The sequence below is a fragment of the Petromyzon marinus genome, chromosome 5 (genome assembly GCF_048934315.1).
Source record: "Petromyzon marinus isolate PM22_M1 ecotype Great Lakes invasive population chromosome 5, UKy_Petmar_22M1.pri1.0, whole genome shotgun sequence".
NCBI lineage: Eukaryota > Metazoa > Chordata > Hyperoartia > Petromyzontiformes > Petromyzontidae > Petromyzon > Petromyzon marinus.
The window spans coordinates 1229286-1333527 of record NC_133671.1 but is presented as its reverse complement, the minus strand read 5'-3'; the positions used below and the strand labels follow the sequence as shown (position 1 = coordinate 1333527).

At 43.0% G+C, this 104242-nt stretch overlaps 3 protein-coding genes and 1 long non-coding RNA gene across 5 annotated transcripts; 1 reads left to right on the top strand and 3 right to left on the bottom strand.

Annotated features, from left to right (window-relative positions):
- Positions 1-18498: 18498 nt before the first annotated feature.
- LOC116938929 (uncharacterized) lies at positions 18499-56800 on the bottom strand. The gene is made up of 14 exons (XM_076060789.1): positions 56625-56800; positions 54775-54868; positions 41918-42049; positions 40552-40665; positions 39414-39509; positions 36574-36626; positions 35720-36008; positions 34673-34972; positions 33168-33212; positions 32275-32583; positions 31009-31314; positions 27177-27212; positions 23101-23406; positions 18499-20951 (listed from the first exon to the last, which is right to left on the bottom strand). Exons 1-14 carry the CDS (start codon positions 56688-56690, stop codon positions 20863-20865), a joined length of 2235 nt encoding a protein of 744 aa, XP_075916904.1. The 5' UTR covers positions 56691-56800; the 3' UTR covers positions 18499-20862.
- Positions 56801-57391: 591 nt separating this feature from the next.
- On the top strand, positions 57392-73675 carry LOC116938933 (uncharacterized). Its single transcript, XR_012934573.1, has 5 exons — positions 57392-57934; positions 64020-64082; positions 69396-69600; positions 70239-70313; positions 70682-73675. It is a non-coding gene; the product is annotated as an uncharacterized LOC116938933 (long non-coding RNA).
- A 3916-nt stretch (positions 73676-77591) lies between these two features.
- On the bottom strand, positions 77592-83490 carry LOC116938932 (NXPE family member 4-like). Of its 2 annotated transcripts, none has more exons than XM_032946667.2 (3): positions 83416-83490; positions 81954-82193; positions 77592-78553 (listed from the first exon to the last, which is right to left on the bottom strand). In XM_032946667.2, the coding sequence occupies exons 1-3, from the start codon at positions 83453-83455 to the stop codon at positions 77985-77987; spliced, it is 849 nt and encodes a 282-aa protein (XP_032802558.1). In that variant the 5' UTR covers positions 83456-83490; the 3' UTR covers positions 77592-77984. The 2 variants fall into 2 exon arrangements, with proteins under 2 accessions (XP_032802558.1, XP_032802557.1); XM_032946666.2 differs by having other exon boundaries at positions 83328-83430.
- Positions 83491-83512: 22 nt separating this feature from the next.
- Positions 83513-91656, bottom strand: LOC142913193 (NXPE family member 4-like). Its single transcript, XM_076060786.1, has 3 exons — positions 87571-91656; positions 86695-87075; positions 83513-84551 (listed from the first exon to the last, which is right to left on the bottom strand). Exons 1-3 carry the CDS (start codon positions 87718-87720, stop codon positions 84168-84170), a joined length of 915 nt encoding a protein of 304 aa, XP_075916901.1. The 5' UTR covers positions 87721-91656; the 3' UTR covers positions 83513-84167.
- Positions 91657-104242: the final 12586 nt, after the last annotated feature.

Here is a 104242-nt window from a genome sequence, read left to right as displayed (position 1 = left end):
CAATACCTAATTAAGCCAAGGGCCTCAAAACCACCTAAACTCTATGGGCTACCAAAGATTCATAAAATCGGCATCCCATTACGACCCATAGTCAGTACAATTGGCTCTGCCACATATCAATTAGCAAAATATATAACCAAACAAATACAGCCCTACATCGGTAAGACATCTTCATTCTTAAAAAATTCAGAACATCTGGTGAATGTGTTTAAAGATATTAAACTTACTCCTGATGATATTCTGGTAAGTTTTGATGTGATTTCTCTATTCTCTAAGGTTCCAGTGGACGAATCGCTTAAATTACTTGATACACTAGTAAAGAATACCGGTTTACAAAAAGATATTCCGAAACTTGCTGGCCATTGTTTAAATAACACTTACTTCTTATGGAGAGGGGATTTCTTTAAACAAAAGGAAGGAGCAGCAATGGGTTCTCCTTTATCCCCTGCTATAGCAAATTTGTACATGGAAAACTTTGAAATAAGAGCACTTGCCTCGAGCACATTAAAACCATCCTTTTGGTTTAGGTATGTGGATGACACTTTGGTTGTCTGGCCACATGGTAAAGATACACTTAATAATTTTCTAAATCATCTCAATGCACAAAACCCGGCCATCCAGTTCACCATGGAAATGGAGGTGAATAACACACTCCCATTCCTATATATTTTGCTTGGACATGGCCTAAACGGTAAAATAACACACAGCGTTTACAGAAAGCAAACGCACACTGATGCCTATCTGAATGCAGAATCACATCATCATCCAGCTCAGAAATCCTCTCTTATCAAGACGCTCGTACATCGGGCCAAAACAGTGTCAGATGGTGAGAGTCTAGTGAGAGAGATTAAACACGTTAAAGACGCACTACGACAGAATGGCTACAATAATGCTCAAATTAACAGAGCACTGACTGCCAAATCACGATCGCAAAGCAATACTACTGACAGCGACCAGATTGTTAAAACAATAAAAATTCCATATATCTCAGGAGTAACTGACAAATTAGCCCGTGTTCTGCAAAAGCAAAACATTACAGTAAGATTTGGTACAGTACACAAAATTCAAAAACTAGTATCTTGCACTAAAGATGCATTACCTAAACTATCAACAGAAGGTGTATATCGGATTAATTGTTCATGTGGCAGCTGCTACATTGGGCAGACGGGACGTAACATCAGCGTAAGACTAAAAGAACATCAGAGAAATATTAAATTATCTCAAACACAACTGTCGGCAGTGGCAGAACATGCTTGTCAACAAGGACACTCAATTGATTTTGACAATGTTGCATTGGTGTGTAAAACTAATTATTACTGGCAAAGACTAATTAGAGAATCCATTGAAATTGAGAGGAACAAGAATAACTTTAATCGCTCTGACAGCTACTGGCTTAGTGCGGCCTGGAAGCGTATTATTAAATAATACACATTACATTTAAAGAATTACTAATCTGCAACTCTAATCACTGCACCTGATATGAGTTACGTGATGACGTCACCCTGCTGCTCTATATAAAAACCGGGAGCAAGCGAGGGCTTTACCATTCTGGCGAATTGCTTGATGATGCTGGATGTATTTACCAGCGAAACGTCGTACTCAAACTGTAAATGTGGATTAACTCTTCAACACACCGGTGGGCTGAAGTAGTGAATTATTTGTCTTTTGTCAACGTGACACTTTTTTTGCTGATTGGCCGTGTCGGGTGGTGGAGGGTTACGACACATTTATAAATAAACGCGATCTAACCCAAAAACCTTTATTATGAATAATATTGGTCGCGAAAGCCTACGTGTTAAACATTGGAAAGATGTTCTAAATCGAACTAAACATTAAACTAATTTTCATTGGTACAGTATATTTTTTCAAGTAGTGTTACCCAAAACTTTCGCAGCACAGGCTGGTGCACTGCCGGTGGCGATCACTGTGCTACACCTTTCATCATGCTAAATTCGCCAATCAAATGCTAATTTTTACGCTAATTCCTTTGTCAAGGCACCTTAATCCCTCTCACACAGCTTAAAGGTGCACTGCCGCGTGCTACACCTTTCATCATGCTAAGTCCGCCAATCAAATGCGATTTTTTATGCTAATTCCTTTGTCGAGGCACCTTAATCCCTCTCACACAGCTTAATGGTCGCAGTCTGAGCTTGGCTCTGTTTCACTCCAGCGCAGTCTTCGATACAGGCTGGTCCCTTCACCTGATGAAGGCCGCTTGTGTTGTGGCCGAAACGTCGTGATTTTTGTTTTATTTTTTACATACGTGACTTTACCGAATAGAACCAAAGAGTATGGATCCTTGCAGTCACGAAAGCTTCAAATCTAGAAGAGTTGTAATGTCATTAGATGTTACCTTCGGTATTTCAAGGGTTTTATTACTTTTTGCTCCCTGTTTGCATCCAGGGATCCGTGCTTTTCATTCTCGAGGTCAGAGATATAGCTTAGTTTGGACTTAAATTTTCGTGATTGCAGGAACCCATGTACTTTGGTTCTCTTGGTAAAGTCACGTAGATAGAAATATACAATAATAAATAATATAAGGAATATTGCAGTCTATAATGTCGACTTAATCTCATAGCCAAGCTTCAACTTTTTCCGTACAAAAAAAAACATCAGTTATAATGTCCGTTTGCCCTGTGCTCTGTGTCTGTGCCTGTGATTCTGGATATTTGTTTGTGAACTGTCCTTTGGCAATCTGGAGATGTTGCAGATAGTCTTAATCTCCCTTTGCCCCGCAGTTTATTATTTAATGGCCTTTTACGACCTCCAGCTGCTTGGTGCTTGTGGGAGGTAGCGTGTTTGAGGGTGTTTTATTTATTGCATCGATTATTATTATTTAAAAAATGGCAGAATTATTTTTTATATTAATTTTTGGAAAAAGACCTATATAGACAACATAGACCTATATACTCACACGGAGACCCAGAGGATCACAAAGGGACCCCTAGACTTACAAACAGACACAAACTCACATATACACCCATATACTGAAATAGAGACTGATAGACTCACATAGAAACCCATAGACACACATAGAGACCCAGCGACTCAAACGAAATCCATAGACTCACATAGAGACCCATAGACTCACACCAAGACCGATAGACTCACACCAAGACCGATAGACTCACACAGAGACCCAGAGGCTCACAAAGAGACCCATAGATGTACAAAGAGACACGTGAACTCACACATACACCCATTCACTGAAAAAGAGACATAGACTCGCATAGAAACCCATAGAGACACATAGAGACCCAGCGACTCACACGAGACCCATAGAGTCACATAGAGACCAATAGACTTAAACCAAGACCCATAGACTCACACATAGACCCATATACTCACCCAGAGACCCATGTACTCGCATAGAGACCCATAGACTCACACAGAGACCCATACACACAGAAATCTATAGATTCATACAGAGACCCATAAACTCACAGACACCCATCGACTTACACAGAGAGCCATGTACTCACATAGATACCTATAGACTCACACACACAACCTTAGACTCACGCAGAGACTCAGACACTCGCTCACGCAGACACCCTTACACTCACACAGAGGCCCACAGACTGACAGTCATCCATAAACTCACAAAGAGAGCAATATACTTACATAGAAACCCATAGACTCACACAGAGATCTACAGACTCAAACAGACACCCATAGATTTACACAGCGACCCATAGACACTCATATTTACACAGAGACCTATAGACTCACACCGAGACCTATTTACAGTACTCACAGAGAGACCCAGAGGCTCACAAAGAGACCCATAGACTCACAGACACAGACACCCCTATACTGAAATAGAGACCTATAGACTCACATACAAACCCATAGACACACATAGAAACATATAGATTCGTACAGAGACCTATAAACTCACACAGACAGCCATCGACTCACACAGAGACCCATGTACTCACATAGAGATTTCCAGAAACTCACACAGAGACTCGGTTCATAAATGCTCATACGCTCAGTGTTATGAAATGTGTTGTTACGATTCAAGAAAAAAGGTAAGAATCTTGATTTGAAGCTTTCGTGACTGCAGGAATCCATACTCTTTGGTTCTTTCGGTAAATCCACGTAGGTAGAAAAAATAAAATAAGTCACGACGTTTCGGCAGCAACACAAGCGGCCGTCTTCAGGGAAGCATTGTTAAACTCATAAATAAGACTAAATATTGTACATCTGCATGTATTACTGTAATACATACTGTATAGTAAATAAAACATAAAATAAAGTGTCATGAATAGAAAAAAAAATCTGTTTAATTTTCACTTACCTTGAGTCCTGATGCTGGCTTCCTTATCAGAAGCGGTGGAATGAGTCCCTACAATGGCGCACAACAACAACCTTCATTCGCCACTAAGTGTCGGTGACGTCACAACGACGATTGTGCCAGGCCATGTGCATCTTCAGGCCACGTGAAGTGTCGAACGCCCGCTGGCAAGAGGTTACGGGGCAGACCCTGCAGGTGCCACGGGTCGACTGACTGAGATGACTAAGATGACTGGCTGATGCACCACCTGTGCCCCCTACTGTGCCAATCTGCTGTGCTTTAGCCACCCGGCGCTCCGCTCGTTGTTGTGAGCGTCGCTCCTCCGCCCTCCGTTGTTGTTGGAGGGCGACTGCCTCCAACTGCCCAGTAGCGACCTTCACAAGCCTCCTCCACAGAGGCCGATCTTGACACCGCTGGTACCAGTCATCGGCAAGTCCACTCAGCTCCACGTTCTCCTGTACCACATCACTCCATCTCTTCTCAAGCCCGTGCCGCGCCCGTTTAGCCCCCTCGATCCGGCCGAACAAAAGCTGTTTAGGCATGCGGTGGCTCGGCATGCCGGCTACATGACCCACACACTCACAGACACACTCACACACACTCACAGACACACTCACACACTCACAGACACACTCACACTCTCCCAGACACGCACACACAGACACACAAAGACACACTCACAGACACACTCCCAGACACGCACACACGCAGAGACGCAAAGACACACTCACAGACACTCCCAGACACGCAGACACACAGACACGTAAAGACACACTCACAGACACACTCCCAGACACGCACACACAGACACGCAAAGACACACTCACAGACACTCCCAGACACGCACACACACAGACACGCAAAGACACACTCACAGACACACTCCCAGACACGCACACACACAGACACGCAAAGACACACTCACAGACACACTCCCAGACACGCACACACACAGACACGCAAAGACACACTCACAGACACACTCCCAGACACGCACACACACAGACACGCAAAGACACACTCACAGACACTCCAAGACACGCGCACACACAGACACGCAAAGACACACTCACAGACACATTCCCAGACACGCACACACAGACACGCAAAGACATACTCACAGATACACTCCCAGACACGCACACACACAGACACACTCACAGACACACTCGCACACACTGAGCACGCACGCAAGACAACGACACACCCACACACGGGGCAAATACAAAGATCCCCCGTATCCCCTTCACTGCTTATTGGGGCAAGTGCTGTTAGCGAGCAGCGCCTATGAAGACCGGCACGGCATACGAGGGGGTGGGTGGTTAGCACCACGCCCGGCCGCCTTTGTCTCCCGAGTGGCGATATATATACACGCCGAACCAGGTACGCATTTTGAGGCTGAGTTGACCTAGGAGAGGCCCAGGACCGGTTCAGAAACTCTTCACTGGTGTTAGCTGTGAGCGGGAATCGAACTTGGGTCGCTAGCTTCTGCTGCACTATCGGTCCACAGACACTCACAGCAGAGTGCTGGGACTCGTTACATATCAAGGATGGCTCCGCTGAATAAAATAATTCCATTGAAGTGCGGATGTTCATGAGTGCGAGTGTTCATAAGTGCGGATGTTCATGATTGCAGATGCTCATAAGTGTGAGTGTTGGTAACTCGAGGACTAACGGTGTTAAACATTCGCGATGTGTTTCGGACAGTCAATCCGACTCTACTTTTAACCTAATATATACTACGCCTGTGTCACTTTTCAAAATATGCACGTAATAATGATGAATTTAAAACGAATGAATTTAAAACGATTGAATGACAGTTCATTTAAAACAAAACATAGTTCACCTTTTCAGGGAACTCAGCGAAAGATCTGCTGCACGTTGGAATGACTGGCAATGCGATGTGGACGCCACCACGGTGGTCTTGAAGCGGTTGGAGGAAAAGTTTGAACGGGAAACAGAGCGGGACCCAGAGGCGACGTTCGGGAATCGTTCGAGAAGGGCAGGAAAAGAAGTGAGGGAAGATTCGAGAAAGGGGGCACGAGAAGGATAAAAGGAGAGAGCACGAGAGGAGGGGACGTTCGAGGGAAAGGAGCACAAAGCCTCGAGCGAGCGTTTGTGACTGCGTCTAAAAAAAAGAGGCTCCTAGAAGTCCATCCTCATTTCACCTGTATCAAAACTGCATAATTAACAATAACTATGCCAACTTGATACAGACGATCAAACGTGTCTACTTACTCAAACTAAACGATTTGTTTTTGTTATTTTACCAGGTAAGTACCACTTAATTATGTCGGTCCTTTTCAGAGGTGACCAAATGATAGCAGCCAACACACTCGAAATGCGCGATGTCGTTTGTAAATGTGCATTTAAAAAGCCAGAAAATCCACCCTACCACGGGGAGAGAGAGAGAGAGAGGTAAACTCCAAATATACGACAGGCGTCAGAGTTGACGATTCACACCAGGCGAGGTGGTTAATTAGACAATGTGTGGTTAATTAGACAACCACTATCACTCTAAGGCATCATCAAGTATTCTGTATTAACCACACATGCTCGTGGTAAAACATGCAAGCAAACATGGTTTTACAATAATATACGCACTTCGCTTCAAACTAATTGGCCTGCAACAAAAAATAAAGCAGCATCGTCGACCTTCGAACTGATTAAAATTAATTGTCAAACAGCGACGCTAACCCGTTCAGTCGCGTTTCTTCCTACTGGAAGTGCAATGAAGTAAAACACAACACCAAATAGAGGAGGTTGTTACGAGTACACAGTTCATTGAAGCTTCGTGTGTGTGTGAGAGCCGGTACAGAAAGCAGGAGACGAAGTTCAGCATTGCATACATACTTGAGACTCCGCAAGTCACACGCAGTTTTCCTGATTCTGTCGAGCAGTCAACGTTGTTCGTTTGACGCACTGACAAACCTGCAGGAAAAAAAAATAAAACAGAGCACAAACTCTACGCTCGGGATTACATTGAGAGCCGGGCAGAGAGCGAGAGAGATGTGGTTAATGTTCTGTGTGTGTGTGGGGACTGGTGGTGCAGTGGTTAGCACACTGTGTGTGTTTGGAGAGTGGTGAGGCAGTGGTTAGCGCTCTGTGTGTGTGGGGAGTGGTGGTGCAGTGATTAGCGCAATGTGTGTGTGTGTGGGGAGTGGTGGTGCAGTGGTTAGCGCAACGTGTGTGTGGGGAGTCATGGTGCAGTGGTTAGCGCACTGTGTGTGTGTGGGGAGTGGTGGTGCAGTGGTTAGCACATTGTGTGTGGAGAGTGGTGGTGCAGTGATTAGCGCGCTACGCTACGAACCCAGCGACCCGAGTTCGATTTCCGCTCAATCATTGGAAGGACGTTATTTACCAGGTAACGTCTTAACCGACTGTGATGTTTCCATCCTACCTGTCTATGTCAGCTGTTATTTCCGACTCTCTGTCTCTCTCTTTCTCTGTGCCTGTCTCTTGGATCTCCCCCAGTGACTCAAGTGCTGCTGCAGAGTCAGAGTCCCACTTTCTGCCTCCCCCCCCTTCTCTTTCCCCCCTACAGCCGATCTCTTCGATTGCACTCTCATGCTCACAAGTTCCTCACAATCGCTGGCCCCACCCCCTTGCCCGATGCGGCAACCCCCCTCCCTCCCCCCCTTTGCTATTGATGCCCCCAGGGTCTGGAATGCTATTGCCAATAAACTGCAACTTGAATCGCCACCAATGAGATCTTCTCTCAAAACTGCTCTAGAGGAGTTGTACACCCCTAGCTGCCACTGCTATTCATTGGCGTAAAATAATATTAAATAATATGACGCTGCAAAGTATTATCTGTATTTTGATTTAGCGTGCTGATCATAAAGGTGCATTGAAAAAATGTGATACTCCGACTGATGCTTCTGTTGTTGTGGAGTAACTCATGTAGCCAACTATGGCTCTAGGAATTAGTGTTACATGTTATTTATTTAGTTAATTGTAAAAATTTGGTCACGGTCCCTATGATCACTGTTACGTTGCAATTATGGCTTTATTTTTTGGTGATTTCAAAAACGTATTTTGGTTTGGACATATTTGTTTTGTTGTAGTACGGAGTTAGACTTACCGCCTTAATCTAAGTTTTCGTTTTGTTGTTGTTGTTTGACTTGCCTCTCACTGGGATTTTTTGTACACAGCGTTGGTGTAAGGTGCTTTTTTCAGGAATATTTTGCTGTGTTTTTTTCATGGATTTTCTATTTGCACAGTCACATAGTCACTTTAAGATGTTTTCTTGTTCGTGTTTTTTTGTTTGTTGTGGTTGCACCCGATTCAAGAGCCAAATGGCTCACAGGGCTATACCAAAATAAATAAACTGAAAACTGAAACTGAAACCCTCTCGGGTCAATATAATGCCTCGTCCACAGCAGTCTGATTCTTTCACCTGAAGACGGTCGCTTGTTGTTGCGATCGAAATGTTGTGATCTATTATTTTTTCTACCTACGTGACTTTACCGAAATAACCCGAGTACTGTTAATGGTGGTAAATTGGTTACCCTGGATCGGTAGCCGTACAGACATCAGGTGGTCTGAATGGCCAATTGGAAGGCTCAGGAGTCTGTCAGCGATGGTGTTTTCCATCATGAGGCTAACGTCTGATAGGCATCTCTCCTCTTTGACTTTCCATGACCAGAACAGGGTGTAGCCGCCCCGTCTTCAGTAAGGGATCCATGCTCTGCGAAGTGAACTTTGCTGAGTGCTGCAATGTCAATGTCAAGTTTCGCAAGCTCCCTTGCCACAAGAGCTGAGCGTCTTTGTAGTCGGTTGTTTTCATCCGAGTCCATCATTGTGCGAACGTTCCAGTATGAACATTTTGAGAAGTTTGGTTTCTTTTTTTTCTTTCTGACCACATAAAGGAATGCCTGTTGGCTGCGGTAAGCCAACCGGGTGAGTTGAGGCCAGATTTGTTTTGGCCACATTTTCTAGGCCTCTCTTCATCAGGAGCAAGCAGTGCTGTTCATAGAAAAGGCTGTTTGCTTGCTCAGGATGCTGCCCGATGATGTTGTTACCTCTAGTCAACAGTCAAACGACCAATACGGCCGAGCTGCCTACAGGCAGGTTTTAAGCTGCGGCTGCCAGTGCCATCTTGCACCTACCGTTTTCGCCTTTCCCCCATCGATGTAGATGTTTTCTTTTCCTCCCACATGCGCTAGAGTTAATTTAAGGCACAGATCAGCTCTCGCACACCGATCCGACTCTTTAGTCACAGGGTTACTCCACAATGGCTCAGCGAGCTAAGACGGCTATGGGAACCACAGAGCTGTCTGTTTTAATTTGGAGTGGCCTTCTCCTAGGTGAGTTGCCGCACAAAGCTATAGAGCCCCATCTATCCAGGGGGGTATTTGGAATTCTGTGATCGTACTTAATCCGAGACCACCCGCTCGACCTTACCGCCATGGGTGACCCTACCAGGAGCATAACTCCCGACGGCTTCGCTCTCTAGATCATTGGAACAGTTTCCTGCTCTTTTTTCTTTTGAACCAAGCTGACCAATCCCAGTTCAGTATTGCCTCTGGCACCTCCCCGGGTTGGGCCTGCCCTCTGATGTTGAAAGACTCCTCCCTCTCTCCCTGTTCCCGAGATGTACTCCTGTCCAAGTATACTATCCTTACACAGATAGAGTGCACAGACTAACGTTTTGGCTCACATGCACGCGGAACAAAAAAAACGCGCGACAAATAAACCGCCAAGGAAAACATTCGACAATAATCATTAACGCACACTAAGAAAACACCTAGATATATTCATCCACGAATAAAGATCCGTCGGATAGCCCACACCAGACTACGAGCACCTACCTTCAAACACATACATATTTTCACACCAAACACACAAATCTGACTACTACAAAGACAAAGATCCCTCGTATAGCCTTATGGACTGTTGGGGCAAGTCCTTTTAGCGAGGGGTTGGATGGCCAGCACCACGCTCGACCACCACTATCACCACTACCACCATTACCAACACTACCAGCAGCGCTACCAGCATCATCACCACCATCATCAGAAACCATCACCTCCACCACTATCACCATCATCGCAAACACCAATACCTCCACCATTTCCACCGTCCCCCATCGCTCACCTGGCTGACCAGGTAGACCGAGTGGTGCACTCCCTGTCTCTTGAGCATGGGGTGCAGCTGCTTGAGCAGCAGTGCCAGGTGGCGTTCTTGATCTCGGAACGGAATCACTGTGGCAACGCACTGCTGGGACCACTCACCCCTCAGGGCGGTAGCTGCCCTCAGGTCTCACCAGGGGGTTGGCATGGGTCACCGTCTCCAGGCTGGGAGTGGAGGAGACCTGGACATTCATGGGACCTATTGTGTGGGTGTGAGTAGGTTTGTATGGGGGTTTGGTGGTGTGTGTTGGTGTGGATATTTTTCCCCCCCAAAATCCCTACATCTCTGCTTTATTGACCTGGTCAAGGCCCTTGGTACCATCAGTAGGCCTGGGCTCTGGGTTGTTCTTCGTGTTTTCAGAGTCTCTCACTCTCTACTCACAATCGTTAAGGACCTTCATGATGGTGAGCAGGCCCTGGTAAAACTATGTGGCTGGGAGTCGGATCCGTTCCCTGTTCACCTTGGGGTGCAAGAGGGATGTCCACATTATTTAACATCTATTTCGACCACGTAGTTCGTGAAGCTTTTGATGGTTGTATCATAGAAATTGACATCTGGTACAGATACAATGGGAGGCTGATCGATGTCTATGTGTGGTTAAGGGATGGCTCGCTATTGGTCAATGATGTTACGTATGCGATGAACTGGTGATTGCTGCTCACTCAGAGGAAGCGTTGGAGGTGCTGCTGCTGAATCTGGAGCGTACCTCTAAGAGGTGGGGCATTACCATCAGCCCCACCAAAACTAAGCACCTGCCTGGGTATTTGGTGCCATCACATACTACACCCCGACAACTCCCAATTGATGATGGGGGAGTTGGGGAGAGAGTGGAGAGTGTTCCATACCTGGGCAGCGTGCTCATGACCGGCTCTGGTTTGACTGCAGAGGTCTCACTCCAAATTTGTTGAGAGGCATGATAATTTAATCGGCTGCGCAACACTCTGGGAAGCTGGCTGGTCTGTCACTCCACACGAAGCTTGGGGTTTTCTCGGCCATGGTCATGCCCTCCCTTCTGTACGCTTGTGAAACGTGGACCCCACTAATGGAACATCTTCGCCGGTTAGAAACGTTTAGGCTGGCCTTCCTACGATCCATCCTGGAATTAATCAAGCTGCTTATGTGAGGAACTCAAAATACTTGAAAGATCTGGACAAAGTTACATCGGGAAGCTCTATCCAGCAGGCAAGGCTGCGTTGGCTGGTTCATGTAGCCCGCATGCCCAGCCACGGCATGCTTAATCAGCTTTTGTTCGGCTGGATAGAGGGAGCTAAATGGGCGCGACATAGGCTCGAAAAGAGATGGAGTGAAATGGTACAGTAGGATGTGGAGCTGAGTGGACTTGCCAATGACTGGTACTAGCAGTGTCAAGATAGGCCTCTGTGGAGGAGGTTCGTGAAGGATGCTACTCGGCAGTTGGAGGCGGTTGCCTTCCCACAACAACGGAGGGCAAAGGAGCGACGTTCACAACCCACAGCAAATTGGCACAGTAGGGGGCACAGGTGGTACATCGGCCAGTCATCTCAGTCAGTCAACCCATGGCACCTGGTCTGCCCCGTGACCTCCTTCCAGCAGGCGTTCGACACTTCACGTGCCTTAACATGCACATAGCCTGTAGTGACGTCACTGCAACTTAGTGGCGAATGGCGGTTGTTGGTGAGGAGGTGAGTTGATGTGCGTGGGGAGCGGTAGTATAAGTGGTTTTACGCACTCCGCTAGGTACCTTGCAAACCGAGTTCGATTCCCGCTCACGGTTAACACCAGTAACGTTTATCTGAACTGTTCCTGGGCCTCCCTTAGGCCGACTCGGTCTCAAATAAGTACTTAGTGAGGTGTGTAAAGATCGCGACTAGGGAGATAAAGGCGCCGGGCGTGGTGCTGGCCACGCCCGGCCCCTCGTGTGCCGTGCTGTCCTTCATAGGTGCTCACTAACAGCACTTGACCCAGCTTTCTTTTAGATTATCGGAGGGATCTTTATTTGTGTAATTGTGTGTGTAGGTGGCACAGTGGGGAGAACAGCAAGTTGGTGCAGCTGCCAGTCATCTCAATCTACCCATGGGTCAGTCCCGTAATCTCCTGCCAGTAGCGAGCCTTCAACACGTCACGTTGATTAAGGTGAACCTAACCTAACACAAGCTCCGTGGTGACATCATTGCCACTTAATGGTAAACGAAGGCTGTTGTGTTTTTTCGATTTAAAGCTTTCGTGACTGCAAGGATTTATCTTCTTTGGTTCTTTCGGTAAAGTCACGTAGAATGAGAATAAAATAATAAAATAAAACAATGAAATTCTCATGACGTTTCGGCCACAACACAAGTAGCCGTCCTCAGGTGAAGAAACAGGACTGTCCAGAAGACAGCGCTTGAGTGAACCCTGTCAAGCTTGACAACGTCTTTTAAGCTGTGTGGGAGGAACAGAGAGCCTTGACAAAGGAGCATTAACTGGGAGATTAGCATTACGGAGAGCGAACGAGTACATAAAATCTGTGATCTGGTTCCATCTGTGAAAGATGCTGTTCCAGATATACAGTACCCGGGCGTTTACAAACTAAAGTGCCTCTGAGGTAGCAACTACATTGGGGAAACCAAACGACATATCTCGGACCGCATCCGCGAACATAAAGCAGACTTGAAACACGGCAGGACGAACTCTTCTGCCGTGGCAGATCACTGATATAATTCAGTGGGTTCACATGACATTGACTTCTCCAAGACGCAGGTTCTTTGCAAGCCAACCGGCTACCATGAGAGATTCGTTCATGAAGCCATCCACATATACAAACACGGAGACAATTTCAACCGAGAGGATGGATTCTGGCTTTGTAACCATTGGAAAGATGTTTTAAACCATTTCGGTTCTTAATTAAGTGTATTTTGCGGTGACCGTCAGACCGCAGCTCTTTCGCTGGCATTGTGACTGTTTCTCCCTCCCCCCTCCTCCCTTCCGAGTATGGATTGACCCGTCAGCCTGAATGTCACTGTCCTTGGTGCTGGTTGTTGAGGAGATGGGAAAAACCGCCATTTTTTCTCTCCTTGGTGCTCTTCTTTCCCTCACACCAACGCTAATCCCCCAGTTACATGCTAATTTATATGTAAACTCCTCTCCCCCCGTCCCCCGGTCCGAGCTCGTCGTTCGCAGTGGTGCTAATCCCTCACACCAACATCATGCTGATCCCCCAGTTACATGCTAATTTATATGTAAACTCCCCCTCCCTCCTCCAGTCCCAGCTCGTTCACTCTCCGTAATGCTAATCTCCCAGTTAATGCTCCTTTGTCAAGGCTCTCTGTTCCTCCCACACAGCTTAAAAGACGCAGCCTGCTCTAGACCAATTCCGCGACCACATCAATTCCATACACCCAGCCATCAGATTTACCATGGAGGTCGAAAAAGATGGCAAACTACCCTTTTTGGATGTCTTAATTAAAAGGAGACATGATGGTTCAATGAGCCACTCTGTCTACAGGAAAGCTACCCATACAGATGCTTACTTGAAACCGGATTCCCACCACCATCCATCCCAGAAGAACTCTCTCATCAAGACTCTATACCATAGAGCCCAATACATTTCCGACCAGGAACACATTACCAGTGAACTCAAGCACGTACACCAGGTTCTCAGGGCTAATGGTTACTCCGACTACACAATCCGCAAAGCCATCACTCCAGTCATGAAGAAGGTTCCTCTTGTGGAGCCACTCAAAACCATCACCTTACCCTACATTGCAGGGGTCACTAAAAAGATCTCCAAAATCCTGAATAAACACAAGATCCAGGTCCGATTCAACACAGTACATAAAATCCGTGATTTAGTTCCATCTGTAAAAGATGCTGTTCCAGACATACAGTACCCGGGCGTTTACAAACTAAAGTGCCTCTGTGGTAGTAGCTACATTGGAGAAACCAAACGACATATCTCGGACCGCATCCGCGAACATAAAGCAGACTTGAAACACGGTAGAACGAACTCCTCTGCCGTGGCAGATCACTGTTATAATTCAGTGGGCTCACATGACAATGACTTCTCCAAGACGGAGGTTCTTTGCAAACCAACCGGCTACCATGAGAGATTCGTTCATGAGGCCATCCACATATACAGACACAGAGACAATTTCAACCGAGAGGATGGATTATGGCTTAGTAACCATTGGAAAGATGTTTTAAACCATTTCCGTTCTTAATTAATTGTATTTTACGATGACCTTCAGACCGCAGCTCTTTCGCCAGCATTGACTCTTAATACCTCTCACACCACGGTTAATGGTATGGTTTACAACATGGAGTATAATAGCGCCTCGCAGCTGTCTCTCTCCCCCTCCTCTGTTCCGACCATGGATGAACTCGTCCATCTGAACGGGGCCCGTAGCTATCCGTGTTGCTAAAGTTGTGGGTAAGAATCCACCCATTTTTTCACCATATAGCATTGTGATATATAACGACTTATTGTTGGTAGCTTAGCTGATTGGAGAATATAGAGTTTATTGATAACATTAAGGTAATTTATGTTTTAGTTTTTATTGGTTCACTATGTAGTATTCATTATATATTGTATACCCAGTTACTGTGAATAGCTCAGATGTGTAGGCCTTGACTTCAACATAGCCATTTCTGTGACCAGTCACTAGCTAATCACTTAGTTATTTCAATGCTAAATTCGCATAGTTATTTCAATGCTAAATTATCCTGTTTGATTTATACTAGGTGCCTCGGTGAATGTGTATGCTCTGACTTTAACATAGCTATTTCTGTGACCAGTTACAAGCTAATCACTCAGCTATTTCAATGCTAAATTCTATGCTAATTCCTTTGTCAAGGGGTGCCTCTGCGGATGTGTATGCTTTAACTTAGCTATTTCAATGCTAAATTCTATGCTAATTCCTTTGTCAAGGGTTGCCTCTGCGGATGTGTATGCTTTAACTTTAACATAGCCATTTCTGTGACCAGTCACAAGCTAATCACTCAGCCATTTCAATGCTAAATTATATGCTAATTCCTTTGTCAAGGCGCTTTGTTTCTTCTCACACAGGTTAAAGGTCGTGATCTGAGCGTAGCTTTTTCACTCCAGCGCTGTCCTACCAGACAGTCTCGTCCCTTCACCTGATGAAGGCCGCTTGTGTTGTGGCCGAAACGTCGTGAGAATATTATTGTGTTATTTTATTTTATCAATTTATTATTTTATTCTCATTCTACGTGACTTTACCGAAAGAACCAAATAAGTTGAAAGACGATGTCAAGCTTGACAGGGTTCACTCAAGCGCTGTCTTCTGGACAGTCCTGTTTCTTCACCTTGAGGACGGCTACTTGTGTTGTGGCCGAAACGTCGTGAGAATTTCATTGTTTTATTTTGTTATTTTATTCTCATTCTACGTGACTTTACCGAAAGAACCAAAGAAGCTGTTGTTTTTGTTTACATGTGTGTCGGTGTGTGATGTTGATACCGCTGATGATGTTGGTGATGGTGCTCCTGATAATAATGCTGATGTTGCGACTGATAATGATGCTCTAATCTTGGTTCTTTCGGTAAAGTCACGTAGAAGGGAAGCAACAACATAATAACAATATAAAACAATAAAGTTATCACGACGTTTCGACTGCAACACAAGCAATCATCATCAGGTGTGAAAACCACAGCAAGAAATTTTGAAAGAAGTGGCGGTTTTTTTAAGGTTAGCACCACGGAGAGCGATTTGGCAGTTATTCAGATGTACGAGTCCATCTATGTTCGGAAAAGAGGAGGGGGGAGGCGAAAATAATGGATGCGGTCTGAAAGCCACCATAAGCTTGAACAATCAATTAAGACCCGAAATGATTTATCAAATACTTCCAATGATTGCTAAGCCAGAATCCATCTTCTCGGTTGAAATTTTCTCTGTGTTTGCTAAAATAAGCTTCAAATCAAGATTGAATAAAATGTCTGTTTAATCGGTGAGCCGAGAGATTGGGACCGGAAAAGAGGGGTCCCCCCCCCCTCTCAGCAGATAAAAGAGAGTGGAACTCGGTAACGCTCAAGCGTTCTTTCTTCCCTTCCTCTGCCCTTTCTCCTGTTTCCCCTCACTGATACTCTAAACGTTCCTCATTAGTTTAGTTATACTTCCTTACCTCCACCCCCCCCCCCTGCACATTTAAAATGTTGATGGCCTCCCTCAGCTTGGGCAGCGGGCCCCCCCATTCAAACCCCCTTCCTTCTCCCTTCTCTTGTATAGAGCTCAGTTGCATCGGGACGGCTCTTTGCGACTGTTCACTCATGGACTTGATTTGTAAAGTGCTCGTGTTCTGTCAAATTAAAGCCTAATAATACAAAAATAACTGCTGTTTGCGTTTACTTTGTTGTCCTTCCCTCTGCACTTCCGATTAGCACGGTTGGCTGGTGCAAAAGAAGTTCAACATACATAAATACGGGTCAGAGCATTGAGCTGGTACAGTTAGATCCTGGGTTTAAATCTACCTGTGATTAAACCAGCTTCTTCAGTGTCAGTGAGTTCATGGTCTCAGCCCAGTCATTAACAATAATGCTAAACAACCCATTTAATTAAATTGGTTACGTAATGTGATGGATGACGCCGTGTGGTATAATGTTGTGCTGTGTACGGTGGGAGGTGTTAAGTATTGCCGTCTTGGTGTGCTGTCTGGTTTGAAGATTTGTCCATTATTTTATTATGTTTATGCAGTGTTTTGTGCTGAGTTCTGTCACTTGAGTTTGACAATCGGCTTGAGAGTTCATCACGATAAGGTGGTGCTTAAGTGATTGTTGAAGATGCACAGTGGTTGTGAAATGATTAAATTTCTGTAAAACTGTCGTGGTTAAGCGTCGTGTTGAGCTAAAGTTGGAATTACAACTTTGCTCAACATTTTTTAAGTTTTTCTTTGATATACTTGTTTTAGTTGGTAAATGACTTGAGATAATTTATTTCAGGATGTACATCTACGGAGCGTTCGTTGGTAGTGTGCTGGATGACTTGGACTTCAGCACATACACGGAGTGAACTAATGGGGTAAATAAATGATAAAATAAATGGGGAAGCAAGGGGAGCGATGCACTTTTAAAACTAAATTGAAAACGTATTTCTTTAGAACTGCTTTTTGTGTTTAGTTTGTTGTTCTTCCCCCTGCACCTCCAATTTGCACGGTTGGCTACGTACGGTGTGAAATTAGTTCAACACACATACATACATACGCTGCCAACTGTAAAACTTGTTTGCAGAAAATAACGAATTTAGTTCTTGTACGGTGTGTCCTCTAAACTCCATGGTAATTCAGTGGTTGGGTGCCCGTGTCCATTTTCCTTGCAAACAGTAATTTCCACAAATACCCATTTACAGCTTGTAATGTTGATTTAAAACATGTTTTTCACAACAAAACCATGATCCATGTAAGTTTTGGTTAAGGCCACATATTCGTTTATTCCAAAAAGCTTGTAATGTTGTTTGAATTTCATTATAAAAATATAGTACAATAAAACCCTCTCTATCTGCGAGGGTTACTTTTTAATCTTGGCAGAAAGTCTCAGATGCAGGATTCTGTGCTCACCTCCCGGGTGTCGGTGGTTTAGCACTACGTATGCTCGCAAATACAAGAGTCTGGTGGGTCGCGAATAGGGAATTGGTATACATTTAGTAACTCGCGAATCTGCAAAACTCAAGAATCCAGAGCTCGCGAATAGAGAAGGGTCACTGTACTGATGCCACTAAAAACGAGGCATTTCTGGAACATACATTGCAATGCAAGTAGCGACTGTGCAGTGCAGTAGTACTACGTTTGGATTACCCGATTCGTTATGGTTCTGCGTAGCGTAAATATGCAGCAAACAACAGATCACTATTGTCTTGCGCGGTGTTGAATGTGTTTACATCAAGAGTGTGATTTTCTTTCTAAAAAACTTTCGTGGTTACCAAAAAATTACCATTATTTGCAGGGCATGGTATATCCGCCCACGTTATTTTGAGAATACACGTACGCTGAAATTGTTCAACATTAAATATTGTGCATATACCACACATACACACAGAACATTCTGTATAGTGGAATCAGTGGCGCACTTTCAACAGAATACACCCAAAATACACATACCATAAATCGCATAGTGGAATTTATCCAACGTTAACATCTCCAGGTACACACCATTATAGACACATACGTTGAAATATAATAACGTTAAAATAATAATTCCCCCGAAATGTAGAGGTGCCTAGAGTTATAAAATGTAGGTTTTTTTTGCAATGTTTGTACTGTATACATAAAACAACGATTTTAAAAGTATAATTGCAAGTCAATGTCGAGTGAAATCTCATGACAATGTCTGTGCGTTGTGTAACTTCAGCAGTTAACGCAGGAATCCCGTATTTAGAGCTTTCTAGCTCACTGGCACCCTATTGCAGGAAGAGGGAACTGAAATTTATTTCCCTCCTTTATAATGAAACCACTGCACTTTAGTCTAAGATGACAAAAAACATGGTGCACAATATTTATTTATTTAAGTATTGCCTCCTTCGATTAGGCTGAAGCCTCATGCATATCACAGTTTAATACATTTCCATGGTTTTACATTTCTGTCCTCTGGAAATGTGAATACAGAAGCAACTTTATTAAATTATTTCAAAGGCAATTGCGTGCAGACTTTATCAGTCAAACCAGCACACATCACTGTAATGTGACGTGACGTCACAGCCCGATATGATTGAGTTTGCATGGCGTCGGCATAGCCAATCGCTGTGATGGTATTGCTGTCCATTCTCTGAATTACCATACTGGTACAAAGGTGCGCTTTACGTTGTAGCGGTAAAGACAAATAAAGATCAGGACTTTAAATTGACGAAGTTAATTTTAAATGCACGTTATTTACGCGGTACATCTGCTGGGGACGTTTAGAGAAAACAAAGCATTAATGCAAACAATATGTTGATTTGTTGGAGGTTATAAGCGAGGCAACAAAATATTATAATAGATTACCTGCTTTGCCATATGGATCAGAAAAATGGATGGTTGACCTTGGAAATGTAACAATATCTGAAAGGTGTGCAAAGTAGTACAAATGTAACTATTTAAACATTTTTTTGTATTATACCAGGTAAGGCCCACTGAGCTATACAGCTCTTTGTTAGGAGCAACCTGGTCACCAATGATCGCTCAACGAAGTAGATTATCACATGGAAATGTAAAGCAGCCAAATAGTTTTGAAGCTTTCGTGACTGCAAGGATCCATACTCTTTGGCTATATTCGGTAAAGTAACGTAGGTAAAAAATAAACAAAAATCACGACGTTTCGGCCACAACACAAGTGGCCTTCATCAGGTGAAGGGACCGTACTGTCCAGAGGACAGCTTGGAGTGAAGACAGTCAAGCCCAGGTCGCGTCCAATTTCAACCGAGAAGATGGTTTCAAATTAAACAATCATTGGAAAAATGTTCTAAATCATACCAAACATTAAACTAATTTTCAATGGTACAGTACATTTATCCAAGTAGTGATATACTAAACTTTCACAGCAGCTTATTTACCTTCACACCAACATTTGTAAACTCCCCTCCCCCGTGTCGGTCCTCTACGTGCTTTACGGTCATTTTATGCTAATTCCTTTGTCAAAGCGTTTTGTTTCCTCCCACACAGCTTAAAGGACGCGACCTGGGCTTGACTGTCTTCAGTCCAACTCTGGACAGTACGGTCCCTTCACCTGATGAAGGCCACTTGTGTTGTGGCCAAAACGTCGTGATTTTTGTTGTTTTATTTTTTACCTACGTGACTTTACCGAATAGAACCAAAGAATAAGCAGCCAAATACTTTAAACGTGTGACGTTGATTCAAAATGTGGAGGGAAAACCGGAGGACCCGGAGGAAAATCTACGAGACCTCAGGGAGAACACACAAACTTCAAGCATGTTTCTCTCTCCTCCACATTTAGAAGCATGCATTTAGAGTTTTTGGCTGCTGTAAATTTCTATGTGATAAACCATTTCGTTGGGCCATCATTCATTATAGGCAGGTTGCTTCTAAAAAAGAGCTAAATAGCTCAGTGGACCTTAGCTGGTAAAATAAAAAGTAGTTTTTAGTTTTACACAGGTGTCAGGGTCGCCATCGAGCCCACAACCTCTTGTATACAAGGCGAGGTACATCTCCCAGCCACCGTAGCGCCCTAGAGAGGGTAACTAAAGTACGCTTGGACTGGACCCTTTGTGGGAAGATATGATAGTCAGCGGTCGACGTTATTGGTGGAGACGGAAGGATGAAATCAACTCGTAAGCATCAGCTTCATGGGTTGTTGTATTGCGAGACCATGAGGTGTAGATATGGATTGTAAAGTCCTTCACCTAGAAGTGCGCAGATCATGGCTGCGCAGATCAATTATGATGTTTCATCAGCCATGGAAACTATCTTTGGGTCTTCACTGGGGTGTGATGAACGAGTGGGTAATTGTAATGCTATTCAAGGATTCCTTGTCATTAAAAAATAAATGCAGCCTCATGATAACTTGCTGGATTTGCCAGAGGACCATCTTGCGAAATTGGAGTATCTGGTGAAAATGGAAGCACTGCAACACAAAGACAAGCACATGAAAATATCAGATTTATGACATTTAAATGTGGCGATATGTCAACTAAATATTAATTCACTTGCCTGGTCTGCATGATGTCATGGGTTCGATCCCGACACTGATGCCTGCTGTATATTTGGAGTTTCATGTTCCCCCCATGGTTGTATGGATTTTTCTCCGGGTCCTCCGGTTTTACCCTCCACATTTAGAAACATGGTTTTAGAGTATTTGGCTGCTATAAATATCCACATGATAAGCCACTTCATTGAGCTATATTTATTTCCAGGTCACTTCTAAAAGATAGATATATGTCTCAGTGGTCCTTACCTGGTAAAATATAAATAGTTTACAGTTCAGTTTATACCTAGCTCACTGACAGATTTATACTTCAAGTCTGCTGCCCCTATAGTTGGAACCTCATTTCCATAACCATCTGTGCAGTTGACTCCCTACCTATGACTGACTACCAAATATGAAACAAATGTCCACCGTTTTTGTGTTCATAATGAGATGATTTATAAAAAAAAACCTACATTAACATAACGTCACGGATCTGTAGTAGGATAACGATGAGAAGAAGAAAAAAGAAAGCAAATTATTTAGAAAGCTGTGTTAAGAGAATGTGATAGGTTTGACACAGGCTCAACAGTTTTGAAATTCCAATTTACGGGTCCCACGCGGGGACCCATAACTCAGCCCCTCACCTCGTGTGCTTTCTCATTAAATCACTAATTACATCGGCATTGGGTTCCTATGACATCCTGCATCATGTGCAATTAACTATTTTACGTATGTACTGTATGTTGACATTATTTCGCACCATACAGAGATAACCACGCGAATGTGAGGTGCGGGGGGAAGGACAACAAACTAAATACAAAAAGCATTTCTAAAGAAATTAATTTTCAATCAAGATTATTCAAAAGTGCATAGCTCCAGTGGCTTTCAAAAATCGGAAGGCAGAGCGTTCCAGATGGCCGCAGCAGCGCATCTGAAAGTGCGCGATGTGGTGCCCGTCTTTATACAATAGCTAACCACAAGCCACTGCGATGGTTTATGCTCCTTGACGATAGTATACACAGTACATGGTAAGGTTATGTTAACAGACCAGCGTGGTATGGGGTCAGGCAAAGTGAGGTTCGCATATAGATTAACACGCCCGTGCATTGTGCATGCGTGGGAAATAGTTATAACAGCAATTTATATTTAAAAAATGGTAGAAAACTTTGACATTTCTAAACAAACCTGGAAAATGTCGATGACAGATTATGTTTATTTGCGCTGAACGTGCGCAAAAAACAATTTAAATGGGATCAACATCATTGTGATTTGAACTATCTCCCTGTGAAGTACAAACTCGACTTCAAGATTCTGCTTCTCACGTTTAAGGAATTCAATGGGCTGGTTTCTAAATATCTCGCCGATCTGCTCAAGTTGTATATGCAATGCGAAAACTTAGATCAGCTAAATTTGGTCCACTACTCGTCATTCCAAGCATAAAACTGTCATGTCATATGGAAGATGGAGCCTCTCACGGCCAGGCTGGGTAAATGTGGAATCCCCTTACTCGGTCCATGAATTACATCTTAAAACTCACCTATTTGTACAGCAGGTTTGTCCTGTAACTTTATATTGGTGTCTGATTGGATTAATCTGTAAGTATGATCATTCGCTTTTAACATAGCTCCTCATTTTATTTGAATTTAGAGTGTAGTCATTGATATTGCTATCAGCTTTCTATTTCGTTGACATGTTATCTACACTTGTGAGTGTAGTTTTATTTTCATTTACAGCGTTTTGAGATACCTAAATATGAAAGGCGTGTTATAAAATATATGTTATTATATTTAATATTACTATTGTACTATGAGGTCATCTGTGGCAAAAGCTCCCGGCCAAATTTTCGTTAAAGTTGTTGGGGGTGCCTCATCCCGAGAGTCAACACACCTGCCTAGTTGTATGGAGATTTCAGATATCTGCAAGTCTATGTGTCTTCATAAATAATCCCGGGCACTAGGTGTGAATCTATAGGGCTCTATGCCAGTCATTGGTGATGAGCCACTAAAGTTGAGTACCTCATTTGAATCACAGGTGGCGGAAAAACATCTGAGCCACCTCCTCGAGACTTCTCTGTTGCATAACTCACCCAGCGAGGTTAGCCACTCGCGTAGCCTCTGATTGTAGTGTTTCTGCACGGCTGTCAGAGCTACCAGCAGCTTCTGATATTCCTCCTCTCCACTGATGAAGTGCTTCAGAATGAAGGCCGCACACTCGCCCTTGTCCTTGATGTCTCTGGCCGTGTTATAGACATGCCGCTGTATGTACCACTTGCTATCCAGCTCGTCCAGCAGGACCCAGGGGTCCTTAGCGATCCACTGCTTTAGATCTTCGCGGCTGGTGATCATTCTCTCTCGCGTTCCCTCCTCCACAATCACAATCGCTGCCTTATTTTCTGTGGCGCAGTTAAACAATAAATACACATTTACATGTATTACTTGGTTAAAGATGTACGTGACTTTCATCCAACGTTTAATATTCATAATACATACGTATGTGGGACTTCTTTCGCACCGTGCATAGCCAACCGTGATAATCTGAGGTGTAGGGGAAGGACAACAAACTAAACACACAAGGGCATTCCAGACGGTAGTATATTCATCCAATTTCAATGCATAGAGACAGACCAAGGGTGAGAAACTCTTTCCCTGAATGAAGGCCAAAGATAACATTCAAACACGTTTAGAAGGTAAAACAAAGCCTGTAACAGACTATTGGGGTAAGTGCTGTTAGCGATTAGCAGCACCCCATGAAGGCCAACACTGTGGCAAACGAGAGGGTCGGTGGCCAGCACCACGCTCGGTCGCATTTGTCTCCCACGTGGTAATATTTACACACTACACCAGATACTCATTTGTGGCTGAGTCGACCTAGGGTATGCCCAGCACCGGTTCAGATTATCTTAATTGGTGTTGGCCGTGAGCGGGAAGCGAACTCGGGTCATGAGGTTTATAGCACAGCGCGCTAACCACTACACTACCGCTCGCCATATAGAGGGCAAGCGAACATAATCAGATGCCTCCGTGACTTGTGTCACTGCAATAGGCTCTGCAGTGACAGCAGTGACTGAGCACGGGTGGTATCATAATAGGTGTTGGGCCTCCGCTTCACCGATGAGTAAAAACAACTTTTTTATTTTACTATATAGTTTTTTGTCAGAAGCGACCTGGCTATCACAAATGATAGCTCGATGAAGTGTCTTATCACGCAGAAATTTGAAAGCAGCCAAATACTGTAAATGCGTGTTGATTATAAATGTGTAGAGAAAACACGGAGCACCCGGAGTAAAAATCCACGTGACCACGAGGAGAACATGGAAACTCCTGAGATGCATCTCGTGGAGGCCTTTCCTGCAGCAGCGGCGTAAGCAGCAAGCAATAACATACCGAGAGAGCTGAGCCACTGCTTGTTCTCGGGGAATTCGTCCTTGAGCTCCTGGAGTGTCTCCAGCAACTTTTGACACTTCCTCTCTCCTCCGTCGATGAGATGGAATTTCGGATAGTTCCGAGTTATCATTTTGGTCAAAGCCATCAATGCGACCGTATCAGGTCAACACTCCCTACCCTTCTGCTAGATCCCGCAGCTGCTGTAAAGTAGACACGTGACCTCCCAACATCTGCCCTAACAGTAATCCCACCAACCTGGTCTTCATGGGAAAATAATACCAAGGTTTTATTCTTTCTGGCAAAAAAACAAGATATGTTAAGATGCACAAACGCCAAATAGATACTTTTGCAAGGCATCAGTTTGTAATAACCACATGTACTTGTGGCAAAACATGCAATAAAACATCCTCTGAAAATATTGTCATTGTTTTTTAAGCTGATTGGCCTGTACCATATTATCAGAGCATGTTTGTTTGCATGTTTCTGCCACAAGTACTGTGTGTGGTTAATGCAGACTTTATTCCTTGCAAACGTATATATTTGGTGTTTTAACATCTTAATGCTATTTTATTTCCATGAAGGGTAAAACCTTTGTTTATGTTTCATACTTGGATACTGGCAAAGAGGTCCCATATATATAACCTGGTCTTAGGTCTATCCCTGGGTCGCCAGACTCGTGGGGACCTTTATTAATTCCTTCCTCGGTAACCTGCCATCCCACACCCTACATAATCATATCTACAGTGCTCACCATGTCACATTTCGGCACAGCTAATCCTGTATCGGCACGGAATTCCCAGGATCAGTCTAAGACATGTGTTCAATGCCAACAAACTCCTTTACCAGCTACTTCGTTCAACTCTCTCACCCATACAATTTTACAGAAAGCAATACCATTTTTTTCTACTAAAATCCATCTATTGCCTTCCAAAATAGTTTCCATAGCACATCAATAGCCTGCCCTGCCAAAGAAATAAGCCTCTTGGCCTGCTTCTCAACCCACCGCATGATGGACATTGCTGCCTAAGTAGATTACTACCTCGACCTTTGCTTTTCATATCCGGTCTGGTGATCCTGCTGTAGGAGTCCTATTTATAGCTGCTGTGATTAACTTTGTCTTAGAAAATGTTATCTCAAGACCCCATTGTCCAGCCTCATTGCCTAAGACTGCCTCCAAAGCTGCATAACATTAATATTCCAAGTCCTGCACGCTCATCACACTTTGAATGATTGCTGAGTTTTCTACTGTGCTAACCCCATTCATGGTGCAAGTGTATACGGAATATAGCATAACGATGAATACGAAAATATTCTTAATAAAGAATAATAAAATACAATTTTAACGAACACCTGCCCTAACATCAAATCATTATGAATTTTTACCTTCTATCCATATACAGCCCTGACCATCATCTTAGAAGTTTTTGTATCAGCCAACTTATTTTGTGTTGCCATGAGTCTAGCAGTTCCTACAGACCCTCTTGCCACACAGTCACAGCTCCCTTGACCTTCACAAAGCAAAGCCAAGGATCCTTCCCATACTTCCAGCTGTTCTATCAAACATCTTACTGAGCATTTTCGAAGTTTGCAGTTTGACTGCGGCACAAAATGGCATCCTCAATTCGAACGACATCAAAGATCTTTAATATCCACTGTGAAGCAAACGGAACGTGTTTTATGTTTACTTCGTTATAAACCAGTGCGGGCTTTTGGAATTAAAGTTGTGAACTTCTGCAAACAAGCGGCAAATGTTCCATTGTTGGTCCAAGTTTCATTAAGGAGTATAAAGCATCACCACGTAAACTCCGGAAATCGTCGTTTGCAGGGGGTTTAGGCTAATCATTGAACAAAGACGGTCGGCATATTGCGCACTTTCAGATGCGCATCTGCGGCAGTCTGGAACGCACTTCCTTCTGATATTAGGAAGCCAACTGGAGATACACACTTTTACATCATCTAGATTGACAAACTAATTTCTTTAGAATCGATTTTTGTGTTCAGGTTGTCGTCGTTCCTCTGAACCTCAGATTTGCACGGTTGGCTTCGTACGGTGATAAATAAGTTCAACTTACATACATTCATCCTCGCTGTTGCTTTTGGTTAACCATACTTCTCACTATAATTTATAGGGATTCACTTTTACTTTAACTCTGGGCAGCCCAAACAATACTGATGGTGGATCTTCTGTCATATACGCTCTTGGGGTCCACTAGGATCTTGTTCCTTGCATAATAAACGACTTCCACGACGAATCGTGACTGGTGTCTTTTATTAAACTTTAATAAGGCACGACTCCACTTTCTCTCTTCCTCCGCATTAATCACAACCGTCTATTGCCGTGGACAAGGCGCTCTCTCTCCATTCCATCATCGAGGGTCGCGCCTCTGTCTCTCTCCAACCCACCGCTGGTTGACGGCGTGCTGGGGAGGAGAGGTGAGCTCTGATGGTGACTTCGCCACGTGGCCGCTGGTGAGGAGCAGAGGCGCAGCCCAGACCCGAGGCTTCCCACCCAACCTTGAGTTCTCCTCTGGCTCTGATTATATACCAATTGGTGGAGCTGAGCTCCACCTCTAGCCACGCCCCCTCGTGGAACCTTCCTGATGGTTCTCGGGTAGTCTTCCCAACTGCCTTTGGCCCAGATGTTTCCCTGCTCCGGGTTGGATACCAATGAACCCATAGAGCCCGTGCAGTAACTCTCTATATCTAGCAGATGGCGATCTCTCATTACACTTGCGTGGTTATGTTGAAAGGACTATTTACAGATAATTCCTGATCTTACCTGGGGGATTGGTGCTGTTGGTTTCCCTTGTGAGTTCTGTAAAGAGACACATACACACGGTGCTTGTTACAAATGAACCACAATACCTCGTTGATCTTGTCAAGGAACACAAACCATCATCACGTGAACCCTGCTCATCCTTGCAATGTCTTTTTGCTCGCCATCGAACAAACATGGTCACAGCATTGCGTGCTTTCAGATGTGCTTCTGCAGCCGTCTCGAATGCTCTTCCTTCCGATACTAGGAAGCCACGAGAGCTATGCAAATGATCTAGTTTGAAAACTCAATTCTTAATAACAAAATGTTTACGTGCGTTGTCCTTCCCTTGCACCTACAATTATCACGGTTGGCTACGTATGGTGAGACAGAAGTTCAACATACATTCAAGTACATGTAATTAGATAGAACATCACCAGACTAGATTGCAACGAAAAGGTGCAATAAGTATTCATCTCGCAATTAATATAATGGGCAATACTGATAACCATTATCATCATCACCATCCATAGTGTCCCCTGCACATTTCGTCATATTTCCACTTTCCTCCGTCTTATGCCAATATCTTCAAGTCGTGCCACATATTTCCGGCACCAATCACTTCTCATATCGTTGTCAAGCCTTTCTCTGTTGGGTCTTCCCTCTCTTTCCGGTTCCTTCCATTTTTCCAAAGAACACACTTTTAATTTTGCTGTTGTTGTCCATCCTACTACATGTGTCTAAATCGTGCCAGTTTCCTTCTTACTTATTTGATGACCATGAATTGCCCATTAATAAGAAGAACTAGCTGCCACGAACAACATAACAAATTGCACACATTTATATTTATATCGCTGACATGACATGGTCATGTAGGGGCAGTTCTAGGTCACCCCTGTCCACGATGCGCACACAGCGGCAGATTGGGGCACAAATCAACTTATCTATTCCCTTTGGAAATGCGTAAAATTCAGACGAGGAAGAGCGAGACTTCCCATGCGAGTGTTAACGTGGATGTGTGCAACCGTACGGATTTGGTCTTTTTGTCCATCTCCTCCCACCTCTCATTCTCCTCCTCCGTTCTCCTGCCGCTTTCCACATCCTCCACTCTCTGCTCTCCCCCACTCAATCCCTTGCCTCGTCATATTTGATTACTCCATACCTGAAACCCTGTCGGTTTACCTTTTTCTTCCCTCCCTTGCTCCCTTCTACCCCTTCTTGGTACAGTTCTCTAATCGCTCTTTTTCTTCCTCAGCTGCTGTACAGTTTTTTGTCCCTCTCCCCATAGTCTCCCTGATTTGTGAGCCCTGCCCACTCCGGGTGCCCCTTCCCCCCCCCAATCAGAGGTCTCCTCCCATTTAACCTCCCTTTGCCTGCCCCCTTGGTTCAGTTAGTTGACAAGGCAGGGAGTAACGGAGTCATCCTGGGCTAAGGCCCAGGAGACCGAGATACCCTCATATCCACTTGGTGTTCTTCATTCCTCAGTCTACACTCAGCTCTCTCCCTTCCTGTTTAACCCTTGTCATACTCCTCTTATCCCCTGATTAGAGCTACATCCAAAGCTCTCTTATCATTACCATATGTTCAGATTTCTTTGTTTGAGCCCAAAGAAGACAATTCCATTTTCCCTTGACTACAGTCTCAACAATATCAAGGGCTCGGGCCCGTTTACTACCCCATCCTGCCATCCCCCGCCCATTGTTGTCTCCTCCCGTGCATTTAAAGCGTTGGGAATGATGCTGCAATGGGCGCCTTTATTTGTTCGTCAAGATCACTTTGTTATCCATCGACTTATATTGTTGGTTGTGTTCTGTTTATTCAATTATGAGACGAAGTTAGATGCTGCACTCGAGTCTCACCAGAAGCCAAGGTTTTGTTGGGGGGTCCGGTTTGAACCCAAGGGTTTTTATTTTGGATGGGACTCGACTGTGCGTAGTTCGGTTGTATTTTGTTTTTCCCCTGTATCCCTTTTATTTCATGCAGCAATGGTCCGCAGCCAAAGTAAGCCTCCACCCTCTGAAAGGACTCCCAATAAATATGACTAACAACAGACATTGGGTCCCTCTCCCCTGACCCACAGTAACTCTGAAAAAAACCACTCCCCCCCTCTGTGATCAACTAAATATAGTCTACCTCAATGTCAATGGCCTGAACGACCCTATCATGAGACAGCGTACCCTTCTATTTTTTTAGGCAAGCATAAGGCAGATGTTGCGTTCCTGTAAGAAATGCATCTCACTGAATGAGAGAAGTAGCTATTCTCATTAATGAAAGGATATAAATGACCCAAGAGACGCTCAAATTAGACCCCGAAGGGGGTACATATATCTTGTAGGAAAATTGTAGGGCAAGGATGTCACCCTTCTGAACGTCTATACACCCACCCGGTCAATTCAAGTTTTACCTAATCACGGCTCTGATTGAGAAAAGGAATGGGGACATTCTCGCAGGAGGAAATTGGAACCTGGTTAAGGCTCTCGTTCTTGATAAATCACACTCACCTGTTTCTGACAAAAATGCGGCACAGCAGCTTCTGCTCGCTGAAACAATCACTCAACACCAGTTGACAGACCATTGGAGGACCCAACCTACTGAAAGAGATTTCACTCGCATTTCTAGAACCTATAAGACGCTTTCCAGAATCGATTATTATTAACTTATCTCCAGGCCCCTGTTACCACACGAAAGCAGATAAAAACTAATTATTTGTCCCTAGACCATTGATTTTTAGAAGACAATCAACTGGTTAAAGATCAAAGAGGAAACTGAGGAATGCATTCAGATTCATTCTGCTCTATTCTTGCCTCTCTCTTCTCAAATACTATGGAACACTCTTAAAGTGTACATATCAGAGGTTATCTAATGGAAACAAGAGCACGAGGCTTATAAAAAAATATCTTGGAAAAAACAACAGCAGACTCCCCAGAAGATATGGTGGGTAGCTAGAGGTCACTATCTCTGTTAAATGCAGACTATAAGGTATTAGCTAAAACTTTAATTGGTAGAATTAAAAGGATTCTGCCAGCGAATATATGGACAGCTCAGACAAGTTTCTTCAAAAATAGAGACTCTGCTGAAAACGTCAGCACCCTCGACAATGCAACAGAGATTATTAACAGGCACAATCTCGCCGCACATGCCTTGATGCTGGATGGGGGAAATGCGTTTGATAGAGTTGAATGGGCCTTTCTATTTAGGGTAATGAGTAAAGTTAAATTTCCCTGACAATTCATAGACATGTGCAAACTCATATACACACATCCCACGGCCTCAGTTATGACAAACGGAATAATATCTGAGAGTTTTTCGCTGGGGAGGAGGTCGAGACAGAGCTGTCTGCTTCCCCCTCTACTCTTCATCCTGTCAATGAAACTACTCCCTGCAAATGAGGATAGGTTTTCCCCTTTTATCTGGCAACAAAACAGGTGTTAAGATGTTCAAACACCAAACTGAAACCTTCTACAAGGAATCATGTCTGCATTAACCACAATACTTGTGGTCAGAATGCAAACAAAAAATAGTATATGCATTGTCATTGAAACTGATTGGTCCACACCAGAGAGAGCTTTATTTGGAGCCTAGTCTCAAATGGTGTTAGACCAGAGGACGCCTTTTGGCATCCTCTTGGCGTCCTCTTGTCTAACACTTCCTCTAGTCAATCAAGATGATGTAAAAGTGCATAGATTCAGTGGCTTGCTAAATAGCAGAAAGAAGAGCATTTCACAAGGTCGAAGGAGCGCATTGGAAACCTGCGATGCTGTGACCATATTTGTTCGATGGCCAGCCAAATGCTGCTGCCGCGAGGATGACCTGAGTTCGTGTGATGGTTTAAAAACGTAACTAGAGTATCACTTACCTAGGGAGCTTAGCCAAGTACGTAGTGCATCATCGTAATGTAGATGCACGGCTTTCAGAGCTACCAGCAGCTTCTGATATTCCTGATCTCCACTGATGAAGTGCTCGAGAATGAAGGCGGCACACTCGCCCTTGTCCTTGATGTCTCTGGCCGTGTTGTAGACATGCCGCTGGATGTACCACTTGCTGTCCAGCTCGTCCAGCAGGAGGCAGGGGTCCTTGGCAATCCACTTTTTCAGATCCTCGTGGCTCTTGGTGATTCTTTCTCTCATCCCCTCTTTCACAACCACGATCTGCGAGTTGTTTTCTGCGGTACATTCATCACCGTTGTCGTCACGCTGGTGCGGGGTTTGTCGTTAAAAATGACTTCATCATATGCTAACTGCAATACCAGCTTGCCTAGGAATACTTACTCTCTGATTCTCTCGGTAAAGTCACATAGATAGAAATAATAATAATAAAAGAACACGACGGTTTGGTCGCAACACAAGCGTCCATCATCAGGTAATAAATAATGATCTGCTGTTGTCGCTTCATATAGGCACGGGAAGGGGGGGATTGGGGGGGTTGGGGCTTTGTAGAGTTGTGGCTGCAGGAGTTCACTGGGCGAGGGTTTGTGGCGCGCAGGGACGGGTGGGGGCTGCATAAATTAGCATGTCCATGAGCTCTCCCCCCCATGAACCCCTCCAGCAACGACTCAAGCTCATGGACATGCGAATTTCTCCAGCCCCCACCTGTCTCTGCGTGCCACAAACCCTCCCCACTCTCCCCCCGTGAACTCCTGCAGCCACGACTCTACAAAAACCCAGCCCCCCCCCCCCTTCCACCCCCTCCCGTGCCTATATAAAGCCACAATATGAGATAATTCCTTCTCACCTGATGACAGACGCTTGTGTTGTGACCCAAATGTGGTGTTATTTTATTATTATTATTATTATTATTTTCTATCTACGTGACTTTACCGAAAGAACCAGAGAGTGTGGATTCCTGCAGTCACGAAAGCTTCAAATCAAGATTTCCTATGAATACATTCACATTATGCTGAATATCATAACAAAATGACCTGAATTACCGCCTCATCTCATTAGAGATGGGGCGGTATAGATTGAGAACAAATTTCTTTAGAACTGCTTATGTGTTTAGTTTGTTGTCATTCCCCCGCACCTCCGAATAGCACGCTTGGCTACATACGTTGCGAAATAAGTTCAACATACTTTCGACATAAATAAGCACTGATAGTAAATATTGTACAAGTGCGTTCCCGTACCAAGTGAATCCAGCCATGTGTCAACTTGTGGGTAGTGCTCTCTGAGCTCCTGAAGTGTCTCCAGCAGGCTATGACACTTCCTCTCTCCTCCATCGATGAAGTGATCGAGCAGGAATCCGGCTTGTTCCATTGTGACCATCCCCGCAGCTTTGGAGTGGATGTGCTCTGAGATGTGTCGCCTCGTCTTCAGCTTGTCCAGTAAAGTAAATGAGGAGCTGTTACTGGCAATCCACTTCTTCAGTTCAGGCTTTTTGCCACGGATCATGTATAGCGCATTGCCGTCAACGACCACAATCCTCGCCTTCTCAACTGCAAGAGAGTTGTTTTCGCAAACAATGCAGTACCATACAATATGGGATTAACATAGCATCTCAATGCGAATTTGTCTCAGGAAGCAGTAAAGAAAGAGTGGCTAGTAGACTTGCATAAAGAGAAGTGAGTCTGCCGCATCGAGAACCTGACTTTATTAAATATTTAGGCTCTTTATTTTATATACTTCTGCTTACATAGGCCTATCTAAACTAAAAACAATAAACCTAAATATATTACCAGGTAAAGCCCACTGCGCTATATCGCTCTTTTTTTCAGAAGCGACCTGGCCACAAATGATAGTTCAATCAAGTGGATTATCATGTATAGATTTATAGCAGTAAAACACTCTGAACGCATGTCGATTCTAAATATGGAGGAACACACAGGAAGACCTGAATAAAATCCACGCGACCACGGGGTGAGAGAGAGACATGCATATACCAAATACACAGCAGGCGTCAGCGTCGGGATCAAACCTACGACCTCCTGTATACTAGGCGAGGTAGTTAACATATCCTAGCCACCGTGGCGTCCCACGGTGTTGAGGGGTCTATTCTCTTAATAAGATGGTATGACCTTACCTTGATTCAAACTATTCTCTTCTTTGTAAAGATCCGCCTCCATTTCTATTGGGTCAGTAAAAGTATAATGTTAGAAATTTAATGTGAACATAATCAATTTTACAAAGCAAATATGTGTCAGAAACATGGACAACTGATACAAATAAAAAGTGCATGAAGAAGAATGGACATGTAGAGGAACACGTGGATTAGGGAACATAACGTAATAAGAATCTTTATTTAGACTAAGGGAACAATCCAATGAGCTATGATGTTCTTTTTCACAGATGTCCATTATGGGCAGATCTTGAAGTTACAACAGCAAGCAATACAAAACACGATAGGAGTGAAAAATTGAGGAAAAGGGTAAGCAAGTCAATAAATAGTAATTACTGTATATAATTGCTGTATATAAGTCGATTAATCAAACTTGGGCAAGTCAGCAAAAACAACAGCAAATACAGTCCCTGACCACATCGAGATACCACACAGCAGTAGTAGTACCTCAATAAAATGGCACATGGACATTGAACTATCGATACGACACGGGTAAGAATCAAAGTTTTCCAATGTGACTTTAATCCAACACTAATCTTCTGCTTCACACTTGGGCTACGCCCATCTCAAAACCTTTATAAACAGTTTGCCTTTAGAGGCTAACCCATTTTCCTGATGACGACCGTTTGCGTTGCGATCGAAACGTCGTGGTATTTTTTATTCACTTGATTTTTATTATTTTTTCTATCTACGTGACTTTACCGAAAGAACCAAAGAATATGAATTCCTGCATTCACAGACGTTTTAAGTCAAAATTTATCCGTTTATGTGGTAGAATGCATACAAAAATCTGCTCATTGTCTTAGAAATGTGCAGTTTACCTTTCAATGCATATATTTTTGAAAAATTTAGCTCCAATATACGTTACAGGTCTGAACGTTTGACTCTCAAGCCTTTCCCGTTCCGAGATGACTGCAAGTCTCAGGGTGGGTGTCATCTTCACTGTCAAATCTCAGAATATGCAAGCGATTCAGCATTAAATGTATTTTGAGAGGCATAGCAGTACCATTGTTTTAAAATACTTAATAACTCACTGCAGAGAACTGTAGCGACAAGACCACACTCTATGATAGCTGGCGCCAAACTGTGCCACACATTGTCCCGTATGGTCTTGTGGGAACCTCGGTACCAATCACGTTATTTTATTCTGATAACGAACACGGACGTCATCGGAATGGGAAAGGGTTTATATCAAGGGAGGAGCACACGTTGTGTAAATGAGGATGGCATGATCAATCTTGGGGATCGCAAAATAGGATCAGGTCAGGAAAAAACGCACTTTGAATCAAAATGTGGATGGAAAATCCAGAGAACACCGGAGACAAAATAACCGACCACGCGAAAAACATACACACTCCAAATATACAACAGGCATCATTGTTGGCATCGAACCCACGACTTCCTGTATACCAGGCGAGGTGGTTAACATATCGGCACCGTGGTAGTCTCGTACACACTCATGTACTTACCCAGGATGCTCATCCATTTGTTAACTTTTGGGTACCTGAGTATGGTTTTAAGCACATCGAGGAATTCCCGACACCTCTCCTCCCCACAGCTAATAATGTGATCGAGTAGGAAGCCGGTGACTTCTAAAGAATTGCGCTGATTCTTGGCCTCGTCGGAGGCGTCCTTCTGAATGATAAATTTATTCTCCAGCTCCTCAATGAGGTAGTCTGGGTTATCGCTGATCCACCGCTTCAGATGAAGTTTATTTCTGCGGACGAGATGCATATTTCTTCCTTCAACGACCACAATGGATTTACGTTCTGTCAGGACACACACAAATAAAACATTTAAGATTATAATTTGTTTCATATTATACAATATATATTTATGTCCTATATGTGTGAAAACTTGGAGAAGGATTTGATAACGCCTTGGACATATTGTTTTTCGTGATTTGCTTAACTTCCCTATACTTTGAACGCCTTTCATGCCTTTGTATTGTTTGTTATTGTAACTTTCTGACCCCGTGCCCCTACTGGACATCTGATGATGATTGCTTGTGTTACAGTCGAAACGTCGGTAGAATTTTATTGTTTTATATTTTTATTATTTTGTTTCCCTTCTACGTGACTTTATCGAAAGAACCAAGAATATTAATCCCTGCAGTCACGAAAGCTTTAAATCACAAGCTTAAAAGCCCTTCAGATTCCTCCAGCATAAATATTTGGATTCTAAAGTAGTCCATGAAAAACCCACCGCAATAATGTATGTATGTTGAAAATTTCTCACACCCTATGTAGCCAACATTGATAATCGAGGTACGGGGGAAGGAAAACAAACTACGCACCAAGTGCATTTATAAAGAAAATTTGTTTTCTATTTAGTATAGTAGCGTATTGTAGTGTATAGTGTATTGTATAGTGCAGTGTATAGTGTAGTGTATAGTAATGTATAGTGTAGTATGTATGTTGAACTTCTTTCGCACCATACGCAGTAAACAACCGTGCTTATCGGAGGTGAGGACGGAAGGACAATTGCATGTCATGATCCACAATGAAGCTACATACCGAGGGAATCCAGCCAGTCCGCAAGGTCCGGATACTTGTCTCTGGTTGCGTGGAGGGCATCTAAGAGGTTCTGGCAGGCCGTCTCGCCGTGGTTCAGAAATTGTTTGATCAGATTTGCCGCACGGTCAGAGCTGGTGCGAGTGTCCTGGACCTCTCGGTAGACGCTGTGAGAGATGGTACCCTGGCTGTCCAGTTCATCGAGGAGGTGTTGAGGGTTTTTGCCAATGGAGCTCTGCAGCCTTTTTATGTTCTTGTAAATCAGTTTCTGTCTAGACGTCCAGTGTCTCACCTGTGATCATGCGAAAATAACCAATTATACTTGTGCATGATAAAAAATAGACGTATTTGTTTTAAACTTATTTCGCACCATACGTAGCCAACCTGAATTTAAATGTTGTATTGCCACAGTTATAGTGGAGTGTTAATGCCTTTTTGCCAATTTAGCAGGAGCTGCATTTCTTATGTGCCCATGGTCAGAGTAGTGGTCCTGATAAATTCTTAGATCTTTTCATAATGTACTCTCCAAATTTGACACTTTTCAATTAACAATACAGTTCCAGGGCGTGCAATTCAACACAACCTTAAAGTTAACGGTGATTTTGATACACACTTCACTATCTTTAATGCTGACGTAGGGTGTATACATTTACCGGAGATTTTCATTTTTTATTGTAATGTTACTTCGAATTACTATGTAGTCATAAACACAATGAATCGGACTGATTTACCACGGAATTTGTCGTGCATCTTTGGAAAATATTACAGTTAGACGTTGAGTTGTTTTTCCAGATTCATAATTTGTTGAATTTTAAACGGTTTAGGTATAAAAACAGGTTTAAAAAAAGTATACTCACGTTGAAAAGTCTATGAATCAGAGAGACTTCTTCATAATCCCTTCCATTTAAAACTTCCCACGGTTGGGTTTCCATACAAATGAGAGATACAAAGTTGGTGAGCAGTGCGGTAGTGAACGATAAAATAAATAAATAAATCCGTGAAAAAAATTTCGAGCTTTCATGTATCGCTCTATTGGCAATCCACTGCTGGATCAAGGCTGCCCACACTGTTTAGATCATGGGCGGCGCTGGTCGGCGGTGGGGGTTTTGTAAAGGCGGGAAGCGTCGACATGGAGGGGTAGAAGTCCAGAACCGGCATGAGCCGGCCTTATTTTCAGAACTGTAATAAGCCGGCCTTATTAATAAAAAACTACTTATTATTTTACCATGTGTAAGGCCCACTGAGCTACATAGCTCTTTTTCCAGAAGCGACCTCGGCATTGAAAATGATAGCTCAACGAAGTGGATTATCGTCATCACGTGGAAATGTATAGCAGCCAAATACTCTGAACGCATGATGTTGATTTGAAATGTGGAGGCAAAAAACTGGGGGACCCGGAGAAAAATCCACATGACCACGGGGAAAATATGCAAACTCCAAATATACAACAGGCATCAGGGTCGGGATCGAGTCTTCGCCCTCCTGCATACCAGGCGAGGTAGTGTGTGATGAGTGAGACCTTATAATGTATTTGTTTGGCAACCGGAAGCCAATGCAGCTCAGTGAGTACTGGACGTATCTAAAGAACGATATAGATGGACATATTCTTAGCTCCCCCAGTACCCTAGTGTCTACAAACTAAGTTGCCTCTGTGGTAGTAGTTACATTGGAGAAACCAAACGCCATGTCTCGGACCGCATTCGTGAACACAAAGCAGACCTTAAACACGGTAGGACCAACACCTCTACCGTGGCAGATCATTGTTATAATTCAGTAGGCTCACATGACATTGACTTTTCCAAGACAGAGGTTCTTTGTAAGCCATCTGGCTACCATGAGAGATTCGTTCATGAGGCTATCCACATATACAAGCACAGAGAGAATTTCAACCGAGAAGATGGATTCTGGCTTAACAATCATTGGAAAGATTTGATAAACCATTTCAGGCCTGAATTGATTGTTCACGCTTACAGTGGCTTTCAGACAGCATACATTAATTTTTCGTCTCCCCCCTCCTCTTATCAGAACATATATGGACTCGTCCTTCTAAATAAACTGCCAAATCGCTGCGCGTGGTGCTGACGTTTTTTTATAAATAAATAAATACACCGTTTAAAAATAAATACATTTATGCAAACCGACACACCTGATGACGACCGTTTGTGTTATGGTCGAAACGTCGTGAGATTTTTGTTGTTTTATATATATTTTATTATTTTATTGTTTCCCTTCAATGTGACTTTACCGAAAGAGCTAAGCATATGAATTACTGCAGTCACGAAAGCTTTAAATAAAAATGAATGGACATGTTTTTATTTTACCAGGTAAGGCCAACTGAGCTATGTAGCTCTTTTCAGTAGCAACCCGGCCACAAATTATATCAGCTCAACAAAGTGGCTTATCATCACGTGGAGATTTATAAGAGCAGCCAAATACTATGTATGCCTGACGTTGATTCTAAATGAGGGAAAATTTGAGGGCTAGGAGAAATTTTAAGATAAACTTTTACTCAAACCATAAAGATCTTAACCTCATAGGATATATTATTTGGTCAAACCCCATTTCACTGGTATTTGTGAGCTCGTAATTCCTACGGACGCACTATTACGTGTTGTATGTGTGTGTAGAACTTCTTTCACACCATATGTAGCTAACAGTGCTAATTGTAGGTGCGGGGGGAGGACAACAAACTAGCAAACCGCCAATCTTATGAGTTTGAACTTCTATGGCTGCAATCTTCATGAACGGATAATGAGAACCCCTGTGACGATGTACCATAAACACACGTGACATTTTGCATGAGGCAGTATAGGATGCAGTATAGTATGGGATGAGAAATTATCAATGTTTTCCCCTATTCTTTTTTGCGCACATAGAACCAAGACTTGTTTAGGACAAAATCCTGAGTATGTCCCAAAATGGGTAGAGTTATTGGGGTGTGGCAAAGGCACAGCACAGAGACCATCTCTTGGAAGAATAGGGAGCCCATGCCTGGAACCTGCTCCATAAACCTGCGACAACACCACTCGGGTTGGATGAGAACCCAGCTGCTTGGACGTGTCTGCTACTGTTGAGAAGGCATCTTATTATTATGATTATTATCTGTGTAGCTCCTCTGCAAGTGCTTCCAGCATCCTCTTATCTGAAGCGGGTTGCCTCCCTGAAAAGTCCAGAAGACCTCCCCTCTTTGCCAAACGCGGTTTTCTGCTCAAGAAGATTGTGAGTGAGAGTGTCGCGTGTCTCCATACTTTTTATTTCAGAACTCTTAATCACTCTTCCTCTTGCTGTGAACTACCTCGTCTGGTATACAGGAGGTCGTCGGTTCGATCTCGACCCTGACACCTGTTGTATATTTGGAGTTTGCATGTCTCTCTCCCCGTGGTTGCGTAGATTTTTCTCCAGGTCCTCAGGGTTTTAGAATCAACGTGCGTTTAGAGTATTTGACCACAATACATTTCCACGTGATAAGCCACTTCATTGAGCTGTAATTTATGATAGCCAGTTTGCTTCTGAAAAATAGCTGTAGAGCTTAATGGGTTTTAGCTGGAAAAATAAAAAAGTTTCATTTAATTTATTTTAATGCGTGGACCTTAATAATCTTTCATGACCCACGCAGTGGCCAAAATGTTGTTTTGTTTCAATCTGATTCATAATTAAGCCGTGGTATTATCAGCATTATCGGTGTGGTGGTTAATACCTTTGCATCTCCATTTTCGGTAAAAATAACATAATGGCAGAATTAAAGAAATGATGATCAAAATCAATGTCATAATTAGACCAACCACCATCCAACCTGGAAGAAGAAAACAATAATAAGCATTAGTTTCATGATTTAACACTTAATAGCATATCTATTACAGGATCGATTTCTCATCAATGAGCTTAAACCATCACGCAAACTCCAGTCATCCTCGCAGCAGCTGTGGCTTTTGGCTGACCATCGAACAAAGACGCTCACTGCATCGCGTGATTTCAGATGAGCTTCTGCGGCCGTCTGGAATGCACTTCCTTCCGATATTAGGAGGCCACTGAGAGCACTGTTAAATTATATTCATAGCTCTTTCGGTAAAGTCACGTTGAAGGGAAACAATAAAATAATAAAATATATATTTAAAAAAAAATCTCACGACGTTTCGACCATAAAACAAACGGTCGTCATCAGCTGTGTCGGTTTGCATAAATTTATTTATTTTTAAACGGTGTATTTATTTATAAAAAACGTCAGCGCCACGCACAGCGATTTGGCAGTTTATTTAGAAGGACTCGGCCATCTATGTTCTGAAAAGAGGAGGGGGGAGACGAAAAATTAATGTATTCTGTCTGAAAGCCACTGTAAGCGTGAACAATCAGTTAAGACCTGAAATGGTTTATCAAATCTTTCCAATGATTGCTAAGCCAGAATCCATCTTCTCGGTTGAAATTGTCTCTGTGCTTGTATATGTGGATAGCCTCATGAACGAATCTCTCATGGTAGCCAGATGGCTTACAAAGAACCTTTGTCTTGGAAAAGTCAATGTCATGTGAGCCTACTGAATTATAACAATGATCTGCCACGGTAGAGGTGTTGGTCCTACCGTGTTTAAGGTCTGCTTTGTGTTCACGAATGCGGTCCGAGACATGGCGTTTGGTTTCTCCAATGTAACTACTACCACAGAGGCAACTTAGTTTGTATATATATACTATATTATATAATATATGCCCAATATACACATTATCAACGTATTCTGTGTTATTTTTTTATTATGAAAATGCCATAATAAAGGAACATATGTTGAACTGAGCTGAATAATCTCAGCGAATACACAAAGCAAATTCTTCATCGCAGATAGCATTACCTGGTCCTGGGATTGTCTTTTCACACTTCTCTGAGTATGTCGATCTGCAGTAGCCTTCCTTACACTGGCAAACAGTATTATGTGTGCTTTTACAAGGAAGCACCTCCTCTTCACCTGTTGCAGATTACAAAAAAATAGTAAAAATCACCACTTATTTTCCCCTGCTTCTCCAAATATAAACCTCCGATTAGCACGTGTGGCTCTTCATGGTGCGCAGGACGTTCTGATACCACCTTGCCCCAGCCTACATCATTGACATGCTTCACCCATGTCCCCTTAAGGTCCCCAAAGTCTGGGGATGCAGACCTTCTCTGTATTCCCAGGTCGAGGTTTTGGTCTATGAGTGACCAATAATTTATTTCCTTGTAGTCCCTAGGCTATGGAACGCTCTTCCACGAGAAATCCGGTATCTCTGAGCTTGTGGACATTTTTTAAATGCGCCTTAAAACCTACATATATGCTTCCACTTATTAAATGTTTAGTTAATTTAGTAAATTATTTTTTAAATGTATTCATGAAATTATTTTGAAGTGTCTGCTCCTGCTGTCCTATACAGCGCTTTGAGATCCTAGATGAAAAGCATTCAATAAATGTACGTATTATGATAATCTTCCCATAGGCATCTGTCCTGTTGCATAGATCGTTTAAACCCGCAAGAATGACTCTTGGAGTGTGAGAGAGCTGTGAGATCACCATAACATTGACTCATCACTAAACTAAACTAAAACCAAACTAAATTATAATTTGTATTTCATCAAGTAAGGCCCACTGAGCTATGTACGGTGTCTCTTTTTCAGAAGTGACCTGGCCACAAATGATAGTTCAACGAAGTGGATTATCACGTGGACATTTTTAAGGGTGCCACGGTTGTGAGATATTATCTACCTCAAATCCATGACATCCTGCCTCTCTCCCCGTGGTCACGTGGATTTTTCTCCGGGTTCTCCACACTTTGAAAAAAAATCACACGTTTACATAATTTGGCTGCTATAAATTTCCACGTGATAAGCCACTTCGTTGAGCTATCATTTGTGGCCAGGTCGCTTGTAAAAAAGAGCTGTATAACTCACTGGGCCTCATCAGGTAAAATAAAAATTGTTGAGTTGGATAGTTTAGTTTATAGCAGCCAAATACTCTAAATGCATGTTTCTAAATATGAAGGGGAAAACTGAAGGACCCAGTGAAAAATCCACGTGACCACCACAGAGAGAATATGCACACTTCACATATACAGGAGGCATCGTCACGGTCGGGATCGAACCCTTGACTTCCTATATACTAGGCAAAATATTTAACATATCCTAGCCACCGTGGCGCCCAGCGAAGGCTCACCGAACAAATGAACTGGCACACCTGTTGCACTCACCAACACTGCAGGAGCTGCACTCGTTGCAGTTTGCTAAGTGGTTTTGTTCTTCCGTGTACGTTTCACCCTCCACGCAGGAACCGCAAACTGAATCTTCACCACTGGATTTGCACTCACTTAAGACAAACGTCCCTGAGAAAAAAACATAATTTAGTGTTTTGGGAGGTGAAGAGAGACATTTTTGTTACAATTATTAACAACACATAGTGCCTTAATAAAACTGCACGTACAAATGTAACAATCAATACATGTTCTTGGTTCTTTACCCAAAGAACCAATAATATGAATCCCTGCAGTCACGAAAGCTTTAAATAAAAAATCAATACATGGTTAAGAATTAAATAATATTTTAGGTTTCATTTTTAAAATATCTGTTTTCACTTGCATACACGTCTGTGTAGGTTACGTGCCTTTTACTAAACTATTTAGCTATTTTTATTTCACCAGCTAAGGCCCACTGAGCTACGTATGTAGCTCTTTTTCAGAAGCGACCTGGCCACACGCGATGCTAGCTCACCAAAGTGGCTTATCGTGTCGAAATGTATTGCATCCAAATATTCTAAACGTATACCATAAACTAAATCGTAACAAAATATTATATTGTGTTATTTTATTTTATCAAAATATTATAATGTGGGCCAAATAATGCACTCAGTTAATGTCATTTACATTTTAGGATTAACACATTTCTAAGCAATACAAAAACGGGGTACTTGACCAAGTGAAACAATACTTTAATGGATGTTTAATGGACAACTTGTTACCAGGTTACAAGACTCGCCGAAAATTAATTTCTCATTTCACTAACTCACTTTTTTAGAAGTGCTTGTTGTTGTGTTTATTTTGAGCGTGGTTGGTTACGTACGGTGCGAAAGAAGTTCAACATACATAAAAATGATGGCAAGGTTTCATGTCATACACTTCAATTGCGCGTTGGTTGCTATGTACTTCCGTGTGCTGTACATTGTTGCAGGACGGGAGAACAAAAGAAAAATGATCCGTACTTAGGGGAAAATCTAAGTTTATAAGCAAAGTAGCTGTAATCCTGGGCATTATAGCATTCGAACCGGGTAATTGTTGATCATAACTTTCTGGTGGATGACAGAGCCCGCTGAGCTGCACTAAAATGGATCACAGCGCTTGGTGTATCAGCCACCACTTGCATACACCCCTGTACATGTTAGAGCAGTGGTTCTCAATCTGTTTTGGCTACTGCTGTACCCCCTTGTTGAATTTTGTTTCAACCGAGCACCCCCTTGCCTGACCCAACTTTGGTTCTGAGAAAGAAATCTACTAATAATGAACGTCGATATTTTAAAAGAATTGCCAATTGTTTGAGGTATATACCCTAACTAGCTGCTAGTAACTGCAAGCGAATAAAAAAATCACCGGACGCTCTCGGTGCGTGACGTAATTTGTTCACGCTCGCTGGTTACTATTGCAAACCACATTGTTTACGATCAAGGAATTTATTTTATTCATCGTTCCAGGTTACCATATGGATTTAAATGTTATCTTATTTATTTTATATTGACAGATTCATAGATTATTATTCACCAATGACTCTCATGTATGATATAATTTCACACATTCATAAATCACCTCACGTGCCCCCAGGGGTCCGCCGTACCCCCGGCTGAGAACCGTTGCGTTAGGGTGCCTAAGGCAGCAATCAAAATCATAATATTTTATTTATTACTGGATAAATCTGATGAGCTATGAAGCTTTTTTTATAGATGTCCAAGGCAGCCGCAAAGGTGACCGGAGTTTGCGTGATGGTGTATGCTCCTGGACAAGATCAGCAAGGTATTGTGGCTAATTAGTGGCAAGCCTTTTATGTGTAATGTATTCGATCGGCGACCTAAAGCCAATGCAACTCGGCGTGCACTGGACGGACACGGTCGGATTTTGCAGCACTTGTCTCGACACGTGCCAAAGAGGTTTGTACACGCTGCAGCTTGTTAATGTTTTTTGCCAGACGTCCCGTAGAGTCGTGAGTTGCTAACATCGAGCCGTGTCGATATACTAGGCTACACACCACCGTGTTGGCTATGACATGACGCCGATTGCACAATCCGAATATATTTGGAGAGGACAAACAAGCAATGTATTTGTTTTCTTCCTACAGAATGTGTGAGTGACACGACTGAGTGTAGCTAAGCCAGGCTATTGTGATGTTATCATTCCCTCTCCCCTGCAATGTGGACATTTGACAGCTTCATAGTTGGGTAATTTTGACATTCCACTGTGCTCTCACAATCAATGCGCTATTCAATATCAAAGCATACACATGCAGGAAAAAAATACCAGTGAACTACCAACCGTGCTAATCGCACCTCCAATTTGTATGGTTGGCTCCAAAGGTCCCTTGCGTTCAACCAATGCTGTTGAATTTTTGCACTACCAGAAGGCTATGTGGCTGATGATGGGATGCTGATTATTTTGCTGCTATAAATTTCCACATGATGACAAGTCACTTTGTTGAGCTTTATTTTGTGGCCAGGTTGCTTCTGAAAAATAAATAATAGCTCAGTGAAGTTGAGTATGTATTTTCTTACAGTGATTTGCTTACCTTTCCTATAATTTGAACTCCTATCATTTGCGTGTTGTTTGCTGTTGTAACTCTGTGACCCCGTGCCCCTACTGGACATCTGTGAAAAATAGCTTCATAGCTCATCGGATTTCTCCATAATGAATCAGGATTCTGATTCTGAAATATTGTTTTACGTAAATACATATAGTTTGCGTATTTATGAAGTTGCATATAGTCTCCATAAAATTGCTAATGATGATGTTGTGTTATACTGTACGTTGAATCGCATCGCAAGGCAATGGTTGGCCAAGATCACACTTTATCTCCCCAGTGCTGATGCTTACAACGCCACACCAGGAAGTTATTTAAGGTATTTGTTCTCTAAGATTTGAGCAATGGCGTTTATGCCCAAGTAAGGTTAGGAATTACTTCATCAAAGACAACGATTGCCAACAGCGTACGAGGACTTGTGGGGGCAAGTGCTGTGAGATGATGTAAAGCTGGCGTGGTTTGTAGGTGTGGTATGTTTTGCCGCAGGTAAAACCCACTGGACAATGTATGGTTTATCGATGGGGAACTGGTTATACAAGAGAAACCTTATATATTATTATTTTATTGTTTCCCTTCAACGTGACTTTACCGAAAGAGCTAAGAATAAGAGAAACCTGGTTATGTATGTATGTATGTTGCATTGAACTTCTTTCGCACCTTACGTAGCCAACCGAAGGACAACAAACTAAACACAAAAAAGCAGCTCTAAAGAAATTAATTTCAATCTAGGTTATTTAAAAGTGCATAGCTCCTAATATCGGAAAGAAGAGTGTTCCAGATGGCTGCAGAAGCGCATCTGAAAGCGCTCGATGCAGTGACCGACTTTGTTCGAGTGCCAGCCAAAAGCCACTGCTGCTGTGAGGATGACCGGAGATCACGTGATGATGATTTATGCTCCTTGACGAGATGAGCGAGGTATTCTGGTTCATTTGTGGCAAACACTCTGTGTTTAAATAATTTTTGTTACAACTATAAATACCAACAACAGCAAGGAACATACGGCCGTGTGCGTGGTCAAGTTTCCAATGGCAAGGTCGTGCGTTCAGGGTGCAATTTAGCACCAAGGTATGAAGTTCGTCACAAAAGCACCTTTGTCTACCCACACTGCCACTATTAGGAATGTCAATTTGAGTAGAGATTTATAAAACAAATATACTGAGAATAGGTTTTCCCCTTTTTTTCTGGCAACAAAACACGTGTTAAGATGTTAAAACACCAAACTGAAACCTTTAACAAGGAATCATGTCTACATTGACCACAATACTTGTGGTTAGAATGCAAACAAAAAAAATACTCTGAAAATATATGCATTTTCTTAGCTCTTTCGGTAAAGTCACGTTGAAGGGAAACAATAAAATAATAAAATATATATGAAACAATAAAAATTATCACGACGTTTCGACCATAACACAAACGGTCGTCATCAGGTGTGTCGGTTTGCATACATTTTTTTTTTTAATGGTGTATTTATTTATAAAAAACGTCAGTGCCACGCGCAGCGATTTGGTAGTTTATTTAGAAGGACTAGTCCATCTATGTTCTGGAAAGAGGAGGGGGGAGACGAAAAATTAATGTATGCTATCTGAAAGCCACTGTAAGCGTGAACAATCAATTAAGACCTGAAATAATTAATCAAATCTTTCCAAAGATTGCTAAGCCAGAATCCATCTTCTCGGTTGAAATTGTCTCTGTGCTTGTATATGTGGATAGCCTCATGAACGAATCTCTCATGGTAGCCAGATGGCTTACAAAGAACCTCTGTCTTGGAAAAGTCAATGTCATGTGAGCCTACTGAATTATAACAATGATCTGCCACGGCCGAGGTGTTGGTACTACCGTGTTTAAGGTCTGCTTTGTGTTCACGAATGTGGTCCGAGACATGGAGTTTGGTTTCTCCAATGTAACTACTACCACAGAGACAACTTAGTTTGTAGACACCAGGGTAATGTATGTCCGGAATCACATATTTTACAGACGGAACCAGATCACGTATTTTATGTAATGTGTTGAAACGGACCTGGATCTTGTGTTTATTCAAGATTTTGGAATATCTTTTTTGTGATCCCCGCAATGTAGGGTAAAGTGATGGCTTTGAAAGGCTCCTCAAGAGGGTCCTTCTTCATGGTTTGAGTAATAGCTTTGCGGATTGTATAGTCGGAGTAACCATTAGCCTTAAGAGCCCAGTGTACGTGCTTGAGTTCACTGTCTATGTGTTCCTGGTCGGATATGAATTGGGCTCTATGATACAGAGTCTTGATGAGATAATTATTCTGTGATGGATGGTGGTGGGAATCCGGTTTCAGATAAGCATCCGTATGGGTAGTTTTCCTGTAGACAGAGTGGCTCATTGAACCATCAGGTCTCTTTTTTATTAGGACATCCAAAAAGGTAGCTTGCCATCTTTTTCGACTTCCATGGTAAATCTCATGGCTGGGTGTATGGAATTGATGTGGTCGAAGAATTGGTCTAGAGCAGGCCGGCCATGTGGCCAGATGACCAAAATGTCATCCACGTACCTCTTCCATAAGGTTGGGCGCAGAGTGGCAGTCTGGATGGCGTCAGTCTCAAATTTCTCCATGAAAATGTTAGCTATAACCGGAGATAGGGGGGAGCCCATTGGGGTGCCTTCAGTTTGTTTGTAGAAAGTGCCATTCCAAGTGAAGTATGTATTGGTTAAACAGTGTCTCACCAGGGGCGGTACCTCAGTGTTTAGTCCTTGATGAACCAAGTCTTCAATGATTGCGATGGTGTCAGGTACAGGGACCTTGGTGAATAAGGAAACTACATCAAAACTGACAAGCAGGTCGTCTGGGGACAGTGAAAAACCCTTGATTGTCGATACCAGGTGAGTAGAATTTTGTACCGCAGAGGTGGTTTTTCCAGTGAAAGGACGCAGGATTTCAGGCAAAAAAACGAGCCAGTATGTAGTTAGGGGAGTTGATAGTAGAGACGATAGGACGAAGGGGTGTATCTACTTTATCTATTTTTGGTAAGACGTATAATTTTGGTGGCCTGGCAGCAGAAGGTTTCAACGAAAACTGTTTAGATTGATCAATTAATGCGGTTGAATCAGAAATTATTTTGTTGGTTTGTGTGACGAGGCTGTTGGTGGGATCTCTTTTTATTTTTGTATAACTACCATCGTCGAGTAATTCTTTAATTTTGTTGTTGCATTCTATTTTATCCATGATTACAGTAGCATTGCCCTTGTCAGCTGAGAGGACTACAATATCATCCCTCTTTTTTAATTTATATAATTCAAAACGCTCATCTTTGCTGAGGTTGCGAGCTGGCATCTTAGCGTTTTTGAGGGTTGCAGCGATTTCAGATCTTGCTACATCTGCAGCGATGTGACCCCGGCCCCTGAGAGCAACGTCTACTTGGGCAATTATATAATTAACTGGTATGTGTTTAGGTGTTACTGCAAAGTTTAGACCTTTAGTTAAAACGGATTTCAGACCATCGGAAATAGAACTGTTACTGCGATTTAATTACGACTTTGTTAACATCTAACTTTTTGGTGTGTGGGTCCGGTCTTTTGTTGAAGAGGAGGTTAAATTTGGAAATCAGGTTGTCCTTACATTTGGTCGACATAGTAGCAGCTGAAGAGGCAGTCATATTGTCTACGTGTTCCCAATCTGATGTGGACATTGTTGCCGTCAATGATAAGTGTGATTTGTAGAGTGTCTTGTCTAACTGATCTAGTTCGGTGCGTATAAGTCTGATTTTTTCTGAGATAAGAGCTAAGCTAGTTTTGAAAATAATCCGTTTCGCATTAGAAGAAGTTACTGCAGCAGAGGTCAGTGTAAATATGAATTACTGCAGTCACGAAAGCTTTAAATCAAAATTTAACCGCCTCTACGGGGAGGGTTTCCACATAACTTTAAGATCCTTCAACAAACTCCGGGATAAGAAGGCTCAGCTGATCGAGTCTCTCACCTTTCTGAAGAGATGCCGCATCTCTGGGGTAATACCAATCGCATTTACACTGACCTCTGCGGCTGTAACTTCTTCTAATGCGAAACGAATTCTTTGCAAAACTAGCTTAGCTCTTATCTCAGAAAAAATCAGACTTATATGCACCGAACTAGATCATTTAGACAAGACACTCTACAAATCACACTTATCATTGACGGCAACAATGTCCACATCGGATTGGGAACACGTAGACAATATAACTGCCACTTCAGCTGCTACTATGTCGACCAAATGTAAGGACAACCTGATTTCAAAATTTAACCTCCTCTTCAACAAAAGACCGGACCCACACACCAAAAAGTTAGACGTTAACAAAGTCGTAATTAATCGCAGTAACAGTTCTATTTCCGATGGTCTGATATCCGTTTTAGCTAAAGGTCTAAACTTTGCAGTCACACCTAAACACATACCAGTTAATAATATAATTGCCTAAGTAGACGTTGCTCTCAGGGGCCTGGGTCACATCGATGCAGACGTAGCAAGATCTGAAATTGCTGCAACCCTCAAAAACGCTAAGATGCCAACTAGCAACCTCAGCAAAGATGAGCGTTTTGAATTAAATAAATTAAAAAAGAGGGATGATATTGTAGTCCTCTCAGCTGACAAGGGCAATGCTACTGTCATCATGGATAATATAGAATACAACAACAAAATTAAAGAATTACTCGACGATGGTAGTTATACAACAATAAAAAGAGATCCCACCAACAGCCTCGTCACACAAACCAACAAAATAATTTCTGATTCAACCGCATTAATTGATCAATCTAAACAGTTTTCGTTGAAACCTTCTGCTGCCAGGCCACCAAGATTATACGGCTTACCAAAATACATAAAATAGATAAACCACTTCGTACTATCGTCTCTACTATCAACTCCCCCACCTAAAAAATGGCTCGTTTTTTTGTCTGAAATCCTGCGTCCTTTCACTGGAAAAACCTCCTCTGTGGTACAAAATTCTACTCACCTGGTATCGACAATCAAGGGTTTTTCCCTGTCCCCAGACGACCTGCTTGTCAGTTTTGATGTAGTTTCCTTATTCACCAAGGTTCCTGTACCTGACACCATCGCAATCATTGAAGACTTGGTTCATCAAGGACTAAACACTGAGGTACCGCCCCTGGTGAGACACCGTTTAACCAATACATATTTCACTTGGAATGGAACTTTCTACGAACAAACTAAGGGCACCCCAATGGGCTCCCCCTTATTTCCGGTTATAGCTAACATTTTCATGGAGAAATTTGAGACTGACGCCATCCACACTGCCACTCTGCGCCCAACCTTATGGAAGAGGTACGTGGATGACACTTTTGTAATCTGGCCACATGACCGGCCTGCTCTAGACCAATTCTTCGACCACATCAATTCCATACACCCAGCCATCAGATTTGCAATGGAAATCGAAAAAGATGGCCAGCTACCTTTTTTGGATGTCCTAATAAAATAGAGACCTGATGGTTCAATGAGCCACTCTGTCTACAGGAAAGCTACCCATACGGATGCTTATCTGAAACCGGATTCCCACCACCATCCATCACAGAAGAATTCTCTCATCAAGACTCTGTATCATAGAGCCCAATGCATATCCGACCAGGAACACATAGGCAGTGAACTCAAGCACGTACACCAAGCTCTTAAGGTTAATGGTTACTCCGACTATACAATCCGCAAAGCTATTACTCAAACCATGAAGAAGGACCCTCTTGAAGAGCCTTTCAAAACCATCACTTTACCCTACATTGCGGGGATCACAAAAAAGATCTCCAAAATCTTGAATAAACACAAGATCCAGGTCCATTTCAACACATTACATAAAATCCGTGATCTGGTTCCGTCTGTAAAATATGTGATTCCGGACATACATTACCCTGGTGTCTGCAAACTAAGTTGTCTCTGTGGTAGTAGTTACATTGGAGAAACCAAACTCCATGTCTCGGACCGCATTCGTGAACACAAAGCAGACCTTAAACACGGTAGGACCAACACCTCTGCCGTGGCAGATCATTGTTATAATTCAGTAGGCTCACATGACATTGACTTTTCCAAGACAGAGGTTCTTTGTAAGCCATCTGGCTACCATGAGAGATTCGTTCATGAGGCTATCCACATATACAAGCACAGAGACAATTTCAACCGAGAAGATGGATTCTGGCTTAGCAATCATTGGAAAGATTTGATTAACCATTTCAGGTCTGAATTAATTGTTCATGCTTACAGTGGCTTTCAGACAGCATACATTCATTTTTCGTCTCCCCCCTCCTCTTTTCAGAACATAGATGGACTAGTCCTTCTAAATAAACTGCCAAATTTCTGCGCGTGGCACTGACGTTTTTTAAATAAATAAATACACCGTTTGAAAATAAATAAATTAATGTGGACTGACACACCTGATGACGACCGTTTGTGTTATGGTCGAAACGTCATGATAATTTTTATTGTTTCATATATATTTTATTATTTTATTGTTTCCCTTCAACGTGACTTTACCGAAAGAGCTAAGAATATGAATTACTGCAGTCACGAAAGCTTTAAATCAAAATTTAATATATACATTGTCTTTGAAACTGATTGGTCCACACCAGAGACGGCTTTCTTTCGAGCCTAGTCTCAAACGGTGTTAGACCAGAGGATGCCAAAAGGCCTTCAGCCCAAAGACAATGCACTATCAGAGTAATGAGAGCTCGGGGTGAGCATCTACATCAGAGGTCCCATGAAATAGCTAAATCGGTTAGTAAAAGGCACGTCATCTACAAATACGCGCATGCAAGTGAAAACAGATGTTTTGAAATTAAACCTAAAATATTATTTCATTCTTAACTATGTATTGATTGTTACATTTTTACGTGCAGTTTTGTTGAGGGCCTATGTGTTGTCTTGGTGTGGTCTGGGTTGGTCTTGCTCTTGTTTTGTTGCATTACCAAAGTTTCAGCAATGATGCACTTCTGCAATTTCAACTAATATATACTTTATTTTACGTATGTATTCTTTAGTGATTTGCTTACCTGTCCTATACGTTGCACTCCTATCGTTAGTTTGTTTGTATTGTTTGTTGTGGTCACGTTCTGACCCCGTGCCCCTTCTGTGAAAAAGGGCTTCATAGCGCATGTTGCCCATTGAGCGCAGGTTTCTCCAAGGCACACACAGGTGGCTGGATTCTTTTGAGTGGCATCGCCACAAAGGTTCATAAGGTTTCAGCAGATGAATGAGGTATAAGAGAGCCAACCCCTTTCGTATGTATGTATGCATGTCGAACTTATTTTGCACGGTACGTAGCCAACCATGCTGAGGGTTAAACACGAAAATTTTTAAATTTATCCTAAACTTAAATACACGTAACCAAGGCAAAGAATGGAGAATATAAGTAAAATGAGTTAATCATTAAGCTCACGATACATGGATGAGAATATATTTGATACAATATATAAGCTGTATATAAACTGTGTATACATATACATCCCACCCCCATCTTCTTTGGTTCTTTCGGTAAAGTCACGTAGAATGAGAATAAAATAATAAATTAATAGCTCTGTCGTCCCGACAGGTCTGTTCCTTTCACCTGAAGAAGGCCACTTGTGTTGTGGCCGAAACGTCGTGAGAATTTAACCGTGTTATTTAGTTATTATTTTATTCTCATTCTACGTGACTTTACCGACAGAACCAAAGAAGATGAATCCTTGCAGTCACGAAAGCTTTAAATCGAAATCCCACCCCCAGTTTGTTGGTTGGTTTATGCAAATCCACGTGTTTATATATATATAATTTGGTATCGTCTTGAAAGCACAGTCGTATTTGGGTGTGTACAAACAACAACAAAATAGTCCACTACCTTGCGTTGCTAAGTTATGAGTGAACCCCCCCCCCCCCCCAAAAAAAAAAAACAACGTACTAAATTTTGATTTAAAGCTTTCGTGACTGCAAGGATTCATATTCTTGGTTCTATCGGTAAAGTCACGTAGAAGGGAAACAATAAAATAATAAAAATAATAAAAATCTCACGACGTGTCAACTGCAACACAAGCAATCATCATCAGGTGTGAAAACCACAGCAAGAAAATAAAAAAAATTGATTGCTTGTGTTGCAGTCGAAACGTCGTGAGAATTTTATTGTTTATATTTTTTATTTTATTGTTTCCCTTCTACGTGACTTTACCGAAAGAACCAAGAATAACCAATGCACTGTGGACTACAAAAATAACGTTTCTGTGATGACCACGAGGGCACATCGTCAGCCTAGCAACGGCGTCCATAGAAACGGCTGGGCCAGGAGGTCATTAAGAGAGCGTCAGGGAGACTGGTGCGTTGGTTCTGGAGGGAATGAGTGATTGAATGAAGCAATAATGATAATTAATAACCAACAATGCAAAAACGCGATAGGAGGGCAAACTATAGGCAAGGTAAGTAAATCTCGAAAAAATAAATGGACTTAAACTAAATTATTTTTTATTTTACCAGGTAAGGCCCACTGAGCTATTAGTATTTTTTTCATAAGGAGCCTGACCACAAATGATAGTTCAACAAAGTGGCTTACCACGCCGAGATGTTAACTACCTCGCCTGGTGTGCAGGAGGTCGTGGGTTCGATCGCAACCCTGACGCCTGCTGAATATTTGGAGTTTGTTCTCACTGTGGTCGTGTGGATTTTTCTTCGGGTCCTTCGGTTTTTCCCTCCACATTTAGAATCAACATAAAGCATTTATACTCTTTTCGTGCTAAAAATATCCACATGATGATAAGCCACTTCGTTGAGTTTATCATTTGTGATAGCCAGGTTCCTTCTGAAAAAGAGCTGCATAGCCTCATTGGGCCTTACCCGGTAAATATAAAAGTACAAATTGTTTCGTTGTTAGTTTTAGTCTCGAGGAGCGTTTCCCAAACTTGTAGAGCCCACGGATCACTTAGCCGATGTAAACATTTCTGCAGGCCAACCAGTCGCCCGCCCACTCCTGGTGACAAACCGCATTCACTTCTCTAAATCCGAATAATAATACTACATGATTCATGTTATCGGAATGTAAACACTTCTTTTTTACGCAGTTATAATTTTTTTACGGGGTCATTTACATCTTGGGGTTAGGGTATTTTAATCAGGGAAGTTTACCTGACTCTATTATTTTGTAATTAAATATCACAAGTCAAATATGAATGCATGTCTGAGCAAAAGGAATGAACATTGTAATTTTGTTCTGATCAACCTAATGATCGTCTGTGGAAAATATCTTTATAGCTCAGAATTCCTCTTGTATGAATAAAATATTCTGGTTTTGATTCTGAACCTGCGGTTGGCATCACAGCCACGGCAGACCTCCGGGAGGAGGTTTTTGGACCACACTCTGAGAGCCATTGCCCTAAAGGGTTAGCTTTGTTAAGGAAGTAGACACCAGGGAGGTAGAATTTATTGACTTACAAAGACAGGTTCAAAATATAAAACGTTGGTAATCATCATTTTAACACGTAGGCTTTGGCGACCAATATTATTAATAAAAAATAATTTGGGTTAGATCACGTAATTATAAATGTGTCCTTACCCCACCACCACGACCCGACACAGCCAATTAGTGAGGCTAATTCTGGCAAATTGCCAGATGAAGCTGGTTGTGATCACCAGCGAAACGTCATACTCAAATTGTAAATGGGTTTACTTTCCAACACACAACCGGTATGCTGAAGTAGTAACTAAGTGGCATGTTTTGTTTACGTGACAAACCTTACTAATTGGCTGTGTCAGGTGGTGGGTTAATGAAGGCATTTTTAAGTACGCAATCTAACAAAAAACTTTATTTTGAGTAATAATCATTGTTCATCGCAGTGTCTATAATACTGGTGGCAATTTCCAAACATGGTCCACTGTGTGTACCCGAATCATTTGCTCAATTAAATACTTTTGGGAAAAAAAACATTAACACGTTTTATGAAAAACTACGAAAAAAATAAACTCAACTATTTTTATTTCACCAGGTAAGGCCCACTGAGCTATGTAGCTCAGGTTCAAAAGCTGCCTGGACACAAATAATAGCTCAACGAAGTGGCTTATCATGTGGACATTTACAGCAGCCACAAAAACGCATGCTTCTAGATGTAGAAGGAAAAAAATCGCAGAAGTCAGATAAAAATCCACGCGATCACGAGGAAAACACGCCAACTCCAAATATGCAGGCGTCAGGGTCGGGATCGAAGCCATGACCTCCTGCATACCAGGCGAGGTAGTTAACATCTTTCCACCATGCCGCCCCAAATATACTTGCCCAAGCAGGTAAACCGTCATTTACATTGTGGGCTTGCACCGACATATTTACCTTCCATACACATATTGCAGCACACACCAGTCTTGCTGCTATATTTCCCTGGGGGGCAAAACTTGTCATCTAGGGATGGAGCTTGCACAAGAACCTTCACAGGGAAAGACAAAACAAAGTGTTACTATGCAGCCAATGAAACCACAATATTACTTTCAATGATTCAAAGTGAGGTTTCCGCTAACAAATCGGAGCTGGTCATGAACCAATTACACACATGTTGCAAGGCATCATCAATGTTTGTTTGAATGTTGAACTTCTTTCGCACCATATGTAGCCAACCATGCTAATCGGAGGTGCGGGTGAAGGACAACAAACTAAACACAACAACATGGACTCCGAAAGCACGAAGAACACACACAGGGACAACAACAACCGCCATTCGCCACTAAGTGGTGGTGACGTCACCACAACGCTTGTGCCAGGCTATGTGCACATTGAGGCCACGTGAAGTGTCGAACGCCCGCTGGCAGGAGGTCATGGGGCAGACCCAGGTGCCACGGGTCGACTGAGACAACTGGCTGATGCACCATCTGTGCCCCTTACTGTGCCAATTTGCTGTGCTTTAGCTACCCGGCGTTCCAATCGTTGTTGTGAGCGTCGCTCCTCCGCCCTCTGTTGTTGTTGGAGGGCGACTGCCTCCAACTGCCCAGTAGCGTCCTTCACGAGCCAACTCCACAGAGGCCGATCTTGACACCGTTGGTACCAGTCATTGGCAAGTCTACTCAGCTCCACATCCTCTGTACCACATCACTCCATCTCTTCTCTAGCCCGTGCCGCGCCAGTTTAGCCCCCTCGATCCGGCAGAACAAAAGCTGTGGCTGGGCATGCGGGCTACATGACCCAGCCAACGCAGCCTTGCCTGCCGGAGGAGCTCCCCGATGGGACTTTGTCCAAATCTTTCAAGGATTTGTGAGCTCCTCACACAATCCAGCCTGGTTAAACCCAGGATGGATCGTAGGCAGGCCAGCCTAAATGTTTCTAACCGGCGAACATTTTCCATTAGGTGGGTCCACGTTTTGCAAGCATAGACAAGGGAGGGAATGACCATGGCCGAGAAGACCTGAAGCTTCGTGCGGAGTGATAGACCAGGTAGCTGCCACACAGCGTTACGCAACCGATGAAAAGATAATGCCGCTCGATTGATTCGGAGTGAGACCTCTGCTGTTAAACTGGAGCCGGTCATGAACACACTGCCAAGGTATGGGAAACTCTCCACTCTCTCCACAACTGTCCTATCACCATTTGGGAGTTGTGGTGGTGGAGTGTCCGATGTTACAAAATACCCAGGCAGGTGCTTTGTTTTGGTGGGGCTGATGGTAAGGCCCCACCTATTGGTGGCGAGCTCTAGGTTTAGCAGCAGCACCTCCAACTCCTCCTCTGAGTGAGCAGCAATTACCAGATCATCGGCATACATAACATAGTTCAGCAATAGGGAGCCATCCCTTGACCGCACCCGGGCATCAATCAGCCTAACATTGTATCTGTACCAAATGGAAATTCATCCGGTATAGCTATTGAAGGCTTCCTAAACTACGTGGTCAAAATAGATGTTAAAAATGTGGGAACCAGAGGACATCCCTGTCGTACCCCAAGGTGTACAGGGAATGGCTCCGACTCCCGGCCACGTAGTTTTACCCGGGCCCACTCACCATCATGAAGGTCCTTAATGATCGTGAGCAGTGGGTCAGGGACTCCGAAAGCACGAAGATAAATCCATAGCCCAGGCCTACTGATGGTATCATAGGCCTTGACACACACACACACACACTGGGAAACACGCACACTGGGACACACACAAGCACACACACACTGGAACAAAAACGCGTGTACTGGGACACTCGGCTCACCTCTGAGAAGTAGAACGTGACCAAAAAGAAGACGAGCGTGCGGAAGAATTTCACTGTGAGCTCCATCGCTCGCTGCCGCCGGAGTCTCGACAACGAAACTCTGACGAAACTCTAGAGCTGCGTGCGATCTCAATGGTGCTGGCTCTGTGAGTGTCTCTCTGACTCGACTATGTTGGACCAACCCCCTTCAGAGACTCACACCCTGATACATGGCCCTAAGCTAGCATCTCAGCAGTGACAGATCCAGTGAATGCAAATAAAAAATGTTAGACTTACTTCCTTGTGAGTTACCATTGTTGAACACATAGTTTCGGAGCCACACCTTTCACGACTCAACTTTTTTATTATCGTGAGTTGAGTGAGTGTGTGGGTGAGTGAATGGGCGAGTGGGTGTGTGAGTGGGCGAGTGAGCTTGTGGGCGAGTGAGTGGATGGGCGAGTGGGTGGATGGATGGGCGAGTGAGTGGCTGGGCGAGTAAGTGTATTGGTGAACGAATTATTGTGTGGGCAGGTGAGTGAGTGTATTGGCGGGTGAGTGAGAGTGTGGATGAGTGAGTGAGTGGGTGGATGGGCGAGTGGGTGTGTGGGTGGGCGATGTGTGGGTGGGCGAGTGAGTGAGTGTATTTGTGGAATGCCTGGTGTTGTCTGCCGGCCGAGTCGCCCCCCTTGAAAAATATATATTTCGCCACGGGAGCGAGATGTTATCTTGTTTGATCTGATGGCACATGCCGTGTGAAATATCGTTCACGCGGAAATTCGATTTCAAAAAGTGTCCATAATTTGTCCATTGCGTAAATGTGGAGTTTCGTAAACTGAACGTTCGTAAATCGAGGGATATATGGATTTCAGAAATACGCAGTTTACTTCGTGACGAATTCATTATTACTCGTATGTACCTTGAACTTATTTCGCACGGTACATAGGCAATTAAGCTAATCGGAGGAGCAGAGGAAGAACAAAACACAACACAAAAATCAGTGGCAAAGAAATTCGTTTTCAATCTTGGGCTTCTGTAGCTCTACAACGATCAGGAGCCATTGCTTGAAATGTTGCCTATTGAATGGTTTCCTCTTCATGGCAGTGTTTTTTGACGAGTTGGTTGATATGTTATTTGTGAAGTCCTTTTGAGCGTAATCTCAGTCTCCACCTACCTCTCTAAGCCACACCTTGCCATATAATCTTCACTTCCCTCATATAGGTGGTGCATTTGGGCTGCATCGGAGGTTTAAAGGACAGGTGTTATTGCCTTGAAAAAGTTAAAAAAATATAATAAGTCTTGTTCCTCCATGAAGCAGTGAATTCGGCCTACAAGTGAGTATTCAACGATATGTGAATGTGTAGATGTGTGTGTATGAGTATGTGTGGACTTAGCGGGGAGTGGTAGTGTATCGGTTGGCGCGCTGCGCTGTGAACCCGGCGACCTGGGTTCGATTGCCGCTCACGGCCAACACCAGTGACGATTATCTGAACCGGTCCTGGGCATCCCCTAAGTAGACTCAGACTCAAATGAGTACCCAGTGTGGTGTGTAAACATCACCACTGGGGAGACAAAGGCGGTCGGACGTGGTGCTGGCCACCCACCCCCTCGTGTACTGTTGCAGCCTTCATAGGTTATCGCTAACAACACTTGCCCCTACAGTCTGTTAAGGCTATACGGGGGATCTTTGTCTTTGGGGAATCAGCCTGGCACAAGCGCCACCTAGTGGCGAATGGCGGCAGATGCTGTTGTGGACTTTTAGCCACCGGGCGAAGTACGCACAGTATGGGGTACATCTGGTGCATCTACCGATCATCTCAATCAGCCAACCCATGGCACCTGGGTCTGTTCCGAGACATCCTGTTAGCGAGCCTTCGTCACTTTACGTGGTCTCAAAGTGCACCTGGCCTGGCACAGGCGCCGTGGTGACGTCACCGTCACTTAGTAGTGAATGGCGGGTATTGTATTATTATGTGTGCATAGGGAGAGCGGTAGTGTAACGGTTGCGTGCTGCGCTACAAACCTACCCTAGGTCGACTCAGCCTCAAATGAGTGGTGCGATTTGAAAATATCGCCACAGAGGAGACAACGGCGGCCGGGCGTGGTGCTGGCCACCCACCCCCTCGTTTGCTTATCAGCCTTCATACAGTGAGGGAAAAAAGTATTTGATCCCCTGCTGATTTTTTTACGTTTGCCCACTGACAAATAAATGACCAGTCTATAATTTTAATGAAATGTTTATTTGAACAGTGAGAGACAGAATAACAACAACAAAAATCCAGAAAACGCATGTCAAAATGTTATAAATTGATTTGCATTTTAATGAGGGAAATAAGTATTTGACCCCTCTGCAAAACATGACTTAGTACTTGGTGGCAAAACCCTTGTTGGCAATCACAGAGGTCAGGCGTTTATTGTAGTTGGTCACCAGATTTGCACACATGGCCTTTACCAAATACGAAGAATAGAGAGATACATGCTTGGATTTGCAAACAGGCAGACAGATGAACATGTAAATTTAGAGAATGTATGCGAGTTAACGGCATTATCCAAAGTTTTGTCGCCATACATTGCTAAAAGGGATGATGGCCGAAAGGCAAGAATGACGACGAAGTGGCAAATACGGAATGGGACGCATCTGTAAGCAATTGAAACAGCTCGTTTCCAGACGCTTTGTGGATTATTGCATCTTGGGATCGTGGGAGATGGCGATGGCTTGGGAAAAACGTCATCCAGCAGTGGCTTGATTTTGGCTGATGATCACTGTTTATGATTACGCGTATCAGAATGTTACCTGAAATTTTAAAATGTTGTATTGGATCATAGTTAAAAATGTAATGTACTTTTCTTATCACCAGGAAAGAGCTCAATTAAATTAACTTCCTGTTGTATATGGCATACTTTATTTTAACAAATGAACGCACATTGACATTGTCAACTAAGCTATTAATTAATCAGATGAAAGTCCATTCGGATTAATGTCTCACGTAATTGACGTTTTTTTTATTTAACCACGTGACAGCTATTAACATAAATTACCGTTAATAACCGACGTCCGTTATTTAACCATGTCACCTGTTGAATCGTGTCCTTGTAGCCAGCCCATCCGGCCCTGTCTCCCGGCGTGTTCATAACGAGAGAACAGGCCAGATGAAGACCATTCAGAGACAAGTGATGTAAAATTTTTATTTAAAGCTTTCGTGACTGCAGGGATTCATATTCTTGGTTCTTTCGGTAAAGTCAGGTGGAAGGGAAACAATAAAATAATAAATATAAAACAATAAAAAATTCTGACGACGTTTCGACCACAGCAAGAACATTTAATTGCTGTTTTCACACCTGATGATGATTGCTTCTGTTGCAGTCGAAACGTCGTGAGAATTTTATTGTTTTATATTTTTATTATTTTATTGTTTCCCTTCTACGTGACTTTACCGAAAGAACCAAGAATATAAGCGATGTTAAGTTTGCGTTGTGTTCGTTTCCTCTTCCTCATCGTCGCACGGCTGCTTGAGATTACTGGACAACTTCGCGCAGGAACACACACGAGTGGGCAACGTGACAGCAACACTTTGTTTCGAAATGTTCTCTTACGGGGAGCCTTCTTGTCTCTGCGACATTGACCAAGAGACCCTGCGTCGGCCCACGTGCTACAAAAACCCACAGTGCTCAATCACCCTACTCCTGCTTGCCCAGCTCGCGAAATGATCACACATTCCCCGCACCTCCGATTAGCACGGCTAGGTTACACATTACGAAAGAAGTTAAACTTACGTACATTTATCACATTTGAACAAAAGTACCTGCAAAAATTATAATTTCCACGGAAATTTCTACTAAATTTAAGCATATTATTGACATGCAATCATAATAATATATATAGAAGATGTAATATGTAATTATATTACTACATAAATGAGGCAAATCATAGTTTGCTAAACACGAGTATAAAATATACATTTTGTTTCCTATCGGAATCAACAGCCAAATGAATCTCTGCCAAAACACTGGGAAGACTGTGTTCACACCAAACTCCTGAAGCTCAGTGCTAAATCCGAGTCTGCATAGTGGCTATGTTGTGCATTGTAGCCAATAGTACTGAGAAAGTTTAATCACGTTGAATGAAAATAACTGCCCTAAAATGGATTCTATTTTACCATCACAACGTTTAAATCACCTTCAAATTGCTTCATAGATATATTAATTGACCAAAAGTACCCCAAACAACCGTTAATAATGCTCGTAAAACAATGATACAACCGCGACACATCTCATCACATCTCTCATCGTACGCCGCCCTTCACCAACACCCTCCTGCCCCCTGGCTCTAGCTCCACCGAATAACTCGTCACACATTCCACTGTGAAATGTAATATATATAATGTGATGTCATTTTACCTACCTTTTTCACCCCCGACGATGGGGGGCGGGGGGGGGTGTAGATTCCTAAAACTCTATAACCGCAAGTTATGGGTTTAGCTCAGGCCTGGAACTCGGCGTTGTTTAAAGTCTGTCTGTTGAGAGCATACGATCCAAGATCAAGATCTCTTACTATCTGTCCCAGGTGAACCATCGCCACCCACGCCAATGATCACTTGTCGGCAGGTGGGGACTCGTCTTGCCAAACTGATGCTAAGGAAACAACCACTTCATGCGCTTCGCCCTAGGGTAGACCTGAAGCAGGACATCCGATTTGGCTCCTGGAACCTACTAACCGTAAAAGACGATGGAAAGCTACCATTACTGGCGAGGGAGCTGCGTGACATCAGAGTGGAAGTGGACGCTCTGTCCGAGGTGCACCGTCCGGGCATTGGAGAGATGTAGTACGTATGTTGAACTTCTTAAGTGTAGGTAGCTTCACCTTCCACTGATCTGGATACGCTGGGGGCGTGCATCGGAGAAGAATAGCATTTTCAATCTCCTCACGGCTGGCCCTGCCAGTAAAGAAGATCCAGGCCATTGATTAGGGTTTAATGTACATGAGAATGAGGCACTCCTTGGAATGCATCTCTTGCATTTCAGCGTACGCTCCAACCGAAGAGAGTGATCTTGAGAAGGAACATTTCTACACTAATCCATTGGCCACATTGTGTGACTTTAATATATTCGGTGGCATCAATTGAGCTGGCTATAAATTTGTATTGGGTCCCCATGAAGCTTTTAAACAGAACACCATTGGCTCGATTCTCCCAGACTTTGCAAAGGAAAGAGGGCTGAGAATCGCAGGATCCTGACTTCTAAAACAATCTTGCATTCTCGCACCCTGAGGGGGGGCGTGCCCCCCAAGTTAAGAACCACTGAAATAATGCATTGGAGTGAAACTTTCCAAAAAACATCACTTTACATCTGTAGAGATGCTGAAGACCATTGAAAAGAGCCACACAAGAAGACTGAATGGTAAGATGGAAGCGCACAGGAAACTGAGTGGCGAGGTGAGATCCTCTTGGGTGATGGGTTGAGGGGAGGTAGAGGGTCGCCTGTGGAATGGCAACCCTAGACTTGCTTACCTAGCCCTACAACGTCTACGTGCAAAGCCTCAGTACTAGGGAACCTCAATCAATGCAAGCGATAGAAGGCTCTTATCAGAACGAGAATAATGGGCTGAGTATTTTTTAACAACTACTCAATGCTGCCCCATCTACTGGTAGAACTACATACTTTTCTGAAGATACTGTGATTTTTGCTGAGTCTCTCAAAGTCCTTGTTATAGCTCCTGAGATCCTGGAACTGGAACTAAAACCTTTGGGATTACAGGTCTGCTGGATGAAGACAAAATATAGGCATTTTGTCACTCCGTGGATTAAGCTATATGGCCAGTCAAAGTGAGCGAAAATGTAGAAGTGATGAAGAGATTCACTTACCAGGTAGTGTTATTCAGGATAATGGGAGCTCAGAGACAGAGGTCCAAAGACTCCCGCACGTCCAAATAATTTCCATGGCACTGTGAGCCAGGCCCAGAAGTCTAAATACGTCCAAATACGTGGAAAAGAGGCCATGGAAACGTTCAATCATAGTGTCTGGCAATGCCATCATCTGGACTGGAGGTTACAGGTTCAGGTCTTCAAAGCGATAGTCGTCCTTTACGGAGAAGAGACTTAAATACTCATACCTGTCAACCCATATGGTTTGCCTGTATTCATTTACAAGGAAATTTCGTTTTTAGGTCCATACGGCGTACAGCCGATCCAATACAGGCCAACATATGTATATTTGTTTGTTTCTCCCTTATGATGGGACTTTATAGGATGAACGCTGAGATATTTAAGGACACGGGGTGACCAATAAGATTTGAATTGATCTGTAATAAAGTAGGCACTGATAAGGGGTTGACAGGTATAGATACTTAATAAGTAATTGAAGTTAAAACTGAACTCTTTTGTCACAAAATCCTTCATAAGAATTCGGGGATATTGGTGGGTTGACTTTATTTCAAACTAAAGCATACTCGTGGAAGCTGAGATGGGACTAATGACCTCCTTGATAAACGTGCACGTGGCACGTGTTTCCGAATGGTATAACCTACCAACCAGCTTCTCTGTGCTGAAATGGCATCAGCCATAAGGAGGTGGAAGAGACGAAGAGGGTGATTATGTGCTGCATGGCTTCAGCAGATGGATGACCATTATTGAGGGTTGGGCATGGTAAGGACGTTGGGTTGGGAGGTCGCCAAGGGGAATCCAGATGGCTGGCACCTCGAATTGGATGTGGCAATGCGCTGTCGTGCCGTATGCTGCCATATCTGATCTGATCTGACAATGAGGTCGCTGACGCCATTTCCTTTTACACTGCTGTGCCAAAAACGGTAAATCACGCAAAAACAAAGAAAATGCTTAAAATAACAAATCGTGCCTTCAACTGTTACCAAGAGACACAGCATCATCCCACATGCCACAGCTATTTTATATATAAAATTATTAAAATCAACTTTCATATAAAATGTAACTATACATAAATTAACCTCCATTAGCCAATTAGCTAACAGTAAATTAACATTGATGTCTCATAATTATCATTAAAGTGTATTATTATTAATTTTAAAATGTACACCTAAGCTCCAAGACAATGCACGCTTACCCATCTTCAGCCTTTTCAAAATGAATTTGTAAGCTGCTGTCTGGGCGTGGCCTAATGTGTACTTGTGACTTAGGTTGCAATCCCTGAGTTACTATGCATTACGTGATACTTCACCTTACTGATAGTAACTGTATGGTGCACTTTATGCCTTAATTCACGTGTCATTTTCACCCGAACACGTAAAATGCAGCAGCAAGATACCAAACTCTCAATTTCCACAGGGGGACTCTGACATGCTGTTGAGTGATCAATTGTATGTGCGATTCATCACAGGTAAGTCCACACCTGCTACACAGTACAATGAAGATCTGGGTGTCTGTTAATTTGTTTTGTATTCTTTTACAGGAATCCTGACCTGCATTCATTAAATAATGGACCGGTGTCATCTTCTCATATTTCTAATACTCTGTAAGCATCATCATCATCATTAGCAGTAACAATATCATTACCACCAACACAAATACCAATGTAACCACACTACTAGGGTTGCTTTGAAATAATCAAAAACATATGATGAGTTATCACATTTCATTATATTAAAGCAAAGGCTGACAGGTCCAAAATGCCAAGATCACAGCAACGAAAGGGTGCCACAGATGTCCGAAGTTGAGTCGTTCTTCTGGTATATTACGAGGTTATGGGTGAAAAGCTAAACTTGAAAGTTGAGGTTCGTGAGCTACATAATAACTTATGGTGGTGGTTTTCCTGATACTCTCGAATTTTCCTGTAACGCATCTTTTACAGGCAAGAGTTAAAATTGTGTTCCTTTGGTTACCATATCCACAGTCACATGGTGAAATATCTTTGGAATATCACCACAGACTGGTATACCCTCATTGCAGTGTTGAGGTGAGGGTTGATATTTCTTAAGCACGAGATATGTATGTATGTATGTTGAGCTTTCACACTGTATGTAGTCAACCTTGCTAATCGGATTTGCTAGCCCAAAAGACGAGCGTGAAGTACGAACCAAGATTGGTTTGATTAGAATTATTCTAAAATGCAGAACCTGCCCGACTAGAAAATGTAATCCCCTCGTATATGGAAAAATAACATCTGACACCAGCAGAAGAAACAGTCAAACCAGCAAATCAATGTTGTAGCCCAAACAAAAAATACATATTAAAAACAAGTTGTGGCAAGAAAAGGACAAAACGATCGAGCTTCACACTGATATACATGTCATTAGGAGCTTTATTCTAGGCTACAAGGGTCATTTACAGTCCAAGCACCTATGGTCCCACGCCACGTTGAGCCCAATTATTGGTCAATGCTCCTTAATTAAAATGAAGTCAGATGGAAGGAGCATTTCGAAATACTACTGTACCGTGAGTCATTGATTCCACTATTTGAATCCATCCCTCTCGCTAACCTCCCCCTCCCCGCTGTCTTCAAAGAAGTAAGAAGTGCTATCATACAAGCCAAGTAGAACATGTCTGCAGGACCAGATGGCATACCAGTTAAAGTCTACAAGGTCGGAGGTGAAGAACTGATAGAGATGCTCCACAAACATTCTTCAAATCTGGTACAATGACAAGGTTCCGGAGGACTTGATACAATGCAATCATTGTTATAATATGTAAGTAAGGAGATACATTGGAATGTGGACATTATCAAGGTATTGGCTTGATCTGCCTTGATTCCTACTGCAGGGAATTTTCTCACAGAGAAAATATTGCCGGAATTTCAGTGCAGGTCAAGGCCATCACGCGGGACCACTTATATGATCTTCATTGCTTACTAAGTCCAGGACAAGTGTCGGGAACACAATCAGAACCTGTACATGGTCTTCATCAATTTAACAATGGCCCTTTACAAGGCTTCATGTAAATTTACTGGACATTTTTGAAAAATAGCTTCATAGCTCATTGGATTTTTTCAGGAAATATACAGATTATGATTTTGATTCAATTGTAACGCCCTATTGAAGGTACTGGCCAGATTTAACTTCAATACGAAATGTATTAAGTTGCTAAGGCATATTCACGGTCAGATGAATGCCACTGTTTTCTCTATTAGTACTGAAAAGGAGCTCATTCGTAATGAAAACTGGGGTTACGCAAGGAGGTGTTATTGCTCCAACACTGTTCTATATCTTCTTAGCAGTCATTCTGGTTCACGTTAAAGACTGTTTCTCACTGGAATTGGCAGCCGATAGAGAATGAATGGGCAGCTTTTTAATCTTCATTGTCTCTGCTCAAAACGAAAGTATCCAAGGCATTCATTCTGTATCGTCAGTTAACTGTGCCAATCTCGCACGTACAAAGATTGACCTCCAGTCCACATTGGATCCTTTTTTACAAGCTTACCAAAGCCTAGGATTCTCATGTAACATCGAGAAGACAAAGATGCTCGATCAGCCTGCCTCGCGCCGTGCACATGACCCACCACAGATCACCATCGAGGACATTCTTTGGAGACAGTTGAGGACTTCTGTTACCTCGCTTGTCATCTCTCTCAAAGTGCCAACATGGACACTGAAATGAATCACAGGATCCAGCATACAAGTGCTTCCTTTTCAAAACTTATACAACGTGTTCTCACGGAACTGTGACCTACGGAAGAATACCAAGATTCAGGTGTATAATGCAGTCATCATCCCTATATTCCTTGAGGGATGTGAAACCAATTTAGTGAAACCAATCTGGAGAGGTACTGCCAAACGATGCTTCTGGAAGATTCATCACATCGAGTGGGAATACCAGTGGAAAAATTCGATTATCCTCTTTGAAGCCAATTGTCACCTGCATCGAGGTAATGATCCTCACGCACAAACTTCGCTGGACCAGATATTGTTTGTGTGGATGCCGAATTCTCATCTCACCAAACAAGCCGTCGACTCCCAGCTCACCTGCAGTGAGAATTCCTATGTTTGTCAGAGGAATTGCTACAAAGACACACTGAAAGGATATCTTTAAAAAAAACTGACGTGGACATCACAAGCTGGTAAGGGCAAGCCCTCAACCGACCTCAATGGCGCCACATCCTCTGCCAGGCAATTTCTGACTTCAAGGAGAAGGAAAGTCAAGATAGGTCCTACTAGCTGCAGGCAGCCGACCAGACCCCACTCATAGTCACAAAAAAATAAAAAAAAATAATCGATAAACTTTCATCGATTTTTTTTACTTCTCAGTGTTAGTCTGGTGGTGATCTGTGGTGGGCCATGTGCAAGGCGAGCGGCTGGCTGATAGAGCATATTTGTCTTCTCACGAGATCAAATAGAGTATCAGGCTCCACCAAAAATAAACCTCCCCACAAAAATTTTGACTGAGGGCACCACTAAGGTCACGGAGGTGCTGGGGTTTATCACTGAGAAAGACCCAGAATGGGAGCACAGCAGCTCCTAAAACCTTGTCTCACACTGCTGCCTTGTGAAAGTGCAGTAGAATGTGAGTAGAGTGCATCATACTGATATTTTAATACACCATTATTTTCATGGTCTAACACCGTTTGAGACTAGGCTCGAAAAAAAGCTGTCTGGTGTGGACCAATCAGTTTCAAAGACAAAGAGTAATGCATATATTATTAGAGTATGTTTTTTGTTTGCATTCTGACCACAAGTATTGTGGTTAATGCAGACATGATTCCTTGTATATGGTTTCAGTTTGGTGTTTTAACATCTTAACACCTGTTTTGTTGCCAGAAAAAAGGGAAAACCTATTCTCATATGGTGTGAAATAAAGTTTATCACCTGTATTATTGTTATTATTATTAGGGTGATTACCGATACCCAAATTATGACCTGATATATTGCTCATAAGAAATAAATAACGAACGCTTTACCGTGCATACATTGTTGTAATGACCCTTTTAGTACTACTTCGTTTAGTACTCACTTCTCCAGAAACGTATCTTAAGTGCTAAGCGAGGTCTGCCTGTATAGGCAATACATGGCAGGTCAGTTAACATTGTTGTGGCAGATTAACAGAAAAATACACTCTTAAAACGTTTCGGGAAATTTCCTGAAACTCTCAGGTATACTGGCCGAAGCACTTCAGACTATTAAGGGACAACTCAAATTTCAGGGGAACAAGCCTCAATTTCAAGGCCAGAAAACTTGAGACAATTATGTTCAGGTTTTTACTTTAAAGTTTGCAAGCGATGACCTCAAATTTATGACGTGAAAATTTAGACTCTTCCTCTGACATTGAGTTGTCCCTGAATAGCCTAAAGTGTTTCAGGCAGGATGCCTGAAATTTGAAGTTGTTCATTTGTAATGTGCGTTACACAGTGCATGACACAGCAATGACCCCTTTTAGTACTACTTACGCACTGTGGGGTCTTCCTCAATTTTTGGCTTTGGGAAATGTTTTGTCCAAATAATTTAACATCCTGTAATACAACTTAGCATACATTGTTAAAAAATAAAACCTATAATAATAGTACTATAATACAAAATTATTCCATGAAATGTAATTAATATATTCTACGGTGCATTATTCATTGAGAAAGACAGAAAAAAAGTATTCTGAACAGTTTATCGCAATGTCTGTTTAAATTCAATGATTGTAAGATATGAGAAAAACAATGAAGTCTATATGAATAAAATGCAGCTTTCAAACATTCCACAATACATCTCAATTTCACTGCAACAATAAATGACAACTAGTTTCACAGGAGTAACATTTCTTGATTTAGATGCGAAACAAGTGATAGTACATTACAAATTGAGTCCAGCATTCAGTATTCTCAACACAGAACACATTCATAGGGAGCTTCTGGAAGGTGTGCTGAAGGAGCCATTAACCAGGCTATTTATTGTTTTTCGGAGCCCTTCTCAACCGACCTGAATTAATGTACCGATGCCTTCCATCAACCCTTAACTGGACCCCAACCACGACCATCTCTTTCCTGTAAAAATGATGCCTCATGCCCTCACAATGTTCACAGCCAATAACATGCCTGCACCATCGGTGGTATTTAAAACTGTTTTGTTGCATTGCATTTTCTGGGATTTATATTACCGTTTGTTTATAAAAATGTGATTACGTTGTTTCGTATATTTATTTTATATTTGTCAAGTATATTTTATTGCTTAAAAATATACCCAGTAAATAGTTATTGTTGTGATTGGTGAGTGTTGGATTGAGTGGTTTAGTTCGTGGGAGGCGTGGTTATCGATTTATAACATGATCGAGTTTTATTTTCTTTTGAGCCCTCGATCTATAAGGGACTGCCACTTGGTAGTTCAGGTCAAACTACGATGGATGGTACAATTTTCCTTAAACGTGCTGACATAACGGGATTAACACAATGCCCAACACTTTAGAATCAGTCACCAACCGAGGCTCATATTGAGTCGTCATTTGTTGTAAAAATAGGTTGTGCACCAAGGCAATTGTGAATAAAAGTCAAGAAGGCTATGCCATTTGGCAAATGTTATAAATACAAATAATGTGTTTAGCCTCATTTTTCAGGCAATTTAAGTAAATTTAGACATTGGTTAGATGTGCTCAATTGGTACAGTAACGTAAACTTTATTTTGAGTTGAGTCAAATGTTAGGAAGGCATGGGCGATCTGCGATGAAATCTGGTATGTGAGTAGTATAGTTAACACGTTTTTCAAGATTGGTGCCATTCCTGTTACAATCTTTCTACATATACCCTCTGCAGCTTAGAGGAATGTGTGAAATTTTGTTTTGAGCCCCACTTGGAAAGCCGCATTGCACGTTGCCTGTGTATGTAAGTGTACGTGCTTGTGTGTGCCTTTGTTTTTAATAGACCAAACATCGGCAACACCCATTCCAACCACAACTCCCACTGCAACCACAACTCCCACGCCAACAACAGATGTGCCATATGGCAAGCTGCATTACAGAGCCATCATTACGATCACCCTTGGAGTCCATGCTGCAGTCCTTATTATCATTTATATTTGCTGGAAGAGAAAATACTGGCATTCAGTAATCTGTAGAACAGCAGCCCCGTGAGTACTGACTGCACCTGCACTGATAGTACAGAGTGGTTAATAGCACACAGCTCATAATGGCCGTATCAAATGTATAAGGCTTGCTCGGATATAATTGTTTACTATATGTAACTTTGTCATTTTAATTTGCATTTCATTGTAGTTTATGCTTTGCTGTAATTGCAGGATCGCAAAGTATGCATGTATGTTGAACTTCTTTTGCACCGTACGCAACCAAGCATGCTAATCAGAGGTGCGCGGGAAGGACAGGAAACTAAACACAAAAAGCAGTTCTCAAGAAATGCGTTTTCAAATGATTTATTACTTAAAACGATTAAGGACGTCAATCATTAGAGATAATCAATCTCGATGTTTTCTAACACAGTTAGGTAAAGGGCGTCAGTTTTAATGAGCAATATGAATTAAATATATCCTAGTTAAGGCGTATCAATCATAAAACATAATGAATCTCAATGGGCTCGCACACGCTTAAATAAAGGTGAGCAAAATGATAGACGGAGTAAATGTTATTGTAATTATTCTATGGAAGTGTTTGGCAGCTGGGACATCTGGGTTCGATCCCCATCCAATGACAGGCACGATGTAAGTCAAGGTGGTGATGTGTGAACGATGTGTGTCCACTTCTGCCGTTACAGGCATCGTGAAGTAATTCTACTGAATAATATCGGAGGAAGAGAGTTAGAAAGATGCATCCAGAGCCCCTCAAACAGGTAAGAGTAAGAAACACAAAATATGATCTGCTCTAACTGAATAATTCACTCACACACGTCAGTATTTTAACAGCACCATGGGTGTGTCATATAAAGAATGTGTATGTAATACAATGCATAATGAAGTAACAATTGCAATCGGGTGTGATGCTGGCGACAAAACCACTTATTTGGCCATGCCAGCATTAATAGGTGCTTGCAAATAGCACTTGCCAAAACAATATCTAAAGGCTTTAGAGGTTGGCGGGAGGAGTAGAGTATTTTTATGGACTATGTTCGCATTTGTATTAACTATGTATCTTTGAGAGAATCTTGCACTGATGATTTCATACCGTCACTTATCGATGACTGCTGTCTTTGTGAGACAGCTTTTAAGTTGCACCGGACAGGCTTGGATGAAGATGGAGAATGCAAGACCCCAACTTAGAGAAGCCAGAAGTCTGGTCAACCATTCCCAATCATCTTTAACGAAGGCAGCAATTTTACCGAGAGGCTTTCCAGTGTAAACAATCAACACTCATAGAGTGAATGTTTAAGATACCAACAAATTATAGAGATTCTGTTGAACCTATATACCGTGTTAGTTCCGTGTAAAGCTATAAAAAAAATCCTTGCTTGGCTAGGACAACGCCGATCTCAGGCTGTCCTGGTCTCTCCCTGAAGCTTTGTCTGTTAAATGTGGTTTTGTCCTCTGTTTACAATTTAATTTAACCCGCCCATAAATGTTGTCACTTTACAAGAATTCAAATCATAAATTGCTGCCTTAGCAACCGAGTCAGCAATGATTGACATAGAAACACATATTCACAGAGACGTGACTACTGACAGATTCACCCATAGATACCAACAAATTATAGAGATTCTGTTGAACCTATATACCGTGTTAGTTCCGTGTAAAGCTATAAAAAAAATCCTCGCTTGGCTAGGACAACCCGATCTCAGGCTGTCCTGGTCTCTCCCTGAAGCTTTGTCTGTTAAATGTGGTTTTGTCCTCTGTTTACAATTTAATTAAACCCGCCCATAAATGTTGTCGCTTTACAAGAATTCAAATAATAAATTGCTGCCTTAGCAACCGAGTCAGCAATGATTGACATAGAAACACATATTCACAGAGACGTGACTACTGACAGATTCACCCATAGACTTTCACAGATAAATAGACTCAGACTCACGGAGTGGAACTGGTTTAGCTTTAGAGAGTAAGGATCCATTACAATTTCTCAATGTAATTATTTGGCTTCTGACATGATGTTAAACGCACAATGAAACAATGATAAATTAAGGGGAAAAATATACGGAAAGTACTTTTTTATCACTATATATGTTTAGTCTTTATACCTACATTCTGTATACATTATAAGGTCACACTCATTACACACAAAGTGCTTGCCACAAATGAACCACAATAGCGTGCTGATCTCGTCAAAGAACATAAACTATCATTATGCGAACTCCGGTCATCCTCGCAGTAACAGTGGCTTTTAGCTGGCCATCGAACGAAGATGGTCACCGCATCACGCACTTTCAAATGCACTTCTGCGGCCGTCTGGAACATTCTTCCTTCTGATATTAGGAAGCCACTAGAGCTATGCACTTTAAAATCATCTCGATTGGCAAACTCATTTCCGTAGAACTGCTTTTTGTTTAGTTTGTTGTCCTTCCCCCATACCTCCGATTAGCACGGTTGGCTCGATACATTGCAAAATAATTGTGATGGTGGTGATTGTGATAGTGTTCGTGATGGTGTTGGCGTTAGTGGTGGTGATGGTGTTGGGTTGCTGTAGTGTAGCGGTTAGCGTACTGCACTACAAACCTGGTAACCCGAGTTAGATTCCAGTTCATGGCCAACACCAGTGACGATTATCTAAACCTGTTCTCAGCCTCCTCCCCTAGGTCGATTCAGACTCAAATTAGTTCCTGGTGCCGTATGTAAACATCGCCACTAGGGAGACAAGGGCGGCCGGGCGTGGTGCTGACCACCCACCCTCTCATTTGCCCTTCCAGCCTTGATAGGTGCTCATTAACAGCACTTGCACCAACAGTCTGTTCAGGCTATACGGGCAATTGTTGTCTTTGATTGTGTTGCATGTATGTATGTTGAACTTCTACGTAGCCAACTATGCTAAACGGAGATGCGGGGGAATTACAACAAACGACGCCCAAAAAGCTATTATACATAAATAAGGTCTCAATCTAGATTATTTAAAAGTGCATAGCTCCAGTGGCGTCCTAATATCAAAAGAAAGAGCAATCAAAATGGCCGCAGAAGCGCATCTGAAAACGCGCGATGCAGTGACCATCTTTGCTCGATGGAAAACCAAAAGCTACTCTGTGAAGATACCCGGAGCTTGCGTGATGATTCATGCTCTTTGGCAAGATCAGTAAGGTATTGTGGTCCATTTTTGGCAAGTACTTTGTGTGCAGTGTGTGCGCCCCCATAATGAATTCATTCGGCAACATGACACGTGCCAAAGATGATTGTACACGCTGCAGCTAGGTAATGTTTTTGACAGATATCCCGGAGGGTAGTGAGTTGCAATAATCAAGCATTGTCGATACTATGCTACATGCTTCTAAAAAATAATCTAATCGTTCAGTGGATTTGCTTGTCTTTCCTATACTTTGCACTCCTCTTGTCTATTTTGATTGTTTGTTGTAACTTTCTGACCTGCCCCTACTGGACAACTGTGAAAAAAGCTTAAGATTTTAGATTCTGGTGTTAGTGGTGGTAATGGTGGTGGTAGCCATGAGCCGGATTCGAACTCGGATATTTGTCTGGTACGTAGGGCACCAATAGACTACCTCTCTCCCTGTCTCATCTTTATTTCTCAACCGATTATGTACAACTTTAAACTTCGTATTATTTTTGTTGCTGTATTTAGAGAACCCCTCATATTGTGAGGCCCTTAGCTGTAGCTGACACAGCTTAGGCCTAAGTCAGGCCCAGGAGCCGTTTCAGATTTATGAATAATTTAGTCTCAACACTGAGGTGGGCGGATACCCAGTGTCATATGTTCTCATAAAGGTTCGATAATTGCCAGATGAAAAAACGCCAGTTAGACAACTTCATTGGTTTATTTACATAGTTTTCTCCACTTAGGTTCCAGGGAAACTTGTACTTTTTAAATACAGGTGTCTCCGATTTAAGACTTTCAGATTTACGCCACCACGGATCGATTTACGACGCAGGAACTCGATGTACGACGCATCTTCTGACACGACTCCCAACATCTTTGAACAGTGTCAGTCATGTTTCTGGTATGACCTGGCATGGAGCTTTTGTTATTCTCGAGTGTTTGTGTGGATGTTTACCTAAGACACCCTGTTAATTGTGGCTAATAAAATGAAAAGCACATCGGCAAGTAACGTTTCTACTGTTTCTGCTGCATGTCTAGACAGAAGCGACCTCCAGTTAATCAGCGAACATTCTTTAACCACACCCATGCATCGATCAGCCTCCCATTGTATCTGTACCAGATGGCAATTCATCTGGTACAGCCATGAAAGGCTTCTAAAGCTAAGTGGTCGAAGATGATGCACCATAATATAGGAGCCAGAAGACAACCTTGTCACACCTCAACGTGAACAGGGAATGGCTCTGATTCCCAACCATTTAACTTTACCCAGGCCTGCCGACCATCATGCAGGTCCATATTGATTGTGAGTCTAGATTCATGGACCCTAAAATTAAGAAAAACCAAGAGTTTATACTCTTTGGTTCTATTGGGTAAAGTTACGTAGGTGAAAATAAAATAACAAAAAATCACGACGTTTCGGCCACAACACAAGCGGCCTTCATCAGGTGAAGGGACGAGACTGTCTGGAGGACAGCGCTGGAATGGGAGAAGCCACGCTTAGATCACGACTTCTAAGCTGTGAGAAGAAAAACACCAAGCGCCTTGACAAAGGAATTAGCATATAATTTAGCATTAAAATAGCTGAGTGATTAGCTTGTAACTGGTCACAGAAATAGCTACATTAAAGTCAGAGCATATACATTCGCCGAGGCACCTAGTACTCATCAAACAGGAGAATTTAACGAAACACAACGACGCTCAGACAGCGGACCTAGATTTGAAGCTTTCGTGACTGCAAGGATCCATACTCTTTGGTTCTATTCGGTAAAGTCACGTAGGTAAAAAATAAAACGACAAAAAATCACGACGTTTCGGCCACAACACAAGTGGCCTTCTTCAGGTGAAGGAACAGAACTCTCGAGACGACAGCACTTCAATAAACGCTGCTAATATTCGCAGCGTCTTTTTAAGCTCGGTGGGAGGAGCAGAGCGCCTTGACAAAGGAGTTTACATATCAAACAGGAGAATTTAGCCTTGAAATAGCTGTGTTAAAGTGTTGAAGCAGCAGGGTGTTAAAGTCAGAAAACTGGCATGTAACTGGAAGATTAGCATCCTGTTGTTGTGTAGAGATTGCGGGGGATGGGTCACTGTGTGTGTGCAATAGAAAGAAACAAATTAAAAAAATTAAAGTTCGGCAAGAATGTGCTGTAACGGGGGGAGTAGAAAACAGGGGAAATAGAAAAGCTTAAATGCAGGTTAAGGGGGGGAGGGGGGTGGAGGAGCCATGTAGGGGACCTTGGTGGGGTGCGGAGCTGAGTTAATCCGTCTTTTTGTTGTGTAGAGGGTGATGCGTCACTGTGTGTGTGCAATAGAAACGGAAAATAGAAAAATGAAAAATCGGCAAGAATGTGCTGTAAGGGGGGAGTAGCAAAATAGGGTTTAATAGAAAGTTCGGAAGCAATATGATTGGTATACCACTACTTGAAATTTAGCATTGAAATAGCTGTGTTAAAGTGTTGAAGCAGCAGGGTTTTAAAGTCAGAAAATATGTTTAATTTCTTTTACACTGTATGGAGCCAACCATTCTAATCAGAGGTGCAGGACCGCCCAAGCTTGAAACCACATTGGGGCTCCGCAAGCCTCTCCTCAGCATGACTGGCAAGAATATTTTCCTGCACACTGAGGGAGATTTCCACGTAGTTATTACAGTCTGTGTGCCCCCCCCCCCCTTTTTAAAGAGGGGAGCCACGATGGCATTTTTCTAATCCTGTGGAACCTGTCTTGTGGTGCTGAATATTGTGATCATGTAATGTAGGACAGTCTGCACACAGATTCCACCCTCCCTCAGCAGTTGATTTCCTTGGTCTCAGACTGCGGATCGTCCCTAGTACTTCAATAGATTTCACTTTGGCCTGCTACTCTGAGGAACAGCAGTCTCAGCAGGGTCGTCCCCACCTTGCCTCATGATATCTGGGATGAGAGAATTCCCCTCCCTCAAGACTTCACAGAAATGCTCTGCAAACCTGCAGACCTGTTCCTGGGGGTCTAAGATCAGATCACTGTTCTTTCCGTGAAGGGTGGTGATAGGTGACGTACTGTAAGTTACTTTTTTATGTAATTAAAAAGTGACTTGTGATCGTGGGCTACCGAGACCGATTCCATCTCCACAGTAACCCGCGACCACCATTCATCCTTGCAGCACCACACAGCTCTCAGAATCTCCGAGCAAAGGCAGCGGTAAGCCTCCTCATTCTGCGATATGTAGACGATAGGAGTGGGCCTGTCGTTTTCGTTCAATTAGCTGGACCACCTCCTTTTTCAGCCAGGGTTTCTGGGGAGGTCTGGACTGCCCACCAAATGCAGCCATTACGGCTGCATGAGTAACAGTCCTGAACCTCACCCATTTCCCCTCAGCATCAGGAAGAGGGGGGGACGATGCCAACCCCAGCTCAAAGTAATATTGAACTTCCTACTTGCAACTATCTTCAGCTAGCTGAGACCAGGCTATTGTGGGTTTGAATATGGTCCTAACTGGACACTACCAGAGTGGAAGGCAGACATCTTACAGATGTCAATCCGACGGTCAATGGACAGATCAGTTCCATAGCAGGTCCTAGTGTCGTGTTAAGGACATGGGCTTGCATCCACTGTTCCATCAGTATATAGTTGATCAGATATTTGTGCATCCAGGCTGCTGTGTGGATGCGCTCATGCTGGAACAGTGTGTTCGTAATTACAAGCCCCGGGCTGCACTGAAGTCTAGTAGCCTCATACTGTTGTTGTTGATCTGATCTGGCCCATGCCTTCCAATCACTTAGGCCTAGGTATTTGTTTCATTACCCACTTGCCCATTAAAGTCACCCAACAGGATGACTCTATCCCGGGGGTGCACTTTAGCTCGTATCTGGGACAGGTCATAAAATGCGTTTAACTAATCGGCCTTGTCTGCATCTGTCGACTGATGTTCATCTTTGGTGGGGGAATAAGCAACCACCACCACCTTTCCCGACTTGTTGATCGGGAAGTGAGCCCACGGTAGTCTGGGGCTTACAGCTTCCCAAACCTCACTTCCACGCTCCCACACCCCTTCATTATTTTGCTCAGAAGCAACAGAAGCCTCTTGTTTGGAATTTTCATGCCTCGAGTGGAGGACTGTCCACCCCTCATGGTGACCGGAGCAGAACCAGTTCCCCGGACCTCTTGTATTCCAGAGGTCCAGGCGATACTTGTCCATATCCTGACAGAGCAATGGCAGCCTCTCCTCCATGGCGAGAGTTTGAACATTCCACGTTGGCAACTGCAATAGTCTCCTGGAACTACGCCAAGACGTGGGTTCAGTCTGTCCCCTGGGGCCTCCAGCACGAGCTTGGAGAGGTTGCCAGCACCTTGCAAACTAACCCAACTACACACCCAACCTCCATCCACACCAAATACAAAGATCCCCGGTATAGCCTTAACAGACTGTAGGGGCAAGTGCTGCTAGCGAGCACCTATGAAGGCAAGAACGGTACACGAGGGGGTGGGTGGCCAGAATCACGTCCGACCGCCTTTGTCTCCTAAGTGGTGTTGCTTACACACCGGTCCAGGTACTAATTTGAGGCTGAGTCGACTAGGGGAGGCCCAGGACCGGTTCAGATAATCGTCACTGGTGTTGGCTGTGAGTGGCAATCGAACCAGGGTCACTGTATTCATAGCAAAGCATGCTAACCACTACACTACCGCTCCCCACCATGGCCCACATGTGATCATGTGGAACCTGAATCGATGTTTCTATTTTATTCATTCTGCTCAGTCGATCTGACAGCCACGTTAGAGTATTGATTCATCGATAGTTAATCACTGCGTTGATGCATTGGCAAGTAGTATATGTTCCTGTGGAACGTACGTTTACGACAGACCGAATGCAAAGGTAAGTACATAGGTAGAAAAAAAAATAGATCACGACATTTCGATCGCCACACAAGCAATCGTCATCAAGCAATTGTCATTGTCATATTTGTATTCATAATATGATTTAATACATGTATAAGGTGTACAGCATCATTATTATTACGAAGAACGCATTCTGAAGGCCGACAAAGACAACGACAAAGGTGACGCATCTCCATTGGAACCATTTATAATGACCTCCTCTAACGCTGTTTCGTAATGTACTCCATCTACGAAGAACACATCCTGAGCCGACAAAGACAACGACAAAGATCCAACATATAGCCTTCACAGTCTGTTAGCGAGCACTTATGAAGGTCGGCATAGCACACCAAGAGGTGGGTGGCCAGCACCATGCCTTTGTCTCGCCAGTGCTGATGTTTACACACCGAGCATGCACAGATTGATACACACAGGGCGAGGGACCGGTCATGGATCCGAAGGCTCAACAGACGTAGGACAAAAACATGTCCACCTCATTCTTGACGACCCAGCCGGTGGGGTGAACCATCCGCATGCCGATCGCCGCCGTCATATCCCATGCATCCACGAAGGCCACGCGGAGGTCCCCGAAGGCCTCCAGTGTCACGTCGTTGAAGCGAAACGTGTTCCAATTGCTGTACAGTTCAATGTTGTTGGCCGTCTCACGAGTGTTGGCCAGCTTCACCACCACTGTGGCCTCGGGGATCCTGGCATGCAGCCTCTGCAGCGCCGCCCTGATGTTCAGAAGCCTCCGACGGAAGATGGCCAGCGGGAAGGGCACAAAGTGCGCGCCAAGGCTGATTGCGACGACCACTCCGCGCCCTCCTTCTCCTCCACCTCCTCCTCCTCCTCCGTCCCCTCCTCCGATTGCGTCAATTCGCTTTGAGACGTACTCGACGTCCTTCGTGAACGTGTACTGCGTGAGCACGGGATAGCCGTGGCAGTAGTAGTGCAGCGTGGTGTTCATATCGGTGTTCAGTGCCATCCTCAGCTGGTTCTTGCCCCGAGTCAGGATGCCTGAACTCTTCGTATCTGTAGCACGGACAGACACAGCACACGTGCCCATGTGAGAGTGACTTGGTGAGCAAAGTCATCATCTTGATAGTTCTGACAAGAAATGGTCACATAGATATAACTGTTCAACCCGAGAATTAATGCTTTGAAAATTCCATCGTCATTGTACTGCTCTACTTTTAGCGTTGTTCTCTGATCGAACACTGGTGCAGAGACAATGGCATACTGAAGGATCTAGCTCTGGTGTAGACCAATAAGTTTCAGGGACAATGCGTATATTATTATCAAGCGAGTTTGTTTGCGTTGTCCTTGAAATGTTCATTTTACCACGAGCTAGATGTGTGGTTAATGCAGACTCTACGATGCTTTGATATGATAATCGGTGTATAATTGGTATTTAAACATCTTAACACCTCCTGTATTCTTACTGGAAAGGGTAAATAAAGCCTTTTCTTTTTTCAACGGTTTTATTTAACTTGATTCCTCTTGTTTGTCGTGGTCAAATCTTGTAATAAAAATTTCGTCCACTTCCCGTTGTCCAATCAATTCCACATTTTGCACACATACTCAGATCCGGTGACAATGCATGTCTGTATCAAAATGGGCATCAATAAATTAATTCGCTACTTTAAAGCAATTTACATTTTGTATGGACGCCTTACTATTTATATATTTGTGTAGGTAAAAAATGCCGCGGTCCCAAAACTGTAGAATCGACTCGCACAAAAAGCAGGCACCGTGTGTCTCAGGTGCTATTGATGTACTTCTCGACGTTAGTTAAACGAAGTTGTTAATAATAAAACCGATGTAATAAAAATAAGGAGTTTATTCTTTATCGTTATTGAGTCTAAAGGTGAGGATGATTTTCGACCACCTGCCCGTTTAACAGCCCTGATCAAGCGGTGGAAATCCCATGTCCCTAGAGCGAGAGGAGTCCATCAATAGGACAGCCACTGTAGGCATCCCTACGAAGTGGTTCCCTGTATGACACGTGCCGTCTAACACCCTTGACTGAATAAGTGGTGGAAATTCCACGTTCCTATAGCAGGATGAGTCAATCCCTAGGACAGCCATTGTCGGCATCCACACGAATTGGTTGGCTGCATGACACTTGCGCGTGTAACAGCCCTGACTAGGCAAGTGGTGGAAATTCCATGTTCCTATGACGGGACGAGTCCATCCATAGGACAACCACTGTAGGCATACCCACGAAGTGGTTAGATATATAACAAGTGTGACTAATTACATTATGGGATTCAATTTCATCGCCAACTACCGGGCAAGACTATATATACAGGACAGTGGTAATCCAGGAAAGACAGGACTATGCATGAGTGCTATGCATCACTGCACATATCTCACCAGGACATATAACTACCAGTCCAGTACAGTATTTGTAGACCTGGAAAATCACGTTGTCAAAAAGTTAAGTTTATTTTTGGAATCAACATGCTTAATGCACTTCCAGACACAACCTTTCCACCCAAGGCGCGATCATAATCATAATCACTGGAGGAAGGGCCTTTTATATTGATGCTCACAGGGTCTGGAATGCTATCACCAATAAACTGCAACTTGGATCACAACCTGTGAGATATTAACTCAAAACTGCTCTAGAGGAGTTGTACACCCCTAGCTGCCACTGCTATTCAGAGTGGCCTGAAATCAAATGTATCGTTCCCGATGACCGCTACAAAGTATGATCTTGAGTTTTATTAGTGTGCTGATCTTTAAAGGTGTATTGAAAAATGTTGATACTGCTACTGATACTCCTGCTGTTATGGAGTGACTCATGCAGCCAGCTATGGCTGCAAAGTTTAGTCGTACATGTTATGTATATTGTTGATTGTTAAATTTGAATCACAGTTCCTATGATCACTGTTACATTGTTTTTATCGCTTTATTTTGGTGATTTTGAAAACGTTTTGGTTTAGCCATGTTTGTTTGTTGTAGTATGGAGGTAGCCTGATAACTTGAATCTAAAATGTCTTATGGTTGTTAGTGTTTGACTTGCATCCCACTGGGATTTTTGCACACAGCGTTGATATACGGTGTTTTTTTTTCTGGACGACTTTGCTGTTTTTTTCCTGGATTTATCTGTTGCGTGCAGTCACTTTAAGATGTTTCTTGTTCATGTTTTTGTTTGTTGTCGTTGCACCCGAGTCAAGAGCCGCATGGCTCACAGATTTATCTATATAAATACATAAAAGGGAAATTTGTGAATATGTGTGTCTGTTCAAAATGTTTAGCGTACTTGAAATTTGCCATGTGGGTACTAGATGACCACAGTTGCACACTTCTGGAGTTTTTTTATTTTATATTTGTGCATCTGCAACCATGATCTGTGCAGTGGGATGCGGTTTATGGTGGACCATGAGCTTCGTGGAAGATCAAACCCAGATATGGCGAGTGGAAATAGATAAGGAACTGAGATGCAGCGACACACACAAAGATGGACGGACATACATCAGCATCAGAGTCTGTGTTCAGAGAGCAGAAGGAATCCGATGAGCTATGAAGCTCTTTTTCACAGATGTCCATTAACTACACATCATGCTTGTGGTAGAACATGTAAACAAACACTGCTTTTACAACAATGTTACACATTGTCCTTGACACCGATTCACCTAGACCAGAGAGATCGACATCCTTCTTGATCTATGCACCGGTGTTAGATCAGAGAACAACGCCAAGAGGGGAACAGTACAAGGACAAATGAAACAAACACTGCTTTAATTTGATGACAATGTATGCATTATGCTAATGTACGTTACTGGCAGAGTCTGACAGGTAAAACTGGTTGACCTGAGCCATTAATTATATTTATATTTGCATTTTCCTTGTTCTCCTCGCCTTTTGGCATTAACAAAGCCTATATATTATTTATCATAGTCAGTCACCCCCCACCGTGTGTTTGTATATTTGTATGGATGTTGTTTATCATACCATGCGTAGCCAACCGTGTTAATCGGAGGTGCCCGGAAAGACACAAATTAAACACAACAAGTTGTTGTAAAGAAGTGAATTTTAAATCTAGATGATGATTTAAAAGTTAATATCTGAATGCAGTGGTTTCCTATTATCGGAAGAGTGTTCCAGACGGCACAGAAGCGCATCTGAAAGCGCCGCGTGATGCGGTGACAACTGTCTTTATCGAGGAGTAACTGCGTCTTTTATGAGGCTGTTTAGTTAGAGAAACGCCACAAGCTGACGACAAATCACTTTCTCTCAATTAGCGTCGACGTGAATATCAGATTGGAAATCGGCCCTGTAGTTATTCGTGGTCAGGTACCTGCTCCAGCCTTCGTCATCGTGATGTGATAATGGCATGGCCGATGGCTGGTTGATGGGACAGCCTCGAATCGGAGCGTGCTAATTAGAGGTGCGATCGTCGGAGGGAGTACTGGGGACACCTTACCGGGAATAAACTTTCTCAGATAGTCCCACCACTGCCTGATGGTTGAGTCACCCAGGAGATAGACGTCCTTGCTCTGGAGGCACGACCTGACCTCCTGGGCCGTGGCAAAGTTCCGGTTGTCGCAGATCGAGGACCTCCATGCGTTGTGGATGTAGTGGCCGTTTGGACGTGGGTTGCCGAGGCCCGGAACGCAGGGCCGAGACGACGATGACATCGATGATGACGTGCCAGTCACGTTACCTGCGCACAGTACACGCTGTTGGTTTTTTGCCGTGGTGGTGTTGATGCTCCTGCTGATGATGTTTGTACTGGTGGTGCTGATGATGTTGGTGGTGTTGATGTTGCTAATGGTGTTTATGATGATGACGATGGTTGTTAATGCATTGGCATGGTGGTGGTGTTGATGCTCCTGCTGATGTTCGTAGTTGTGGTGCTGATGATGGTGGTGTTCATGCTGATGTTGATGTTTGTTAGTGGTCATGGTGGTGTTGTAGCTCCTGCTGATGATGTTCGTAGTGGTGATGGTGTTGATGGTGATAATGGTGGTTGTTGAAGCTGCTGCTGCTGCTGATGTAAATCGTAGTAGTGATGGTGGTTATTGACGATAGTGTTGATGCTTCGGTTTATGATAGTGGTGGTGGTGGTGTTGTCGATGATGGTGGTGCTGGTTGTGATTTTGGTAGCTGACAGAGTAGGGGGCACAGATGGTGCATCTGCCAGTCATCTCAGTAAAACCATGGCACCTGGGTCTGTCCCGTGACCTCCTGTCAGCAAGCCTCGACACTTCACGTGGCCTCAAAGTGCACCTGGCCTGGCACAGATGCCGTGGTGACGTCACCATTCTCGGTTACGAATAGTGGCTATTGTTGTTATTGGTAGTGGTGAGACAGTGTGATAAGATCTATTAGTGTGATAACCACCAATACAGGTCAAGTTCAATTCCATTTAAACATATGCCAGCGATTGTGGATACAAAACATCACTGTACATCATCCAGACTGGCACTGATGGACTGGGACCGAAAATTAGCCCAGGCATTTTTAAACACACTGGCCCAAATTCGGGCTATGCATAATATATATTTTTTGTTTGGTTGTGCGACAAACTGTGTAGTACTCGTAGCCAGATTAGCGATGTACCGTGTGAGCGTGACGTTGCCATTATTACCTTATTGGCCACATTTGGGTCTGAGTCCAAAAACACAAATGGGCCGCCGATGAGGAATAGTCTTTGGGGCTGCCGAATATCTGGCAGCTTAATACCAACTGAGAGTGTAAATAAGCAATGGAGCGTACACATTTGCGGTGCATGAAATATTTTAGAACGTTTTTTGTATATAATAAAATTTTAGAAAAATTGTTTAACTTCAATCACATTTGCCATTTCCCCAACCAGGCCCGCCAGTCGTCAGAATCGACCGGCCCATGGCCAGTCCGAGCATGCAGACTGGGGATGTCCGTACCACTTCCTGATGCCTCTTGTACTTGATAGACAATATCCATTGGCAAGATCTATTCACTGAAACGAGAATTGTAACAACTCAGCTCAGAATTTTTTTTGCTCGTTTCGCAAAACAAAACTGGGTCTGAATTCAAAATGTATCGTTATCGCGAAGTCTTGTTCAAAGAGAACTTGTTAAGCGATACAACGCGAGCATGCGTCAACTGCATTTACGTTTAAGGAATCTTTCACTGCTCAATTCAGTTCATATGGATCACGGCAACTGATGGTGATATGCTTTTACATGTATAGGGCACTTGACATATCAGGAACTCAAGGTGCCTTACATCAGATTTTATCTCAACTATTTCAACTCGTGGGAGAGTTCGAGGTAAGGGGACCCCCCACTGGCATCCATAGCTGCAAAGGGTAAAGCCTATTATTTTTTCATCATGTTGGTTTTGTGTTTAGTTTGTTGTCCTTCCCCGCACCTCCAATTATCACAGTTAGCTACGCACGATAGCGAAAGATGTTCAACATAAATACATAGAGACCCACAGAATCAAATAGATCGATAGACTCACACAGAGACCCATAGACTTACATAGAGACTCACATACCCAGATTGCAAACTGTGGATTGAAAAGCATTTTTTTAGAAATGCGTTTTGTGTTTAGTTTGTTGTCCTTCCCCCACACACCCGATTAACACGGCAGAGACTCAACAGCAGTGTGGTAGAAGAACTGCCAGAGTAGAATGGAGTTCCAAAGGGATTTACCCTATAAAGAGTTCCTTTCTCTCGTCGGCAAATATCCTGGGCTTCTTGTCGTAGGACGAATGGTACTGCATGGCGTCGCATGACATATTGTCCGGCCTTTCACAGGCCCACCTCTCGCCCAGGAGATCATCATCGTAGCTGCACACATCCTTGGTGGCGATGATGGTGGCATCCAGAACGAAGTGGCAAGTAGTTGTCCTCTTCACCTTCCCGGAAACGAAGTTGCCTCGGAAGCTCACTTTGTCCATCACAAAATCTCTGGCCCTCTCCAGGACGCCCACGGCCTCACTGTGGTGCACTACCTTGACCTCCAGCCGGCTCTCGCCCGCCCACCAGAACATGAACTCCACACTGTATGTGCCATTATCATGGTCCGTCACCTGCCACACCCCACCATGTGCGCACAGCAACGACAATGAGCGGTGGTGCAGCAGTTAGCATGCACTGCGAACCCGGTAGAGACCCGAGTTTGATTCCCGCTCAGGGGAGCGGTGGCGTAGTGATTAGCCACCACTCCCCGTGCCTACATCCACACGTTGATTCTCAAATCGCTCTCGGACGTGCCTGTGCTGATTGTCCACCTGCCAAATCTTTCATTCAGCGAGTGCTGTTTCCCAGACCAGTTTAAAATGGCGCAGGTAATGCCACTCCTGAAAAAGTTGGCTTGAGCCATTGACCCAAACTCAAACCAGAGCACTCTTTCAAAGGTCATAGAGCGCCTTTGTCTGAAAAGGTTACTTCCCCACGTCACTGCGATGGGCAGATTAAACCCGTTGCAGTTGGCAAACCGGAAATTCTACAGCCCTGAGACGGCTCTACTAAATATAATTGATGACCTCTACAAGATCATGGATGACTGGTGCATTGGTTGGCCCCGATCTCTCAGCCACCTTCGACACCATCGACCGTGAGATACTCATTGGGCGGCTAAGGTCATGATTCGATGTATCAGGTATGGCACTGGGGTGGATTCAGTCATACCTACATGGTCGATCACAATTCATCAAGCTAGGCAACGAACAGTCTATGCCTATGTCGTGCCTAGTCGGCGTACCGCAGGGGCTCGTCCTTGGGCCCTTCCTATTTTCCACATACGTCTCGACAATCGGCAATGTCATCTCATCGCATGACATCAAGTTCCATCAATATGCTGATACAAAATTGTATACTGCAGTGAAGTCAGCATTTGATTGGAGATTCTTGGTAACCTCAAAGATTGTACACGAGCGCTACAGGACAGGTTTGCATAAAATGAAATGATGCATAATCCATACTAATTGAGGGCTCTGCTCGTTGTCACTCAGGTAAAACAAATTGTGGTTAGATTGAGGTGTGACAGCCAACATGGTGGTGTGTAGCATAGTACCGATAAGGATCGATTATAGCATCTCACTACGCTACGGGACGTATATAAAAAAAAAACATTGCCAAGCTGCCGTTATTACAACATTTTTGGCACATGTTGTGGCGGGTATTGCAGATCCGACCATCTCCGTACTGTGCTCGCGAAGCTGCATTGGCTTCTGTTTGAAGAACAAATACATTATCAAGTCACACTCATTACACACAAATTGCTTGTTAAAAATTAACCACAATAGCTTGCAAATCTCGTCAAGGGGCATAATCCATCATTACCAACAAAGATGGTCACTGCATCGCACGCTTTCAGATGGACTTCGGCGGCCATCTTGAACACTGTTCCTTCCGATATTAGGAAGCCACTGGATCTATGCATTTTTTAATAATCGAGATTGAAAACCAATTTCTGTTAACCTGCTTTTTGTGTTTAGATTTTGTCCTTGCCCTGCACCTCCGATTAGCACGGTTGACTACGTACAGTGTAAAAGAGCTTCATAATACATACACCCACACCCTTGTGTACCATGCCGGCCTTCATAGGTGCTACTCGCTAACAGCACGTGCCCAAAAAAGTTATCTAAGGGTATATGGGGATTTTGTTCCCCATTTCTTAACATGGGCTCATAAACTTTCCATGGGAACCGGTTCCCTATCTGTTAATATTGTCCCATAGGCTTTCTATAGGAACTGGTTTGCTTTCTCTTAACATTGCCTCATAGACTTTCTATGAGAACCCGTTCCCAATCTCTTAACATGTCCCCATAGGCTTCTATGGGAACTGGTTCCCTATATCTATGAGCGGGATAAAAAACAGTGCTATAGCAGGTCACTATAACATGGTTACATTGGAGATGCGTTCCTAACAGTGCTATGTTTTACCTGTGAGCGTTATTAGGAAACAGCGCTATGGGAAGTCAACTACAACATGTTTAAATAGATGCATTCCCAACAGCTTTATATATTGTAACCTTTGAGTGTTATTAGGAAACAGGAGTATAGGAGGCCACTCTGACATGTTTGCAATGGAGATGCGTTCCCGACACTGCTATATTTTTGCTTTACCAATACGTGTTATAAGAAAATAGCGCTAGATGTGGCGGAACTATGAGAGCTACGCCTGCACACGGTAGTAGAGGCCACGATAAGAAGAGCAGATCAGATAACCTGTCCTGTGGCCGCGTTGCCGAGGGCCATGTTGTAGACGCGAGCCAGGAGGAAGTCGCAGCCGTAGCCCTTCGGACGGCCAGTGCCGTCCATCATCTCCACGCGGAGCATCACCGAGTCCCCCACGGCGACGCTGCGCCTTTCATTCACGACCCTCGCCACCGTCCTCTCAGCCGAAGAGAAGTGTAGCGGCTCGATATTCAGGGGCAGGGGCCACTGCAGGGGGGTACAGCCCAGACGGCCCTCGAGGGCGAAGGCGGGCGATGGCGGGTGTGCCGGAGACGGGGGAGGGACGTGGCTGGCACCTTCGTAGTGCTGTTGGCGTGGTTGCTGCTGGTGGTGGTAGAGTGGTGCCAGTCGGGAGTTACCCTGCCTGGGAACCTAAAGACACCGTTCAGAATCAGAATCATAATGTGTTTAGACTGAAGAAGAAGAATCTGACGAGCTACAAAGCTCATTATTACAGATATCCAGTAGGTGCTGGGGAGTCAGCAAGTTACATCTCTATGTGTATCTATGTATGTCTATGTATCTGTATGTGTTTCTGTAGGCTTAAATGTATCTTTATGTGTCTCCATGGGTCTATATGCACCTCTATGGGTCTCTATGGGTCTTTATGTATCTCTGTAAATCTCTATGCATCTCTATGTGCGAGGAAAGGACAACAAACTAATCACAAAAGCAGTTCTAAAGAAATTAGTTTTTAATCTAGATGGTGGATTAAAAGTGCATAGCTCCGGTGGCTTCCTAATATCGAAAGGAGTGTTCCAGGTGGCAGAAGTGCATTTCAAAGTGTGCGATGCATTTACCATCAAATAAATTACTTTCAATATGTGTATTACTGTCATAGTAATGATAATGAAAGTGTATACATACCCAATAGACAATGCTCAGATACACCAGCACACCGAATAATGCCGAACATACAGTCAACTTGTAGAGTGATCTCGATGTCTTATCGAAGCATTGCCTGGAATTGGTACCGACATGTCCTCCGGGCGCGGTCTCCCACACAATAACAACCATCCTGAGAGTCTCCCTGAAGAAGCAATCAGTGTTAATTGGTTACCACTTTAGCAACATTGTTAGAGATACAATTGGTTAATCACATGACCAACCACTATTTATTAGAATCAGAATGTTTATCGATACTGCAGGAGGGCTTTGAAGCTATTTTTCATCTGACAACTGCCCAGAATATGCGTGCATATATTTTTTTATTCCCATTATTAATTAGGATAAATGTTATACTTTTAGATGAAGATCCATAAACTCGCATGAAGAATTCCAGAGACGCACATAGAAACCAATAGATTGACACAGATACCTATAAACTCACGCAAACACTCATAGACTCACACAGTGACCCATATAATCATATAGGGACCTATTGACTCACACGTACACCCATAGACTCACACAAACACCCATGAACTCACATCAAGACCAATAGACTCACACAGTGACTCAGACTCACATAAATATCCATTGACTCACACAGACATCCACAGTCTCACAGAGGCACACAGACTCACACAGACACCCATAGACTCAAAGTCCCATAGACTTACACAAAGACCCAAATACTCACACAGACCCATAGACTGACACAGACATCCATAGTCTCACATACAGACTCACAGACACCCATAGAATTACACAGAGATGCATAGATTTACATAGACACCCATACACTCACACAAAGGCCAATAGACTCATACAGAGACCTACAGACGCACACAGAGACCAAAAAACTCGTATAGAGACCCATAGACTGAAACAGACGCCCACGTACTCACACGGACACTCATAGACTAACACAGAGATCCGTAGATTCACGCAGAGACCCATAGACTCAAACTATATACTCACAGATACATCCATAGATTCACAAATAGATCCATAAATACATACAGAGACCCATCGACTCACACAGACACGAATAGACTCAGTGAGATCCATAGACTCACACAGATTACGATTAACTCACACAAAAGACCCATAGACTCACAGATACTCATAGACTCACATAGAGAAAAATAGACTCAGACAACTATGGACTCCCATAGAGACCCATAGATTCTCACACACACCCATATACCCACATACAGATCTATTGCCTCACACACGGATCCATAAACTCACCCAGAGACCCATGGACTCACACAGACTTAGAGGCCCACATAAAAACCTATGAACTCACGCAGAAAACATAGACATACACAAATCCCCAAAGACGCACATATAGACATCTAGATACTCACACAGATCAATAGACTCGCATACAGACCCACAGATTAAAAGACCCATAAACCCACCCAGACACCAATAGACTCACAGAGACCCATAAACTCACATTGAAACCCATAGACTAAAGAGAAAACCATAGTATCATATAGAGACCCATATACTCTTAGAGACACACTTAGACTCATCCAAATACCAATAGGCTCACACAGATAACGATAAACTCACACAAATACCCATAGACTCACACAGAGACCCATAGATGCACACAGAGACATATAGACTAACACAGATGCCCATATACTCACATAGAGGTCTATAGACTCAGACATATAACCAGAGACTCACATAGAGACCTATAGCCTCACACGGACACCCAGAGGCACACAAAGAGATCCATAGATTTACAAACAGACAGGTGACCTCACGCAGACACCTATACACTGAAATAGAGACCTATAGACTCACAAACACAACCATAGACTCCCACAGAGACCTATAGCCTCACACAGAGACCCATATACTCACATATAGATGTTTTATATGCCGGGTATTGAAATTTTAATGAAAATAATACAAATTAAATGAAATTTGGGAATATACGTAATTTGCCGAAATTATGTTATTTAATGTAATTATGCGCATAGATTATGCTAATTAAGATGTAATAATATTAACTTATGTGAATGTGTACGAATATGCTAATGTACGCAGTTATGATACTTAGGCTTAACCTCGTTGTCGAGGGTAGTATTATCAATCGGGATAAGACAATTATTGTATGAAGTTATGCAGGTGTGATGTAAGTATGCTAGATTGAGCTCGGCTTCGCTGTCTAGGGTTGTATTATCAATCGGTATAATACAATTGTTCTTGCTTTAACATTTACTGATTATGTCTTAGTGTGTTTATATCAGGTCTCCAAATTCAAATCTCACCGCAGGATACAGTTCTTATAATTAAGATTATTATGCATGAACTTAGGAAAGAAACACTCAAACACTTCTGTGTTAAGCAATTTTAATTTCTAAACAAAACCTTAACACTCTAATATGCAAACTCTTATGCTTGGAATTGTCACAGTACTCCAGGAGATGTTCCCCCTCATTGATCCATACATTTAACCCTCAATGGTCACGTTTGCTAACTGGGTAACAATACAATCGATTATTCCTCAGAGTACGCGAGCATACACAGCGAGAGGAAAAGTCATAAAAAATTCATGCAACGATATTCATACGAAGGGCAATAAAGAAACATGTCCCGAAGGCAAGAGTAGTTATCAATGAATTCATTGGTAAGATTATGCAATAAAAAAAAACTAACAACGAAAATATTTCTAAATGACTGTATCCACGTAGCTCAATGGGGAGCATGTTCTTCACGATCAGTTGATATGTAATGCACCAACTTGTAATTGCAACCCTTCTTGAAACACAAAGATAACTTTTTGGAACAATCTTATTTGTCCCGATATGCGTGTTGTGTGTCTTATTTGCCACTTGTTCAATTATTTGTGTAAAGCAGACGCCGGGCGAAGCGTCGTGAGGGTGTGAGTGTGGGCGAGGGTCATACAAACGGCTTCGTTCTCTCTCTTGCTCGGGGGCGGCCACAGTTTCGGTCCACAGCTGGGTGGAAGAGTCGGCACGATGCTCGCCGTTGGTGCGCGATGATCCGTCGTCAGATAGCGCCCGCGGCTCGTCCACTGGCTGCAGTTCCTCACTCTTGTCTTGGTTTCCAGCTGGTGCCGCTCGGTGTGCGTATGGGTCGAACCCAAGGCACCCTCGCTGGGGCTGACACTCTTGCTCACGGTCGGCTGGTCAGGCTCTTTCCCCTGCTGGATGAGCCGAGTCGGCACAATGCTTGTCCGCTGGCAGCTGGCACCCTTGCATGGTGGCGCTGGTGGAGCTGCTGAGCACTCACTCTTGGTCGATGCTTGGCCCTCTCTGCCCTTTCTCGAGGTTGATTGCTTGACGCTGAGAATAACTTTCAGCGATCCTCTATCGGTCCATGCCGAACTCAGCACAGATCATCACCTCGCCCCCCTTCTCTGCGATGCACCACACGCATTATTGATCTCGAGGCCATGCCCCGGAGCTGGCTTGCTGTCCTCTTCCGAGCTGTCCCTTGCTTTGCTGTCGTGTTGCTGTTTTTATCCGCAAAATCTCCCCTCTGCGCGTCTCTTGTAAGAGAAAAAACAGATGCTTACTCTGTCATGCTCTCCCCCCGCGGCCGCACCTGATTGCCCCCCTTCTTCCCTTGGTGACCCCGGGCGGGCTGCTTTACGTCAAATTTATGTTTGTTTGCCTTTCCAACCCCTCTCTTCGTGGCGTTTGCTAAGGGAGGGGACGCACCTTTCATCTGTATTTATGGCTACCATGTGTTTGTGTCAAATTGTTGGAAGACAAAGGCGGCCGGGGAGGCTCTGATTTCATGGAATACATTTGATCTGGTCTTGTGTGCTTGACCTATTTTCTTGTACTTCTTATGAGTTACCCTAGGTCTAATCTCTTGTGATTATTATTTGGTTTATGTTTAACCAAGATTTGTAACACTCTTTGGTTCTATTCTGTAATGTCACGTAGGAAAAAAATAAATAAAAAATCACGACGCTTTGGCCACAACACAAGCAGCCTTCATCAGGTGAAGGGACCAGCCTGTCTCGAAGACTGCGCTGGAGGGAAACAGAGCCAAGCTCAGACTGCGACCTTTAAGCTGTGTGAAAGGGATTAAGGTGCCTCTACAAAGGAATTAGCATAAAAAAAATAGCATTTGATTGGCCGACTTAGCATTATGAAAGGTGTCACACGGGGCAGTGCACCTTTAAGCTGTGTGAGAGGGATTATGGTGCCTTGACAAAGGAATTAGCGTAAAAAATAACATTTGATTGGCGGACTTAGCATGATGAAAGGTGTAGCACAGTGATCGGCACCGGCAGTGCACCAGCCTGTGCTGCGAAAGTTTGGGGTACCACTGCTTGAAAAAATATACTGTACCAATGAAAATTAGTTTAATGTTTAGTTCGATTTAGAACATCTTTCCAATGGTTGCTTAATTTGAAACCATCTTCTCGGTTGAAATAGTGTCAGTGCTTGTAGATCTGAATTGCCTCGTGAACAAATCTCTGATAGAAACCTGTGGGTTTGCAAAGAACCTTGTTACAACGCTGTGGGTGATCATGATATAATTTTCTCAGATACCAAGGTTCTTTGCAAACCCACAGGTTTTTATCAGAGATTTGTTCACGAGGCAATTCAGACCTACAAGCGCAGACACAATTTCAACCGAGAAGATGGTTTCAAATTAAGCAACCATTGGAAAGATTCATAATAAAGGTTTTTGGGTTAGATCGCGTTTATTTATAAATGTGTCGTAACCCTCCACCACCCGACACGGCCAATCAGCAAAAAAAAAGTGTCACGTTGACAAAAGACAAATAATTCACTACTTCAGCCACCGGTGTGTTAATCCACATTTACAGTTTGAGTACGACGAAGTTATTCTTGTTCCTCTCAATTTCAATGGATTCTCTAATTAGTCTTTGCCAGTAATAATTAGTTTTACAAACCACTGCAACATTGTCAAAATCAATTGAGTGTCCTTGTTGACAAGCATGTTCTGCCACTGCCGACAGTTGTGTTTGAGATAATTTAATATTTCTCTGATGTTCTTTTAGTCTTACGCTGATGTTACGTCCCGTCTGCCCAATGTAGCAGCTGCCACATGAACAATTAATCCGATATACACCTTCTGTTGAAAGTTTAGGTAATGCATCTTTAGTGCAAGATACTAGTTTTTGAATTTTGTGCACTGTCCAAATCTTACTGTAATGTTTTGCTTTTGCAGAACACGGGCTAATTTGTCAGTTACTCCTGAGATATATGGAATTTTTATTGTTTTAACAATCTGGTCGCTTTCAGTAGTATTGCTTTGCGATCGTGATTTGGCATTCAGTGCTCTGTTAATTTGAGCATTATTGTAGCCATTCTGTCGTAGTGCGTCTTTAACGTGTTTAATCTCTCTCACTAGACTCTCACCATCTGACACTGTTTAGGCCCGATGTACGAGCGTCTTGATAAGAGAGGATTTCTGAGCTGGATGATGATGTGATTCTGCATTCAGATAGGCATCAGTGTGCGTTTGCTTTCTGTAAATGCTGTGTGTTATTTTACCGTTTAGGCCATGTCCAAGAAAAATATCTAGGAATGGGAGTGTGTTATTCACCTCCATTTCCATGGTGAACTGGATGGCCGGGTTTTGTGCATTGAGATGATTTAGAAAATCATTAAGTGTATCTTTACCATGTGGCCAGAGAACCAAAGTGTCATCCACATACCTAAACCAAAAGGATGGTTTTAATGTGCTCGAGGCAAGTGCTCTTATTTCAAAGTTTTCCATGTACAAATTTGCTATAGCAGGGGATAAAGGAGAACCCATTGCTGCTCCTTCCTTTTGTTTAAAGAAATCCCCTCTCCATAAGAAGTAAGTGTTATTTAAACAATGGCCAGCAAGTTTCGGAATATATTTTTGTAAACCAGTATTCTTTACTAGTGTATCAAGTAATTTAAGCGATTCGTCCACTGGAACCTTAGTGAATAGAGAAATCACATTAAAACTTACCAGAATATCATCAGGAGTAAGTTTAATATCTTTAATCACATTCACAAGATGTTCTGATAAAGGCCGCACTACTGTAGTGATGTCACGAGCCGATTATGATAATAAAATTAGAAATTTACTAGAGGAAAGTACCTACATTAAAATTAAACGAGATCCAACTAATACTTTAGAACGTAAGACCACTGCAATAATTGCAAATTCATTAATCCCTAAAAATGAGCAATACCTAATTAAGCCAAGGGCCTCAAAACCACCTAAACTCTATGGGCTACCAAAGATTCATAAAATCGGCATCCCAATTACGACCCATAGTCAGTACAATTGGCTCTGCCACATATCAATTAGCAAAATATATAACCAAACAAATACAGCCCTACATCGGTAAGACATCTTCATTCATAAAAAATTCAGAACATCTTGTGAATGTGATTAAAGATATTGAACTTACTCCTGATGATATTCTGGTAAGTTTTGATGTGATTTCTCTATTCACTAAGGTTCCAGTGGACGAATCGCTTAAATTACTTGATACACTAGTAAAGAATACCGGTTTACAAAAAGATATTCCGAAACTTGCTGGCCATTGCTTAAATAACACTTACTTCTTATGGAGAGGGGATTTCTTTAAACAAAAGGAAGGAGCAGCAATGGGTTCTCCTTTATCCCCTGCTATAGCAAATTTGTACATGGAAAACTTTGAAATAAGAGCACTTGCCTCGAGCACATTAAAACCATCCTTTTGGTTTAGGTATGTGGATGACACTTTGGTTGTCTGGCCACATGGTAAAGATACACTTAATGATTTTCTAAATCATCTCAATGCACAAAACCCGGTCATCCAGTTCACCATGGAAATGGAGGTGAATAACACACTCCCATTCCTAGATATTTTGCTTGGACATGGCCTAAACGGTAAAATAACACACAGCATTTACAGAAAGCAAACGCACACTGATGCCTATCTGAATGCAGAATCACATCATCATCCAGCTCAGAAATCCTCTCTTATCAAGACGCTCGTACATCGGGCCAAAACAGTGTCAGATGGTGAGAGTCTAGTGAGAGAGATTAAACACGTTAAAGACGCACTACGACAGAATGGCTACAATAATGCTCAAATTAACAGAGCACTGAATGCCAAATCACGATCGCAAAGCAATACTACTGACAGCGACCAGATTGTTAAAACAATAAAAATTCCATATATCTCAGGAGTAACTGACAAATTAGCCCGTGTTCTGCAAAAGCAAAACATTACAGTAAGATTTGGTACAGTACACAAAATTCAAAAACTAGTATCTTGCACTTAAGATGCATTACCTAAACTATCAACAGAAGGTTTATATCGGATTAATTGTTCATGTGGCAGCTGCTACATTGGGCAGACGGGACGTAACATCAGTGTAAGACTAAAAGAACATCAGAGAAATATTAAATTATCTCAAACACAACTGTCGGCAGTGGCAGAACATGCTCGTAAACAAGGACACTCAATTGATTTTTACAATGTTGCAGTGGTGTGTAAAACTAATTATTACTGGCAAAGACTAATTAGAGAATCCATTGAAATTGAGAGGAACAACAATAACTTTAATCGCTCTGACAGCTACCGGCTTAGTGCGGCCTGGAAGCGTATTATTAAATAATACACATTACATTTAAAGAATTACTAATCTACAACTCATTACTAATCATAACCAATGACTGATTACTAATCGATTATATAATTACAATACCCCCCCCCCTCCGCCTCTAATCACTGCACCTGATATGAGTTAAGTGATGACGTCACCCTGCTGCTCTATATAAAACCGGGAGCAAGCGAGGGCTTTACCATTCTGGCGAATTGCTTGATGATGCTGGATGTATTTACCAGCGAAACGTCGTACTCAAACTGTAAATGTGGATTAACTCTTCAACACACCGGTGGGCTGAAGTAGTGAATTATTTGTCTTTTGTCAACGTGACACTTTTTTTTGCTGATTGGCCGTGTCGGGTGGTGGAGGGTTACGACACATTTATAAATAAACGCGATCTAACCCAAAAACCTTTATTATGAATAATATTGGTCGCGAAAGCCTACGTGTTAAACTGACTAACCTCTATGGGGAGGATACTTTTCTTAAAACCAGAAAATTGGAGAAGCTTCGCATTAAGCGGATGAAAGTGATATCTTCACTGGCGTTCCTCAAAAGGTGCAGAGATTCAAAGGTAATACCAAACGCAGTTAAAATAACACATCACATAAAGTCTTCTAAAGCTAACCAAATACTACACAAAGCTGGCGAATTATTATTAATAGAGAGAATACAGCACAATAGGAGTGAATTATCTTACATTTCGGAATCGCTAAAGCAGTTACACTTAGATATAAGCAATAGTGTATCTATGCATTATTGGAATATAATCAATAACATAACACAACAATCGGCTGATAATGTGTTTAAACTAACAAAAACTAACCAAATTAATACATTTTCTAGACTACATAATAAACAAATCCCTACTGAAAACCAAAAATGTAAAAACAAAACTGTACTGAACTTGACCAACACTGTATTAACCGGTGACATGGTCTCTATCCTTTCTAAAGGCCTTAACTTTGCCGTTACCCCACGCACAATTCCAGTGGATGAGATAATTGCTGAGGTACAATCAGCAGTTAGACTCCTTCCACATAATGAGGCAGAGATGACTAGACATGAGGTTGCTAAAATAATTGAGAATAGCAAAGTTCCAAAAGTAAATATTAGCTCTAACGAGGCAAAAGCCTTAAGAGAGCTGCGTGTAAATAAGGATATCCAAATCCTAGCAGCTGATAAAGGCCGCACTACTGTAGTGATGTCACGAGCCGATTATGTTAATAAAATTAGAAATTTACTAGAGGAAAGTACCTACATTAAAATTAAACGAGATCCAACTAATACTTTAGAACGTAAGACCACTGCAATAATTGCAAATTCATTAATCCCTAAAAATGAGCAATACCTAATTAAGCCAAGGGCCTCAAAACCACCTAAACTCTATGGGCTACCAAAGATTCATAAAATCGGCATCCCATTACGACCCATAGTCAGTACAATTGGCTCTGCCACATATCAATTAGCAAAATATATAACCAAACAAATACAGCCCTACATCGGTAAGACATCTTCATTCTTAAAAAATTCAGAACATCTGGTGAATGTGTTTAAAGATATTAAACTTACTCCTGATGATATTCTGGTAAGTTTTGATGTGATTTCTCTATTCTCTAAGGTTCCAGTGGACGAATCGCTTAAATTACTTGATACACTAGTAAAGAATACCGGTTTACAAAAAGATATTCCGAAACTTGCTGGCCATTGTTTAAATAACACTTACTTCTTATGGAGAGGGGATTTCTTTAAACAAAAGGAAGGAGCAGCAATGGGTTCTCCTTTATCCCCTGCTATAGCAAATTTGTACATGGAAAACTTTGAAATAAGAGCACTTGCCTCGAGCACATTAAAACCATCCTTTTGGTTTAGGTATGTGGATGACACTTTGGTTGTCTGGCCACATGGTAAAGATACACTTAATAATTTTCTAAATCATCTCAATGCACAAAACCCGGCCATCCAGTTCACCATGGAAATGGAGGTGAATAACACACTCCCATTCCTATATATTTTGCTTGGACATGGCCTAAACGGTAAAATAACACACAGCGTTTACAGAAAGCAAACGCACACTGATGCCTATCTGAATGCAGAATCACATCATCATCCAGCTCAGAAATCCTCTCTTATCAAGACGCTCGTACATCGGGCCAAAACAGTGTCAGATGGTGAGAGTCTAGTGAGAGAGATTAAACACGTTAAAGACGCACTACGACAGAATGGCTACAATAATGCTCAAATTAACAGAGCACTGACTGCCAAATCACGATCGCAAAGCAATACTACTGACAGCGACCAGATTGTTAAAACAATAAAAATTCCATATATCTCAGGAGTAACTGACAAATTAGCCCGTGTTCTGCAAAAGCAAAACATTACAGTAAGATTTGGTACAGTACACAAAATTCAAAAACTAGTATCTTGCACTAAAGATGCATTACCTAAACTATCAACAGAAGGTGTATATCGGATTAATTGTTCATGTGGCAGCTGCTACATTGGGCAGACGGGACGTAACATCAGCGTAAGACTAAAAGAACATCAGAGAAATATTAAATTATCTCAAACACAACTGTCGGCAGTGGCAGAACATGCTTGTCAACAAGGACACTCAATTGATTTTGACAATGTTGCATTGGTGTGTAAAACTAATTATTACTGGCAAAGACTAATTAGAGAATCCATTGAAATTGAGAGGAACAAGAATAACTTTAATCGCTCTGACAGCTACTGGCTTAGTGCGGCCTGGAAGCGTATTATTAAATAATACACATTACATTTAAAGAATTACTAATCTGCAACTCTAATCACTGCACCTGATATGAGTTACGTGATGACGTCACCCTGCTGCTCTATATAAAAACCGGGAGCAAGCGAGGGCTTTACCATTCTGGCGAATTGCTTGATGATGCTGGATGTATTTACCAGCGAAACGTCGTACTCAAACTGTAAATGTGGATTAACTCTTCAACACACCGGTGGGCTGAAGTAGTGAATTATTTGTCTTTTGTCAACGTGACACTTTTTTTGCTGATTGGCCGTGTCGGGTGGTGGAGGGTTACGACACATTTATAAATAAACGCGATCTAACCCAAAAACCTTTATTATGAATAATATTGGTCGCGAAAGCCTACGTGTTAAACATTGGAAAGATGTTCTAAATCGAACTAAACATTAAACTAATTTTCATTGGTACAGTATATTTTTTCAAGTAGTGTTACCCAAAACTTTCGCAGCACAGGCTGGTGCACTGCCGGTGGCGATCACTGTGCTACACCTTTCATCATGCTAAATTCGCCAATCAAATGCTAATTTTTACGCTAATTCCTTTGTCAAGGCACCTTAATCCCTCTCACACAGCTTAAAGGTGCACTGCCGCGTGCTACACCTTTCATCATGCTAAGTCCGCCAATCAAATGCGATTTTTTATGCTAATTCCTTTGTCGAGGCACCTTAATCCCTCTCACACAGCTTAATGGTCGCAGTCTGAGCTTGGCTCTGTTTCACTCCAGCGCAGTCTTCGATACAGGCTGGTCCCTTCACCTGATGAAGGCCGCTTGTGTTGTGGCCGAAACGTCGTGATTTTTGTTTTATTTTTTACATACGTGACTTTACCGAATAGAACCAAAGAGTATGGATCCTTGCAGTCACGAAAGCTTCAAATCTAGAAGAGTTGTAATGTCATTAGATGTTACCTTCGGTATTTCAAGGGTTTTATTACTTTTTGCTCCCTGTTTGCATCCAGGGATCCGTGCTTTTCATTCTCGAGGTCAGAGATATAGCTTAGTTTGGACTTAAATTTTCGTGATTGCAGGAACCCATGTACTTTGGTTCTCTTGGTAAAGTCACGTAGATAGAAATATACAATAATAAATAATATAAGGAATATTGCAGTCTATAATGTCGACTTAATCTCATAGCCAAGCTTCAACTTTTTCCGTACAAAAAAAAACATCAGTTATAATGTCCGTTTGCCCTGTGCTCTGTGTCTGTGCCTGTGATTCTGGATATTTGTTTGTGAACTGTCCTTTGGCAATCTGGAGATGTTGCAGATAGTCTTAATCTCCCTTTGCCCCGCAGTTTATTATTTAATGGCCTTTTACGACCTCCAGCTGCTTGGTGCTTGTGGGAGGTAGCGTGTTTGAGGGTGTTTTATTTATTGCATCGATTATTATTATTTAAAAAATGGCAGAATTATTTTTTATATTAATTTTTGGAAAAAGACCTATATAGACAACATAGACCTATATACTCACACGGAGACCCAGAGGATCACAAAGGGACCCCTAGACTTACAAACAGACACAAACTCACATATACACCCATATACTGAAATAGAGACTGATAGACTCACATAGAAACCCATAGACACACATAGAGACCCAGCGACTCAAACGAAATCCATAGACTCACATAGAGACCCATAGACTCACACCAAGACCGATAGACTCACACCAAGACCGATAGACTCACACAGAGACCCAGAGGCTCACAAAGAGACCCATAGATGTACAAAGAGACACGTGAACTCACACATACACCCATTCACTGAAAAAGAGACATAGACTCGCATAGAAACCCATAGAGACACATAGAGACCCAGCGACTCACACGAGACCCATAGAGTCACATAGAGACCAATAGACTTAAACCAAGACCCATAGACTCACACATAGACCCATATACTCACCCAGAGACCCATGTACTCGCATAGAGACCCATAGACTCACACAGAGACCCATACACACAGAAATCTATAGATTCATACAGAGACCCATAAACTCACAGACACCCATCGACTTACACAGAGAGCCATGTACTCACATAGATACCTATAGACTCACACACACAACCTTAGACTCACGCAGAGACTCAGACACTCGCTCACGCAGACACCCTTACACTCACACAGAGGCCCACAGACTGACAGTCATCCATAAACTCACAAAGAGAGCAATATACTTACATAGAAACCCATAGACTCACACAGAGATCTACAGACTCAAACAGACACCCATAGATTTACACAGCGACCCATAGACACTCATATTTACACAGAGACCTATAGACTCACACCGAGACCTATTTACAGTACTCACAGAGAGACCCAGAGGCTCACAAAGAGACCCATAGACTCACAGACACAGACACCCCTATACTGAAATAGAGACCTATAGACTCACATACAAACCCATAGACACACATAGAAACATATAGATTCGTACAGAGACCTATAAACTCACACAGACAGCCATCGACTCACACAGAGACCCATGCACTCACATAGAGATTTCCAGAAACTCACACAGAGACTCGGTTCATAAATGCTCATACGCTCAGTGTTATGAAATGTGTTGTTACGATTCAAGAAAAAAGGTAAGAATCTTGATTTGAAGCTTTCGTGACTGCAGGAATCCATACTCTTTGGTTCTTTCGGTAAATCCACGTAGGTAGAAAAAATAAAATAAGTCACGACGTTTCGGCAGCAACACAAGCGGCCGTTTTCAGGGAAGCATTGTTAAACTCATAAATAAGACTAAATATTGTACATCTGCATGTATTACTGTAATACATACTGTATAGTAAATAAAACATAAAATAAAGTGTCATGAATAGAAAAAAAAATCTGTTTAATTTTCACTTACCTTGAGTCCTGATGCTGGCTTCCTTATCAGAAGCGGTGGAATGAGTCCCTACAATGGCGCACAACAACAACCTTCATTCGCCACTAAGTGTCGGTGACGTCACAACGACGATTGTGCCAGGCCATGTGCATCTTCAGGCCACGTGAAGTGTCGAACGCCCGCTGGCAAGAGGTTACGGGGCAGACCCTGCAGGTGCCACGGGTCGACTGACTGAGATGACTAAGATGACTGGCTGATGCACCACCTGTGCCCCCTACTGTGCCAATCTGCTGTGCTTTAGCCACCCGGCGCTCCGCTCGTTGTTGTGAGCGTCGCTCCTCCGCCCTCCGTTGTTGTTGGAGGGCGACTGCCTCCAACTGCCCAGTAGCGACCTTCACAAGCCTCCTCCACAGAGGCCGATCTTGACACCGCTGGTACCAGTCATCGGCAAGTCCACTCAGCTCCACGTTCTCCTGTACCACATCACTCCATCTCTTCTCAAGCCCGTGCCGCGCCCGTTTAGCCCCCTCGATCCGGCCGAACAAAAGCTGTTTAGGCATGCGGTGGCTCGGCATGCCGGCTACATGACCCACACACTCACAGACACACTCACACACACTCACAGACACACTCACACACTCACAGACACACTCACACTCTCCCAGACACGCACACACAGACACACAAAGACACACTCACAGACACACTCCCAGACACGCACACACGCAGAGACGCAAAGACACACTCACAGACACTCCCAGACACGCAGACACACAGACACGTAAAGACACACTCACAGACACACTCCCAGACACGCACACACAGACACGCAAAGACACACTCACAGACACTCCCAGACACGCACACACACAGACACGCAAAGACACACTCACAGACACACTCCCAGACACGCACACACACAGACACGCAAAGACACACTCCCAGACACGCACACACACAGACACGCAAAGACACACTCACAGACACACTCCCAGACACGCACACACACAGACACGCAAAGACACACTCACAGACACTCCAAGACACGCGCACACACAGACACGCAAAGACACACTCACAGACACATTCCCAGACACGCACACACAGACACGCAAAGACATACTCACAGATACACTCCCAGACACGCACACACACAGACACACTCACAGACACACTCGCACACACTGAGCACGCACGCAAGACAACGACACACCCACACACGGGGCAAATACAAAGATCCCCCGTATCCCCTTCACTGCTTATTGGGGCAAGTGCTGTTAGCGAGCAGCGCCTATGAAGACCGGCACGGCATACGAGGGGGTGGGTGGTTAGCACCACGCCCGGCCGCCTTTGTCTCCCGAGTGGCGATATATATACACGCCGAACCAGGTACGCATTTTGAGGCTGAGTTGACCTAGGAGAGGCCCAGGACCGGTTCAGAAACTCTTCACTGGTGTTAGCTGTGAGCGGGAATCGAACTTGGGTCGCTAGCTTCTGCTGCACTATCGGTCCACAGACACTCACAGCAGAGTGCTGGGACTCGTTACATATCAAGGATGGCTCCGCTGAATAAAATAATTCCATTGAAGTGCGGATGTTCATGAGTGCGAGTGTTCATAAGTGCGGATGTTCATGATTGCAGATGCTCATAAGTGTGAGTGTTGGTAACTCGAGGACTAACGGTGTTAAACATTCGCGATGTGTTTCGGACAGTCAATCCGACTCTACTTTTAACCTAATATATACTACGCCTGTGTCACTTTTCAAAATATGCACGTAATAATGATGAATTTAAAACGAATGAATTTAAAACGATTGAATGACAGTTCATTTAAAACAAAACATAGTTCACCTTTTCAGGGAACTCAGCGAAAGATCTGCTGCACGTTGGAATGACTGGCAATGCGATGTGGACGCCACCACGGTGGTCTTGAAGCGGTTGGAGGAAAAGTTTGAACGGGAAACAGAGCGGGACCCAGAGGCGACGTTCGGGAATCGTTCGAGAAGGGCAGGAAAAGAAGTGAGGGAAGATTCGAGAAAGGGGGCACGAGAAGGATAAAAGGAGAGAGCACGAGAGGAGGGGACGTTCGAGGGAAAGGAGCACAAAGCCTCGAGCGAGCGTTTGTGACTGCGTCTAAAAAAAAGAGGCTCCTAGAAGTCCATCCTCATTTCACCTGTATCAAAACTGCATAATTAACAATAACTATGCCAACTTGATACAGACGATCAAACGTGTCTACTTACTCAAACTAAACGATTTGTTTTTGTTATTTTACCAGGTAAGTACCACTTAATTATGTCGGTCCTTTTCAGAGGTGACCAAATGATAGCAGCCAACACACTCGAAATGCGCGATGTCGTTTGTAAATGTGCATTTAAAAAGCCAGAAAATCCACCCTACCACGGGGAGAGAGAGAGAGAGAGGTAAACTCCAAATATACGACAGGCGTCAGAGTTGACGATTCACACCAGGCGAGGTGGTTAATTAGACAATGTGTGGTTAATTAGACAACCACTATCACTCTAAGGCATCATCAAGTATTCTGTATTAACCACACATGCTCGTGGTAAAACATGCAAGCAAACATGGTTTTACAATAATATACGCACTTCGCTTCAAACTAATTGGCCTGCAACAAAAAATAAAGCAGCATCGTCGACCTTCGAACTGATTAAAATTAATTGTCAAACAGCGACGCTAACCCGTTCAGTCGCGTTTCTTCCTACTGGAAGTGCAATGAAGTAAAACACAACACCAAATAGAGGAGGTTGTTACGAGTACACAGTTCATTGAAGCTTCGTGTGTGTGTGAGAGCCGGTACAGAAAGCAGGAGACGAAGTTCAGCATTGCATACATACTTGAGACTCCGCAAGTCACACGCAGTTTTCCTGATTCTGTCGAGCAGTCAACGTTGTTCGTTTGACGCACTGACAAACCTGCAGGAAAAAAAAATAAAACAGAGCACAAACTCTACGCTCGGGATTACATTGAGAGCCGGGCAGAGAGCGAGAGAGATGTGGTTAATGTTCTGTGTGTGTGTGGGGACTGGTGGTGCAGTGGTTAGCACACTGTGTGTGTTTGGAGAGTGGTGAGGCAGTGGTTAGCGCTCTGTGTGTGTGGGGAGTGGTGGTGCAGTGATTAGCGCAATGTGTGTGTGTGTGGGGAGTGGTGGTGCAGTGGTTAGCGCAACGTGTGTGTGGGGAGTCATGGTGCAGTGGTTAGCGCACTGTGTGTGTGTGGGGAGTGGTGGTGCAGTGGTTAGCACATTGTGTGTGGAGAGTGGTGGTGCAGTGATTAGCGCGCTACGCTACGAACCCAGCGACCCGAGTTCGATTTCCGCTCAATCATTGGAAGGACGTTATTTACCAGGTAACGTCTTAACCGACTGTGATGTTTCCATCCTACCTGTCTATGTC

Excerpts from the sequence above, each read along its gene's own strand:
- LOC116938932 (XM_032946666.2), bottom strand. The coding sequence starts at position 83,394 with ATGCTCGGACTGGCCATGGGCCGGTCGATTCTGACGACTGGCGGGCCT. Across the intron at positions 82,194-83,327 it reads TGGTTGGGGAAATGGCAAAT|GTAACGTGACTGGCACGTCA; the intron begins GTGATTGAAGTT and ends TACTGTGCGCAG. Across the intron at positions 78,554-81,953 it reads TCTGAGAAAGTTTATTCCCG|ATACGAAGAGTTCAGGCATC; the intron begins GTAAGGTGTCCC and ends TCCGTGCTACAG.
- LOC116938929 (XM_076060789.1), bottom strand. The coding sequence starts at position 56,690 with ATGGAGCTCACAGTGAAATTCTTCCGCACGCTCGTCTTCTTTTTGGTC. Across the intron at positions 36,009-36,573 it reads TGATTCATAGACTTTTCAAC|GTGAGACACTGGACGTCTAG; the intron begins GTGAGTATACTT and ends GCATGATCACAG. Across the intron at positions 23,407-27,176 it reads CAACAGCACCAATCCCCCAG|AAAATAAGGCAGCGATTGTG; the intron begins GTAAGATCAGGA and ends ACTGCGCCACAG.
- LOC142913193 (XM_076060786.1), bottom strand. The coding sequence starts at position 87,720 with ATGGTTGTTATTGTGTGGGAGACCGCGCCCGGAGGACATGTCGGTACC. Across the intron at positions 87,076-87,570 it reads ATCTGAGCATTGTCTATTGG|GTTCCCAGGCAGGGTAACTC; the intron begins GTATGTATACAC and ends CGGTGTCTTTAG. Across the intron at positions 84,552-86,694 it reads GCAACGCGGCCACAGGACAG|GTGACGGACCATGATAATGG; the intron begins GTTATCTGATCT and ends GGGGTGTGGCAG.